At 41.9% G+C, this 144179-nt stretch overlaps 1 protein-coding gene across 2 annotated transcripts; it reads right to left on the reverse strand.

Moving 5' to 3' along the window:
• Positions 1-24938: 24938 nt before the first annotated feature.
• On the reverse strand, positions 24939-95223 carry LOC137665518 (corticotropin-releasing factor receptor 2). 2 transcript variants are annotated; one of them, XM_068404641.1, is made up of 9 exons: positions 95139-95223; positions 73317-73434; positions 68798-68951; positions 66705-66765; positions 59322-59394; positions 45101-45186; positions 42070-42205; positions 40307-40348; positions 24939-26113 (listed from the first exon to the last, which is right to left on the reverse strand). In XM_068404641.1, exons 1-9 carry the CDS (start codon positions 95144-95146, stop codon positions 25973-25975), a joined length of 819 nt encoding a protein of 272 aa, XP_068260742.1. In that variant the 5' UTR covers positions 95147-95223; the 3' UTR covers positions 24939-25972. The 2 variants fall into 2 exon arrangements, with proteins under 2 accessions (XP_068260742.1, XP_068260741.1); XM_068404640.1 differs by lacking the exon at positions 95139-95223 and adding an exon at positions 88785-88912.
• Between the last annotated feature and the right edge of the window lie 48956 nt (positions 95224-144179).

A 144179-nucleotide genomic window follows, 5' to 3' on the forward strand; every position in this document is an offset into this window, starting at 1 on the left:
AACTAAAAGAGACTTTTTTACCCAGGATAAATGCCCCAAGCTGGATGCTGTGGATGCTCGTGCAGTATTTCATTGCCAAAGGCAACTTGTATCCAGAGTGGTAGAAATGACTGACTTTGGACAGAAGCAGGTTTTCCACTTAAACCATTCAAGCAACACATAAAAAAATCCTTGTTGCTAGTGATTCAGTCAGCTATAGCCGTTACACGTGCAGTGGCAGAGCAGGCAGAGCATAGCTGTCTGTTGGCTGTGATTACAGGGTTGAATGTGATGATCCAGCATCAAGGTTCAACTGATGGATGGTAACCTTGTGCTCTTACTCTTAACCCACCCGACCTGCGAGTGAAAACCTGTGTTTAACCAGGCTAACACTTAGTGGGAAAGAGGTGAGGCCAGCAGTGACAGCTCTGCTCATTTGTGAGTGACCAGAATGTAAGAAAGCTGTGATCCCATCCTCTGCTCACCATGGTTTGGTCTGTCCTGTCCTATCTTATCTCAGTGGTTTTTGGTTGTTTTTTTTTTTTTCTTTTTTCTTTTTTTCTGTTTTGCTTCCAATTAGTACTGCCACATTTTCGCCAGATAATGAGCACTTCCATGTCACTTTGCCTCTCCTATGTCCTTCTCACACAGACAAATAATTTCTCCCTGGGTGGGCAGGGACAGGTAAGTGAAGTAGTTGCAGTGTAGCAGCTAAACCACAGCTTAAAATTACACAGGCAAAAATACAGTAGCGTAAGTGGGGAAAAGTGACTCTGCAGAAGATCAACATTGCTTGAATTTGTATTTCAGTGTTTCCAGACAAAATACCCTCCATCCTCAGGGAATGCGGCTCTTTTCTAACTGGGGTGGTCATGGTCTTCGTGATGTAGGCAGCATCTCTGGTTCTGGAGAAGGATCCTTTCATCTAGGATGGAGTGGATCCAGTCATAGCCAGAGTAGCTCTAGCACCCTGGCTGGGGTCAGTGGCATTTCCCAGGGCCAAAGGGTTTCAAAGGGGTATTGCAGCAGCTGTGCATGATGTCCTGAGCAGGGTCTTTGTTGCACACATTTCTGCAGGGCCAGCTCAGCACAATGCCTCCTAGGACTGGCCTCTAATGCAGGGCGCCTGCATGGTGCATGCACATTGACCAGCCTCTCTGCCATGATGCCATGATGGTGAGGGCATTCTCACAACCATGTGTGAGGAGGGGGCTTCCCTTGCCTTGCTGCAAGGAGGTCATCTGAAGTGGGCCTGGACCATTCTCACTGCTGAGGGACTCCCTGAGGTTACAAGAGGGAAACTTCCATTTGTCCTGAGGCAACATGGCTTGTGGTTCACCTTGTCTGTACCTGTGCAGGTGAGAAGGGAATCATCCTAATGCAGATGTTCCTGTTCTACTAAGTCAAACCATGAGCCATAGTGCTGTTCTCCATTGCCTAGATCAGCAAAGGAAGGGGTAGCTCTGATTAGGATTTGGGAGATGTGGCTTCAGTTTGTTTCCTTGTCACAGACTTCTCACGTGATTTGGAGTAAGTGACTGTGATATTCAAAGGCATGGAGGTGCCTAATACAGACGGAAATAGGTACCTGAAATGCTCTGAGCCCTTCTGTGTCTCCACCACATCTACAACACTTAGAAAATAGCACAACTCTGTGTCCTGGGAGAAACATGTTAAAGGTGGTGAGATGCTCGGGGACCATGCCAATTCATGATCCTAACAGATCTTGGCTCTATGGGGCTAACAGAAAAAGAAAAATGCCACGTGGAGGAGACTAAGAAGACAGTATACTACACAGACTTGATTCAGTTGCCCAGACATAGCATCTCCTTCTATTGGAGATGTCCTAGGGTATCCCACCTGGGTTATCCTAGCTGGCTGTTATCTGTTATACCTCCTAGCTCCACACGGAAGTTTCTAGTATCCTGGAGCATTTCAAATGGCAATGGGTCTCCAGTTCCAGGTACATGAATTAAGCTTGGGATAAGACATAGTCATCTACAATATTGATGTCTACGTGTCTCTTTCACAGTCAATGGAGATGGAGACAATGCATAGGATAGGATCTAGGCTGCAACTCATCCTGAAGCAGATGTGTAAAACAGGGCAGATCACATGTGTCTACAAGCACCTGTTTTTGTCCAGAGCACTCCCAGGTAACCCCTTCTGCTGTGTGCAGGACAATGTCTGCTGTGAGCCCTTGTTGCAGAAGGCTCTTTCACAAAAAGATTGTTTATACATGCACCTTAGTCCTGCTGGGATCCAGGTATCAAGCCTACACTCTGATTTCTTGGATCTGAGTATTTTACCAAGTAGCTGAGGAGGCTGTGAGACTTCAAGCTGATAACAACATCTGCATATCTCTTCATTAAAAAGGATGTAATCTCAGATCTCTCCACAGAGATTGCTTTCCTCCAGCGAAACAGCAGTGTCCTCAGTATCTTGGGATGACGTAGGGCACACCTCTAAAATCTCAATGTACTTTCTCTTCCATGGCCTCTATACCAGTGACAATCACTCTGAGATTAATCTGTCCAAGACATGAACTATTGAGAAATTTTATTTCTGCATTTTTTTATATTTCTTTTTAAACAGCCTTGAGCAATATCTATTTATAGACAGAATAGTACCTTAAACACAAAGTACAGTACCTTTAGTGGTGTTATTCACAATAAATAACCTGCACTAATCAGAGATTAAATACAAAGTCACCTCTTTGTTCTGATTAACTTTTCTTTAATTTGGCTTCACTCCATGTGCTGTTACTTATTTCTTGGGAAAAAAAAGATCTGCTTGAGTTGCTATGGTGCTCACTTGTGTTATACTTTGTCTCTTCGAGTCCAGAAGAAGGTATTGTGCAGAGAGGAATTTCTGCAGTGGGACCATTTTGTGTTTAGTTTCAACAGTATTGCTGCAATGTTCAGAGCAGGATTGCATGAGGGTAGTATGGTGTGACTTGTATATCTCGGTCAGGCTTTACGTTGGCAAAGCCAGTACCACCATCTCCATAGCTTCCCTGTATCCATACACAACTGTATGCAAGCACAGGTTGCCAACTAGTCAGGCCACCAGGAAAACTTACATTTTCTTATGGCAGACTCTCTCTCTGTCCATCCCCCATAAAGGATGCTTATATGCACTATGTTTCTCTGGTGCCTCAGGTAGATGAATACGTAGACATGTAGATAGGGAGGAGGCATCTCATCCCAAGAGTACAATATTGCTTTGTATTACTGAAGCATGGGGCTGAAGTGCAGAAAAGGGGGAAAGTGAGCATTATTTGTGCTAGATCTTATTCTAGTTCCATATATTCTTTAAAATAGAGCTAATTTCACAACCAAATTCACCTGTGATTCACACCAGTATGATATGGAAATAATCCTATGGGTGTTCAGGTAATGTTTTGGGCGTACACTGATATAAATCAGAGCAGGATGACTCATTGGGATTATAATGGACTAAAACTGTATAAGAGAAGAGTATAATGTGAGAGTGACATTTGCTTCTAAAGGGGACTTCCAGCTCCCATTACAGTCCACGCAGATCTATTTCACACTGTGAATGGTACCAAGAACTGTTCAAATGGAAGGGCTTCATTCGCTTACCAGCACGTAGTCATACCCTGCCATTTAAGACCTCCTAAGGTAATACTCGTGGCCTCTGGCTGCTTCCCCTGAAAGCCCACATACTAGTCCCATGTCATATTGGTCAGCCAGGAGTATGTCTCTGATGCTCTGAGGTATCTCTTATGGCAGGAGACACCCGTATTTTGGCAAGAAGAGACAGAGGGAACTGTGTGTTTACAGGTAAGAACAGCACTCCTGCTGTCAGCTTTTGTTAAAAAAGAATGAAAAAGAGACGGTAAATAATGAAGGGTTTGAGTATCTGGGTGTTGGTTTATTTTTTTCAGTTAGAGGTTATTTTACCCCTACTCTTTCCTTTGAGGATACATTTTTTTAATATTTTTTTCTGTGCACTTTTGTCTGTGTAAAATTTCAGTAAAACAGTTGTAGCATAAAATAAATATTTCAATGTTCAACTTTGCAAAATAAATTTGTCGTGACAGTCTGATTCAGGAGATGTTTTCCTCTAGAAGGATAATGATATCATCAGTAGTTTTCTTCTCCCACTTATGCCACTCTGGATCAAAAGGAGCTCCACAGAAAACAATAGATGTGATTCATCATTGCATTATACCAATATAAAAGCGAAGTGATACACCAATGAAATAATCCCAGTGGATTTAATCAGGTTCAGAATATAGGTCATTTCTGTGTTGAAACATAAAGAGTGAGTTTATCTCACTAGTGACTGAGGCTCCCTTTATAGTAAATAGAGAAGTCAATGGTATAGTAAATGGAGTCCACTGTGCCTAGGGAAGGTGTCTGTAAGAGGACAGGTGAGTCATGGCCTCAGAGTGCCCATTCCTCTCCACTGCATTGATTGAGCAGCTTAAAGATAGATTTCTGCATCGTGGACATCCAGCATGAGCTGAGATAAATCCTTCTATCCAGCACCTTTGCCTCCTATATTTGTAGGATGCATATCCTCATTGTACCTGCAGTAACCATTGGAGTTCATCACCCACAGGGCACGATCACATCCTAAAACAACACAAAATTGGATTAAAGTTACTGATTTTAGATTATCCTATCCTTAAGGTCGAAAAGGAAAAAGGAAATCAAGGCACTGGGCCCTTGGGAAGCTCTGAGATTTTTTGCATGAAGACTGGAAGATCTGCAGCATTAGTTCAAGATTTCTCCCTGCCTTCCTGGGCTCTGGAAAGATGTTACCATGCTTCGTTTAATTGTTGTGCATTTACCTTGAAGCTTCCTACTCATCCTCAGAAAGCACAAGATATTTTCCACCTGCCATATCTTTAGGAAAGTGTTTTATGAGAACAGCAGCAATTGCTGGAGGATTATTCGAGGGAGGTTTAATAAAGGTGAACTTACTGTGCAGCCTTTGCTGTAGCTGAGATGCAAGTAAGTATGCACTCCTCCCCACTTGGGTACTCACATAAAGGCACATACCCCAAAACAGGTCTTTCACTGAAAACCAACCAACCAACAAACTAAATTTAAAAAAAAAATCCACACCAAGAAAACCCAAGCTGTAGTGGGATTGTTGACTGATTAAATCTTAAGAAGCCTAGCAACTTGGTGGCAGCAGAACACAGAGACTGAACTGAATTTGAGGTTAGAGAGAGTCTGCTTTTTACATTATTTCAGCCCCAATATTAGTGCACATTAATTGCCATTTCTTATCCCAGAACAGTAGTAAGATCTGAATATTTAAGGTATCTGATATGCAATGGGGAAGATCTTCCCACAAGAGCAAGGATGTGCGGTACAGCCTCAGGAAAGCACTTGTTGCCATCTTCTACTCCTTCCTCGCTCCCTTGTTGCTGTCCATGGAAAAAGAAGGAAGGTGACAAGAAGAATGGGCTCAGGAAAGGTGAGATGAGGCGAGTGCTATGGGTGCACATATTGCCTCTCTGAAGGCAGGGTGGGGGATGTGGGCAAAGGGGAGAGATACCTATTCAAGGTCTGGATCAGGACACTTCTTACATCTGAAAGGATTCAGAGCAACATCTGCTCCATCTCTGAATGTTATATTATGACATTCCTGACATTGCCTATTTTTGCATGAATTTTTTTCCTCTTGAAAATAATCCTTAGTTCAGAAGTATGAATTAATATTCATTAAAAACAATAGTTTTAGAAGGTTAACATCAAAATGAAATTTCTTTTTCCAGTCATGAACAGTTTGGAAAATCTATGTTTTGTTCCACTTTTTTCTCCCTTTGAGATGGTCCTAGTCAAGTTCATTTGCATTATGAAGTAATGACAGATTTCCTGTGAAGTGTTGATAGATAGATCTGCTATAGCCATGGGAAGTGAAAGGATTTTAGTTTTTCCTTTCTCCCTACTGAAGTGGTTGGGAGTGAAAATCCACCCTACCTGCTAGCACGAATGATTCTGCCATCAACCTGGTCAAGGCTTACGGCTTCCCTAGAGCCATAACAGGAAATAGATAAGTATTTCTCTTACTCTGGGTTTTCATGGGTTTTATTGTAGAGCTCAGAGAATTATGAAATAAAGTTATATCCCTGTGGCTCTTCAGTCTCAGAGAGGGATGGATTGTTTGTCTACAGAGGGCATGATCCTTGCCAGCCTTTAACTTAAAACCAAACATAAAATTTGCCCTGGCTTGGTTTGCCTTGCTGCTACTGAAGACCATGGTTAGGAAAACAGTGGAATAAGCTCATGATCTGATAACTGAAAACAGTAAATACTTTTCTAGGGGTTATTTACTAGTTGTTATTTGTTCAAGATGCAGCTTACACCAAATCTGTTTGATATCCAATACTGAAACTTGACAGCTCAGTTGTAAGTTTTTCATGTAGTAAAAGCAAAAGGCAGCAAAGAGAAACTACAAATAAAAAAAAAAAGCTCTCAAAAACTGCAGTCCAGATAACCTCCTCAGTTTCTAGGCATGTTTCAAATGTTTCTGGAACAGGCTGCCCAGAGAGGTTGTGGAGTCTCCTTCTCTGGAGACATTCAAAACCCGCCTGGACGCGTTCCTATGTGACATGATCTAGGTAATCCTGCTCCGGCAGGGGGATTGGACTAGAAGATCTTTCGAGGTCCCTTCCAATCCCTAACATTCTGTGATTCTGTTTCCAAGTTAAAGTATTTCCTTTTCTTTTTCACACCAGCCTCATCCTCCTCTCCGAAGGCGGGGTGGGGGATGTGGGCAAAGGGGAGAGATGCCAGTTCAAGGTCTGGATCAGGACACTTCTTACATCTGAAAGGACTTAGAGCAACATCTGCTCCATCTCTGAATGTCATAGCCCACCTGTACATCTGCTGATAGTGCCTTTAACAATTAATTTCTTAGCCTGGCCTCCAGACAATTTTACTCTGATCCTCACAGAGAAACCTGGGTTGGACTCCACAGAGCCAAAGACCTTTTGGACCTAGATGAAGTTTATATCAGCTATTCAGGCTAGAGAGGAAAATCTGCAGAAAAAATACAGGTAAGTTCTTACCTGGCATGCATCTCAGTGCTATCTTCCTACTCAAAATGAACAGAGGAAGCCACAGAAAATGAAGTCAGTGTAAAGACCTATCACCTGCATGTGAAACAGATTTAGGAAGAGGTCAGGAAGGACTAAAGGAATGTGTAAGAGTCTGGCCAAATAATACCAGGGGGTGTGTCACATTAATTCAAACTAACTCTCAAATCTTGATACGGTTGCTTAAACATTTGAAGTGCCCTATACCATCAGACACATGGATTTGGAAGAGCATATGTGACTGGAGTGCTAAGCAAGCTAGAAGGTCTGGACTGTCCTTGACCAGAAGTAGGAGAACTACACTGATGCCTACACTGTGGATGTCCACACGTAAGAGGTCCACATGACCATTACAGGGAACAGAGAACAAGCCAATATAATAAATTCAATGACCTCTGTTACTGTAAAACACACAACCACAGCTGCTCAGAGGAATGCCAGCCTGGATGTTGAATCTGCTTAGTCAAAGGAAGAGGATAAAGGAATCTAGAGATTTCTGATAGTTCAGGGCTCTCCAGCAAAGTAGACATGAGCAAAGGCAGATCTGCAACCTGGAAACTGAAGCTAAATCAGTTCTAACTACAAAATTAGCATAACAACAAGATCATTATTATTAGTGACAATGCCATTATTTGCAGTAACTAGAAACAGTGTGTCAAATGACACTTCATTTTGATTGTAAATTGCTGGGGTTTGGTCTGGTTCAACCACAAAGTGGTGCCTGACACGGTGAAGATCTGAAAAAAGCTGTCTTAGAAGGTTAGTAGTCTTTATCTGGGCCTCGAAGTGTCCACGTTTCTGATCTCTCACATGTGATAAGAACAAGGACTGGATGGAAACATCTGAGACCTCATCCAGTGATTAACATTTGGCAAAGGAGAACCTGCCATAATAAGAGTAAAGTTTTCTGGAAGACCAGACATTGTTGGGAGCTAGTTTCAAGCTCTGGTATGGACTTTCTGCAAGAACTAATGGCTCCACAAGCCTCACCACCTTCTGCTCAGGTTGCTTTCAGTCTCAAGGATATGGAAGTGCTTATAGGTTACTTAAAAATCATCCTCTGTTACCTGCATACATACACACACCCTCTGCCAGGAACAACAAAAAGAAAATAAATGTGAAAGACGTTAGTCCGATTAATGTCTGTTTCATTACTAGTTATTACAGTCATGGTCAAGAATGAAGTTGAGAAGAAATAGGGAATTCAAAGCAAACATCACTGTGTCCTTGGATGTTGGTGGTCATTTCCCATACCAATAAGCCAGAATTTGTACTTTATTAGGTCCAATCTCACAAATATTTTTTTTTCACTTCAGAAATTCAAATCTTTCTATGTCATGGTGAGATCTGTCCTTTCAGATTATGGACAGCTGAGGCATGGAGTCTCTGTATCAATCCCTTGCTCTGACCCACTCCACCAAAGCAGACAAAGACATGTTTTAGTTCTCAGAGAGTCACTGGAGGAATGAATAGACAAAAACAATTAAAGAGGTGGAAAAGTGCCCTTACTGCCACCTGTCGCTGCCTGCAAAACCTGGTGATGGATCAATTACATATAGGTATACAATAATATATTCCCAATCAGGAGGGAAAAAAATCTGGAAAAAGCTGTAGTACTGAGACATGAGGATCCTGGATCTTTTCCATCTGATAGTTGGGCACTTGCTGAAGGCTCCTGACTGCATTATTGTGAAATTAGACAAGTAGTTTCCAGCAAGATGACATGGCCGAGAGTCAGTTAAACTCACTGATTTCTCTGAAGAGCTACAGATAAAATATGCATATGTGAAAAAGACAGAGGAGGGTTTTTTAACTTTCCTGTGTCTGACTCTAAAATGCCACTGTTTGTGCATTTACTAATTCGTATCGAATCTTGAATAATTCCCTTTCAATTTTCTGCTGAGCACTAATGTGACCAACTAATTTTTCTTTACTTACAGTGAATTTGTGCTGGAATAACATGAGCCCGTAATGACTCTTGATCCAGGCTGTGTTTGAATTAGCTAATAACCCATAAGAGAAGACTGTGGATAAATCCTGTGTTAGGCATAATGTGAAACCCTGCTTTGTTTACCTTCCTGTTCATTAAAAAAGCAGAGAAATTCACTGAAAACCAAAGTCAGATGGAGATTGTCATGGTCAGTGTCTTGAGACAGATGTGGGCTCCGTGCTGTAACGAGACAAGCTGGCTTGAGCATCATCTCACAGTCTGGCAGCGTAAGGAGAGGTGGCAGTGGCAAAGCAGAATAATTGCAAAGTAATGAAGGAATGGACAAAGGGCAGCTTGCTGTGCTCATATGAGACCTGACTTTTAAGCTTTCTACACAAGCAGAGCCTGTTAGTCACTTCTGCAGCCTGGACTCCATGGACTATACAGACCAGAGTCTGGGCTGACTGGCTCAAATGCAGCAGCCATGCTGTAAGCATTTACATTCAGGTGAATCCCCCAGTCTATTTAGGGAGAAAGCTTGCTACACTGGAGATTTCTGTAACTTAGCTGAGACATAAGAAGTTTTATTTTTTCACTAATGGGTCTAAGCATTGAAATATATTACCTGAGCCCAAGGAAGATTCTAGCAGTATCCAAAAACATAGCTGTGTGGAGAGGTAGCAAATCTGCAAAACCTATTTTCTGCAACACGTGGAAAAATGGTAAATCTTCACTGGTAACCCAGAGGATCTCATATGTAAAAGGTATTGTGTGTGCGCAGCTTCTATGCAAGTAAACGAGGTATTATATTATTATATTCAAAGTGCTTGCAGCATGGTCTGGAATTTTAATTTAGAGCGTGGGAGATAATGAACAGGACAAGAGGTCCATTGGGAAAATTGTTGCTTCCCAGTGTCAGTGTCCTGCTGTTCACTTCTTTCTTCACTCTGAACTGTGAATGAGGGATGGTAATGATGCTACTAATAAAATATTCCTTGCTGGCTCCTGAGGGATAAGGGCAGCAGGACAGAGACTGTCCTGCATATTGGAGAGTGGGTGAAGTGCAGGGAATGGGAACTCCAGGGAATATGTGGGTGTAAGGGAAACGGAAACATCATGGGGGATACGTCTGGGATTATAAATTGCACAGTGGGACACATCAAACTCCTCCCCACATAGAATGGTGGGATCTAGTACAAAGCATCACCCAAGAAGAAATACCGGTGATGCCCTTACTGATTTCCCCAAAGGAGGCTTTATGTAAGCTCTGCCCGTTTCCCAGGCTGGGCAGATGGGAGCCATGTCCCACCTGCACGCTGCTTGAACCCACAGGGATGACATGCCCTAGGACTGCTGAAGCCCATTGGCTTCTCTTGTCTCTGTCTTCACAGGAGACACTACCTTCTAACTTGCCTACCAGGCATGTGTCTGCTCCAGAGGTTATGACACATCCCAGCCCAAAAGCTGACTCAGAAAAGGCTCAGAGTTGCTTTTGACAGCATTTTCTTCCTTCAGCTCTCCAGCCAAAGCCAGTGGTTTTACAATGGAAAACTGCTCTGTGACATTGGAATGTTTTCCTTGACATTGTGTATGAGTTATAACCATTTTATAGCTTTTATTCTTTCCCCTCCACCCCCCCCCCCCCCGCTCAGCTTAATCATACTAGAAAAGCAGGGGGCATAGAAAGCAAACAGCAAAAAAAAACCTGCACTCAAGTCCTCACTGCTCTCTGGATCTCTCTAAAGAAATACATATATTATTTTCCATTCCTGAGAAGGAATTTGGTGATGGCGGACCCCAGACAGTGCTATTTTCTGTTATCTTTGCAATGATTCCTTAGTGCTGAAATCCCAGCGCATGACACCTGCTTGTATCACAGAAAACATGACAGAGAGCTCCTCTTCGTCCATCCCTTCATCACCTCACAATTATTGCTCCTTGCTGCTGTCTCCTCTCCTTACAACACCAGACTGAGATGAAGCTCAAGCCAGCTTGTGTCAGTACAGCAGCGAGCCGACATCTCTCTTGGTTTGCAAGTGTGCTGGCCTCTGCTCGCTGCATTGAGCTGATTCAGTCATCACAGCAGAAAGAGACACAACCTTGTGGGCTTGCTTTCTCTTTTTCCTAGTGCTGTCCAATGCTGAGATAAGAGAACAAAATAAATAAAATTCTCTATTTAGGAATCGACAACGAGAAGAAAACCAGGTGACTAATGCAGGATAATCAGAGCATTTCAACTGCAAATGAAGAGCAAGAGAGGTTAACTAAATACAAAGCGGTTTTCTTTGGCTTGGTATAAAATGATAATATGATGTGGTACTTGGGATACAGAAGAGCCCACACAAGTGATTCACCTACTGGTGTCTAGTACCTTTGGAGCCCTGCCTGGCCTCTGGTTTCTCACCCTGCCACCCCAAGGGATGTCTCAGACATCCTAGGCCATCTCAGGTGGCATTTAGCAGGTATGTTTAGACAAGTCAGTCAACCAAGTTCTGAGGTTTAGCTCAGTAGATACCTCTTTTTAACCCACAGGTGTCTGAGCCAGCCTCCAAGCTCCTTTCATAGCCAGTGGGAATATTGTCAATACAGCCCCTGGGGTACAGGGAGCTGTTGGGTCACCAAAGGCAAACACCTGTGTGTGGACAGGATAAACAACTCTCTGGGCTGTGCTCACTGCGTGGATGAGACCTCCACTGCCTACCATGAGGATGAAGACACCAGCTCCTCAGACACACATGCATACTGACACCTCCACTCAGGTGTCCTTCTCAGTGAGGTGGATCCCCATGGAGAGGTCTGAGTTTGACCCACTCTTGGAAAGAGGTAGGAACCAGGGTGCTTGGTATGCTGCTCCTGCAGCAGATTTGGGATGTCTCCTTAGGTTGGGACACAGGTCAGCCAGGAAGCCTGCTGCATTGTTGTACACCAAAAAGAGACTTGGGAAACTGCCACCCCGTTCTGAATCCCATGCAGTGAATGCCCTCTGTATGATAACAGCTGCACACATTCAGCATGATCTCTGCAGTGTTTAAGGTGAGTCCTTCATGTGATACTGGATGCAGATGTTAATCTGACCCTGGCAAACAAAAGATTCTCCTTTCAGCATGGGCACAGATGGGATATATATAGTGTACTCAAGGGATATACAGACGCTGTCATGCCGACAAAATTGCCTGTAAACAGTAAAATAACCAAGCTGAGACAGTTTGATTGTTTGGGTTGTTGATTCTGATAGGAACAACTAATAAATAACACCATTCAAAATGATGCTGATGAGCAATTGATAGGGAAAAGCATGTGATCCTTCCTTGCTGAAACAAGGAGGTCTGATGTATTTGGTTTTTAATTGACTTTGACTGCACAGTCTTTCGGTTTTATGCTGCAGATGGGACTGCTTGTAATCGTTTCGCAAGGAGCCTGTCCCATATGAATCATAAATGTCTTGTGGCTAGAAGCTAATATCATTTCAGAACCTGTGGGAAGGGCTGATTTATTGAAGGCATCGCATGATGAGTTTTAGGTCTGCAGCAGCTTGAGGCTTTCCTTTCGATCCTTAGGCGCACAGTGAGTTGGAGGGGGTGGCATATTGGATCTGTAAATCCAAAATGTTTCATTTTACATCCGTGCCTTTGTGAGTTCAGCAGGAGAGTGAACTACATGCTTCCTAGAAGATGTATGGTGTTGGCAACTTTGACAAAACAATTTTTTGCAATTTTTTTCTCTTCATTGCTTTGCAAGCAACTTCTCAATACTTGTCAATGCTGACCAAAGCAAAAATGCTTTGTAAGACTGTGTACACCAAGTGGGGGAAAAGAACGAGGATGAGCAAGTCAGCTGTTGTTAACAAGGTGAAGGTTAGCCTGGAGAACAGCATGAATGTGGACACATATTGCTAGTCACAGATTTTTATCAGTGAGTGTGTAAAACATGCAAAGTGAGTAATTTAATAAAATGAGAAATTGCAAATCAGTAAAGCTGAAACAAAACCTTCAGGCAACATTATGGATTACAGCATTAGATGCTTGTGTCATTGCCGTGTGCTACTTCTCCCAGGCAACAAACTTTGCATGCACAGGATGGAGCTCAGGACCAGAACATCGCTTTCCTACTCCAGCCCCAGGACTGACTATTTTCCGTGCAGACTCCTGTGCTTTCAAACCATTTAGCCTTTGCAGCATGTACTGATGGTAGCAGGCCATCTGCACTGTTTCTACATCCAGCCCTTGTTCTGGTCTCAACAAGCCTTTCCTCAGATCAACCATCTCTCCCCTCCTCTGGGCAGGCTGTTCACTAAGTCATCTTGCCCAACAGGTTGGTCCTTGTTGCTCCAGCCTGTGAATTACCTGCTCCTTGGAAACCTCTACAAGTTCAATCACTATTTATTTGCATATCCCTCTCTCTGGCACTCAGTCTCTTCACATCCCTGAAGAACATCCTGCTGGCAGGATCATATCCAGTTGGGTTCATATTCTTTGCACTCCCAATCAAAGATCATGCCCTTGTGATGGGCATATTCCTGTGATCAGTTGGAGGAGGCATCTCAGAGCTACTGTAGGCTTGGCAAAGGAAGAGTTCGCTGTCTCTGTTCTGGAGCTAGGCACGTGAGAAATGAAGAGTACAATGCCAAGCAAGGACCAACAAATAAGCATAAAGTTTCTGGAAAAATAGAAATTGAGGATAAAGTGAGCAGATGTTGAATTGGCTGGAATTCAGAGGCTCCTAGCAGAACTCAACAGCAGTATTATCACCACACACAGGGGAGAAAAAGCATCCAAGTTTCTCCCAAGGACTCATTCATAATCTCAAGTCAAACTGAGGCCAAAAGCAGCCACCAAAACACATGGAACTAACTTGTAGGGTAAAGCACTGGGGTGAATTAGGGCTTTGAGGACTGTAAGTGATGCTTTTGGAAGGAAGACGGTTTTAGAGCAGTTCAATGGACTGAGCAGCTGCTAAAGGGACACCATTCATTTAGCCAACCCTTCCAGTTCTCTGGACATTCCCTTGCCTTTGATGGTCATTTTTGCTTTCAAAGGTTGTCTTCATTTAGCCCACATCCAGGACTAAACAATAGCAGTTTTTCTCTCATCCGTTGTCCCTTTCCCAAGCGAGGAAGGAAATTGGGAAAAACAGGGAGACTCGTGGGTTAAAATTAAACAGATTTAATAAAATAAAGAAACTAATATAAATGATAACACAAACCACACGGAAATATACTTAGCTACAGGGTTGCAGCAGATTGTCCAGGAATACCAATCATCAGCAATGAGGGGAGAGGGGAGAGGGGAGAGGGGAGAGGGGAGAGGGGAGAGGGGAGAGGGGAGAGGGGAGAGGCCACCTCTCTCCCCAGTAAGCCCTCCCTTTTATAGTGAGCTTGATGTCAATGATATAGAATACACCTGCGGGCCAGCCTGGGTCAGCTGCTCTGGATTTAGCTGCTAATGGCCCTGATCACCTTGGCTGGCTACAAACTGAAACAAAATCCCAATGAAACCAGGACAAAGTTTCAATGAATACCAGTGTAATGCAGCTTGGAGAGGATGTGCTCTTAGAAAGCTCCTCATTTTCTGAGGGGGGAAGCTACTGTCAGTTCTTCAGATGATAACTGACTGCAAAACCCAGGAGAAAATACCTTGAATATTTTAAAGGGAAAGTGCTACATACCGCCTGGCAGGAGGGAGGAGAGATTTTTAAAAAAGCTAAACTCCATTTTTTCTAAAGAAATTTAGTTGTCAGACAAATAAAACTTTGCTTTATTACACGTGAAAAAGAGGGACTCTTGTTCCTAAAGCTCGTTTACCTTTTCCAGTGGCATTAATGGGTCTAAGAATAGATACCGACCTTAGTAGGAAGCCATACGAGCCAGGCAAGCATCTTTATGCCAATATGTCCAAAGCTGATGCAGATTTTAGAGTTTGAAATAAGTCTGTGTTTTGTTACATGTTGGCTGGGCAAGTTGGAGGAGAAACCTGAGAACTATGGCCACCAAGAGTCCTGTTGGGAACTGGCAGTGTGTGGCAGTCAGATCGACCAAAAAATGTGTTAAGCAGCTTTCATCTGTGATGTCTAAGGGAGAAAAGAAGAACCAATAAGAATCTCCCATTTTTACAAGCCCCTCTTTACAAGGTGTTCGTGGTAGGACTAGAGTCTGTAGACATTTGCAGAAGTAATCTCAGCCTCCTCTGCTGACCCACAAATGCTGGAGAAATTGGGAAAAACAGAAGCATCAGGTAAAGAGCTTCCTGTGATTTGACATATGAGTTATTTTTTAAATCCTTTTTTTTTAAAAAAGGATTTGGTCAATTTTTTAATAAAAAAGATAATTTTTTAAAATGTGAAATGCAGTTCTTAGTCATCAGTAACAGCATTTTGAATAACCTGCTTTCCTTCAGTCAAAATTATTGCCTGATTTAACCTAGTTTTGCAAATAGCTTCAGTTCCTGTGAAATTCCCTTTTGGGAAAGAGATATGAATTTGCTATCTATTGAAAAAACGTCATATTGTTCTAGTTCAGCAACCTAAACTGATTTGGTGATGGAGCTGGATATATAAATGGTACCACTTGCACATACTTACCCCTGCAAAATGGAAACACTACCTACAAAAAAAATCTGAAGAAAGAAGAAAAAGGGCCACTCACCTAAATTAAAAAGAGCAAGTGAAAAATAAGAGGTTTTTCCTCTTTGTATTTTCATATACACCACCATCAAAGAAATCCAAAATGGCTTCAGGAAAAAGAGCAATGCTGTTCCTCTCACTTGCTCTTTTCCCAGGGTATATGATATTGGGTTCAAAAGATTGATCTGTGTCTTCAAAGCTCTCAGTGGGTCAGATTTAAATTATCAAAGCAGAAAAGAAACCAATTGCTGGCTGTGATTAATTATTTTGCATCGATGAAGCCATGGATCTTTCTGCAGTGCGCTGGGGACTTGGCACCAGTAGTTGCACTCAGCAGCTGGGCACTGCTGGCCGTCATGGCTGGTTTTGTTCATGGGACACAGAGGTGTCCATCCAAAGACTGCTGACGTCCAGGAAAGCTTTCCCATCTAGTTCAAGGCATGTTTGCAGAAGACCTGTCAGATGTGTTTAAAAAAAGTGTGTATACATTGAAAAATACATGGGCACCTGTGACGGTATTTACAAAGTCAATTAACTGTGATATGCACTCAGCTCCACCAGAAATCAATGGGAATTAAGTATTCTGCCTATACAGGAATGTCTGAAATCCCATTAGGTGCCTATCTGCATGCTTAGAACCCAATACACACTTGGCCAATAACATGGAAAAATTTACATTTTTTTTTTGGATGACTGTGTTTGTTAGCCATCACCTCTAATGGGCTTGTTGGTAGCACAATGTATCCAACTCACACCTCTGATGTCTGTGCTAAATCACAGATGGAGATTATAGACCCAGGATTGTATGCTAGGTTTCAGATGTGGATTGGACTGTACACCTCTCAGATTACTATGGCTTTTTTTGTATTTTGATATTGAACTTTGAAAAAAGAGCCCACACTGTGTTAGTTGCTAGATGCTATACGCACAGCCACTGAGAGAAGTCTGTATCCCAGAGGACTTCCAGTCTAAGTGCTCAAGCTAGACAAATGCAGGGAGAAACTAATATAAGCAGATACGGAAAGGAACTTCCTTGAAATGACATGAGAAGTCTACAGGAGAGGTGGAAAGAGCATGTAGGGGTCCTAGTCCCAATCCAGCACTTGATTTTGTTGTTGAGTGTTTCTTGGTCTCTGAATCACTCTTTAGCCATGATAGCTTCTTAAGTAAACAGAAGGATCAAAAAACCATGTGTACTCATATAGAATCACAGAATCACAGAATCAACCAGGTTGGAAGAGACCTCTGGGATCATCGAGTCCAACCATTGCCCTGACACCACCCTGTCAACTAGACCATGGCACTAAGTGCCATGTCCAGTCTTTTCTTAAACACATCCAGAGATGGTGACTCCACCACTTCCCTGGGCAGCTCCTTCCAATGTCTAATGACGCTTTCTGAAAAGAAATTCTTCCTAATGTCCAACCTGAACCTCCCCTGGCGAAGCTTGAAGCTGTGTCCTCTTGTCCTATCGCTAGTTGCCCGGGAGAAGAGGCCAACTCCCACTTCACTACAACCTCCCTTCAGGTAGTTGTAGACTGCAATAAGGTTACCTCTGAGCCTCCTCTTCTCCAGGCTAAACACCCCCAGCTCCCTCAGCCGTTCCTCGTAGGTCAGACCCTCCAGACCCTTCACCAGCTTGGTCGCCCTCCTCTGGACTCGCTCCAACACCTCATATACATACATGAAAACAAGTTGAGGGCTAATAAAAGCCATCACCAGATATTCAGACTGAACTCCAACTTTCCCTTGGGTGTTGTTATTGTAGCAAAACAGCGTAGGATGACTAGATTTGTGTTTGGAGGCTTTTTTTTTTCCCAAAAAGTTTATGCAATCCTTTTGTTAAAGAAAGGCTGCTCTAGACTTGATGACTTAGCTGAAATACCTGCAGACATTTACAGAATTGAGGCCAATCCTCATCTGGTTGCTGAGCAAGGAGCCTTGCAAGGATCCCTGGGAGATATAAAACCATGGCAACCACCAGATCTCACAAACAAGCAGTTGGGCTGACCTTGTGGCCTGCATTACTTCGGTTGCATACTGCTCCTGAGTTGGCTTAGATTTTGCCTCACCCTTGCACTAGGAAGTAGCAATCTCTGTTTCAGACATTGGAGGTGATCAGTTAACGAGTCAGGACCCACTGGTTGACACGGCAGCCTCTGGCTGAACTGCTGAGCTGTAAGTCAGCAATCAGTGAGCATCCCCAAGGTCAAAATGAGTCAACTACTAAATCACAGGCAAGCCAGCTGAAGGACATTCAGAATTTCTACTGTCTAAATGTGCTTGCAGGCTGGATGTGGATGGCCAGGACTGGGATGACCCGGGTTAACCACTATTCCCTGCTCAGCCTGGATGGGGCAGCTCTAATGAGCTGTGCCAATAATCAACACAATACTACTGGACCCTGAGGGAAGCATCCCTGCAGGGTGCTGGCACTGTTTCTTATGACCTTGCCAGCAGCTTTATAATTTTTAATTTTTTGACCTCAGAAGACTGAATCACTCATTTGACATATGCCAATATCCAGAGTGCAATTAATTGGTTCAGCCTTTGACATGACCCCTTGCAGCCTGGGAGTGCAGAGGAAAGACGTGTCAAAAGGGTCAGAGGGTTCATTTCACAGCCTTTGGAGACTGCTGAGCACAGATAAACTTCATGGAAGCTGGCTTGCTCGTTAGCATCTGGAAAACTCATTAAAATTTTATGAGTTCTTTTTTAAAGCTTTGACTTCTCATAGCTTAAGGTCACTATAGCACTGCTCTATGGTAACTGTACTAATCAGAAATATTTTCTTTCTACTACACTAATTAGCAAGTGGAGAAACTTAAGAAACCAATGTAGAATCCAACAGGACTATCCAGATGATGCATGTTTTTGTTTTAACTACATATTTTGCCATCGGTCCACAATTTATAGATATGCTCTGTTTCTTTTCTAAAAGTTTGTCCTGAGATGCTTGTTGCCTTCCAGCTCTAAGGCATTAAATGAGAAAGGGAATAAAGTGAACTAGTCTATGAAAATCTGAAGGATTTATGTGCAACCTTCACACTCATGAGCCTACGATATCCTTTCCACATAAGGAAATACCATTTTCTGGGCAGTGAACTCGAAGGACTGTGATCTCAACAAAAGTGCTTTGTTTCTCTCCATGGACTAAAAGGAACGCCTTGTGGTGGCTGTCTGCAGAAGTAAGTATCAACACTGCAGAAACAGTAAGGCTGACTGAAGATCAGGGCAGTCAGAAGCTGGTTACATCCCTTCACAACTCCTCTCTGCCTAGCCTCCTGCTCCACACTGTCCTGAGTGACTCAGTCCCAGCACCAAAACACATTTTCTACCCAAGACCCAGTCCCTTGCACACATCACCTCGCATTGCAGAGCACATTACCAATGGTGTGATACGTAGCCAAGGTGATGAGCACTGCTGGAAGTTGTACTATGTACTACAAACCATGAGTTCAGGGTTGTGCTACTCCTGCCCTCCAGCCAGCTCACAGCTCATGTCATGCAGACTCCTCTTTCCTTCAAGGTGCCATGAACATATGCATCTTTGTGCACACTGCAGCCAAATCTTCAGTGTTGGGGACAGCAAAGTTGTCTTAACGCTCTGTAAGGAAATCATTCTGCAAGTCAAGGGGCAGCCAAGAAAACAGCACCACTTGTCTCAGCCTAAATCATCTGATGATCCATCCCCCAAAAAGCCTGCTGCAAGACTTCTTTATCCATTAAATGCCGACATGTAGAAAATCACCCAAGGCATCACCTGCTTAGTAAGTGCTAACAAGTTCATAGTGGAAAATGGGTTAAGAGGGGCTTGCTTCCAGCCCCTCCTTCCAGCAGGAAAGGTGAAGGTCTTCTGGAGAGATGTGGAAGCTTCAATGAGTTGAATTTCTTTTCAGGTGTGAGGCTTTGAAAGGATGTCCAAAATCATCTTGCTCATAGTTGCTCATCTCAGGATGCTGCATTGACGGGCGTTAGCAAGAGCCAACTTTATTGTGAGGACAAGCCTGGGCATAGCCTCTCCTTGGACCCCCTTGAGCTTTTCCCCACACTGAGAAGAGTTCTCCAGTGGATACTGCCTATTTGTTGTGTTCATCCTTGTGACCCTCACCTGAAGCTGGACCTCCATCTTACCACAGAATCAGGTTCCCTTTTCCTCCCTCTGATCCTTAAGCCATACTGACCTCTATGCCCTGGAGGCACATCCTCCCTTCTTCCAACGTACAGGTTCTCTAGGTCTCGTGTCTCTCTCTTTTCCTCATCCTCCAACAGAATGCTGCCAGTTTTGCCAGGTGACTGTTTAGAATGGCAAATCTTCATTATGTTCTTTCCTTGTGCTATTTTAGCCTTGAAAACTGTGCTACTGCAGTCTGGTGGCCAACACTGTCCATGTGTGCTCCACTGGAATGGCTGATACTGATACTTAATGTGTCAGATGGAGGGGACTTTTACTGATATCTCCTGGGGGTTGGAGCTCTACTTATAAACAAAAGGTGACAGAAACCATGAATTTGAAATGGAATTTGCCATCCGATACAAGTCTTCATAGTGATTCCTCAGGATTATAGAATCATAGTATCATTTTGGTTGGAAAAGAACTTTAAGATCGTCAAGACCAACCATTAACCTAACACTGCCAAGCCCACCACTAAACCATGTCCCTAAGGACCACATCTACTCATCTTTTAAATACCTCCAGGGATGGTGACTCCACCACTGCCCTGGGCAGCCTGTTCCAATGCTTGACAGCCCTTTCGGTGAAGAAATTGTTCCTGATATCCGATCTAAACCTCCCCTGGCACAACTTGAGGCCGTTTCCTCTCGTCCTATTACTTGTTACTTGGGAAAAGAGACCAACCCCCACCTCGCTACACCCTCCTTTCAGGTAGTTGTAGACAGCGATAAGGTCTCCCCTCAGCCTCCTTTTCTCCAGACTGAACACCCCCAGTTCCCTCAGCTGCTCCTCATCAGACTTGTGCTCCAGACCCTTCACCAGCTTCGTTGCCCTTCTCTGGACTCGCTCCAGCACCTCGATGTCTTTCTTGTAGTGAGGGGCCCAAAACTGAACACAGTATTCAAGGTGCAGCCTCACCAGTGCCAAGTACAGGGGGACGATCCCTGCCCTAGTCCTGCTGGCCACACTAGTGCTGATACAAGCCAGGATGCTGTTGACCTTCTTGGCCACCTGGGCACACTGCTGGCTCATATTCAGCTGGCCATTGACCAACACCCCCAGGTCCTTTTGCACCAGGCAGCTTTCCAGCCACTCTTCCCCCAGCCTGTGGCATTGCACGGGTTTGTTGTGACCCAAGTGCAGGACCCAACACTTGGCCTTGTTGAACCTCATATTGTTGGCCTCAGCCCATCGATCCAGCCTGTCCAGATCCCTCTGCAGAGCCTTCCTACCCTCCAGTAGATCAACACTTCCACCCAACTTGGAGTCGTCTGCGAACTTACTGAAGGTGCACTCAATCCCCTGGTCTAGATCATTGATAAAGATATTAAACAGAACTGTCCCTAATACTGAGCCACTTGTGACCGGCCGCCAACTGGATTTAACTCCATTCACCACAACTCTTTGGGCTCAGCCATCCAGACAGTTTTTTTACCCAGTGAAGTGTACATCTGCCAAGGCCCAAGCGTATCCAGCCAATTTCTCCAGGAGAATGCTGTGGGAAACAGTGTCAAAGGCTTTACTGAGTTCTAGGTACACAACGTCCACAGCCTTTCCCTCATCCACTAAGTGGGTCACCTCGTCATAGAAGGAGATCAGATTTGTCAAGCAGGAACTGAGTTTCATAAACCCATGCTGACTGGTTCTGATCACCTGGTTGTCCTCTACATGCTGTGTGATGGCACTCAAACCCAATCCCTAAGCTGATATCCCTACATCCAAGGAACTGCAGTGCAGCATCGCTACCTCCCACAGGGAATAGCCAGGATGAGGCAATGCGTTGTCTCCACTGCAAACTGGGACTGGGGATTTATGGAGTGAGAGGAGAGTGAAAAGATTTAAATAGCGTCAGAAGGAAGCAATTAGTCCAGATCCAGAGTAAGCTTACACTTGCTCTTAAATGCCAGTTGGCACAAGCATTACCTGCAACACTCAGGACTGCAAATGCTTTCCTGGAAAAGCTTTTATGAGTTCTGTTTCAAGTACTTAAGTGTTTGTGGATGTTCATTTCCATAGTGATTCACTGAACACAAGAAGCCTTGTTTTCTTCCTACATAATATGCTATAAATCAAAAGTAACTTGACCAGTTTTCTTCACATACAGACACACACTCACATACACACACTCACTCAGACATGTACATACACTGGTACATAAGCACACACATACACAAGCACATAGATGTTGTCAGTCCATCATATCCACAACCATTTTCCTGGCACAGCTGAGACTTTTCCTGCTGATCCAAAAGCTGCACCTGAATCATCCCAGATCTGTGCTGTGAATGATTATTTTGTTGAAAGGGACACAGGGCTTTAAAAGGTATCATAATGTAAACCAGATGTGACTTTATTCATCTTTGTATCCCTGCCAGGAGAAAGCAAAGGAAGAAGCTTCTTTTGGAGATAGGGGGCATGACCATATTTCCAAGACTTCTGAGGTGCACCTGAAAAACAATACAGCAGCTAAAACTTGCTCATGTTCATTCTTCCCTAGTGTTAGTGGAATGACAGACAATATTACTACTAGGATGACAGGATAATTCAGGTTGTAAGGGACCTCAGGAGGGCTCTGGTCCAAACCACCTGCTCATAGCAGGCTCAGCTATGATTGCAGACCAGGTTGCTCAGGGCTTTATTCAGCTGGGTCTTAAAAAAAACCTCTGGAGATGGTGATTGCACACCCTCATTGGGCAACCTGTCCCATTGCTTGACTGTCTCCTTGAGGAAAATCTTTCTCCTTATAAATGATCTGCCTCTTTCTTGTTCCATCTTATGTCTGGCAGGCTTCACAGCACAAGGATAATAGTAAGTCACTCTGGCTAAGCACTCCAAGTTGTGTTTTGTGTCTATTAAGAAAAAGAAAATACCCCACTATATGGTAAAGAAACCAATCCAGTGAAAGTGTTGCTGTGTTGCTGCATTGCACTTGTACTTCAGAGCTGGGTGCATGTCCATAGCAGTGACGAAAACTCGGGATGAATCCTAGCTCTTCAACCCCGAAATGTGAAGGACATGTTGGTTTCACAGCTAACATGGGCTATACTGACTCATAGTTATGGTATTGAGTAGGATCTTACTGCACCTAATAAAATCAAGTGAAAGATACAGGCAGACAAGTGAACTTAAGGAAGGAATAAGATGATATTGATCAGTTGACAGACAGAAACAGCCTTCAAAGCACTATTTCCACGGAGACTACTTTCCACTCCCTGTTTCTATGGCAGCTTTCATCAGGAGATCTTGATTGCTCTATGGTCTCCCTGGTCCTTGATGTGGAGGAGAGAAAGGGAAAGAGAGGAATTTCCTCTTTATTGAGAACCAGAAAGGGATACTGAGAGGGCAAATGTGAGCTTGACACCAATTCTACTGACACCAGTAAGAGTCCTTCCAGAGACTTGAAATTTATGCCTAGAAGATAGACTGACGGTGACCACCCTGCAAATGCAGAGAGCCCACAGGTCATGCGCCTCAGCTTGTGGCTCCAGACGAACCAGAACGTGAGCTCCAGGACACAGATATTCCACTTCTTGTTGCTGACCAGGAGGGTTTGGTGTTCACCGAAAGGTTAGGCAGCCTACAAACTAGTCAAAGGTTGTCTACAGGGCAGCCATGTGCAGAAAAGCTGGAGCTCACTGTATATAATGTGAAGACTTTGGATTGAGCCCCATGTATCCAATTGCAGATAGGAAGCCAGCTAGCCAGTGTAAATGATATTCCTTCCCCTAGCTGCCACAAAGCAGTCACCCCCTAGGACTTTGCCTTATATAACCTAGACCCTGCCTTTTTTTCTCAAATCCTGGCCTTTATGACCCCCCCAGACATGCTGTGTTCAGAGTTACACACCTATCTCCATCGTTCTCCCCTGCTCTGCACTCTCTGAGAAGACAGAAAAAAAAAGCCATTCTCAAAATAATTTTTTATTGCATATTTTTTTGATGCTGGCTTGAAACGGGGTCCAGTGCTGGAAGGACTGAAAAACTCTGCTTTGGACAAATACTAATTGGAAAAAAGATGTTATTTTTTTTATGAAAATATGCTTCTTGTAGCAACAATAACCTGCAATTTCTGACAGTATCTGCTGCATTGCAAATCCCTTTTTCATCCCAGACTGGCCTAGAGACAGAGCAAACACAGAGGTACCTAATCCACGTATTTCTAACCTGTAGATATATCTGTCCCTTCCAACACAAAATGCCAGGAGGCTGTGCATCGCTGCTGTGATGCCTGCAATGAATAAAAGCACTGACACAGTCCTCTCTCATCAGACACTTTTGTTTCCCAGCTAGGATGAAGACAGTCTGCATCATTTTGCGGAACTCAGGGCATTGACAGCAGTGAGTGGCACAGGCAGGCACATTTCCAGTCTTATTTGTATCTCTGCCACACTGGGATCTATCACGCTAGTTGGCATGCCACATGGAAGGCTACGTGAAGACTCTTCCCCTGCTCCTCCTTTTTGGCAGAGATGATAGGTCTAACTAGTCAGAATCTCAAATCTCCCTTCTCCCTCCTCCCTCAGTTATCTCATTGAGGCATGTGAATCCAAATGAGAGTTAGGAGTGGGAAAAGTTACAAAATTTTAATTTGTTAATTTAAATTTGCTGTGCATTGCCAATCAGCTCAAAGTTGAATGTGATTGATTGAGCTGTTAGGACAGGATGCCTTCAAAAGCAGGGGATTAACATCAGCGTCTTCCAAGATATTTTCCAGCCCTGTGTAGTCTTGAAAACTAGAGAGAGGCCAATTTAAATCTGGAGATTGAAATCCAGCTTGTGCTGGGAAGTCCTCTAAAACATGTGAAGAAAATTCAGAATAAACACGCTAAAGTGGAAAAAGCAAATTGCTCCAGCACTGGTGAGATACAGGCGATGGAGAATGTATTACACAACTTGCTGTTTTTCTTTCTGCTGTTGCAAAGCCCAGAGGAGGGCAGGGGAGTGCAGAGGGACAGGGATCCAGTGTAAAACTATGAGCTGAGAAGGGAGACAATTCATCTTGCATTTAAATGCCCTCCTGCTCAGATTTTATCATGAGGTTGCTCTTCTTATTGGCTCATTATCAAACAGGATTTCTTTCCCTGGTCTTAGATACAAAACCACTCTGAAGATAGGTGTCCTCTTCCTTTCCAGAGTAAAGAAAACGATACCTGTTTTTATTGAAACCAACCCAGAGTAGTGTTTATTACTGAAAATATACAGTATTTTTGAACATCACATAAAAAGCCTAGTAGATACATCTGCTCTAGTTCAAAATGCTCAATAGATAATCTTTGTGCAGCATGTAGCACCACCCTCATAATGCAAATGTCCCCTTCTCATTATTATTTTTACAGTGCTTCCCTTTTATATTTTTAAACCCAGAAAACATGTTCTGTTGTCCTTCCCCCCCCCCAATCCTCTTAGCTGAAAAAAACAAAGACTTTCCAAAGGCTACTTACGTTGTGTCAAAAGCGTGGGGCTAAGAGGAATAAGGATATTTTATAGAGCTACCTAGAGATATTGCTGTCCTTTTCAAAATTTTGTGTATGAACAGGGCATTGTTCTTGCAAGGCAAAGTGCCCTGTGTTAAACAGTCCAGTGATGCCCTGGCCAACTCCCAGTCTATCAAAGGGAGAAGCGGGGAAGGTAGATAAATTCAAAATTTTCACACCACCTTTCAGATGCTCTTTTTCTTGCTGCCGCCTGTTCTTAAATGACAGTTCTGCAGAGAAGAAATTTTTACAAAGAAACAAGAAAGAGACTGGCTATCTATACACCAAACTGTTGAAATCATTGGGAATCAATGTACAGGGTGAGGTGGGCAGTATGTTAAAAATAGTCTTTGTTCACCACAATATGGAAGGGAAAAACAAAAAAAAAAAAAAAAAAGGAGAAAAAAATTGATTGTTCCTGCCAGTGTGCTGTTTTAGACTTTGTATTGTGAACTTCCACAAGGTGCAGTCAGTGTTGAATCTCTTTCTTCATTCAGTCTGTTTCACCACCACCTACTCCAAGAGGCTTTTGCCTGGTTGCCTTGAAGCAGCATCACGAATATGGGAGATGAGGGTCCACAAAAAATATGATGGACACCTCACTGTGAAAGAAAGCAGTGCAGAATAAAGGTATAAAGTTTGAAGAAAGGGGCTTGGGAGAGTGAAGACAGAAGAACCCTGAAGGCCACCAGGTGGTGCGTGTGTATGCAGGGCATATCACACAGCCGCGGTCTGTTTGATGCTATGGAAGCTGATTCGTGTCGGAGAGGTGGGGATAGACATGGCACGTGCCACACGCACTCGGAGAGAGTGATGGTCTTGCCATCGGTGCCATCTTTTCCTGGCAGCAGAACGGACCTGGTGAAAAAAAAAAGGAAAGAACATGAACACTTAGAATACTCAGGTGTCCTCTGTAAAGGGACACTAGACAGCTCTGAGACAAATGATGACATGTGTCAAGCCAGTGAAATGTGCAGGGCTCGATTCAGCTGCCTAAACATAGGCATCTGGTTCACTTGATACTCCCCTGGGTACTGCACTCTGGGAAAAGCATGGTCTTCATAGAACGCATGTCTCATCTCATCTCATGTCTTAAATACCCCAGAGCATTTCAAATGGCAATAAATGCCTAAGCTTATGCAATTGAATCAAGCTCTCAAGATGGAAGCACCTGATGGAGGTCTTAGAGACACCTGTCACAGGGCCTGTTCTTGCCCCTGCTGCCCTTGTATATCCAGGGGAATCACAGATTGTCTAACTAAACATTGGTGTCTACAACACAGACACACCTGACCTAATCCCTGTGAGCATCTTGTATAGGTAGTGGAGAGCTACTCTACAGTCAACAGGTGGTCATCCTCAAGTAGATGCTTACAAATAGACCAGATGAATCTTGAACTTCAAGTGTATATTTTGCTGCATGAACGAAGAGAGAGCCTAGGAGCTCTAGCTCAAATATAATGTACATAAGAAAGAGAAACACAGGTGATAGGAACCCTAGGCTCAAACACAATGGGAGGGAAAGCTTGAGCTGCTCCTAGCGTAGACAGGAATTGATTCCTACCAAATCATTGGCATAGAAGACTCACAGTCAGAACCTGAAATGAAACATTTAGACCAATTTCTGGATATTCTTGTTGATCTCTGCTTACTGTAGAGACAAGAGCAATTCAGACCCTTAACCTAGGCAGCAAGGTAAGCCTACAAAATCAGTTGAGATGAATTGCTCTTGTCTCTACAGTAAGCAGAAATCCAGTTAACTTTGAAAAAAGAGAATTTTTACATACAACCTCTATATCAAGCAAGGGTTTCCTTTGTCAGAAACCCATTTGTTCAGAAGGTGGGGTATAAATAATATAATGTAGACATTACACCTCAGCTACTGACTCATAGCTCCCTTCCTGACCAAGAGAGAACCAGTCAGTATAGTCAAAGGGAATGATTCATCTCCTCCTAAAGCAGATGTCCAAAGTAGGCCAGATACTGTGGTCAGATGAAAAATACCTATTTCCCTTCATTAGTTACAAAGTGAGTCTAGACAATTAGCTCTGCTTTAGATGTCTGGATTATAAATTTAGCTACATTTAGACAATATTGGTATCTTACCCTGAATGTTTTTCAGTCTTTAATGTTCTTATCTTCACTGCATCCCTCAAAAGTAAAGGAGTGCTCTTATCCCCATTTTACCACTGGCAGGCTAAAGCTTGGATATGAATAGCAGTGATGATGTTGTAGACCAGACCTCAACATGGATCAGCTACCATGGCAACTGTACAAGGCTTGGGATGGGCTTGCACAGCCTGTGTGAAACCCATGCTGACACAGCTTCTTAGCTATCAGCACCTGAGGTAGATCAAAGCCATCCTGGGTGTATCTATAATCACCACTGGGATTGCAGGGAAGATGGTGCCAAAATTGTCCGCAGGTGCACAGTCACTGCTTTTCTCCATTTCTTTTAAAACTTGGCGCCTGTCTTCAGATGCAGTGTGAAGTCTGCTCAAAACATGAGGAACACACTCTCCCCACCTCCACTTCAGCTCCAACATGCTGTCTAACAGGTGCTCAAATCAGCTGATGAGCTTTAGTAGAAGAGGTATTTCCCACCCAAACCACACACTGTCAGTATTAGGTGTCCTAGATGACCAGGAATGATGGCCTGTGTATGTGTTAAAACATACAACAGTTCATCAGGAGGACATGGGAAGGGGGGATCTGGACTCCTTCTCTCAGATGGTTTCAATCCTCCCACTTCTTGGTAGGCTTTCAGGGAGTTAGACAGACCAATAGTCTGTAGCACTACTACTTAGAAACTCTGCACTGTTGTGGTCTGGCACCTAACAATCCCTTCTCATTTGCCCATGAACTACACCCCATTTCAGGTTTGTGAGTATCAACTTGGAAAACACTTTTGCAAATGCCCTCTTTGGGTCCTTGTCAGGGGAATCCTGAAGCTGGAAATCTGGCTTTTCTATGAGTCCTTCCAGAAGGTGCAGATTGGGCAAAACGGACCTAAGGATCTCTTTTGTTGGTTGTTTTCTCGACTGTGTGTGATCTGTGCTGCTTGATCTGACACACAAGACAAGTAGATGCAAATGTTTATAGTAAGGTGAGGAGAGTGCCACATGGGTTTCTTTCTTTTGATTTTGGAACAATAAATTGTTTCAATATAAAATAATGAGTTTTGCACTTAATAGGTGGGACAGACACTAGAAAAATAAAGGCTATGAGGGGATAGGACGGCTTGCATGGAGAAGGGGAAGAGTGAACATCCAATGAAAGAAGAATTAAAGTTAAAAGACAGCTCTGCCGGGAGGGGCATGATCATCACGAATGAATTTGCGATGAGAATGAGAATAATGTGGTTAAACAACTGTGCAGGGGATTTCTGGAAGAGTCTCTCATTATGAAGCAGTAGATACAAAATGCCTCCAGTAGTTTCAAGATGGGTTTGGTCAGTTTACAAAATTAGTTAAATGAGATAGTTATATGAGATAGCTGAGTCAGGATGGGCTGAATCAGCTGTATGCTACTACAGTAGAAGCCAGCCTGGACTGCTGACTTTCACTGTCTCATCAAACTGACCTCACTGGTTCACTGAACCCTTCTGTTAAAACATGAGAAACAGTGGAAAGAAGATGTGTCATGGTGTTGGACTCTCCTGGATGCCCACTGTTTGCAAACCTATCATGGTTCTACCTGGAGTGGCCAAGGGATACTTATTTCTGATTCTGGATTTAAAGGTGCATATAATATACACCCAAAGGCACATACATGTGCCAGAGTACATACAAGGGGGGGATGCATCTCATCTGAAAGCTTGATACCTAGTCTTGGCCAATTATTTATGCTTTCAATATAGACAGTGGAGAAAGTGAGATGATCCCCCTATGGAGGTGACTTAGATACGTGGAATGAGTAAGTCCTTGCTCCATTTTGCTCCTCTGAGTACAAAACCAGCTTAGCTAAATGTTGGGCCCCTAAGACAAATGGCATAAGTAATGTGTAAAGTGTCAGAGGGGTAACCACTGTAATGGGAAATTGTCCCACGAAGAACATGGGACTTGGTCTGCAGAGGAATGTTGCCTCTCAAATGCTCATTTCTCCCCAGATGTCATCAAATGCTGAGATTTTGTTAGAAAAAGTTTTTTCCCCTTTCTGCTGGAGTGAAATACACTCTTGTACAGGGAGCCTGTGGTCTACTTAAGTCCTTCAAAGAGGTGAATTTCTTCATCTCTGGTGCAAAAGCAGAGAATATATCTCTGTGTACAGCACAGTCTTGCTGAAGACGTTAGTAGCAGACTGGCAGTCCTGCGAGTTCATGCATCCCAGGTACTCCTGCAGCAGCATTACATGGGGTCATGCAAAGGGGAAGTTACCTGGGGGGCGCTTTTTGTGTTTCTGAGCAACTTGTGTGAACAGATACTTACTCAGCCAGTGAAGCCAGATTAGATTTATCATTTGTGCTTCAAACCAATCAAGTCAAAAAGAGTCACCTGGAGATAAAGACGTGAGTCTAAACAAGCAGTTGTCTGAATGGCTTTTATGATATGGTTTGCTTACAAGCTATGAGAAAGGATTAACAAGCAGTAACAAAAGTGCTGTCTTCTTGTACAGCTGGAGCCGTTCCTACTGGACTGGGCACGTGGAAACAGACTCTGCACTTACAGGCGTGAGTGCAAAGCATTTCTTAATGACAGAATAATTCACTGCAATTAGGATGTGATCAGAGAGCAAGCAGAAAAGTTTAAGCTCTAATTTACCTCTTACAACTGAAATCAGAAACATGCTAGCTTAACTTTAGGTCAGGAAAGAAGAAAGAAAACTGGCGGTGACTGCTATATTAACATGTTAAAAAAGAAACCAAAAAAGCTATTACACAGTGAAAGAGTAGCAGAAAAAAATAAAGCAATATAGCAACTTCAAACCTGGTTGTTAATCTCCACGAGAGCAATTACACCTATCAGTTAAGTGTTTGTAGAGCCAGTACCATGTCCTAGAGTCAGCATTAGCACATCTATGACCTGAAATTAACAGCACTTGCCTGTAACAGCCCACAGATGTGTACAGGCTATCATCAGTGGTTAAAGCTTAACAAGGAGTCTTGGGAATACAAATTATCAGCTTCACCTCTATGTAACTTTAATTGCTTGAGATGACAAAGTTTATCCACGCTGCTGAGCAGAGAGCTTGGTTCTCTGCATTGACCTTTGGTCTGACTTTTTCTTGCAAACAGTTACTCTCTCAGAATTACCCTTTTCAGCTCTCTGCACTTTGCGTACTGCAAATAATCACACTTCCTGAATATGTGGTTACATCAGATTAACCAATATATTTGTGCCTACAGAGTGTGGGCACTGCTCTCAGCAGGATTGCTTTAGAGCAGTCAAGAGAAGAAATTCAAGTGATGGGATGGAGAGAAGTCAGTGGGTAATAGTTTTTCTTTCCTGATTGGATCACCTAACTGAGGAGTTCTCAAACTTTCAGATCACATCTGAAAATCCAATCACTAAAAAACACATCTGATCATAAAAATTGTTAAAAATCTCTCATCAGAAGAACAACAGCAACAAACAGAATGAAAGAGATGGAGAGAAGGGTGAAAACATGCAGAGAAGGTCTGCTTTTGATAAAATAGACATCAACTTTCTACTGCTATTACTTAACGCTAGGCAGTGGCTGCTGGATAATTTCTTGCAGCCATCAATTAGAAATGAGCTGAAGAAAGAGCCTTTAGCGACATTAAAAATCAGTTTTTGGAAGAAGTGTCATGTCTTATTAGCAGAGAGGAAGAAAGCTTGATCCATTTACACAGTGCTTAGAACAAAGAGGCCCATTCATTTGGGGCTTCTTGACGTAATACTAAAATATAATAGTAATATGTAGGTAAAAAGGAAGAGTCTGATAAGAGGAGTGGTATTAAATGAGATGTCATGGTAATGGAAGCTGGAAGTAAGACTATTGGGACACTGCCATACTCTGTCCCCAGAGAACATCTCTCACATGACAGTGTTAACAAGAGAGGGGCAGAGGGACAACAGGTACTCTCTGACTGTAGAATAATCATGGTGTTCAGTAGTCTGTGACTACATAACCCTAATTAAGTTCTTGCTTTGCTCATATGCAACTTTTTACTCCCAGAAAACCTGATCCAAAGGCAAATGAAATAAATGAAAAAGGTTTATATAGATCTCAATGGCCTTTGAAACACACCAGTTTTTGCTCTATGAAAATAGGTTTCAGTGATTAATTCATCAAGTTCCACCTACACTTAAGCACCTTTGTGCCATGTTTCAGATCCTTGTGCTGCACTTGGAGGTAACTGAAGAATAACTTTGCACTACAAACATCTTTGGTTATGAATGGCAGTGCAAATTGTGGAAAAGTTGATGAAAATATATTCAATCTTATTGTAAGCTACCGATGAGCAAGAGGGACTTTGAAGCAATGTCCAGACCAGCAAAAGGGAACTGGCTATGCAGACTTTAAATTTCAAGACACTGGTTTCACTGTATCTGACTCTGCAGTGTAATCCACTTCCATGAAGTTTGTGAAGCCCTGGGCTCTCTCTGTATCCAGCAGAGACATAGGAAAGGCCATTAGGTATTGGCAACAGTTCATGAAAAAGAGACAACTAAAATAGGTCAGTTGAAATTTCCCCTCATTTGGGTGAATCGTTGCCTATAAATGAAGTTCAGGGTGATCAGCTCAGCTGCATATGTGTATGTATTAGATGTCTAATGTTAGGGGGTTAAATCCTATCCATTACTTAATAGAACTTAAACTAATATAAGGTGATGTCTTACATGATACCTTGAAGGTTTTCCAAAAGGTTAGGGTGTCCCTCAAGGGAGGAGGGACAGTAAATGCTGGATTTAATAGTAAATGCTGTGAAGAACCCTATGGGTCAAGCCTCTCCAGATCCTTGGAAGGATTAAGTGTAGTCCTGAATGGAAGCAAAGAAACAGAACAGCCTAAGCACAGAGACCACTGGACTGACAGACCTGGGCATCTGCAGACGAGGAATGCTAACACTCTCAGAGAGATAGAAGTGAGCCTTTATCTATTTTTTGTAAATAAAGTACCTCACTGAGCAACTATACATATGTCCTACAGCCACCTCTCACCCTATTGGTATGGCTTTACAAGGCTCCCAGTCGAGCCAACCTCTCAGGACAAAGACGGTCATGTTACCATTAGACAAAAAAATGGAACCAAACATCTCTATAAAGATGTCATTATCAGTGTTTAATCCTCAAGGTAGGGAAGGGATGTAGTCCAAACAATCTGCAAGGCTCAAAGGAAACACAATGAAGTTCATGTGGAACATTTTTTTTCCCAAATAGCCTGCTTCACACCACTATTTTATGTAACATTGTTAAGTTTCTTTCTCTTCCTAAAAAGATTAGCCTGCTTAACTGGTCTGCAATTCATTTTTTTGCCAGAGTCTTTGGTAGCAACTCCATACAATCCGTTAATAGGTGGATAGTTCTGCAGCACCTGCCAGATTGGGATTTTGAAGTTTTATTTCTGAGATCACAACAGTGTAATTTTGTTATCATACATAACTGTTCGAGAAGCTAGAACAGTTCTGACTAGTTATAAAGATTTGACACACATTTTGAGGTGGAAGGAAATTCTGCTGCCTTCTTCTGGGCCACAAAGGACCAGAACTAACCACTAGTGAGGGAGGCCATGAATGCAGTCAGCCTACCTCAAGCCTCTGTGATTTTGTTGTGGAGTGCTCTGGAGGCATGCTCACAACAGCAGTGGTATAGTGAAAAGGAAGATGGAGTGGGGAAGGACCCTCAAACCAGTTGCTGCCTTTCACCATGCCTGGACTTCTAATTTTTCTCTCTCTGGCATGACCCCAGTCTGAAAAGACGGCAATGAAGGTGAGTTTCTACCGGAACACATCTGGGTGTGAGAGATGGGTACTGAGAGGAGACTGCAGTCCTGTAATGAACTGCTGCCTGGTGGTCCTGAAGAGAAGGTTTGATCCCTTCAGTTGACTCTATATTGACCAGGCATCCTCAGAGGCATTTAGGAGTAGTACTCATACTCACACTGTTGGGCACCTTTGCTCAAAAAGCCATCATTGTGGGAGATGGAATTAAACTTTAGCTCTCTAGTGCACCCCATATTCATATTTATTCAGTGATTTGAAGGAACGCTTAATGCACGTCCTTTGGGTTCAGAATGATTAATGTGAAGCCTGCTTAGATTGATGGGCAGGTGGATGACTAACCATTTAGGTCGTGATTCATAGCTGGGAATTATAATGAATAGCCTCCCAAGATGATCAGATCAAAGTAAGCCACGTTGAGCTTAACAGATTTTGAGAGACAGATGGTGCCTGGGTAAAGGGTCAACACAAAAAAAAGTAAACATATTTATCTTTGCCTTGCACCTTGTTGTGAGAATAATTTACAGTGCCATCTAATGAAGTAACCTGTTCTGTTCCTCTCTGGTTATGGTTTCTCTCTAAGTCAGCTAATTGCTTTCCATTTTAAATGTTAATTCATAGCTGATACTGATATTGACCAGACAATACTAGAATCTGAGACCTGCTTCAGCTGAGAATTCATGCTTTGCAGGATGATTTCAGACACAGGCCTTGCTAGTTATGTTAGACATAACTAGACACGGTTAGAAATGAAGGACAGCCACCTTATTATAGAGATAAGTTTCATGAATTATAGAATAATTAAGGTTGGAAGGGACCTCAGAAGGCCTCTGGCCCAATGCGATGATCAAAGAAAGTCCAGCATAGAAATTATATCCAGTTTTGAAATTATGTCAGCGCCTTATACAGTCATTTTGAGTACATCCAAGGACAGAGATCTCAAAACACCTCTGGACCTCCCTTCTACTCTTTAAACACCCTCACTATGATTTTTTTCCACCATGTTCAATCAGGATTTCCTGTTTCCTTCATTCAGTTTGATAGTGGAGACTGCTCTTCTCTGTCCAGCCCTTCATTAAGTGCTAGTTCTTTGTAAGTGTGGGTCATTCTCACACACCGTCACCTTCATTTACAAGCACCTTGTTATAGTACAGCTATGTTATTGTCTCCCATTATGTTTGGTAAGGTTTCCAAGGACCACAGAACTCTCTGAGGGCTCAGCACTGGTGGTTATTGGAAATGACATGAAGCACCTAATAACAAGGACAAGTGTTCTCTGGAGGCATGGATCCTTCTTTCATTATCCTCTTGTTTCCATCATGTCTTTGTTGAGGTAGCAGGAGTGGAGCTAGGCCTATTAGTGAAGTTCTCTTTCCTTTGGAGGTTTACCTGTGGCTGGCTGTAAATATTTTATCTCCTTTTCTGGGGGATGCTGCAGCATCTGAGATCTGACCTCCTCCCCTCCAGACTCCAACAAACAGCAGCCATAAGACCAAAGCTAACACAACTGTACAGGAAGATATATTTGGAATATGAAACACTATAACTGCATGATTTCCCTCTCTCTCTGAAATACTTTATTTTGTCTTATGAGAAAACCATCACTGGCTGAAGAGGTAGATACCACACTAGAAAGGAAACTGGAGGAAAGATCCATCTTCCTGTAAAGATGCTTTATCTGGAATCAGTCAAAGAGAGAATAGAAATGCTAGGAATGCTATATCCATCTGTCTGTGAGCTAGAAGGTGTATACTAAAGAACTGAAAGAAGATCCTGGAGACAAAAGTATGAAGAATCCCTAAGTGAGCTGTGAGCCTAGAGATTAACAGAGAGTGATTACAGTGCTAGTGAGTGTCACTACTGCCTTCTGTTGTCTTCCCTTGATGCTCTCCTATGAAAAGCCAAAGGGGACAACTGTCTTCATTTGCCTAATAACAGTGAACCTCTTTTGGTACTGAAACTATAATGAATATTTTTCCTTCCATATCATGCAAGCAATTATAAGGATGCTCTACACATGCCTAAAGACTATAACCTTCACTGAGCCTTTTTTCAGTTTCAGGTCTGGCTGTGACCTGGATAGGATAGTGATGTTTTTATCCAACATTCAGTTCTAAAGACCATTGCCAGAAAAATCAGAGGTACCAGGTGAGACGAATCCCACACCAGACACCCTTTTGAAAGACAGACTTTAATTAAACACATGCTATCAAGCTCAGTTACTGGATTGAATTCATCAGCTCGTACTACAGAGGCTGAAGAGATGATGTAGTGGTTTCTATGGATCTATATTCTCATCCAAACTTTCATAAGGATGAGATACCATGAAAGCATATCCTTGATTATAAATTATTATCTTGTTATAAGTAAACTGATCTAGGTAGAATAAATTTCATCAACAAAAAAAACCTAAAGATTTTTTAGTGAACTCCAATAAAAATTGTCCAACAGGAGTTTTGTGGAAACACATTCTCTTCAGCACACCTTCATGCCATCTTACCTATACTCGTTCCAAAAAAACTTGATTAAATATACATTTATTTTTTAAATCCAGTGTTTTGTGAAATCAAATTCAGTCTTGTGATCTGTGAGTTGATAGAAAAAAATTTGAGAAGCTTTTTGATTTTTACAGTCATTGAAAAAAAGTTCATAATCTACATTAATGCATACATATTTTTGATTATGCCATTTTTCATAACATCTTAAATTCTCAGAAACCTCTCATTCTCAATTTTCTTGGAAGTCCAGAGATGCTCTTTACCACTCAGATTAAATTAAGTTTGCATAATTTTGCCCTCTAGTGCTAGTAGATTTTCTTTGTGTCCAAAAAATACAACCTTTTTTCCATAAAGTCTCTAGACAAATTAATATGAGTCAAGTGCCAACAGCCTCTCACACCTATCCATGGCACACACAGTTTGTTCAAAACAACTTCAGAACTTTTCAGAAACAATAAAGCATAAAACCCTGTAAACTTTGTATCTAAACTGCTTCTTCTCCTTAGGTTCACTGGAATAACTTGTGTATAATGTGCTGGCTTGAAAGACATTCATATTTAAAATATGAAGGATCATAGCTCCAGTAGAGGGGCCAGAATGATACACGCTCTCTCAAGACTTGGCCCATCAGCTTAATTCTCACCGCAGCCAACAAAGCCAGTCCAAGATCTGTGTGAAACAGCGTGTTGTGGAAATGAGGGAAAGAGAGATGTTTGCATTCCCAGGTCAAACGTCTGCTCCAAAGTAAATTCGCCCTATTTGAAACTCTTCACATGAACTGCAATTTAATCGTTTCACTTTTTCCCTTCAGTGATCCCACTGATGAACTGTCAGACCAAATCACTGCAAAATCAGGACCAAGACCTTTTATGGTGATATCTTGTATTACTGAGGTGCCATCTTCAGTTAGAGTGCTGGAGGCGCTGCCTTCCTCACTGGAACATCAGATCTATTCAAGCAGCACAGCTGTGCAACTCCTCTGATCTGGGGCAAAAGACCTCATAAGAAGAGAAACACCCTAAGTCATAAGGACATCTTGTTTAAATCAAGGGAGGCTACAAGACATTACAGAGAAAAAACTCTTTTCTATTTCATTTGCCAAACCTCATGGATAGAACACTGACAAAAATACAGAAAACTTGAAACTTTCATCTGTGACCCATATTGTTTGAACTCTAATACAGACAGTTATTGGAAGTTTGTAAGTACCTAGTGGCATCTGTATCAAATATGAAATGGTTGAGATGAAGCTGAGATCACAGCATTATTAAAGCTTTAAATTAATGGATTTTCTAGCTTTTTTTGCTTGTGTCATCATTAAGAGCAGACCTGGCACTGTGTGGGATGAATAAAGACTATTACATGCATTTAAAGAGCCTGACTCTGTCATAACTGGAAAACCTGAAGTATTTAAAACCTTCTGAGATAATACGTCATCAGCCCATCTATCACAGAGACAGGAATATCAGACTCCCTGAAGAGATAATAATTCAACAAGGCTTCAGTGATATTTCTAAGGTTTTCAGGCTACTAAAAGGCTACTACTTACAGGCTGTTTTGCTTTTAGAGCAAAACCTGCTGTGGATCTCACTAAGAGCATTGGTACCTCTTGTGGATTGAATGGCATTTCCTTCATCACCACTTCTAGTAGGGATGCCTCTCTGAGAGCAACAGATATCAGGAGAATGCAAATGATATTTTGATATTTCTTACTGCTGATGTGATGCTGTTCACAGAAGTAATACAGGCTTTTTCATAGCAAATAATTGAGGAAAAGAATGTACTGCAAATCTAATTGAGCAGCAAATCGGCATGGCTTTCACTGCTTAGACATGGAAGTTTACAGTAAGAAAACACACTGTTGCTACGCTGATAACCAAGGCCTTCATAAAGGCCCCAGTTGGCAATGTAGCCTGTACAGGCCTTTCACCTCACAAGGAGGCAAGATACAGCATTATTGCAAGCTTTTGCAATGTGATGTGGCCTTCAGGATGTGATCTGGGAAACATAAGCTCTTTCTAGAATGCTTTATGAGCATGTGGAGATCTAGGAAGGATAGGCAGAGAGATTTTATAATAGTATACTGTAAGATGCAATTTTTTTTCTGGACGACATGGTTACAAACCCAGAAAGCTCTGAAAATTCACTGAACTGGATACTCGTTTCTAAGCTATGCAGAGCTGAAGCTAGAACAGAGCAGGAAATTTCACCCTTTAAAACCTTTATGATACTTGAAAAACATTCCCACAGTACATTAAGATGAGTCCAAAGCCCTTTCATGGTTTTGAAAAGGACAAAACTGAAATATTTGGGGGGTTTAGACTTATGTTATATCTCAAAGAAGTAGCAAGGGAGTTGCCATGGCTTAGCTAGTCAAGTGGAAGTTGCACATTAGATGTAAACAACTGGCTACAGGGAAGATTTCACTCACAAATTCAGCTATTTGTAGGTGTCTACACATGAGCAGAGTGTCTAGGCATGCATTATGGTCAGTGGAGAGCTAGTCCATACTGTCAGTGAAGACTAGAGTTGTTCAGGTGAGCAAATGGAAGTGTCTACTGTAGGCTAAGCTGATGAGAAAAAGATTGTATTGACTGGCTTGAATTAGAGACATAGAGAGCTTGTGCCGTTTGAGAAATCCCATTGTAACCCACCTGGCTTCCCGCTTCCCACTTCCCAGTCAGAAGGTGTGGATCTTCTAGAGATCTTGTATCATATCTGGTAGACCCATGTGGATGCCTCAGATAATCTGTAGCCTCTGAAGTAGCACTAGATATCTATGTTTAGGGCAATGAATCAAGATCACCCAAGCTGGGTATCTTAACCTTGAACTGCCTCCCAGAAATGCCCACTCAAACTGTAATAGTAGTGTGATATAGCTGGGAAAATCACTGTTATGGACATCATTCCAGAACTGCTAGCAGATTATTACCAAGGCATAGAAGAAGTACACGGGGTGAACTACCCTGCTTTTCAACAAGCCTTATTATGTCTAAACTCATTTGCGTTACAGGAGAAGGGAAGTTGGCTCCTGGCCTTGGACAGAGAACTTCAGATTGCTGTACTGAAGGAGATACTTCTCCCACTACAAGATCACAGAATCACAGAATCAAAGAATGTTAGGGATTGGAAGGGACCTCGAAAGATCATCTAGTCCAATCCCCCTGCCGGAGCAGGGGATGGCTGAAAGAATCCCAGAACAGACAAAAAAGTGAAAGTCTGGTACTAACAGCCAACTGGTCCTAGGGCAAGTCCACAAAATGGAAGTGGACTAGGGTAATAGAGAGTCCTGACTGACTAGGAAATCATGTGTCCCAGGTTCCAGCCCCTGATGTTCACTGTGGCACTGGTGGGGAAAAAAAAAAGACAGAAAAAAACCCTGCTGTCTGTATTAACAGACAGACTTCTACATTAACAGTGTGAACCGGATGAATATGACAAATAGTACTGAAGGGACATGCCAGACTTCTGGTGCCTTTAACCTCATCAGATCGTGCAGCACAGTGGCTCACAAAAACAAAGTATGGTCACAAGCAACTCAGATATCTGGCATGGTTTTGAGGTGACTGTAGTCCCTCAGTTAAGGCGCCTGCACTTTTTGGGGAAGATTTCACCTCCCTATTTATTAAGAGACAAACGGAGTAGAATTTATTGAAGGAAAGCTGGAAAGAGAACTGAGAACACTCTGCTGCCAGTATATAAAAGTGGCATGTGCCTAACCTGAGAAAGCAGTGTTGCTTCTTGTTAACACCACCTCAGCATTAACAAGGAAGAGGGGAAATGAAGAAAAGCAAAAAACTATAAAAATAGTGGTGCTTCATTGGCTGAAGTATAGAAAATGTTGCAGAGTAGCTGGGTGAGAGGACATGCCCATTCTTTCTCATAGTGCCACACAGGGAGCCCACAATGAAATTAAGCAGCAGCACATACAAAATATATACCAATTCAGCAGGAATAATTAAGACATGGAATTAATTTCTGCAGAGACCCAAATTTTAACTGGACAAAGATGACACACTTAAACGCAGGTAAATGAGACTTAGGCAGTGTAAGTAGGGGAAAAGATATAAATCTCTCACAGTTTGGGGTGTAACTCAAACACCGAGGGATATTAGTGAAACATTTCTTGCTTGAGTAGCAGTACCTACAATTAGTTGTGAGGAACACCACCGACCCGGTCCCCAACCCTCTTTTCTGAATGCAACAGGCACTGGTCACTCAGAGATAGATATTCACACAGGAAAATTAACTCAACTCAGCATGGCAATCTCATTATAAAAATGGGTCACCTGCAGCATATACTTAACAAAAGCCCAGCTCAGAAGTAATGCTCACACATGCCCAGAAATCATATTTGTAATTAACGAGAAACTTCAAAGAAGTCTTAAAATGAAGAACAATAATTTTATAATCTGAGAAGCTTCTTTTCCTCTGCCCTGACTTCCCAGGTAATAACCTGAATTTGATCGAGTTTCATGAACAAAGGAGACTGGGAAATTCAGATGCACACTAACGAAAACTTCTGCAAGAGCCACAGACGGATGGGACTATGACCCCACGTAAAAACATCTCATGTCCCTATAATCAGGCATTCAAGTAGGTTCCACCTCCCGAGAATTAATTACACTGGCAGCAGGGGACACTACTTACCTCACCATTCAAGAAGCAGTAAAATACTGACACGAAGAAACCCTGGAAAGAATAGAAAGCAGTCGATTATTAGGTAAGTATTTTAACGTGCAGAACTGGAGACTGAGCTTTATCCTGGGATCATCCTGAGCAAAAACATAATCTTGTTGAGATCATCCACTTCTAGACAGATGAAATCTTTACCCTACAACTTCATGAGAAAATATTAAGTGTCTTGCAGCTCCCAGGTGAGACATGAGAGCTGGAATCTAGACAGCTCTTCCGCTGATGGAGGGGATTGCCACTTCAGCTGTGCTACAGCACATCTACAGCTTCCAGCTGTCTCCCCAAAATGGCACAGAGCCCTCACAGGTGCTATGTCATGCCTGCCAGCTCTATGCGGATGTCTCAGACACTACAAGGGGGTGGTAAAATGGCCTTAGATGGTCTTGTGTGGGCAAGTGTATCATCAGGTTGCTTATGTTTATCTGAGCTGAATTGCTCTGTGGAATCCATTGGCAGCAGTGACGAGACCTCTGTAATGGCTGCTAAGGTTGTAATGACTGTGATGGAAGCTCAGACCACAACATAATGACAGTTTAATCTCTAAACCTGTGAGCGGAATCCTGCCCATTTTGCTTTCAGCAACAGCCTGTAATTATTGTCACCACAAAGGAGAGATTCCCCGTGCTTGCTTTCTTACATATGTCTTCATAACGCTAACAATGAAATAAGCACTGTAGCATTTTTTGAGATACCAAGAATCAGCAGATAAAAAATACAGTTATTTTTAGGGAATGAAAAATGTGGATTGGTTCACTGGTAAAGGCTAAAGTTCCTTTGTTCATAGATTAAAAGGGACATTTTTCATTTTGGATATTCGGTTTCAATTTCTGCTGGTATGCTCTGTGTTTCAAAGCTAAACATGCAATCAGTAAAAACAGTATCCAAAGCTCAAAACTTTTGTAATCCACAACCCTAGATTTGACTTGACAGCACGTGTACTGTATATTTTTATTGATATCTTGGGTACCAGAGTGCTTGTTCCTGCAGATAACACATTAATGTCAAACATATTTCCACCCTAGTTCAAGAAGGTCTTTAAGCAGAGGTACAGCTGTAGGACACACCTAAGAAGAAATATGTGGCTAAACACAATTCAGGGTCTTCAGTCACTTTTGGTTTTGTGCCAAATCCAGAAAGCTGGGGCAATTACTCATGTTCCACTGCCTTTTACAACCTGGCAGAACTCCTATTAAATTCAGGGGAGGAAGGAGGTGGGGTACGAGTTCTGAGTTGGTACGGTCTGATGGCTGAGTGCATGGACCACTGCAGGACAGCTGGAGTGAGAGGCTGGGCAATATATCTAATCTCTTAATCAAGCGAGCCCAACAGGTAGCAATTGTTTCCCTTTGGTTTAGCAACATCTAGTCTAAGTCTCAGCTCGCTGTGAAGAGCGAGGTACCTTGGGAGGGTGATTTATCATCCTCTCTCAGGCAGTTTAAGATAGGATGAAACATCATCTCTCTCTCCATTGACTGTAGACAGAGCCCAGGTGAGGAGCTGTAGCTATAGGCTGAACACAGTGCTGATGTTAAGGGAGATGAATCCCTCTGGTACACAAGGAGAGGAGATCTCCACTCCGTAATATATCTGTTACGGAAGCATGAACAAAGCTGAGCTCTTTTAAACTATTATTTCTATCACAGACTTCATTGCCATAAGTTTCATGGCTGAAAAGCAGTGAGGATCCTTTCAGCAGTAGCTGGTATCAGCTCTCTTACCTGAAAAGACTGCAGGAAGGAATTGAAATAGATGAAGACAATCTGGGAAATGTCATCTTCACCAGGGTTGACAAAGAAAAGCATATAGGTGATGCCTAGCAGAGGCAGAAGAACTAATGTTGCCTTGACTGCCTTCCTGTGGGGAGGAAACAGAAAACACAAGTGAACACAAGAAAGAACAATTGTGTTATCTGAACTGCTGCAGATTGACCCAATTCAAATAAATCACTCACATAGTGGAGAGAGGGGACGAGTCTCAGAGCAGTTCAGAGGGAAGTGAAGGACCTACATTAGCTAGAGGGGGAACTTAGGTGCCTCCTTAAGACAGTTCAGCACCTGCACATGTCAAACTGGATGAGAAGAAAACAAAAGGATGGCCTAAGACATGTCTGCTCAGGGCTGTCCAATATGTACAGTCACTGGAGGGAAGAAGCATTTTAAGAGAGAACTTCACATGTCAACTTCTGTCTAGTGTCTAACACAAGTGAACGGAGTTAGGGAACACAAGTACTCCCTGTGGGTACCTCCATCTCTTGAGGCATGCTACTAAAGCATTTGCTGAGGATAGCAGTGGAAGCCTGTATTTGCACAATGGCCAAATAATTTGAGCTTTTTCCCAGGAGGACATCCAAGTTTTAGACACTTCTCAGCCTGCCTGCACAGGAACAGTCGCAAGGTTTGTGACCAGGCTTATTGTGTAACTCAAGATGGAGGCTCCTACAGTCCTCAGGCAATGAAGAACACAAGTTTCTTAGGGCTCAGGAGAGGATATTTAAGAGGCACCCCATGGGATCCCATGTCTGAAAGGCTGGATAGAGTTTAGCAGGGGAGCATGGAAAGAGTGACAACCTTCACTTTGGGTTGTGAAGTCACAGGTGAGTTTGCTGGTTAACACATTCTGACCAGTGCCTGACCACTTTGAGAAACATGTTCTGGGAAAGCGTTTGCCTTTGAATCCTGCTCTTCGTCCCCACACCCTGAACTCCAGGGGACAAATGGAAACCTTTTTTATATCCCTCCCTTTCTCTCCTATCAATGAGGCTTGCATTAGGCTGAAGCCTTGGTTTGGGACTCTCTGCAGCCCCAGTGAGCGATTTCTTACACCTCAGGGTGATCTGATAAGTGCACAATTTAGCTGCTGACCAGGGCAGGACTGCCTGTGAGACCTGCTCTACTCCCATGTTTGGATTCTGTCTGGAGCATAAATGCTCGCTTTCTCTCTGCAACACCTGCACACCCAACACATTGCTTAGGGCTGTCTTATTAATAATAAACAAGCAGATGGTACACAATGAAGCATAAGTGATTATTAACAGAGTTATTAGGGGCTAATCATTATTATTGGTGCTCTAATAGTGTCTCGGGATGTCAGTTGCAGAACAGCACCTCGTGCTAGATAGTGCCCAAGCGCAGAAGACTTCAATTTTGCTAAGACTGTATAAATCTCTGTATAACGCCATAACAGGCAGATAAAGACAGGCAGGCAGGCAGGCAGGCAGGCAGGGGAGCATAAAAACATTGCCAGTGTCAGGATAGAGTGACAGTCTTAAAGTAGCTGCCACACCATGTAATACTTGCTTAACAAATATTTGGACTATGCAGCTTTAGAGCAGCAAGGCTTGCCCCAAGCCTTCCTGGAAGTATAAGGATTTCTGTTTAAGCTATGAAGAAGAAGATTCCCTCACAGAGCGTGTAGTGAGGATCAGATCACTATCATCTGTTCAAGGATGAAGGCAGTTTCTTTAGATTGCCTCAGAATCTAATATCTGTAATGCTCCCTGCAAACTGCAGCAGGGAGACAAATGTACTGAGATTTGAATCAGTGTTTTTTCATTCTAGTTTTAGTTTTATCGTATGAGGTTTGAGCATGAAAAGGGGTTATTTTTGCCCTTCATTTCTCAGGAAATGTGCAGGGAAGAGTCTGAACAAGAAAATCAGACCACTGCATTAACTTCACATTTGTTCCCAGACCCCAGACAGCAATAAAAGGAAGGAATCAGGCAAAACAACAAAACCCATTACTGCAGCAAAACTGCCTCCAAATTCAAAAGCAGGTTGAATTGAGGACATCAGAATTCAAGCCTCAGCTTGATACACTGAGATTTTATCTAGAAATTATTTAGAGGATCGTGACCAATCTTACTCCACAAAACCTGTGCTGTTTCCCAGTGTGAGGACCTGTCTGTCCATGAACGCTCCAAACATCTTACAAGATACTGCAAACGGTAAGAGGGGAAAGGCAGTCAGAATCTCCTGATCTCTAAGAATTTGCTTTTGGACTGTTTAGGCTGATGTTAAGTCCACACTGCTGCCAGAAGGGGCCAGGCCACCTTCCTTCTGCTGCCCTGGGCTAAACATTCCTGTCTTCTCCTTTCTGCCATACTAGTGCTTGTGAGGTTGCACAGTCAGCCAGCTCAGGGAGCTGATCCACCTGAGAAGCCACTCCATGTAAAGATAATGATTAATTATTGTATTGTTCTGCATCTGCAAAGCTAATGACTGGGACAGAGAAGCAATCTAGTAGGGACTGAACAGTTTTTCACTGATTCTCCAGATTAGCTGAATGAATGGTCTAGTCATCAGTGAAAGGAGCTATGATATATTTATCTAATATAATACATATGCTTGTCTACATATAGAAATTGATAAAGTTCCTGTCCTCACTTGAAATTGAATCCTTCAGATTTCATTGGAAGGGGGAAATGTCATGTGTGTGTTGGGGCATGTGCAAACCTGAAAGAGGTAAAGAGGCTGGTGGCTGCGGCAGCGCACGTGTCTCTGTGCCTGTACGCCAAGGCTGTTTGTATTGTTTGGACATTGAAATGGAGGGGACAGAAAAAATGCAGGCACGCTTTTACAGCTAGCCTGCAAAAATAGATGCTGTGTACCTAACTGTATGAGCTCAAGGGGCAAGAAAGACACCCTCTGAGATCTGAGTGGCATCTGGAAAGACAAAGATGGGACAAGGACAGGGCAGGCAAGGCAGTTCTTTGTTAACACCACAAATAGCAAGAAGCACCAGTTGACTTACCTGTACTGTATTGTTTCTGAAGTGGTTGAAGCTCTCAGCTTTGTCATTAAAATCCTAACTATGTTAAATAAAAATACAAAATTTATCTGGAAAAGAAGGAAAAGAGGGGAAAAAATAAGACCAGTAAGTCAAACAATGGCTTAAAGGATGTGATACACCTTAAAAGGCACATATTGCAGTTCCAATCTGATTGAAAACAGCCTCTTGGTTTTATATTTGGTTGCAACAGACTCAGAATTTTACTAGAAATAGCAGATTATGCAGCAAATATCCAACAGCTATTAATGTTTTCAAAACAGCAATGAAAATGGAGTACAAAATTAATGGTCCCAGCAAGGAACTTATTTTTACTACCTTTTACTCCTTTCCTGGGTGCTACAAGGAACTAAGGGTGGGATTTGTTTGGCTATTTGCATCTGTCTCTGGCTCAGCTCGTCTAAGCCTCCCTGCGTAGAGTATTTGGCTGTGTTGACACATCAGGGGTTTGAAGCCACGCTCCCATTCCAGAGCAGGCTGTAATGGTTAGGTAGGGCTCCCCAGACCCAAAGTACAAGACTGCAGAGGTCTCCGTGTGAGCTAGTCACGCTGGACTCCCTTTGTATTCGGTAGAGGCGATACATTGCACTCCACAAGACACATTAAAACAGACCAGATGAATCATACCTGAAAAATGCCTATTTTCTTGCACTGTCTTTAAAGGTGAGATGATGGATTTACCACTTCCCTTGTTAATCTGCTGAGCTGGGTAATTATTATTTCTGTTACAATCTCACTGCTGAGAATTGAGATTTGCTCTAATTACTGTTATAGCATCTGCTAGCGAGATTCTTACACAGGTTGCCTCTCAGTCTAAACAGGAAAGTAAAAAATAACCTGAAAAGAAGATTCTGATTTGTAGACTGTGATCAGCAGAAGGATTTGGCACCTAGGAGCAAGTTCTGGGTTGCTTTCAACACATAAAGTAGGGTAGCTTACAAAATACTGATCTGTCTCAAAATTGTCGGTGATATACACTGTCAGAAGTACAGAATTGTTATCTCAGGACTGCTGAGGTCACCACCTAAGCTTGTGAGAAGATATTTATATCATACACATTTCCAGAGTCCCAGGACTCCTGGCACTTTGCAGCCTATGAATGGAACAATTCTGTGATTGACTTCCAACTATTTACGAACACTGTAGCAGAGCTGCCAATTTAAAGGTGTTCTCAAAATATGCTCTTTTTTTTTTTTTCTGTGCAATGTGGTATATTTCAACGATTACAGTATCTTGGCATCCACCACATCATTCCCTGCAGTTAATGTAACATTGTTTATAACAAATGGTGCAATAAGCACCTGAATAGACACTGGGAGACTGGCAGTGTTGGGAATCAGGTACATTAAACACTTATTATGTGAGATACAAAAATGCTGCTCTAGGAGTTAATATGTGACATTTTTAAAAATTATTTTCTCAGCAGAGCAGGGCCTTAGGGAGTATAAGAAATAAATAGAACAGTGCAGTTTGTATACTTGTTCTTGGTAGAATTGTCTTTGTCATATTTAAGAGCTTGCAGTCAACTTGTTCAGACACAAAAACATCTTCATATCACTGGTTTGACTTGGATCTTAAACTCCTCACATTGGTGATTGCACCATTCATCAATAATAGAAACAGAAATGTTCAGGCAGTGTCTGCTGAGGGGGAGGTGGATGCAGGTGTCCTTCAGAGAAAGAAAACTTCTGCCTCTGAAATTCTGCTACCAAATCTTGAGGTTCTTTGTCAGCTCAGAGACAGGTTTGGGTTACTTCTATCGAGGATGCAAAAAAGGCACCAATCCAAAACTTGCCACTTATTGCAATTGTAATGGAAGGTGCCAGATGGAATTATAGACTCTTAGGCAAGGGCAAGTTCCAAATATAAGTAAGAGTAATCACATGGGATTAACATGATAAACTGGACTGGAGAAAGCATTTCAAGTTTCACGAGTCCTAGTCTGATGTGACAGCAGGGAACTGGGAATTCAAATTGCCACAAGCTGCATCAGAAAAATTAGTGATTGTGATCTGCCCTGAAATTAAATTGCAGAAGTGTGAACCATCAGTCCAGAAGGAGAATTGCTAGCTGAAAAGTTTGGGAGTTACTTCACTAGAAATACTCTTATTCTACATAAATCAATTTTTCATTCTCCCACTCTTTCCCCTCAGCTCCCCTTATCCAAGGGCTGCAGAAGGAAAACAATGATGATGTACAGGAAGGATGCATTAATACATGTCACCTAGATTACATGTATGATCCCCGGTGCACAGCTGGCTTGCTCACATGGTTGGCAGCATTAATACTGACCATCTCTGCTGATGCTCACTGTGTGCTGGGTACCACCAAAAGCTGAAGATCCCAACGGAGGTCGCATTCAGGGACACAATTCAACTACCCAAGCACAGACTACAGTAGCATTTGAGGCACTTTTGCGTAGCTAAGACCCATGGTTGGCAGTGGTACGTGTGACACAGGGCTGATAAGAAACCACAATCGTCTACAGCAGCAACAGGAAGGCAGACGGATTGGTGCTTGCTTTTAACGGGCTGCCCACGTGTCAGAGGAAAGCCTGCTAGGGACATTATTTCTATAACATTTTCTAGGAGAGAGGAACACTGAAGCCAGAACAGGGACATCGGCCACTCACCCTGAGTCCTCTTCCTAGTTCTAGCACTGAATATGCTGCATATCCTTAGTCACTTCGGCCAAAGTGTTCACGCCTCTGGGTCTGAAGATGGACACTAAAATCCACCTGAAGACGTACTCAGTGATCTCAAGTCTGCATTTCAGAGTGACCGTCACCCTGCCTCTTCCATGAATGTAGTCATGTCTTGTACATGTAGAATGTTTGTAGTCTGAAAGGAGGTCGTAGTGAGGAGGTTGTTAGTCTCTTCTTCCAGGTAACAAGTGATAGAATGAGAGGAAATGGCCTCAAGTTGTGCCAGGAGAGGTTTAGATTGGATACCAGGATCAATTTCTTCACGGAAAGAGTTATCAAGCACTGGAATAGGCTGCCCAGAGAAGTGGTGGAGTCGCCATCCCTGGAGGGATTTAAAAGTAGATGTGGTGCTTAGGGATATTGTTTAGGGATATTGTTTAGTGGTTGACTGCGTAGTGTTAGGTTAATGGTTGGACTCGATGATCTTAAAGGTCCTTTCCAACCAAGATGATTCTGTGATTCTGTGATTCTGTACTTGTCAACAAGGTGGGTGGTCCTGCAAACATCTTGTTGTTATATTGCTTTCCTTCTATCTTTCTCCCAAAGTTCTCCTTTGCTGTGCAATCTTGCAAACACTGGAGAGGATGAGGCCTACCTCATGCCTGCAATAAAACTGAGTAGTCTTGTAGACAGCCCTAAGGCAGACATCTTCCCCTGAGCTAGTTACCACCAGCTCCTTTAATAACCAATCAGAAAAATAGCTACTTTCACATTATAGTTCCTCCTGTCTCTTTGAGATGTTTACTTCAGCATGAGTTGACTCTCCTCACTTTGAAGTGCCTCTTTATGTGACTTGCGTAGACAGACCTCTTGGGAGGGCATATATTATAGGGCTGTGTTACAGGGCTGCATTTAGTTGCCTAAACATAGTCACTGAGAGCCAGTTTTGGTGCCATGGTGTATCCTGCCTGACCTCAAACTACTACTTCAGAATGGCATGGGCTTAGTAGAGGATCTGTATCCTCTCTGCCAGACCCATGTGGGGCTGACAGAGCATCTGAAAAGGTACTATGCACCTATGTTTAGGCAAAAAGATCTCTCCTCTGAGTTAGATTAAATAAATCCTATCCTGACAGTCTTAACGTTTCCCAGTGGAACAGATGAGAATACAAAGTCACATTGATCTTTGGAAAAGCATGAAGGAACAGAAGAAGAATACTTTGGCAAATGGTTGGCTGCCTTAACCCATCTGGCACTTTGGTGTTACAGTAGTAACTGTCATTTACAGAAAATCTGTCCTACTGCTCACCCAAGGCTCCAGAAACACTGATCCCAAATTCCATCTTACCTAACTGCAGAAAGCAACTCAGACCTGGGAATTTTATTTCCTGTTCTGATCCTCATAAATGGCCGCTCTGGAAATAGCAAACCTGGATCCAAACTCCAATGGATTCTTAGGAAGGGTCCGAAGTTTAAACTGTTCTGATCTCCAGACCTGAGATTTACTTACAAAATTACACTTTGCTAACATTTAATAAATGAATTTAAAAAGCCTGTCAAAGCCCTGGTAGTCAACTAAGGGCAAATGTCAGACCTGACACCCAGTCATCTGATCACCCTGCATACCCTGATGTGTAAAGAAAGAGTGTGAGGACAAATACTTAATGACACCGCCCAAGTACAGAGTCCTCGCTTTCAGCAGCAGGCAACTCTGAGGACTTTTTGAGACAGGCATTAAAGACTCATCTCAGTGCCTCAAAGAGTTTTTCCTCCCTGAATGGGTCTAATCCATTAACTAAGTTTCCTCTTGGTTTAATCTTTACAACACTCACTGTCAGTGAGTACTACATGTTAGCAATTCATGAGGAGGAGGGAGGAAAATTTGAAAAGAAAATAAAATTGCCCAAAAAGCAAAGAGAAACCTGCTCCCAGAGAAGGAGAGCAGAAAAAAGTAACATCAAAATTTGGTTTGTCTTTCTTTGCAAACCAGAGTCTTGTTTTTTTAAAAGGGCTTTAAAATTTAAAAATTTTAAAATGGGACAGGGGGAAGTGGAGCAACCTGAGCTGGCTGGAGGGTACTGGAAAAATGAGTCATATGTATCAGCCCAAGAGATGATGGCTGGGACGCATAGAGGATCATCAAGTCAGGAGAATCCTATGCCTGTTTTATGCATAATGTAGGTTTAGAAAAATTGGCTAGGTTAGGCTTCTTCAGGAAAAAGAATAACTAATTCTTCCCCATTCTAGATTAGCTACCTAAGAGAGAAACGTGGAGTGAGTTGTTGGAACGAGTCCAGAGGAGGGCCAGGAAGATGCTCAGAGGGCTGGAGCTCCTCTCCTATGAAGAAAGGCTGAGAGAGTTGGGGTTGTTCAGCCTGGAGAAGAGAAGGCTCTGGGGAGACCTTCTAGCAGCCTTCCACTACCTGAAGGGGCTACAGGAAAGCTGGAGAGGGACTTTTTACAAGGGCATGGAGTGATAGGATGAGGGGGAACGGTTTTAAACTGAAAGAGGCGAGATTTAGATGAGATATTGGGAAGAAATTCTTTACCATGAGGGTGGTGAGACACTGGCCCATGTTGCCCAGAGAAGCTGTGGCTGCCCCCTCCCTGGCAGTGTTCAAGGCCAGGTTGGATGGGGCTTTGAGCAGCCTGGTCTAGTGGAAGGTGTCCCTGCCCATGGCAGTGGGGTTGGAACTAGATAGTCTTTAAGGTCCCTTCCAACTCAAACCATTCTATGATTCTATGATTCATTCCACGACTTGGCTCTGCGTATAAAGCGATTCCATCACACAGTGAGGATAAGAAAAGTAAAAGCATAAGGAGCTGAGTTGGACTGGCATCATTTCATTTTAGATTACTTCTAGGCAGCTGGTTATCCCAGGGTCTATTTATATTCAGTGGAGAGAAACAGGCACTTTTCAACAGTGTCAATTTGACTTATTTTAAATGAGTGTTTTTGGATAAATAGTGCTTGAACTTGAACAAGTTACCCACACAAATCATTCAGTGATCTTCAGATTGTCCAGGGGTATTCCACCTGAGCTTCAACTGAATGAATGTGGCTGTATCTACTGAGGATCTGTGACATTATATTCATAGAATCATGGAATCATTTTGGTTGGAAAGGACCTTTAAGATCATAAAGTCCAACCATTAACCTAACACTACCAAGTCCACCACTAAATCATATCCCTCAGAACCACATCTACTCGTCTTTTAAATACCTCCAGGGATGGTGACTTCAGCACTTCGCTGGGCAGCCTGCTCCACTGCTCGATAACCCTTTCGCTGAAGAATATTATAAGAAAGCTTAAAATATGTTTTCAAGCATCAACAGCAGGAGTTCTCTTTCGTCTCTATTAAGGTTTCTCTGGAAGATCTATAAGACTTGAATAGGATAACCTCTCAAACGCAGAGCTTAGCGAGCAAAAAATTCCAACTCAAAAGACGCAAATGTGGTGACATCAAAATACTTGTTTCTGGTTTTGCCTACTAGAAACACTTTTCAATGTGTTCAATTTTAACTATTTCTTTCAAAAGAACACTCCTTCATTTCAGAAAGACATTTGGCTCAGTAGGACCTTTTAGTAGCACTCAAAGAGGTCTAATCTGAAAATCAATTTTCACTGCACAATCAGATGGATTTTTATTGTCCATTAGTCCACCCGGGGCCTGATACCACAGCTCATAGGGATGATAGCTTGAGTTCGTTCAGAACAGAAAACACAGTCAGGGAATCAAACAGGGAACAGGCTGCTGCCCACAGCCTGCAAAAGCTGAAGTATTTGAAATGAAAATGGAGCTATTTTCTCAGCTGGAGAGAATCCATACAGTTCTAGTGACTACCAGACCGATTCTGATTTGCAAGCAAAGAAGATGAAGTGTCTGGTGTTTATTCCTTAGAGAGAGAGAGAGAGTAGCGTTTCAAAGGAAGAAAGACCTTACGACTGCAAAGTGAGTTTTCCTAGAAAAGAGCCTCTGTACTGTATCTAGAAAAGTACACAATTATTTGTCAAGGACTTTCTTGTTATTATTGGATCTCTGTGTCAACAAATTAATTTCCCTCAGAACTGGACAGTTCCATAAATGGAGACTGATGAATAGACATTTAAGAGTAGTAATGATGACAGGCAGTGTATCCTTTTTATTTATCTTTAATCTCACTTGATATTTTTATTCATTTCTATTTATACATGTTTTCTGCTTCATAATGGAAACTAGAGCTAAGGATTTTTCCCTTGATGTTTATTGATAGATAAAATGGATCCAAAGGTGAGGTCTTGAAGACAGAATAAAGAGCTTATTTCTTATTCTCTTACTTTTATTTATGCTGTACTAAGAACATCTTTACTGCTAGAATAAGATCCTCTCCAACTACAGATGGCAAAGAAGTAGTTTTCAGATCTTGCCAGGGCTTTGGAAGTTTAGTGCTTCCATTTCTAAATTGAGGTGAAAATTCAGAGCCCCAAAATGGGAGTTATAATCCAGTGATCCAAAAAGCATTTGGACCACCTGTTTTGGCACTGATCAGTTATAATCTGATCATACAAACCCAAAAGCTCTTTTGAACCAAAAGAAAATTTTCAGTGAAAGATTTCAGTCATAAAAATTTTCTGTCATGAAAACCAAACTCCATTTCAGAGGAAATTTATCCATTTTAGTGAAATGAAATAGCCAAAATATTCCAAGATGTGCAAAAGAGGGAATGCTGACTGTGAAGCTGCCTTTGCCTTTTTCCTAAGCTCCGGAGTTTAAATGGGAAGCTCCTCTCCTTCTCTTTTGAGAGTTTAATGGGCAACTAGCATTTATTTTGCTCATTTCTGCTGGGCTTCCTATTTTATGCTTCAAAGAAAGATTGTACTTCTGTGCTTCCTAGAAGGTTTGCTCCTCTTTACTCCTAGGAAATGTAAATATTATTCTGTTTAGACTTTGCATTTCTATGCAATGTGGTAAAATTGACCCCAGGATTAAGTTATCCAAATTGGCATCAGAGCAGTCATTTTAGCTTGCCATGTGTTGACAGTAAGAACCCAAGAGAAGACTCAACAGAGAGTCTTACTCCAAAGAGGAACCATCCAGCAACTCGTTGACAAAATGTGATTTCCTATCTGGAAAGTATTCTAAATAAGAATTCTGAATAAGACTTGACAGGATGAATTTTGGAGAAAGCTTTCTGGGAAACTGCTGCTGGTCATATGAGTTTCTTATTGGCTGTGGGACATCTCACAAGCAGAATTAGAAATTATAGAAAGAAAGAGACTTTGTAGGAGTGTACACGGTATTGTACACTTTGTTTGACACTATTGACTCCACAGCTACAAAATGTAAACAACAGAAGGACAACAGCAATGATGGCAGAATTGGAGATAAATTCTGGATGGACTGTTATCAAATTACCATATTATCTTTATCCTACTTGTAGCTATGACAGCATGCTTGCAAGCCAGTGAAAATTATGATAAATGTCTTGTAAGGAAAACTCGTGAATGTCAACAGTTTGCAGGTCATGAAATACAACCTTGGTAGCAGTGGAAGAACTGGGGATCTGTAAAGAGAAGGAAATTTTAAAAAATCAATAGGAAAACTAAATTAATCAGCAATCCAGTGGTTGAAAAAAACCACTGCCAGTCAGATTGGAAAGAGAAGGGAAAATGAAAAAGATATATCAATAATAATTAAAAAAATTCTCAGTCTCTGAACAGAACAATGCAGAAGTGGAAGCATATATGTGAAGAGTCAACAGAAACTGAGAAAATATTCAGAGAAGCAATTATATCACCAAGGAAGATGCTTGCACAGAACTAGAGAATGCTTTTCAGAAAAAAACAAAAATGAAATGCATATAGATACATACATAGGTGCAATGCTTCTGTATATAAAATGGCAAGTGAACAAACCTTTACGACTTTTTTAGAAGATCAAAAGAAAGGAACTTTAGCAATGTGGACTGCAACATTTTGAGTGGAGCATTACAGTCAAGCAGAAGGAAGTGAAGATCAAGATTAAGATGCACTACAAATTTTGTCTATTGGGTGGTATCAGAAAGGAGTGGATTCCATAAATATTGGTTAAGTTGCTTAATAAACCTATTTTCCCTACCTGCAATACTTTTAAAGCCACATTGAAAAAGATCTATTTAACAGGATGGCAGAAAGACAGCTCTGCTCTTCAGAAGTGTAAATGCCTATGTGGTGTTAGGATAATCATGCAAAAGCACAGAGCAGCACATTTAAAAAAAAACAATTATTGAGTGAACACTGTGCAGTATCATTACACTGGCAAAATAGGACATGTGATGGGAAGAATTGAGTCAAGTCCTATAGCTAATGTAAACAGCTGTTATGAAATATCCTTTGCACAAGTGGGCAATATTAAATAAATTCCTTTACTTCTATTGGAATGCAGCTAATGAAGCCTACTTCTATGAATGCTAGAAGTCTTGTTAATTTAGCTTAAATATATTAATGGTCACTTATGACAATTTCCTTTTTGTCAATAACACTAATAAGCTTAAATACCTCCACTCTCCTCTGTGATGTACTTACAAAAAACACCTTGTCTTTCCACAGTCTTGGTTTTGAAAAACTAAACAAATTCAGATATTTACTGAAACTTTCTGCATGACATGGTCATCCAAACCATCAGCCAGTGATTGCTACATATAAGATATTGCTATATCGCATAACCTGAAGCTGAGCTTGACAAATTCTTTGCAAGCACTGTAAAGAACAGCATGTGTAGAAATAATGTGTAAAGGGGAAGAATTACATGGTTTGTGAAGTCCTTTGAAAGAGTCAGCATGGGGACAAGGGAGATCCAGCGAATAGCCTACTCAGGTTTCTGAAAGGAATTAAAATTTGTTTCTCCAAAGGCTCCTATAGAAATTTAGCTGTTAGAGGTTTGGAGGGAAGAGCATTGTGCATAGAAATACAAGAAAGAAAGGGTAGGAATATATATATATATATATACAGTCTGTTTTCTCAACAGAGAGAGGCTACCAGTAGATCTGTGCTGTTTTACGTAGACCTTAGTGATCTATAAAAGGGAATGAAGATCAGGCTGACAGATTTTTAATGACACTAAGCTACTCAGGACAGCAAAAATAAAAGCTGATTGTAAAGAGCTGTACAGGGACTCACAATACTAAGTGACCAGGCAATAACATGAAAATCACATGATATAAAGGTAACACAATGGAGTAGTAAAACAATCGTAACCTTACATGAAGAGTTATGAGCTCTGGGTATTTTCATTCAGAAAAGAAATGTTGGAATTACACTAGCTAGCTCCTTGAACACTTCATCTCTGTTCCCAGTGGTACTCAAGAAAGGAAACAAAAAGTGTTTGGAATTACTGAGAAATAAAAAGAAAATAAAACAGAGAACGGGATGCTGCTATAAAAATCCATTTGTGTGGTCACACCTTGAGTACTGGGGCAAGCTTTGATCTTGCCACCACAAAAATGCTGCGTTGTTAATGATTAGCACATCATAAAGACCACTTCAGTACGCGTGTCAGCTGTCTCCTGAGCAAAATCCTGAGCAATAAGGATGAGCCCATCTTCTTAAGGACACTCAACTCTCCTACAGCACTTGTCATCCGGGGATCTCAAAGCATTTTACAAAGGAAGATAAGAATTGTTAAGCTTGCTTTATAGCTGGGGAAACTGAGACCTAGAGCAGCAATCTAATGTTCAAAAGTATATAGTTGATGAAGGCAGAGACAAAAGTGAACTCCTATCAGCTCGTATACCCACTTATGCCAGAAGTTAATTGATTGTGGTGAATTATTTTCAACGAGACACAAAAAGCAGAGGTTAGAAAACGGTTCAGTTCTCAAGCACAAGGGAAAAAATCTATTAAAGCTGAAGGTAAGGTTTGAAAAAAACTAAATATTTGATCTGCCTTTTTGAAAAACTGAAAATTAAATACAATTTAGGTCTGAGAAATATTGCAGAGCAGTTCATATCTGGGGGCAGTTCACAACAGCAGTTACTGAGAAAAAAAGCAGCTCAGTTAACTGCCTCCAGTGCCTGTTTTCTGAGGTTCATCCTTTGATCTTGCTGTGTTTTCATGGTTCATCAGTTCTTTGACAGGAATTACATTTGAAATTGCACATAAAAAATGTATTTTTCTTAACAAAATCAGGCTGAAATTCAGTTCCCTGGCATGTATTTCCAACCCTTTGCCCCTTCTGTATGATTAAACCTTGGTTATATCACTTTTAAAAATCAGAAATTGAATTTCAAAGCATCCAATGTACTGGATGGTTAGATCTCTCCTGGGATATGTTCAAGCCAAAATCCATTCAGGAACGAGACAAAGAAGGATGATTACCTACATTTTCTCTCTCACATTTTTTGTCAATAAAAATAGAGGTTTCTCGCCCAATATTCAGCGAGATATTTATTCAGTGAGACAACATTTATACCCAGTTTCCTTTGCCTCTGAAATTGTCTCTGAAATTGTCTCCCTGTTTTCAGCCCAAGTCAATGTTCAAGTCTGTTCTAAAGACAAGTAGGAAAGCAAGCAAACAATCTCTCTACTGCATTGTTCAAAGTTTTTGTACCCTGAGATATAACAGAGAATAATATGATTTAAAGATGGATTTGAGGACTGCTACCATGATCAAAGGGCTTTATTTTTGGCAATCTGCATTTCCCAGTGAGGCTCAGAACTCCTGTGTGACCTGTTTCTTGGTGTTATGCTGTCTTGTGCTGCAGCAGTTCAACGCATAGAGGCAAGAAAATGAGAAATCAAAATTAGTGGAAATAATTTTTGACAGACAAAATCCTCCTATCTTTTAAAGAGATGTGGCATCTTTAGAAGCAGTTTTTATCCCTCTGGAACTAAGAACATTTACCAAGAAGAGCACTCTAATATTGCCCTTGGTTGGTATAATGATGCCTCTAGAACACATAATGATGCTCCTTTTGTCTGGCAGGTAACCAAAACTCAGCTGAGCTGTACACTGGTCACTTGGCTATTAACTAAGGTGGGTGAAACCAATTTTAACTGCCACAGGCTGAGTGTTTGCACGTGGACAAGAACTGTAATTTGATCGAGTTTTTAGGCTTTTAGTGTGAGCCCTCTTTTGGCAATAACATCAATTTCTTCTTGTAACATTCACGTGTCTTTATCTTTCCAGCAGTACACAGAATTGTCCTGTCTGTTCTTTCATAAAACATGAACTTCAGTTGAACATTTCAATTCTTCATTAGCTCAAATCCAGCTCATTAGCTGTGACTGAAAGAGGTCACAGAGTTATACTATTTTTGAAATCTTTGTGCCTTCCATTTCTGGTGACCGTTGTTCACTGGAGGGAAAAAAAAAGCAGCACTTTGTCCCCATCTATGTTAAGGCAGAGGCATACTGACATACTGGGGGGGTGATGTTTGACTGTGTTGCCCTGAGTACATGGCACACATCAAACTTCAGTGCTCTTTATCCAGCATTTCTCACAGCACCCTTGAGAGGGTCAGCAGCTTCAATAATAATAAGTGATGCTTGAGTTGTTATATACGTTTTGATTTAATTCGCGTAAGGATCAAAAAAATGAGCCTGTCAAGTTGCTTTAACACACTGTGGAGTTGTGTATTTTAATTATAAACACAAGACTCAACTGTCAGGGTTTTTTTTAAAAAAAGGAGGGGCAGATTTTAGCAATCAGGAGTGTATTGTAACAGGAGTTTTCAGATTTGCCTTTTAGATTTTATTTCCAGAGGGCTCTTTTCCTCACCCAGCAGTGCCTTCTGATGGGAGTAACCATAAGGAGAGGGAAGGAAGGGCTTACCCCTATGTTACTTCTCTAAATTATATCAGCTGCTTTCCACCCCACAGTGCAATTACTGTTGTTATCTCATTAACAGTTTAATTAGAGCTCAAGGGCAGGCCCATGTAGAAAGGTTCAACACACAATGTCAGTTCAGGGCAGTATAGTTATTGGCTCAGTTTAGAGGGGTCTCAAGGCTGCTCTAAATTAGAGGCAGGTATAATGACCTGTGTATAAACAGGCAGCGTCCAACGGTACCTCCCTTTTCTGTGCCTCTTTGGGGTCTTTAAATAGAAAGTGCTGTTCTGGGGAGAACAAAGCTATTTTCATGACTCTAAACTACCTATGGTATCTGCCAGAGACTCTACCCAAGGATTTTACAGATCTTGTTGACTAAAGGGGTTATGATAGATTCACAGATTCACAGACTTCTAAGCAGTGATGTGAAAACTAAATGCTCCGAGTACTGCAAACCTACTACCTTCTGTTGTCTACATAGGGTCTGTTTGTGAGTTAGTCTCTCTGTATCACTGAGCCAATTTACTGTGAGGCTGTTTGTGTTTTTGGGATGGCTCCCTTGATGACACACAATTATACTGTGTGTATCACGTCAATTGTATTTCTCTCCTTAGAAGACAAAAAAAATAAGTTTTACATAAAAACAGATTCCTACTATGTTTTTTCTCTTTTCAGCTACGCACAATATGATCTGTTTGCTGCATCATCTTAACAATTACCAAGAAATTAACTCTCCTGATTTCAGGTTAGGAAACATTCAGATTAGTAGCTGGTTTCCTAGGCAGCAGAGAAGGTTTTTTCATGCTGAATCACATGAAAGGCACAGCACCGACAAAGTGAGAGCGCAAGGCTTCTTAGCCTTGAAAAAGCTAGCAGTGGCTGCTTCTTCTGGAGCATTTGCACCTTCTCCACGGGTGTTGGAGTGGCATAAAGGAGAGCTATACCAAGTCTTGGTTCCCTGAGAGAGGGGACCCCGCTGAGCCCTGTGAATTCTCTGTTAGCATATCTGCCTTCTTCCTAGGTGGCTTCTACCACAAAGGGAGTGGAAGAGTAGAATCGGGTTTTTCAGCACTGTCCTTTCTAACAGCATTGATCTTTCCCATCCACGCTCAGTATTTTTTTGGGAAAGCATCACTGCGTTTTAGATGAAGGTTCAAAATGGCTTATGAATGAGCTTCCTTCTTCCTCTGCCTCCTGTTCATTGGCACAGGGGACAGAGTGTTGGGCAAACAGGTGAACAGCCTGTTAACTGTAGGTGGCACTGAAAAGGAAATTTAACAACAGGAAAACTAACAAACAAGTACATAGCAATGATGGGCATAAAGAAGATGCTGATTACCATACAAGGAGATGCAATTCCTTACTGGGATTACTACATTTTTCTAATCAATGTGCATGACGAATTACCCTAGTTCTCAAGAGTCTCAAGGGGATGAGGAGATATTGTAAAGTACCTCCTGTTTTTGAACATTTTTCCTTCCCACATCTCAAAATACTGTACAAAGGAAGGCAAACAGCACTGCAGAGGGAGAAGGAAAGAATAGCCTATGGTCAAGGAAACAGCCAAAACCAGATCACTTCAATTCTGACTTGCAGTGTTAGCTACTGTGGCAACTTCAGAGAACAGCTAAAGATGTTTGACCTTGTTTGTGTTTTATTTTACATAAAAGTAAATGTGGAACATCACAAATGCTTATCAAATTATCTCTCAATGGGAGATGGCAGTGTCCTTCCACCCACATACACACTTACCAGAAGAACAAGAATCACTGGCCCTTGATATATGTAGTCGATATATTTCCCTGGCTCTTTTCCAAACCAGCATCTGTAAGAAACAAAACAAATAAGAAAATAATTTATAAAGGGGAACACACTTATTTTAGATTTTAATATCAAGGACACCACAGAGAGATGTTCCCTTGTTCCCTGAGTTGTTTAATCATGTACATAATCGGCAAGGGATTGAGTTTTCTGCTACAAAGCCACTTTTTGTTTGGACACAGATCTGAGCCCCATTTTCCCCTCCCATTAGACCATCCCCACATTCCCACTATGTTTTTGGCTCTTGCCCATGTAAATATTTCCAAGAAATGTAAGAACCTGCTATAAGGAGGATGCAGAAGATGTGTCCTGTTGGCTCTGAAAAAGGGATGAAACAAATACTCTTTGTAAGGAAAAAAAATCTGTTATCTATTGCAGTGTCCAGTGACACTTCAATTCCATAAAGTAAGGGCTGTTACAGCAAATACATCTCAAGCTGCTTGGAAATGCTGTCTAAATAATGTATGGGATGAATAAGGAGTTCATCCCATTGACTTTGAACCAAGCTGGTGACTGTCAAATCCAGCATACATTAGAGACATCATTTGAGGCTTAGCAAATACCTGATCCAAAATCGACAAAAGGAAATCAGCTTAGGTTAAGTGAAAGCACAGGTGAACTGAAGGGCCTCAGACTAGCAGAGAGCCTGGACGTGTCGTGTGTGACTGAGTGCTGGCTTGACTTTACCTTCCACTAGTTACAAGTGTCTTTCTCCCTCCTGTGTTATATGACAGACTAAGCCTATGGTTTCACTGTGAACCATACTGACGTTCACTTCATTCTCTTAACTGAGAGCAATAATTCAGTTATATTTAAGTTAGTAAATGAATCAGAAACTGGGCTTAGGCCTGGACTCAATCACTTAGACTATTACATTTTCCTTGGTGCAGTTTTGGCCCAGGCCAAACAATAGCCAACTCCAAAACTATTCCTGGAGCTAGCATGAGCCAGAGGACATTCCCCACAGTCTACAAACTGCAGCTATCCTGATTTGGAAGCCAAGAAGATTTAATAATAAGGATGTGAACTACTCCATGCTATTTGGACTCCAGCCCCAGGAACGATTCCAGGCCCAGCTAATTTAATATTACAGATACAGCCACACGGTCTGGATCCTGGTTCCACCAAGCAGAGACAACTTTACTATCATAATGCCTTAAGCTTTAGGTCATTGGAGCTCCAGATCCCTTAGGAAGTAGATTTTGGCGTTCAACGGTCTGAGAGTTTTTTTCCCCTTTGTGCATACCACATAAAAAGTCTATAGAGGAAAAAATATGTCCTCCCTGTGTTCGCCTTGTGACAAAAGATAAGCTTAGTGCCACTGGAGATGTGAAAATAAGGGTTAATTCCTGAGCCAAGGTGGCCATGGAGATAGGTGCAGATTTGCACTTTTACAAGCATTCAAGAAATAATACTTGTTGCCTCAAAGAGGTTACAGTCTGTAAGACACAACCTCACGAGTCCAAGGCAAATCAACTGAGATAAGGAAAACTATAGTTCAGATGGAATTATTTTGAATCACATCATGTCCCCAAAGCCTTTCTCCAAAATGTGTCGCTTGCTAAAACAGGAGCAGCTGTTTGCCCATTGCAAAATGCTCTTACTGAACTGAATGTACAGAAATATTGAGATATGCAGCTGATATCTAGGAACACAATTCAGTATCACAATTTATTTGCCTTTTCTTAATTCAATTTCTAGTTCCAAATAAATGAGAGAGCTTCGAATATTTTATAAATATAAAACATGTCTGTCATTCCCTGGTGCACTGACTGCAAATTAGTGTAAATTGATAATTTTGCAAATAATCTTCCAAAATCTAGTGATGAGAGCAAGACTTGGAATAAGGTACTTCCTCCAGCCAATATAGCATCCAAGAAGAATCCCCAGGCCAGCTTTAAATGAAGGAAATGTTTTTTTTTCTTTTTTTATTACATAGATGGAAAGATATGAAGAAAAATTAATTGCCAAGGTATGCCAAGGCAGGAAACACAAGTCTCCAGAACTTGCAAGACCTACATTTGAGAGAGGTTTTTGAAGGGCATTTTAGGAGAACTATTATATATTGCCTGAAACTCAGGGAACTAAGAGCTATTAGAAGAGGAGTTTCTGGGAAGCTGGCTATTCTAGCAGAGGGACTAATAAGAAACAGGTTGAGGCATGTGGTAGAACTTAGTGGGCTAGAAAAAGTCAGCAGAGAATTTGGAACAGAACTAGTAGAACACAAATGAGATTCCTGGGCAAAGGCTGCTCAATGCTCTTTGGAATTTAAATACTGCTTAACTGTAAGACCATACTGAAGAGAAAAATGCTGACATTTATTACCTGAAGCCCAGTATTGGACCAAGGTTGCATTGAGTGAAGCATCATGTGTATATACACACTTTCACACAATTTGAGGGAACAAGGTTGTGGCCAGTGATAGACTTCTAGAGCACAGGCATCTCCATGGGAGCTTGGTGCTCCAGGAGTTAGCAGAGAAAAAAAAGCAGCTTTTCTAGGATGTTGTTAATCTCATTAGGCTGTAAAACAGTTCTGTTATATTGTAATCTAAACATTTCTAATGCACCCATTAAATCAGGTGAGTAAGGGTGAGAGGACAGATATGCCACTGACATTACAGTCTGCATTTTATTTGCTATATTTCATATTTACAGTCTAACTGTTCAAACAGGGACCTTAGCTGAGATATTGCAAGCTTTTCGGCCTGTCATCTTAATTCTTACTTTAAATCCAACATAAGCCATTATTTCTGCAATAAAATCAGCACTGTACTTTTCTTTAAAACCAAAAAACGAAACCCAAACCACTGAAAATTACATGGTTCATCAGAATTTTAATTCCACCTGTGTAAAATAAAAGCCATTTTCTTTTTTTTTTTTCTTTTTTTTTTACCGCTGAAAGAATAAACAAACACTCCCTGAATATTGAAGAAGACAATTTAGGAAGACAGCTCTGATTAGACTCAGATATGTAAACACACTTCTATTGAATAGCACTAATTAATATTCTTCATGGTTCTCTGATAGTTCTTTATATAACACAAACCACCACTGGTTTTATCATTATTGTTAATTAGATCTTACTAACGTTCCTCCCCTTACCAACTGTCCATCAGTGAAATTACTACAATAATTCTTAATCGTTTGTGTGGGGTTTTTATTGAGATTTAACAGTACTTTTTTCAGAGTTGTCAGATTTTGCTAAAGAACTGCTAAACCCCAGACAGGATATTTTCCACAGTACCAATTATGTTTGCCTCAATATGCAGAACATGGTCTCTAGTAAGAACAAAAATGAAAAAATTAGGAAGCTGGTTGAAGCATTTTCTTAACATTCTTCCCATGTGCTATTTTGAGCGCTTAAACTATTATGAGCTACATAACTTGAACCCCAGCTCAACCTCCAAACAACTTAAGTTACAGTTCAAATGCATAGTCAGATGAAGGAGAGAAGTTTCCTATTTTGTTCTGAATTTTGGGCTGTCTGTTGGGATATCCAAACAGTCTTGGAAGCTGCAGGAGAGCACATTTTCTGCATGTGCCCAGTTTGCTAGGTCTGACCTCATGGGGGAATAATGCATGATTTCCCCAGTGGTCAAGATAAATGGAGCATAACAGGTAGGCTGACTGGGGAGAGCAGCCGGCTCTCACAGAGCGGCTGAGGTTGGCAGGGACCTCTGGAGATTGTCTAGTCCACCCCCACTGCTCAAAGCAGAGTCAGCTGAAACAGATTGCTCAGAGCTGTGCCCAGCTGGCTTTTGAGGAGCTCCAAGGATGAAGACTCCACAGTTTCCCTGGCAAACCTCGTCCAGTGTTCTACCACCCTCACAGCAAAAGTTGTTTCCTGATGTTCAGATGGAATTTCATGTGTTCCAGTTTGTGCCACTGCCACTTGGCCTGTCACTGGCCACCACCGAGAAGTGTCTGGCCCCATCTTCTTCCCATCCTCCTATAAGGTATTTATAAACCTTGATAAGATCTCCCTGAGCCTTCTCCTCTCCAGTCTAAATACTCTCAACTCACTCAGCCTCTCATTGCATGAGAGATGCTCCAGTATCCTGAGAGCACTATTTCTCAAAGTCAGGGATTAGTTTTCTCTCATCTGTCTATATTTGCACACACTTACAGAATTCAGATCAAAGGCATGATTTTTATACTATCCCAGCACAGAGAAAGTATTCTGTAAATGCCACAAAGTTTAGTCCAAACTGTCCCAATGGCTGATGACTGGAGAGGAAAATAGACCATAAGTGAGTTAAATACACACGTGTGCACATCTCACACACATGTACATGTAGGTGCATTCGTACACGTGCTTCAGTTTGATTGTTTAGCAGGATCTGCTCCTTTCCTCAGGTCAGGAGACAGTGCGCAGGGGCTATCTGAAGCATCCCATGCTTTGATGCTTGAGAAGGTGACTGAATATTTATCACAGAATGGTTGGGGTTGGAAGGGACCTCTGGAGATCATCTAGTCCAACCACCTGCCAAAGCAGGGTCACCCAGAGCACGTTGCACAGGGTCACGTCCAGGTGGGTTTTGAATATCTCCAGAGACAGAGACTCCCCACCCTCCCTAGGCAGCCTGTTCCAGTGCTCTGGCACCCTCAAAGTAAAGAAGTTTTTCCTGATATTGAGATGGAACTTCCCATGTTTCAGTTTGTGACTATTGCCCCTTGTCCTGTCATTGGGCACCACTGAGAAGAGTCTGGCCCCATCCTCTTGATGCCCGCCCCTAAGGTATTTGTAAGCACAATTTATGACAATTGTGTGGCACACACAGTGGCACAATTGACAGGCCCTCAGCAAGTTATTCTTCTCTTGTTTTGCTTCAGTTCATTGACTTCACTGAGTCTCCCCTCCATATGACATCATTACTACAAATGTGAAAAGCAGATTTCATTTAACAGCCTTTGCCTTACAGCTTAATGCCCTTATCAGCTCAATGCCCTTATCAGCTCTTCATTTACAGGAGCTCTGCCTGTCTGCCTGGGTGCATGTGCTAGATCAAAGGAATGTCACTATTGAAGCATCCAGTCCTGATTTCTCAAGCAGAATAAAGTACATGAATCTTGGCCCCAAGTGAGCACAACACTGAGGCTCCAGGCCATTCCACCTCACACTATGGTGGACAGGAGCCAAAAGGGCTTTCTCAATGCATTTGGAGTAGCTATGATGTGCAGTGGGGATGTGTGTGAATGTTTCACTCCAAGGCAAACACCAGCATTAAAGACACAAAGGTGAAAACATCCCAAGATGTTAGGTTTAATTGTCTGGGTCTACCAAGAGAAACCAGGCAGCTCCCTTATCAGTAAGCATGTGAGGCAAATGACGTATATGAGTTAGCGTGTACAGGTTTGTCCATGACATGGTTTAAAAGCACAAGCTCCATTGGATAACCCACCCAAGGCAGAGAGCTTGAGCATAGAGACTCAACAGGAACAGCCTGGATACTCTGCACACCAAACAGGATCACTTTGTCTTTCTTGCCCTGCTGACTGTATTTTGTATCCCCCTTTATTTTGCTGTGCAAGATCTTGGCCAGTTACACCTTTGCTGGTAACAGGTAGCACACATACCTGCATAAACATATCATGTCTTTCTTCTCTCTATGATACATTAAGGGGAGATTCTTTCGCATTCACTTTGCAGGTATACAAGGATGGTGAAAGAAGGCGCTGGTACAGATGATGCAGTGGTTTCTCCAGCTAGCCACCTTGTGTGCAGTGTGATCACAGACGTTATGGTACGTTTCTATCAGGGACCCTACTTTCCATTATTTCTTTTGGGAGTGATGAGCAGTCTTCCAAAATGAGGTGTTCAAACCTTGGTGTTGAACTCACGACAGGAATGTTTAATGTGCATCGCCATTATTAAAGCATGCGGTGTTTTGCCTCTGCAGGTTTCCAGACAGAAGTTTTGGTTATTTTATTTTGTGCTGTTTAAACTGACTAGTTCCTTCAGCTCTAGTTGTAGAGCTGAAAGTCCTACTTCAGCACGAGACAGCTGCCATGCTGCCCTGGCTTGTGCAAGGCAAAATTTACAAGGAACCTGACCATGAAGCAGACCCAGAATGTTGTCATCCTTTACCCATCCAGAAACAAGGAAGTCTGTGAAAACAGAAATTACAGAAATCTGCTGATCTCCCAGGGCTGGTTGATTTGGACACCCAAGGAACAGGTTTCAACTGAAGTTTTTCTTGCCATTTTGAGACTACAGTATTAATTCTCCTGTATAATTACTGTAGGCAGAGATGGAATCACACAAAACTTTTCCCTCAGTGAAAGGGTGTCTGTCTGATTGCCGATATGTGTAACTCCTGGGAATTAGATCAGATTATCACCTTCAAAGTCACCATAAAGATATAGAAGAGATATTGGTCAAGGGTTCTAAAGTTTGTGAAGAGCAGAGAAGAGGAACTTAGTATTGCATAACAGAATTCCTCTCATGCCTACAGAATGGATGCCCAAAGCTCAGCCAGTCATCCTATCCATCTCCCTCATAGTCAGGAGAAATAGTGCATGTACGTCTAGTTCATCCAACCTACTTTGGCCATTTCCTTCCGGAGGAGATGAAATGCACCCCAGACTGCATTTACTGTTTTGACTGATCACCGCTGATCATAAGAGACCACAGTTTAGTGCAGATGCAGACACCTACAAGGTAGACACTTACATTTAATCAGATGCGCTACAGACAGACAAACAGCGTGGTCATACGAAAAACAGATTCATGGAGAAAAGAATTTTTTAAGGTTAGGGAAGGGAGTTGTAACATACAATAGACACTGATCCAAACACTAGTAGGAAAGTATAAGCTGAGCTATATTTGACCAGTATCGATGTTTGGGGGAAAAATTCCCAAAACATAGATGCCTCTTTATCTTCCATATTTTTCAATTTCATGCACTAACTGCTTCCAATTGGAAAAGCCAGAAAGAGAAATGTAAAAATTCCAGCCATAAGACTATTCTTGGCAGTCAACTGAATTCTGCACACCCAGAAGGCTAAATCCTTTAGCACTCAACTGCTAAAGCTTTTACCAAGGTTTTACTCAAGCAAAACTCCCTTTGAAGGAGTATAAAGCTATCAAATGAGAGCTTCAGGGCTTGGACAGGGATATTTGGGAAAGGTATTTTCAAGAGTTGACTCAAGTTGTGCTCTGAAATTTGAGATGGTCTGGATTTGGATGGAGGTGATTCGAGCTTTCCTCCTTCCTATCAATCAGCCTTATTTCTGTATTACCAGTTCAGCCTGCAGGCATTTCTTAATTTATTTAGACAGCCACATAAACACAAATGTTAACATCACTTACTGTTCATTTTCATAATATAGTTTGCCAATGGCCCAGGCAATGATGATTGGGCAAGGAATACCTGCAACAGCAGAAAATCAGGAGTTAATCACAACGCACATTTGGGTTCTTGCTAGGCATGAACACACAAAACACAGCCATGTCCTTTCTCCTAGAGGAAAACATTTTATTTTTCCTTGTGAAGCGAAGAACAGGGATTTGAGCACCCAAAAGGGTGAGAGGAAAGGTATATTCATCTCACACCACTCCCACATTAGTAACCAGAGACCCAGTGGACTCTGAGAGAGGCAGGGAGGGAAAATACTAGGGACCAAACCAGTCAGGGGGTCTGGGAGAGCTGTGTGAGCAGCTGATTTTCCAGTTTGGTGACAGAATTGAAAAATATTGAAAAAGAAATTGAATTGAATCAATTCCCCACATAAACATATTCTTTTCTACTACAGCTCCTCTTTCCTCCCATTTGATTTTGGATTGAACAACATATTTTGTTTGAAAGGCTGCTTCTGCCTTCAGAACTGCAATTCAATTACTTCTGCTCAATTCTGAGAGGAAGAGGCATTTCTGAACAAAATGTCTTCTACTTTCAGAAAAGAAAATATTTGTGACTTTTTTCTACCTTTCTTCTTTCAACAGAAAAGAACTGCCAGCTTCACTAGTTCTGTTTGGCCCCAGGTTTTGCATTCAAGCAAACAAGGTGCCCACAGCGGGATTCTCTTGCTAAATCTCTCCTGGCCAAGTTCAAATCATGGATATGTTGGATGGGAAGGACCTCTGAAGGTATCCAGTTCAATTTCCTGCTCAAAGCAGAACTACCAACACTAGCTCACCTCAGCCAGGGCTTAGCCTTGCTGAATTTTCAATTCTTCCAGCATCAGAGGTTCCACAGCTTCTAAGTCATCTGTTACAGTGTTGCACTACCTTTTGGGTAAATTTTGTGTTCTCTTAATGTCCAACTAGAACCTCCCAGTCTGTAATTTGTGGCCATTGCCCCTTCTCATAACACCTATTATTACCAAGAAGAATCTGTCTCCATCATCTTTGTAATTATCCTTCAAATCATTCCTGGTACCTAACAGATCCTTCCTTAGCCAGATTAAATAAGCTCAGATCCTTCAGCCTCACTTCACAGGTCATGTCCTCTAGACCCCTGATCATACTGGTAGCCTTCTACTGCATAATATTCAGTTTTTCCATATCCCTTTTGACCTAAGAGACCCAAAACTGACCACAGTATTCCAAGGGCAGATTTACCAAAGCTGAGTAGAAAGTATTAGTAACTTTCCTCACTCTTCTGGCCACACTCCTAGCGCAGCCCAGTATGTGTTTTACCTTTTTCATGATGAGAAGGCACTGATGGTTCATCCTCAGCCTGCATCCACTGCAAGCCCTACATCCTTTTCAGCAGGACTGCTACTCTGACAGTTGGTTCCCAGCCTATAGTGATGTAGCCCAGGCTGACACAGTAGAAGAGAGGTAACAGCATGCAATGAGCTATTTTTCTGTATTTGAGTAGCCACAAGGATGGTATAAAGGTGACACGTGACTCCATTAAGGGCTGTTTTCTAGGAACAAACCCCTTAGCAGTCTAAAAGACAGCAGTAAGGTTGGACTCACAGATAATTAGGCTTTTCATCTAGTCAGCTCCTCACTTAGAACTGTCTTATCTGACTCTTGAGGCTAGATAGTGGTCCACAGGGCATGGACAGTGCCTTTTCCATTTCATGCCATGTTGAGCAGCAGTGTATAAGGGGTTGTGATCGCTGCTTTGATGATCGAAGTGAAAGGGACATGGTATGAACGGCTGCATTCCCAAAATGCTAAGCCTAGGAGTTCTCTTTCTTCCTTAACACCAGGTGCCTGCGGATCTAAACGAAGAAGATATATCCAGCAATAACCTATTAGCTTTATGTCATCACCACAGTGAAGAACAAAACCTGACCTCATGTTGTTCTGACAAAGTTAGGTTTGAACGTCAGATTGCACCACAGTGGGATTTTATTCTCACAGTGGGAAGTTTATTCTTGCTGCTCCTGTCTTTATCACTTTAATGCCAGGTACACCATAACACCATTTTAAACACACAAGGCACTTACACCATCCTATGAAGAGAAAGACCCATTTCCGCAGCTTATCTGTGGAATAAGTCATCACTATAGCAGTGTGTAAGTAGCAGCCTTCCACAAACATCCAGAAGAAGTTGGTCACCACAAAGTAATTGTAGACAGTGGTAATACATCGACACCAGGGCTGGAAAGGAAACAGAAAAGAATAGTTTAAAATCATGGTGAGAACACCTGAAAAATTCTATATCTTGTTATTCCCTTAAAAATCAATGGTAGAATTCATTCACAGGATGCAGATCTATACCTGTGACTTGGAATCAGAATAGCTTAGGTGCTGTCAGGAACTCACAGCTATGTCTGTGACGTTCTGCTGAGGCTTGGCTTTGACCACAACATGCAGGGTCTCCTGTATATGAGCATGTCTGGAAAGTTAACGTGCCATAAAGCACATTCACAGAATCACAGAATCAACCAGGTTGGAAGAGACCTCTGGGATCATCGAGTCCAACCATTGCCCTGACACCACCATGTCAACTAGACCATGGCAAAATGGTGCAGACACCAGCAGTCTGCAAGCTGTGTGGAAAGAAGACAAGAGGAGGGAGGTCATTTGACTGCAGATGATCTTTCAGAGAGGTACAGCCATACCCTAGGGTCATACCCAAAGATGACATAAGAGTCTAAGCATATCTTAGGCAGTACAACCAACCTGCTGAGCAATTCAAAGAAAATATAAGATAGAAGTTAATGTTACAGTCTTGCTTCATTTGCACTGAAGAGAAGGACCACTGATATTTAAAAATATATTTTACTTTAAAGATATGCTTTTATCAGCTGCTTCTTTTCCTCTGTTCCTGCCATTGGTGCTTCAGTCTGTAAGTCACATCACTACACACATCACCTCTGAATTTTGCCATAACTTCAACACGAATTTTTGGTCAGGCTCAATGTATCAGCAAAGGCATCTTCTGCTAACGCCTGTGCAGTGAGAGCACGGCTGTGGAATACGCAGTTAGCTATAGAGAGGCAGATGGTAACATCACATCAATAAATCACAAGTAACTGCTGATGGTAATTTCCATAGTGCCACACACAGAAGTCTGGGAAAATGTCTCTGTGACCAAGCAGGCATTCAGTGTATTCCCTGAAGCATGACACTAATTACCTATGTTAGCTAGTATCATTGATGTCATTTTGGTCTCACCATTCCCCAGCCTTTTAATTAACTCTACTAAAGTATTTGAAACTTTTGACCATCAGTTAATTTTATTTCAGACTTCATATGCATGAGGTATTGATAATCTGTAGGCAGCCAACAGAGCAGCAGATGCACTATCAAACCCAGCAAAATCCTGTGGACTAAGAATTTATTGGACATGAAACACAGTTACAAAATGATAGCCCATTCACAAGCTGTGATCACTCTGTTTACTGAGCTGAAACAAACAGAAGAAATCTTTTGGATATGTTAAAGCTTTCATTTCTGTATTATTTTATTAAGATTAAAAATTTAGTTCGGCTTCATTAAATAGGATTAAAACCCAAAATAACTCAGAAGAAGATGAAACATTTTGTTGTCAAAGTTTTTTTTAAACCAAATGAAATTTTCTTTTTCTTCTCTTTTTGGCCTGAGTAAAGGAAAACAAAGCCACCAAGCAAAAAAAAACACCCTATTTTTGGTTAACACCGTAAAATATTTTGGCTCCATTCCTGATTGACCCCCAAACTAGTAAGACTGGGTTTCCAAAGACTTTAAGTCTCACATTTGATTTTTCAAAGGTATGAGCACGAATTAAATCTTTCCCTGTGGTCTCAATCTCATGTAAATGCTCTGCTATAAAGTCTAAACTCTTGTTCCCCCTCTCTCCCTCATTTGCAACACTTACACAGTTTTTGCCCTCTCCACAGCTGCCCATTTTCAGAAGAATTGTAAAAAATAATTATATCTGAGCCTGTTGTTCTTGTGTCAGAAATGAGTGGAACTGGCCAGTGGATTGGGAAGATACTGGGACAGATACAGACAAATACACATAACGGTGGTGAGAACTCCCTCTGCATCATTTCCATAGGAAACCAGAATAAAATGAATTTTGAGCAATTCCTTTTGGAATTGTGGATTTATTATTATTGAATAATAAACCCAATTAGCAGAACTCATTAATTTATACCTTTTCATTTATTTGACCGAGGATTCTTGATCCCCACATGTATCCACCATAAGGCCCCAGACAACTTCAGCAATTCCCCTCCTTGATTTATTAAGCACTATAACTTCATGCAAAACGTTTCCACGTTGAGTCCTTGATGCTTCTGTAACTGTATTATTCAATCTCCACCGATCAGCACAGAAGAGATCACATCTTCAGCGAGCATAAATGGTGTTGCTCCCATTGATTTTGGTGGTGTTATTTTGACTTTGACTTATACCACAATAAGAACACGACAAAGTTATCACTAAGCTTGTATAAAGCACCTTCCCCAAAACACTGCAGTGTTCTGCAGGGAGAAGATGAGTTAATGAAGACTGAGGCACGTGAGGATCTCTCCTTGTATTTGCAGGTTTATATTTTCCTTGGCACTTTGTGGTCACATTTTAAAAGGCATTTGAGTGCCTGACTCCAACTGATTTTTCCTAAATAACTGTAAAAAACTCTATTAAGATTTGTAGTATTGTCATGAGAGTAAATCATGCAGCATAAAACTGCCAACAACAAAGCTCATGTACCACCGTCTTCTGTAGCCTGAAAATGTCAGAAACACAGACAAAGCAAACAGTGAATTAACAGAAGCTACATCTTCTCAAATGAGCATCTGATTGAATAATAATACAGAGTTATGCATAGACAACTTCTTTATCTAGGTACTAATGACTTCTCTATTTGTTTTCCTGAAGTATGGGATTAAAATTCAGATGTCAAATCCTACATCTGAAAAGTTAACGGAGGATGATGAGTGCCCAGCTGACATTAAAATGAATGGCCATCCAGGCTCCTGGGGTGGTTTTCAATTTCTGCAGGACCAGTTCCTACATGAGTGGAGCCACACTGACTGGTACCAGCTATAGATCCAGCTCATAATCTATAGGCACTTTAGTCCACCTGCTTTCCAAAGAGAGAGAGTATGAAGGGTGTGTGTGAATGTATATGCATGCATGTGTGTTTGTAGCACACTTTTTTTCTTGATTATGGAGGTAAATATCAGGGAACAGCCCTAAAAGGAGAATACTCCACGGTAAGAATCTCACAAGGGAAGGAGAACAGTAAAAAAACTCTGCCAAGGGACTATCAAAAAGGACTACTTGCCAAGGAAATGCAGAATTATTCCCCAAGCAAATAAAGAAAAATGCTTTTTCTTTTGGAGTGGATGCTTTTAATCCACTCTGAAATCCTTGTATTATCAGGGCTGCTGGGTGACTAAACAAAGGGAGGCATTGCCGTGCTTACATTCAATGTCCTCACTCAGACAAGCATCTGTAGTTGGGGGTTACTTGAGTGAATAAGAAATAACATGGAAAGTAAGAGAAATGGGAGCATGGTGACATGCTGTATTTCTCAAGAGTGTTCAATGCTTTGCAAAGAAGACGCCCCACTTCTTGCCCCCTTCAGCCTTCCCATTTTTTATTGTGTGAATCTGTCTGGTCCCTTGAGCTGTCTCTGACTCTCAGTTACCCATCAGAAAGCTGACTTAGCTATGCCAGCAGAAAACTCCTCCTTGCTTTTTTTGTTGGCTAGGTTAGTTCTCCACCAGTTTAGTGAGCTCAGTCTCCAAGGGTTCAGTCCTCTCCAAGGGATCGAAAAAAGGAACAGAGCTAGTGCAAAAGCAGCAGCAGGAGCTGGAGTGAAGCGTTTGGGTCCTTGGAGGACTGAGCCATCCCTTTCAGTGACAGGGAGTTGCTGCTGGATGCAGCCCATATCAGAGAACCTCATCCTCAAGGCCAGCACAGTGAAGAAGGGATTAGCAGAAAAATGGAATTTTCTAGAAAAACCCCACAAAGATATCAACAAGCAAAAATTGTACTGTCTCAGGCCCTATTTCTTATTTTCTTGGGAGTCCCACCGACTCTAGGCAGCAAGGTGCCCACTGTCATCAGACAAAGCAGCTGACTCAGAGCTTCAACAGCCAACTCAATTATTTCCGTACCCTGTTCATGGAGATGTTGCCCTCTGGAATGAACGCTTTCCCTACACAGGTGCACATCACTGCAAGATGCTCTGGCAAAAATGTTCAAGAACCACCAAATTTAGTGTCTTGCACAATACTGTGTCTCACAGTATATAAATGTGGAAAGTATGGGCAATTAAGATAAGAGAGAAGGTTTTGGGCAGGATTTTTACTTTAAAAAACCCTTTTGACATTCAGTAATGAGAAAATAAATGAAAATTTAGCAGATCTAAGCTCATTTTCTTTTTCTTTTTGAAATTACATGAAAGTCACTCTGAGCAGGTGGATAGGTGTCCTTTGTAACATTTCTATCATCAGTTGCACAAATTCAGCATCCCTGCCTGCCCCCAAACTACATGGCAGAGACATGCTACCTCCAAGCACTTACTTCATTGCTTTCATGTATGTTGTGATCGATCATTTGAAGTAGAAACCACATCACATTCCTCAGGATGAATGTGGTGATCAAGTTCCAGTGGATAATATTCCGCAGGCATCTGATACTCCTAAACAGGGAAATACATTTAAATCATCATATGTGGTGAATATATACACATACTCATTAATGACTATATAAAATAAACAAGTTAATTCTGTTCACTTGCAAAATTCCTCATGGTTTATCCTCATCCATTATCTCTGTTACACTATGAAACAGGAGGTTCGTCTCTCCACTGGGTCAGCAGTAACAGACTATGAGGCTGTCTGTAGCTTATATCTTTACCAGGAAGCATATCTGGGTCTGGCCCATTCTCTGGCTCTCGGCGTAAACTGCACAGCCAGTGCCAAAGCCAGAACTTGGATTTTGCAGTGTAGTCACAATGCAAATAAATGGCATAAATATAAAAGAGTAACAGGAGGATGGCAAAATCTGTGCTTCTTTTCCTTGCTATGCACCTTTCTCCCAGAAACCACACAGCATAACTTTTGCAAAGCCATGTACAACAGTTTGTCTTGATAACATGAGGAGCTCCCTCTGACAGTAATCAACTCAAGCAAGTGAAACAGGATCTACTGGAAAGAGCCAAATATTCAAATGGTCATTTCATCCTTGGGTATCAGTTTTGCTCCCCTCCATCCCATCAGCTCTATTATAATGTCAAATAGAATTGACAAGCCCCTAAACAACAAGGCTGTACTAGACTCTGTTGCATTGTTCACAGAAGGAGATTTGGTGACAAATATCTGCTCTGGAGTGGCAAAACTGGAATAGTTTACATTTGGCCAATCTCTTGAACAGGCTCACCTGTGTGAAGTTAAGTTTTGAAACCCATTAATGTGATAGGAGAGCATGGACTGCCTGGTTTCCAGTGTCGAGATCAGGTGGCTGTACCAAGCTTTCTCAAGGTAGAGCTGTGTATTCTCCACCAGAAAATATCTTTGTCTGTTTTTTGTCCTTTCCCAGCCCCTTTTCATATGCAATGTAAAATATGAGCACAGTGTAAAACATGAGCTACAATGAGATGGGACATAATGCCATAAAACAAAAAAGGGGACATCCTAAATAGTGCTTGCTGCTGAAAATGGCTCCAGGAGGCAGCCAGTGTGTGTTGCTGATGCTAGCAACCAAAGTATCACTGAAGAAAGACAGAAAGTTACTCATTTGGTCATCTGAGACTAGATCATTCGTTTTCTCATTCTTTGTGCAACGGTAAAGAAAGGCGAGGGCCAAGTTGCAGTTTTGCAATTAAATGCTCTTTTCTCAGCTAAACACAAAACACTCCAGTTACTAAAATCACTTCCACAGGGGTTCAAATAGCCAGTGCATTTCCTGGGAACATCAGGTTGGGATTCTGCGTTTGCCATGTCAGTCCCCCTGCTTGCAAAGGAAGCTGTCAAATAACATTGGACAAACACAGAAAGTGGTGGTCTCAAACCTGCTCAGCTGTAGCTGACTGGAGCTCATCCCACTGACAGCAAAAAGAGAAGGCACAGTCCCGTAACCAACTTTGCTGTTGCCTCAGGTCTTTTGCATGACAAACAAACCAGCCTTCTTAATAACAAACACTGTTTTGTTATCATAAAACACTTAACGCACTTTCCTAGGACTCAGCTTTAGGGCCAGAAGCAATTCTGTTATGTCCTTCAGCCTCACAAATCTCTCAAAGGTTTCACAGCAATTCAGCAAAAAAAACCAAATAGAAGACCTCCCACGTATGAGACACCGCAACTTACAGAAAGATGCTCAGAGGTATAACCCTACAAAGTCAATGCTAAAATAGCTTCTGAGTTTAACAACTCAGGCTCCAGGCATGAAATTGGTGTTTGGTTTTGAGAGCCTCAGTGACTCATGACTGGAGTCAATTTGGAGAACAAATCTCCCGCTGCTCAGATCCATTCCCTTTTATAGAGGCTACAAAACCCAAAAGCGTTTCTTTCGGTGCAAACTGTGCTACCAGGGAACATGTCAGAGACATGTCTCACTTTTTGAAAATTTTCCTTCGAACAGAAGGCAAACGTTCATGGTTAGGCTCTCAAAGAAACTAGGCAACCAACACCTACTGCCTTTCACACTGAACCCTGGGAACCCATCTGGCTCTGGACAGACTTTGAAACTTGCTATTAGGGTCTGTTTTCTGTCGATTTTTCTGCACATAAATGTCCTGCAGCTGCTGTTCTTCTAGAGGTTTTATTCACTACCTTCAGGTTAAGGATTAGCAGATTAAGAAAGGAGTTTGAAATACTGCTTCTAGGGGGAGAGGGAGGCAGGGGACTAGAAACTGAGGAAATTCAGGTCAAACTGTAGAGTTATTGGCATGAAATTAATTGCTTTTGAGAGCTCTAACAACAAAACAGATCCAGCACATTTGCCACCCAAATGTACTTCTTGACAAAAAGAAGATAAAAGAGTGGGGAAAAAAATAATTCCTGCTGCATGCCTCCATTTAGATGTAGTTTAACCATCCCACATGCTGGAACATCACTAAATCTGGCTGGAAGAAAACTTATTCCCAGAAGATTTATAGCAGGACATTGGACTGGCCACAGAGACAAATAGGATCAAACCAATAGTTGGAGAGTTTTTGTTTGGTTCCTAAAGAGAGCTTTTCCTCTCAGTAGGAGCCTAGTCATCAAAATCACATTCTCTTCTGCATCTTGTAACGTAAAGACAACCTCAGCACCTACTGGCTGCATGATCTTTGCCCTACTTACTACTTCTTTGTTCACAGCGTTTTGTCTTCTTTGCCCATCTGCATCTAGCCATTGAATTTTGTTTGGATTGTAAGATGCTTGGGACAGAGGCAAACTTTTAGTGATGTCTGTTCAGCATCCAGAGCAAGAGGTTCTGGTCTGTACTGGGAACTACCAGGTTCTACAGATAATTATGATCAAAACTTTCCTACTTTACAAAAAGCTACACATGCTGAGGGAAGATGTGTTCCTGGTGTGAAATTAAGTATAAATGCGGCCATCAGGTGGAATTGCCCCAAAATGAAGCCTGAAGCCTTGCCAAATAATGCTCTGGATGTGAAACAAGGACAGTTGTCTCCCATGTCCTACTACCTATAGCAAAAGCCATACTTTGGGTATCAGGAACCTTGTAACATGGCCACATTCCCCTTCTGAGACACTGTGTGTGGCACGGATGGTAAGCAGATGTTTTAACCTGCTAAAAAGCTTCATGTCTTTGGGGCTAACAGAGCAAGAAAGAAGAAGCTATAGAGTAAGCATTTTGCTTTTCCAGCTGCAGTCTCTCCCCAGGCACACTCCTCACCACACTACTGCTTTGGCAAAGCAGCACAAACAGGTGAGGAGCAGGATTTGCTTTTGTGATGTCTGGGCCGCTACTCTGCTGGTGTTAATTGCAGTTAGGGTTTTAACAGAAGCACTAGCACTCAGGCTGAGAAACACAAGTCTGAAAGTGCCACAGTTTCCCAATGGCTCAGGCAGTGACGTGACCCCAGGCACAGAATGGTTTTAACCTTTTCCTTTTTTTCCCCCCCCCTTTCCTTTTCTTTTAGTAAGAGTTCCAACTGGAGACTCAAAGTTTGGTTTTGTTTGTAGAGAGCCCAGAGCACCTGATTTCTGTTTGTTTCTGTCTCCTAACTACTAGCACAGAAATCACAGTGGCAGTAATGCAATTCATAGCCAAGGGCAGGAAAAGCTTGAGAAATAACTGTGTCAGGTTCATACTGAGGAAGGAGAAACAGCAGGATTAATATAGTGTGTGGAGGCTGCAGGGCAAAGCAGTGGACAACTGCAGCTAAGTCAATTGATGTAACAAGGGAAAGACCTCTTGCCAGCCGTGGAGAAAGCTGCTCTCACTTACAGGCACTGCTGGTGAATGTTATTGTCGTTATTTAGTATGAGTAAAGCACCTAGAGGGATACTAAGCCAAGGGTCCCCTCATTACAGGCACTGTTCACATGAGACTGTCCTGTTGGGCTCAGGAGCTTACCCTGTGCATAAAGTTTATCTGTGTGGCCAGATTGTTGTTCGAGGTGGACAGTGAATGAAGGACATGTCCCAGATTGGGCAACAAAGCTAGTGAGTAATAGGAGACCTGCTGCGCAGCTAATGTTTGGTGAAGGGACAAAGCTGACCTTGTCATACTCACTCATCTCAAAGCCTGAGGAAGAAACTCATAACACTCATAGGGGTAATTTGTCCTCCACAGGTCTTTTCCTGGCTCATTTAAACTGAAATGCTCCTGTTATTCATAAAAATGACCTGTTCCTTTTTGAAAACCTGTTAAACTTAGAGTCACAACAGCCGTCTATGACACAGTTCCTTTCGCCTTGATTAATTATTGCCTTCACTATGTGGAGTGAAAAAGTAAGCAAGTTTGTGCTCCAGAAACAGCAATAACTGCCCTTACAGGCAGCACTGAAAAGGAATTCACATCACATTGTAAACAGGAGGAGGTGAAATTTGAAACGTATTGAGCTGTATTATAATTTAGTGAATTGAGCTTTCCTAGAGTCACAGTGATTGGCATGAAGGCATTCCCTCACAACTCAGAAGCTAAGAAATTTGTGGTTATTCTTCCCTCAGTAGGGAGATATCACAGTTTGGAGACTGTAGCAGTGACAACATCAGGAAAATGAGAGCACAGACAGCAGAGAGCTACCTTCGCAGGAGGGCAAAGAGCCTGGCACATCACAAGATACCATGGACTGAGGCTACCAACTTCCATTAAAGAATCTTTTTCCATATTTCCCAAATACGGGATCCTGAAAAGGATCATCCTGCCCTGATCCTTTTCAGACAAAAAGTGTTGGTCAAGGCCTTGGTTCGATTCTCCTACTAACTCTTCCTTGGTGCATGAGTCCAAGTATGGAAGGAATAAGAAAAGTTGTAGCAATTCACTCAGAACAGATTTAAGGATTGAGGCCATAACATAAAGACGTAAGAACTTCCATATTCAGTCAGACCAATGAGCCATGTAGGCTGTGCCTCAGTCCCCAGTGGTGATCAGTAAAAAGACAGTATGGGAAACAGGGGAGCTAGACTGTTAGTTGTTCCTCGCTCTTAACTCCTTGCTTCTGGCAGTCAGAGGTTTTAAGATAATCCTGATTCGGAGACCACATTTAATCCCATTAAATCACCCTGCTGATGGCCCCAACTTCTCACAGAAGTCAATGAACTCCTTTTGTGGTTTATGCTCACTGGGGCCAAGCCATAGCCATAGCTTATACTACTAACATCATGGAATGAAGAGCTCATAAGCTGTTATTCATGGTAAAATATGTTTGTCTATGTTGGTTACTCTTCTTTGCTTGCCTTTCCCCTCGCAAGGGCTGGATGAGGAGGCATTTCCTCACAACTACATTCCCTCCTGTCCTTTGGGAGTTGCAGGGAGGAGGGATAGAAAGCCTGGAACTGGACAGCAAGAAACTGCTGGCCCCGTGGGCTGCGGGAGCAAGCTGGGATGAGTGTTGGTAGTGTATCTATCTCCAACATGTGCTCCTGAACTAGCACAGTTCATGCAGCAGTTTCACTTCTGTCTGAGCCTAACAGCAGATTTTGGGCCTGAAATATCCTCCTGAAATACAGCAAGTAGTGTCAGACAGACACAGGTAGTGTATGTTACACTGAGTGAAGGAGCAGGCAGAAGGAAAAATATTTCCAGGAAAATGATAGAAAAGAAGGACTTACAGTGTCTGACTTGGAGGGAGAAAAGATACTGCCTCTGGAAGCACCTTGGTTCTGTAAGTGAAAGTGTTTACTGGCTTCTCATAATTTCTTAAGCACCAGTGCTTTACCTGCTATTGAGTGATCTCCAGATTACTGCTTCTGGCAAGGTAAGAGTTTCTGCTGAGGGCCTGCGGCACAGGAGTCCTGCTGCTGTGCCACTCCAGCTGGTTTGGGCAGAGCTGTCCTCATGGCAGGCAGGCAGGACGTTTTGCCAGGAGTTGTTGTTCAGAGAACAGCCGCTTGCCTCAAGGCTAATGATGTGAGGTTTTGGATAGAAGAGTGTAGCAAGCAACAGCATATTTTCATGGGAGACTGAGCTATGAAGTACCCTGTTTTATATTTACAGGAATTTGGGGACAATGGCATAGGAAAATGTGTGTGTGTGCTAGTGAGTTGAGAGTCCCAGAGGATGTCTCTGGCTGTGCTGGCCAAAACCAGGTAAGATGATGATCTGGGAGCACATGCCTCCCACTCACTGCACACACATAGAGCCCCATAAAAACATTAGCTTCAGCTCCACAGCAGGTTAGACACAAAGAAGCAGTCAAGGTGCAAGCAAACATACTTCTCTTTGGGCCTTCCTAATTAGTAAATCAAAAGCCAGGTGCATGGTGGGAAATTACACATAATGACCTCTTCATCTGATTTGAGAACAGACCATGTTTCAAGGCCAAATGTCACTCCCTGACTCGATATCTTCCCACCGGCATCCTGAACTGCTTGGGGTGCGAGGTGTCGTAACCAGGCTCCCGCATCAGGAAAAACAGCAGCAAATGTAAAAAAAGCAAAGTTCTCCAGCAGTTGACTGCAGCCTGTGTGAGAGGTGGGCAGAAAGAGTTTCTGATTGTTGGTAGAGAAAGCACACTCTGCTAATTATTTCCGTCAAATGACGGTAATTCTGTGGTTGGATACAGAAAGCAGAGAATTAGAAAATCCATTCTTTTGATTTGGGAAATGCTGAGATCTGAAAAGGCAGAAAATCTCATCAACTCTTTCTGTACAGGTGGCCTCACTGATTCAGAAATGGAGATATATAGAAACGTTTCTAAAATAGCACTGGTAAAGCTCAAAGTAGCCTTTCTGTTAATTCACACTTTTTTTTCCGCTCTATCTATACAGCAGTATTTTTCCTCTGGGATGTGCAGAGCTACTATTTTCTGACTCAAAGCATGACACAAACAATTAACATTAACAATCATAATAATGTGCCAGCATGGTTGAAAGCTAGCTGAATTAGTTGAATCATCTGCACGGAAATAATTGCAAATGATAACTTTATTAAAGAACCTTGGAAACCTTCTATTAATTCATGTAGTATTCCATTAATAATGATGTTCAATTAAGATTGCTGTCCCAAAGTCTGTCTGAAAACAGTTGGCAGGAGAAATCTGAGAGCACTTTGCTGAAGTCCTTCCCATTCCATGACTGTTGAACAAGCAGGAAGAAGAATCATGGACAAGACTTAAAAAAATATTTTCCCCTTTAGTCTTTTCCAGGGCAGGAAAAGCTCATGGACAAGCCATAAATGGCATGGAGTGGGAAGAATACCTAACAGCAAGTTATTTCCCAGGCTCGTGCTTGTCATGGCCTATTTGCTTTCATCCACATGGAAGGCCTCCCCTGAGGTCCTCATGGTTTCCCCTGCATGCTCGTGTTCAATCACTGCATATATTCTAGTACTAATGCTTACAGATGGGAAAAGCAGCTGGAGAGGCTGGCAGGGAAAATGAGCTTCTTGGTGGCAGTTGCCTGGGGGAATATAAATATTCCCACAGGAAATGCAAGGGGCAGTTGCAAGGGAAGAACGAAAGCCTGGAAGAGAATAACAACTTTATTATGAGGACAGGGGTGAAATGCTCAGGTGAACAGGAGAAGCAACCGCTTCCATTGGTGTTTAGGACGTGCATAGACCCTAAAAACAAACCCATTGTGAAACCATCTGTGCTCCACTAAGTCTTTTTCAAAACTTCTTTCTCCTGCGTTCAAGCCAATTTTTAATCAAAGGTCGAGGGAGGTGATTCTGCCCCTCTACTCTGCTCTCATGAGACCCCACCTGCAGTGCTGCGTCCAGCTCTGGGGGCCCCAATGTAAGAAGGACATGGAGCTGTTGGAGCCAGTACAGAGGAGGTCACGAAAATGATCAGAGGGCTGGAGCACCTCTGCTATGGAGACAGGCTGAGAGAGTTGGGGCTGTTCAGCCTGGAGAAGAGAAGGCTCCAGGGAGACCTTCTAGCAGCCTTCCAGTACCTGAAGGGGCTACAGGAAAGCTGGAGAGGAACTTTTTACAAGGGCATGGAGTGATAGGATGAGGGGGAATGGTTATAAACTGAAAGAGGGAAGATTTAGATTAGATATTAGGAGGAAATTCTTTCCTGTGAGGGTGGTGAGACACTGGCACAGGTTGCCCAGAGAAGCTGTGGCTGCCCCCTCCCTGGCAGTGTTCAAGGCCAGGCTGGGTGGGGCTTGGAGCAACCTGGTCTAGTGGAAGGTGTCCCTGGCTGTGGCAGGGGGGTTGGAACTAGATGGTCTTTAAGGTCCCTTCCAACCCAAACCATTCTATGACTCCATGATTCTATGACACAGGGCATTCTGCCTGGTTTAGACACAAAGGCTTAAAGCATTAATGTTCCTGGGGCTGGAAGGATGCAGCCAACACGACACAGAACAGGAGGACAGGCAGGACATCCCCAGGGCAGGACCAGACTGACTCTGTTCACTGTCAGTATTTGTCCCCAGCACTGTCTGGCTGCTAACTATATGGTTAAATATGGGTTAATAGAAACCCAGTCACTGGATACTCCAGTCTAAGAATATGGTTCCAGCCTTGACTGGGCAATCAGCTCTTCCACCGGAGAAAATTCCTCTGTTACTTTCAGAGGAATGACAAAGTCAGATACAGATGACTTCATTTACTACAGCATGTGCTTGTTGAAAAAAGATTTAGGAATCTGCTCTAACTTGCTCTGCTAAATGCAGGTCAGATGTCAGTTATTTCTGAACCAAACAGGAAACAGGGCTGTAAAGTATCTTTTAGTAGAAGCTACCTTGCAGCTCAGGCTTTAGTACCCCATAACAAACTAACTTTAGAGTAGCAGGGGCACAGTACGTGGCTACAGTCCTCTGGGGTTTATCTAAGACATTGCGCCGTTGACACAGGTTGTAGTTAATGAGTCCCGACTGTGGAAAGGTGGATGTTTTCTGTGAAGGGTGACCACTGCAGCTGGATTGCACAAATTAAGAGTTAGGACTTCAGAAGCCAGACGCTGCGAGGTGATAGCGGTTGATGTGGCTTAGAGCTACTGTTTGGGAAATGTAAGAGTGCACAGTATGTCCTCATTCAAAATCCCCTTGTGGGATTATACAAAAAAAAAATCTGAAAGAAAATTAATTTAAATTACCAGCTAGGGAATTCAGGGGTTATGTTTTTTTTTGCTTTTAATACAATCATACAATTAGCCATGTTTATTAAATTATCTACCTTTGCAGACACTGTGTGGATAAACCAAGGAAGAACGTCTGAGGCACTGATGCTGCCATCCACACTCTCCTTGGCCTCATTTCCACCAAAACATGGTATGAAAAATTTCATTATTTTTGAGTATTTGGCCAGGAATTCAGGAAAGACCATACAGGATCATTCATAGCCTGCCCCATTTAGGGGTGACACAAATCAGGGATTTTCCACCTCTCTCATGTTTTACTTGGCAGAGTAACGTGAAGCAGCAGTATCCATCTGTTAGATCAGACAGAAGAGAAGGCAGCTGGGTGCTGAACAACTACAGTGGAGTTAGTGAGGGACACAGATGTGCGATTCCATGGATGAAAACTGAAATTGAACTATTTAGTACTTGAATACCTGCAGGTGCATTTGTAGTGGGTAACTAAACATCTAGGCTTGAAAACATATTCTCTGATTCTCCTTCCCACAGATGACTCAGGATGTGTTCTTTACTGAAGTAAATGGCACTCCTGAGCATGATTCATGTCTAAACTGTAAAGCCGAACTTTACTTTTTTCCTTCCTCTGAAACCTTGGGAAAGTTGCAAGGCTTGCTCCACTGTTCCCAAAGCCATTCTGTCATCATCAAAAGGAGAACAGACCACAGACAAGTTTTAGCTAGTCCATCAACATAGATCTAATCTTGCACAGAGCAGGTCTATTACCAGAATTTAAACAAGTTAGTGTCCATCTCCAAAAACACTACCTCATGGCTAAAATCTTGGCAATGACAGAAATATACCACTAGGGATATATTTCAAGCACAGGACAGGAAGTGGCCTCCTGATCCTCCAAACCCCAGGTCAAGTCATTGAGTAAAAGTCGATCGTAGATTCCTGAAACTCTAGTTTAACTCCAAGATTTTCCCCTATTACATTGCTCCTGGACCCCTCTGCTCTGTGGGTTGGAAATCATCCTCTAATATCCACTCACAAGTCTATCTGTAGAGCGCCTATACCCATTTCTTCTTGCACTGACAGTGTCCTTGATTGTAAGTAGCTCTTCAGTTTCTCATGTTTATCCAACAGTGATGTATTTACAGGCAGCAATAATACTCCTTGCCAGCCTTCATACTGCTAGGCTACAATACCACTATTTCAGATGCAGCTTATGAAACCTTCCACATTTTAACAATGTAGCTCTCTGGGCGCACTTTTAATTACTGGTGTTGTTCGAGGACTTCAGGAGGGCTTTGCTCTCCTCTGTGGTTTTTGCGCTAGGTAGGCTCTATACAAAGAGTCTACAGAACAAGCCATACAGGTATGAGATGAGAGGGGGGGTGACTAAAGGCAGTGGGAAGCAAAGACATTGGCCTAAGGTTAATCAATAGGAAATGCGTTTCTGTCCTTTATCTGAGTCCGTGAGATGAGACACTTCACATGATTTCAGGCAGTACAGGCACTTTAGATGTTTTGTATTCAAAGACGACCATCTCATTGCATATGTGCTTATTTACAGAGCTCCTTCGTTTCCATTCCTGCCTTGCTTTGAGAACTTTACTATGGACTATCGCAGGGTGAGACAGAGTGCTGTCTCCAAACCTACAGCCATTGCACCCACCGAACATGTGCTGTGCAATTACTGGTATTTATGATGAAGTTTAAAAAATGCCATGTGCCTGAATCATTATTTAAGGCTCTGCTGTTCTAAGTGGCAGATGGAGAGACTTAACTAGGCTAGGTGGAAAGCCAGGAGATGAAGGGGAAAATGGAGCACTGACATGAACTCATGAATTCAGTTAGTTGATGCCCTGTCCCGGGACTTGCTCTTTTTCCCCTTGCTTCACGACAGAAAGGAGGACTGTGCCTTAGATCTGGAGTCTGCTCTGCTCTAATCACATCAGATACCACCTGACTTTTAAGTGCAGATGAGTACTAATTATGCAGATCACCTACCCACTTGCTGCATCCCCAGTATCTAGGCTCTGATATGTGTCAGATCATTTTGCTCTATGAAACCTGCTCCGTATGGATGCTCTACATTTCTTCTGACAGGTTTCTACAAATCATTTAATCAAACTCTTCCATTCTTACTAACAGAGGCCTGCAGCAGCAGTCTCACCAGATTGAAGATTAAAAGGCAGTTCAAAGGAGCTTGGAAGAGGGAAGGATAAAGGAAAGTATATCTTCCTTTCCTATGGAGATGGTTAGGGGAGAAAAAAGAAAAAAAGTGACTATGTTGTTTCAAGAAAAAATGTTTCAGTCTTTTGGGAGAAAAAATATGTGAGATTTAGGAAATCTGGCTGTAATCACAAGAAAGAAAGGGGACACTGCCTCAGGCCTATGAGAAAAAAAAATTAGATGTTTTAAAGGGGAAACAGAAAGAGGTAAATTTAGGGGCAACAGGAAAGCAAAGGTTCCCTCAAAACCTCCATTTGCTTTCGTTACCACAATATTAATGACAAAAGATGTTATGCCAATGTTTGTGGGTTTGTTTTTTTCAGAGCTGCCTTTATCCAGCAACCTGTGCAGAAAGACGTGTCTTCTTTAATCTTCAGCCTATCTTGCCTTCAGCACCATCCTCCTTTATTGGATTCAAAACTCAGCAGGGACTTAGATGTTTCCCAGAACAAATACCTGTCTTCCCATACTTCTTCTTCAGTCACTACTGCACAAATAAAACATTTTCTGATTGAATCGAGTCAGGTCACTGCTGGCCATTCCCAGCACATTGTTTAATAACAAGTCAGGAGTTTTACAAAGGACTCTTATTCCACCTCAGAGGCTGGTATAACAGCACCCTAACAAGAAAAAAGCCAGGACAAAGCAGTTTGTGTTTCTGCATTATCAGCAACAGTAAAGGAAAAATATGATTCAAAAGAACAAAAGAAGTGTTTTAATCCTTTTGCTTGCTTTTTTTTTACCCCCTTCAGCTTGATTGGTATTACTGATAGCAGGATTCCTCCTATGGAAAATTTCTGCTTTACTAGTGTGAGGATGTGATTATGTGGGACAATGAGAGCTGTGTCAGTGGGAACTGCCTGTGTGCACCTGAGGGATGGATAAAACCTTTACTATTAAGAAGAACACACAGGCTATGAGATTCATAGCAGTGCAGATACATTTAACAATGCCCTGTGAAGTGCCCTGAGCAAATCTCTCCAGATCCTGCACTGGAGATCAATGCAGCTCTACAGCACATTTGGTTTAGGCACAAATTCCTCATTTTTAATTCTCAGCATATTTCTTCTTGTTTGTGTGCTTGTTTTGTTTTGCATTCTAAAGACAGCACGGCTCTCACACTTTTAAGACCACCTACATTTAGATCTTGAGGAACCATCCTTGACTTAGATCTTTAGGGGCTATGTCAATGACTCATTGCCATGCAGTCAGCATGCAAACAAAAAATCAAGTAAGTTGGGCTTCACTTTTTATTATTTAGGTGCTAAATGAAATGTTTACTGGCTTATTTTTCATTGCACAGCCAAGAAAGGATTGGTTCATATGGGACAGAACTGGAGAAAACAAGGCTGGAATAGGTCTTTGCAGAAAAAGGGAGTTCCTGGCTGAGTTCTCTTCCCTTCGTAGTTGTGTTGGGGTCTCCTGGCCCCACAAACAGAGATGGCAGATGATTTCATTACTTGCTGCTACATCTGAGCTTTCCGAACCTCAAAGTGTCTTTTGGTGTATGGTTCCTTAGAGTTTAGGACAAGAATACATTGCTACTAGCGTGGAGGGTGGGTTGTGAATGGAGGACAGAGGGTTGCATAAGGAACTAAGGAAGACAGGAACTGGGGACAAGACGGTATAGGATAGATTTAGAAGACAGGGACTGGATTCAGCTCTTTCTCCTTCCCACTTCAGCACAACTGAGGACTAAGCTTCCCATCAATGCAACAGCTACCTGGGCTGGGGCAGCAACAGTATTGGTGAAGCTCATCTCCAAAACTGGAACACCGATCTCACTAGTCGATCATCACAGTAATGCTCTTTGCCATGCCAACCAGATATTTAACCTGCTCTTAAAACCTCCAGTGTGAGAGATCCCACAGCCTTCCTAGCAGTTATGTGCCAATACAACAGGTGTGCTCCAGAATCTTCCTTCAGACAGGACTGCCTTTGGGACTCCATCTGCACTGACAGAGCGAGGGAATATCAAGCAGGTGATGCGTCAGAAGCATAAAAATATGGAGCAGTTGTAGAACTTGAGCCTTCCCAGTGGTGTCCTCTATCTTCACTCTCAGCAGGCACTCATGGAGTGAGGTAAATGGGTGGAGTGGGGCAGGAATAAGGAATTGATAGATTTCTACTTGGGGTCAAGATGTGGGACTATCAGATCTAGCCTTCAGGGTCTTCTATTGTTTTTTTTTAGCCAGGAATTATCTAAATTCTCTCATTTCACCTAATTAGTAGATGTTTTCTTCCATCCAAACTAAAATAGGGAAAAAAGCTCCAAATAATAGGACTCAATTATCAAAACTATTTTGCTCTTGGGACACTTTGAAGAGGTAAGTGTGATGAAGCTGTGCATAACCTAGAATTTGTGTAGGGGAAACCTGTAATGCAACATGAATCTGGACTGCCTTCACTGGAGCATCTGTAGAACTTTTGAAAACAGGAGTAACTCTACAGACTCTGAGGTAGCTCATGCTGGCTGGTTAATGCTGGCTGGACACTAGATATTTTTGTTTGCATGATACAGTGGGAATCTGAAAAGATGGACTATCTTAATTCACAGCACGTACAGGGAAGTACTTAATTGCTGCAGACATATTGAATGCTGAAGCTGACTGCAAAATGTAAATCTTAAAGTCAAAGTTTAAATATCCGAAGAACAATTTAAACAAGATCAGCTAGACCACTTCTGTGTTAGAAGCTGGATACATTTATACCATATTATCTAATTGGTTTTGTGTTATTTACTCAAGCATTTATAAAAGATTCAGCATTGAAGCAGGGAATATAGTTACAATGAATAATTTGCATTCTTTATTCAGTGTAAATGAATTCAGGTCTCCAAGCACTATGGGAATTAGCATTATACACACAGTAAAAAGGTTGAAATGGAAGGAAGTTTAAACTGATGCACTATAAATGTTCCCATTGAAAGTTTTAAGCTTTCTTTCCTCTTCATTAGCATAGATTATTCTGTTTATAGATGCTGGGGTGAAAGAAGATTCTTGTTGTTAATAAAAAAGACCCTCTTCTTAGGAATGCTTAAGAGGAACGCTTAGCATAAGACTTTGTAGGGATGCTCCACTCTAGGAAAGCAGTAATTCTTTCACTTAGGTCACTGTCAATCATCATGCTGTAATCCTGGGGGGTGGTCCTCTAACTGTTTCTCCTCTGCTACTAGTATAAGATTTTTCTCAAGGATTATCGTTGCATAACACGTAGTGAAGTTGGTTTTAAGTTAAGGTTGAACGCTCCCAAGACAAACCAGCACAAACAGTACAGAAATACCAGTCAGGTAATCCAACAAATAACACAGAAATATCCAACCAGGCCACTCCTATTAAAACATATTCCTGTGACTCAGGCTGTGTACATACAATACATATGATGACTGATGCACATCTACCTCTTACTTTCCACTAAGTTTCCTTCCCTCCTGCCCTCACTCTTCTTCACAGCCTTTCTTTCACTGACTTATCCATCTGACCTGACAAACTCCCTTCTGTACCACTGAACCAGGGAAGGGATGTGTTTCTATGCAGTTTCACTGATTTGCATTCATCATTTCCTGAGCACTGGCGGGGATAAAGCTCCTCTAAGGATGTTTTGCTTGTTACTTAAGAAAACTTGTAAGTTCTTTAGTTGAAGAAAAATTGAAATTAACCTAAAGCAAAACGGAAAGATTTTATTCTGTCTCCTTTGGTCTAGATCTGGGCATTGTCTGTCAGGGAATGTAAAATGCCTTATGTTATCATGCACTGCCTTATAGAAAAGAAAACTTGCCCCCAAAACTTGCAAATCGACACATTGAAATCCCAGCTTCCCTTAATGAAGCACTCTGTGCTCACTGAAATTTTTGCTGCATCAATAAATCATGTACAGTTCTCTTCCTGAATACAAATAGGTTTTAGGTCCTGCACACGAAAGCCACCATTACAGCTCATCCAATGCATCAGTCAATAAACCATGTACGTGGCTGGGAGTGTAAAAGCCATGACCATTTTTCAAGACTGAACACAACCTGGACAGCGTTATTAGAGGGCTTGAGGAACCCGGTAAGTGTCGCACACCCAACCAAGTTAGAAGCATGCAAACAGATTACTCACCTCAAGCACAAGAAAAGCATAAAGGCAACTATAAGGGCCCCTACTGATATACAGTGCCCCAGGTAGTTTATGATGAGAGCAATCTTGTAATGGAGCGCATACTTCCTCTGGAGGTAAAGAGATAACATGATTAAATCAGCAAGACTCTCTAAGCACTGACATTAAGGAACAGTTAATCAGTTTAGGAAACAGTAATTACTTTTCTCAACTTTAAAATGATATAATAGCCCCAGGGCTGATGCCTATGTATAAGCCAAACATGCTGCCCAGGCACAGAAGTACAGGCTTGGTTTCATTTCAGTTTGGGATTTGTCCACAGTTTCTTACAAATCTCAGCAAAGAAGTTTCCCCCCCTTCCTTTTTTTTTCCTGCAATTTCCTCAGGATTTCTTATTTTCATTATTAGGTTATTTTAAAACTTCCGTGGTTTAGGGTTACAAAGCTACCAAAGACACATCTCCTCACAATTTGAAAAGTTATAAAACATTATTTCATTAGGCAACTGCATGGTCTTAATGAGCCAGTTTATGCTACTTTCCTACTCAAATGGTTTGCTTTTCATACAAAAGTGAATCAGTTGTCAGTAAGCATAAATTATAAGCCCTTTCCATGCAGGCAGATTTTTCTCTGAGGTACATTCCTTGCAAGCTATGATCCTTATCTTTCAAACTGAGGGCAGAACCAATGCAGACTGAAAGAGTTATTAGAATCTGGTGGTGTCCTTTCAGTCTTGAGAGAGCCTGACGAAGCAGAGATCCTGTTGTTTTTAGCAGAGACCCAAGTATGCGGTGAAACTTAATGTATTAGTGTCTATTTCCTAGGATGCTGGGGAGATTATTGGTTGGTTATTGATCCTGAAAACAAAAAAATAAGTTCAAAAGTGCTCCCATCTAAATCAGTGAATTTAGTGACATGACCAAAATTTGACCTTGAAGTAACTGGAACATCTTCAATGGTGGGCTGCTGCTGGCTTCAGAGAAAGAGAAGCATCTCTAGTGGAAGGTGTCTCTGCCCATGGCAGGGCAGTTGGAACTAGATGATCTTTATGGTCCCTTCCAACCCAAACCATTCTATGATTCTATGATTCTATCTCCTCTCTTTCCTGAATAATCTTTCCTAAGATTCTATGTTCCTCTCCTTCCATGATGGATAGGAAGAAGTAGAAAAACACTATTCAGATAAATACTGAAGCTGGTTAAAAACTGACAGAGGTTTCCTACTTAAAGAATAAATCCCCCTGAAAAAAGCTATTTATTTATTCATTAGCTTTGGCATTTGTTTCTTTTCAGGTTAAGCAGATCTTTCCGCACTTTGGGACGTTATCCTCCTTCAGAAGAATGAGACCTTTGAAAACTAACCACCTAAATTTCCTCCCTTGTGACAAAAATATAGAAGTAATATCCTACAAATGGCATCAGTTTTCTAATTTTGGTTGAACTTCCTTTGTTTCATTTTTTCTAACAATTTCCCTTAACGTTTTGTTCCAGACAAAGGAATTTGTCAGTGAATGAATGTTTGGATGAAACTACAAGCAGCAGCTGTAGTTAATCTGTTCCATTGTTCTGTGAAGATAGCATCTTCCAGCGCTTTGCCAGAGAGAGAGCAAGCACTCTTGGAATCATTTTTGTGATGAAACCTGCCTATATCTTCAGCACATGGAGCAATGTGCTGTTTCTGGACAGAACTCAACCATGTAAGGTATTTTTAAGTCTATTATAAAATCCCCTAAAATAAACTTCCCCATGCACAGGCGCATTTTCTGAACAGCCTTGAGGACAAAAAAAACCCCAACCAAATCCAAATCTACAAGATCTGAATTTCACACTGAGTTCTATTTATCCTTAAGTCACAGGTACACCTAAAGGGGAACAAAACACACTTGACCTGATGTGCTTACCTGAAATGCAACGTTGTACTGTTCAGCTAGTGCCCTGGCAAACTGCCTTGCTTATTTACTTTCCCACTTAATTCACAGAATCATAGAATCACAGAATACCTGAAGTTGGAAGGGACCCATAAGGATCATCGAGCCCAACTCCCTGCTTCTTGCATGACTACCTAAAACTAAACCAGATGACTAAGAGCATCGTGTAGAATTGCTCACGTAGTGCTAGAAATCTTCTGGAAGATGACAATGTTTCTCCCAGGCCAAGGATACTGCTCTTTGAATCCGACCCTTCATCTCCCCCCTTTGGCTCCTAACCGCTATTTCAACTTCACTCAAGTTTTAAGAAGGTATGGTTCAAAACGCAAGAAAATTAATTGGAAAAAAATATAATTAAACTCCTCTTTGATGCACTGATTCTGACGGAAAAACAGGCACGACTTTTATTTTTTCTGTTGCTGACACTAACAAGACACTAACAAGGTTTTCTGAAGTTAAATTCAAGTATCATAGAAACAAGAACTGCCTCAGTGCCTATGAAACTAATCTGACAGGGTGGCAAGATCACTTCCCACCAGCCTACATTCAATCTGCATCTCTGGTAGAATTGGAGACAACAGGGCTGAAAACCACATGCCCAGAATCAGTCATGTGTTGGCCAAAGCTCAGTTCACATAAAATACTTGCATAACTCTTTCCTGTCTCATCCTCTTGAAAACTGATACGTTTAAAATGGTAACAACCTTCTACTGTTACCCAATGTCCCTCTGCTTCCAGGAAGATGTTCCACTTCACTGAAATGCAGATTTAAATTGTATTCAGGCTTAAGAGAAGGGTCGTTACATTAGAAAGGAGATAGACAGAAAAGGAGATGGCCTGGACACTCTCTTAGCCTTGCTCTCCTGACCACAGCAGGTCACATCACTGGAGTGCTCTTCCATGCCCTACCTTATGCATGACAATCATGTTACATCAGACAGCGCAGAGTTATCCTCCAGCCAGCTTCTACCAGGTAAACTGAGGAAGCACAGCTTTATGTCTTCACCTGCACCAGCTTTGCAAATCTAAGGCACGCTGGGCTCCCTGCAGCCAGATTTCAGGCTAATGACAGAGTCATTCTGTCCAGAGGACTTTTTCCTTTGCTGTAGCTAGGACGTGACTGCTAACCTGTCCAAACCAAATCAGCTAATGATTTGAACCAAAACCCACCTAATGACAGCACTCTTAGCTCTCCAGATGACAAGGATCTTCCTCCCTCCAACAGAGCTCCCTGACAAGTCCTGCCAGTGTTTATAGCACATCTTCATCCGAGGCTCTGCGCTCCGTTCCCAGTTCAGTCACTTCAGATTTCTTCCTGTTGCCAGGATGATCTCATCACCAGTGCAGTTTAAAGACACCATATCTCCTCTCCAAAGACTTTCAGAAGCAACTGAGAAGTATCTTTGTCATCCAAGATGCCTTTGAGTTCACTGCTTTCCTGTTCTGAGCCAGCTGGAAGCTGGGTAGCTGTGGCTAATGTGACTGTGCTCCTAAGCAGGATACATTAACTTAAGTCCAGCATGGTGCTAACTGAGCTACACTGCTTGAAGCCACCTCAAAACATTAGCAGAACCAAATTCATATCCAGCTGCCATAGGCCACAGAGACAAGACCAAAGTTCCTAATTTATAGCTCTTTTTTGGAGGCTGAGATGTATTTTTGGCTGCCTGAGACTCTCATTTGTCTTCTAACGAGAACACAGATTTCTGCCAGATGTAGCAAAGGTCCCTTTGACACAGAAGCTTGTAGGCTGAGTAGAAACTTTTCATTTGTCACACATTATGCCATCAAACAGCTAGTTGGATAAAAATTATTTCAGTACCCGATTCCTGTGTCTGGAGAAGGAGCTAACTGATTGTTCAGAGGATGGGATTCAGTCTGACGTTAGGACACCTGCATTTGAGTATCTACCCAATATCTGAACCAATAGCCAAAGCAAAGGCTAGAAATAGTTACGCACAGACAGGCATCCAGTGCCCCTTGAGGTGCACTCAGGAGGCTCTGTGCTTCCTAGCTGGTCCTGGAGACTGACCTCCAGTTGCTGCTGCTGAAGGACTCAGGTATTCCAGAAAGCCTGGGTCAGACCTGCGGGATGCATGGAGACACACCGGGGCATATTAAACTGCACCACGTAACTACACGCAGGTGACTGGATCCCAGCCAAAGTGGGAATCTAGGAGCAAAGCAGTCCCAGAGCACAGTTTTATCAGCTACTGCCACAGGTCCCGGCCACAAGCAAAGCAATGATGTATTAATGTAATCCAGTGAACGTGTGTCACAGGAAGTCATGCCCTCTAAGACTGACCCGCAGCTGAAAAAAACTAAAATTTCCCTTGCTACACCACCAACACTCTGTCATAAAGCATGTAGCACTGGACATGGGGTTGATCTCGAAAAGTCCTGTTCCTGTCCCATGCATCAATCACTGCATTTGAAGTCAAACCATGTTAATTCTTTAGCACTCTGGCTGTGAGTGGCCAAGCTTGAAAGTAGTGTTGTTTTCTGTACTAAAATAAACACGAAACACAGGGCGTACCTCCTGGCTGAAGCGTAGCATCTGCTAGGGTCAGTCAATAAGTAACAATAGACCCACATGTGTGCCTGCATCTCACCTTTAATCAAAAGGGAGGATTACAGAAATCTGTGGGGATTTTTTTTTTTTTTTTTTGAGATCACAAAGCAACCCAAGCATTCATCTGTAACACCGAGCATTATGTAGAGATTTCAAAAATATTCACAAATATTAATATTTGCAAAGCTTGTCATAAATCTTGAAATATCTAATAAATGAGGTTTTCAGCTTTTTCAAACAAGGGTGGGGGAACATCTGCACTTTTGCCTGTTTAAGGAACATGCTATTTAAAAAGTTTTAAGCTATCACCGTATCTGCAAAGTTTTTAAAAGTAAAAACAGAGTAAAGAAAATAATCTTATCCTCTTGTCACAACACTTCTCCAGCCTCTTCAAATAAAACTCCTCTGTATTTGCTTGTGCAGAGATAGCAACTATTCAAGTCATGCAGACAAGCACATAAAGAGTGTCATTACAGCAAAATGCTACTATCAGCTCAGGTTTAAGGAACTGATTCATCTGAAAAATGAGCCAGCAAAAAGTTTTTCATTTTAAGTGGGAAAGAAATGTGAGGAGGGGCTGCACTGGGGTGGTCTCAACTTAGATCAGCTTAAATTGCCATGGGAGCCTCTCCACTATGCTAGACCACCTTGAAGGTGTATCAGTCCCTCTGGATGTCAGCCATGTACTGGTACACTTTTTCTTACTTTCTAGAAGCCTCTAGCAAATGGAGGTGTGGGGGGGTGGGCTACCACCAAACTACCTAGCCAGCGGGTAAGAGTAGGCACTCAGCAGCTGGTGTGTAGTATCTGTTTTCTGATTCACTTGTCAAAGCCCACATTCAGCAACAACATGGATCTTACAGGATGGTTGCTGGGCCACAGCCAAAGCATATCATGACTGTTTTGGGTACAGCACTAGTCCAGATAGTTCCCGAGTCTGGATTAGATCTGCAAGCAGCCCTCGGCAGGTGAGACCTTGTCTTCCTCCTCTCTGTTTGCAACTGGCATGGGACAACTCCAATGACAGGATGAATGGAATAAACCCCAAAACATAAACAGGCCTGAGCTGCTGGGTTCCACCCTGGTTCTTAGAGGGGAAAGTCACCCCTGGCAGAGAGCACAAAGCCTATGTGTGCTTGTGTTCCACCATAGCACTCAAAACAGGAGGAAGAGAAAGAGAACAGGGCATGAAAAGCTTGAAGTTTTAAGTTGTGTGAGGATGAATGTCTATGATGCCTCCAAGAAAAGCTGAGACATTTAAGAAGAAAAGGAATTTGCATAATTGCTTGCAGCCTTTCTGAAGGAGCTTAACCCTAAATGCTAATTTTGTTCTGTAAACTCCTATACAATGCAAGACTGGCTCAATCTTTTAAAGACAGCTGGGACCCAAGTCTGCTTTTTATGTATGTTTCTGCTGCTGCCCCTGTACATATTTGCTGAAGGGAAAATTACATTGAGATCCGTAACGGCCAGTTATTGATGAGATCTCAGAACTGATAGGTACAGGGTGGAATCAGCTGGTGAAAGCTTATTTTTCAGTGCCAAAGAAGCTTTTGGTCTTATTATTACTTACATTTATTGTAGCAGCTGCAGGCTCCGAACAAAGCTAGGAAGGATCTGCATAAATATACATCATCAGGGATGGAGTGTAATAAAGCATCCTTTTTTAAAAACCATGTGAGTAGGGGATATGGAGAGAGGATAAGTGATTTGCCTGAATTCAAAGGGAGGATTTGTTGCAGAGACAGAAATGAAATCCATCTCAGAACTCCCAAATTAGTACGTTAACCTTAAGCTTAGCTCTGCATTCATGTATGCTGAGAAATGTCATTAAGAAGAATGAAGGGAAAAATACAGACCTTGTCATCCAGAATAGGCTCGCACTGAGAGTAGTTTATCTTGGAAGCCCATGTCCCATTGCCCAGGCATTCTCTGTAGGCATTTCCTGGTACAGACCAAAATAAAAGAGAGATGAACATTCTGTGCTGGACTTTAAACAGCTTAGCAATTTCACAGTTTTAAGAAAAGGTTACAGAACAGATCATTTACAAGGCAAATCAACTTATCCCACCTCTATGAGGACTAGAACAGCCTGCTGACGAGGGAAGAGGAGAAATAAAGGACATAAACACATCTAGAGACAAGTATTTAAAGATACTTATTGATAATGTTTTCTGACAGCATATGGGTTCAGGAGACAGCAAAGGTATGAGAAGAGCGCTGCAAGAGAAAGCTCAATGTTAATATAGTCTTTTAAAACGCAGTTAAATGTTGTATTCAGAAATGGGCAGAAAAGTTTAGGTCTTTAGGGATCCATCTAGGAGAATGGTATGTGTATGGTAAACTTACTGCTCTAGTCCCCTCCCATTTATCCCACTGTAAACTAGAAGGAACATTCCTGGAGATACTGATTTTCTGGAGTCTTCCTATGCAACAGCTTTATTGGTAAAACTTCTACAAAGAACCTGAAAAACGAGCAGGATAACCACATCTCCCAGCCCTGGGGCAGGCAGGCTGGGGAGGCCACACAAGTACGTCTCTGAACAGATTTCAGAAATGCGTATACCTGGGTTAGGATGTGTTAAACCATCCTCTGTGAAAATGATCTTTCTCCAAGGTGCCCGTTCTCCCAGAATGTGAGAGAAAATCACTAATTACTTTACTTAGGGAGAGAGATTTCATGTCTGATTGCAATGTCATCCTGAGGAGCTCTGGGAATGGCATGTAGTAATACTGGGGGCAAGGAGGGGAGTTCAACATCTGGCAAGCACTCCTCTTCGTCACAAGGAACTCAAAGAGAAAACTATGCAGTTTTGCTGTACAAACTACCTTCCTCCACCCATCAAAAGCACATCCAATCCCAAGCAATAGGTTTTTTCCATGCTTGTTTTGAACTCTGTCTCAGAAACAAGAGAATGAAAATAAAACAGGAAATTCAGAAAGATCCCCAAAGGACACTTATAAACAACTTCCTAATGAACTCTTCATGATGTTCTTGCTGCTCTTTACCCAATTTCTTCTTGGGCCTTTGCCATAGTCATTCAGTGCTACTTCAGCACCCATCCATCAGGAAAATAAGATGTCAAATAAAAGCATGAGACCGAACATTTCTAAAAGTGCTGCTGACAACAGCCATTGAAAAAGGTAGAAAGACTTTTGAAAAGGTGCTTTTGCCTACAGAGAAGTAAAGTCCACATGGAAAGCAACAAGGAACAGTTCACCTAGATACTCCAGATTACACCATATCCATACAGATCACTGAATTTCATACTGCTGTTGTCTATTTGCACTTTTTCACTGTTTCTTCCTGGAGTGACAAAGCCAAATAAAATAAAATAAAATTACTAGTAATGTTTGGGTCAACTACAGAAACTTGTGCTAAACGTTAAGGACCTCAGTTTCTATTTCTGTCACTAGTTTACAGACAAATTCACATACTTCCCTCTTTTCCTTACTGGAGAATCAGGTATAGACTGACATTTTATGTCCAATTTTTTTGTGCGATTTTCTCCTGAGGGCTAAACAGGTAATTAGACTTCTTTCGTCACTGCTCTGTTTATTATTATTCAACATCCCAAGCTATATATGTCTCAGGGCATCTTTTACCCCCTTCCTCTGAGACCAGGTCTGAGTGGGATTCAGGTGGTTGGATCTGAGTTACAACCCTGAAAGCCCTTGTATTTGGCCCCTCCTTTTGGCCAGTGCTGAAGCTCTCTGTACAGAATGGTTGCTGATTTTGAGTCTCTGCAGCAAACATCTGACTCTCCAGATGTTGACTGGGAAGCTTTGGTGTTTAGTTGGATATTGAATCCCACTTCCAGGATAGTGCTCATAAGAGAATGTTTTATTCATTCTGACTCTTCCTTTCCCTCACCGTATCTTTCCAGCTCGGGTGTGGAGATCACAAATACAATCAACACTATGAGGCACTTAGAAGTAGGTCTACTTAAGTACCTGAGAGGGAAAGGTGTATTTGAATCAAGGAGTTATTTACCCATGCAAAAGGAAAACCACTCTTCTTTTTTCTGGCTTCCCTCTAGATGAAAAATTGTCAGAAAACAAAAATAGCTTGAAGTTGGGTGAAAGAGAGAGGGAGTATCAAAACTAGGGAAAGAAGACCCCTTTGACCCCAAGGATCCGTTCAAAGATTTCAGCTAGTTGAAAAAGAAATCAAGTATTAGCAGTGCTCTCCCCATCCACACTAACGTCTTCCTCTGCTCTTCTCATTGTTATTTCCATTTTACAGGTAGAGAAACAGAAGCAAAACTTGTGTACATGACTTCCTGAAAATGACCTGGCCGGACCATGGTAGAGCTGTGAAGCATCACAATCCATGTATTCTACCTTATCAGGCCACGATGCCTCTGTCTGCCACACTACATCTGCCCTGTTCATTAAAACCTTCTTTTCTGAAGGGTAAATGTGTGGCTCATGTTTCTTGTCCAAAAGAATTATTAGAGAACAGATCATGATCAGCAAAGCAAGATCAAGCGTAACGAATGCCATCCATTTCCACCTCCATTTTGATGTGTAACCCCTCAGTCAAACTCTGAATTTCTCTAGTCTAGAATCTCCTCCAGTATCAGCCACTTCTCAGAAACAAAAGCAGCAAGTAGACCTGACTTCTGGGAATGTCCCATTCCAAACTCTAGTAGTCATAAGTAATTTATACCCTAAAGCAAAGGTCTTCTTTCTTTCAAATGCCTCACAGCATTAGTTCTAATAGCCACATGGAAACAAGTTTTCAATCATACTGAATGTATTTTCATGTATCTGTTTTAATGACATAATACAGATCTTTTACCCAGTGCTTTAGTGGAGAAATATCTGATTTAGTGAGTGAGGTAATATTAGACAGTAAGAGCCTCACTGCAGGCATCTGGAAGAAGCAGCTCTTGTTCATGCACAGATGAATCCCGTGGCATATAGTAAGTGAGTTTAGCGTTTCTTGGGGACATTGGACCAGTTGCATATGCACGGGACAGAGGCTCTCCGTGTTCACTCACAGTCAGTCACATCTGGCATGTGCTGAACTTCCTGTGTGTGCTTGTATATCTCTGCACAGAAGACTCTAGATAAAATAATGTCAACAATCGTCTTAGTCTTTTTCATAGCAGCAAACAGCTGCTTCGTAGCATCCCTGCTTACTGTCAAATGCAGCAGAGAGAAGATGAAGAAATGACACTGGACTCGATGACAGGCTGAGTCACTGGGACATGCAGAATTGTAGCAGTGATCAAAGCAGCAAAGAGAGGCCAAAAAGGTGACAGATACGTTGGTTCTAGGAAAGACAGCAATGGAAGGTATGTGTCCCCAGCCTCAGAGTGTATAAAGGCAGAGAAGAGGGAAACCAACAGTCAGTGATCTTACCAAGAGACTTCTATGATCTCTTTGGTGATTGAACACGCTGAAGAACATTCCTTCTCACCTGGTTTTCCAATGAGAACTGGGATTAATGTGCTTTGTGCTAGAAGCATTCTTGCCCTTTGCTTTAAAGCACTGTGTACAGAAAGAAACTGGATTAAGTTCAGTTCTTCTTAACAATTGTCATGAAAAATAAGGAGAAAATGGAAGAGTCATGATGGAGAACTCCATTGTAGAAACAAACAATGAACATCCAGGAAGAAAAGAACAGTTACACGATCTTTCTAGGGCAACAATAGCTAATGAGAGCTATTAGCACTATTTCTTTTTTTCCTAGTTAAAAAAAAATGTGCCAATCATAATTTCCTTAGACAAATGGCATACTGAAGAACTCAGTATACTTTTTCTTCTTATCATTTCTCCTTCCTTACTGACTTTATCCTAAAGAACAGATACACAAAATAAAGAGACTTTTTGGTGGTTATAACTTGTGGTTATTTGTGCTCTCTGTGCACTTGCACTCAGATAATACAACTGGACAAGCAGATTTAATCTTCATGCAAATGAATAATAAGCAGTAGATGACTCATGATGACACAGGCAACACACAGCCATTATATACATAGCTTTTGATGCATCATCCAATATTCATTTCTATGCTTCAGTCTATGGTCTCTTCTTTGACTTTGAAAGTGTTTATATCCTTTTGTTGTAGATTATTAGCAACATTGGTGGCACGTGATTGCTTCTGCTTAACCATCAGTCTAGGAGACAGGCAAGGAGGTAAAAGGGAATTCTCTGAATAGAAAGAAATACCCAGTAGTGCTCAGACTGTCACTCAGGTTGCTAACTTCCAGAAAATGTATTTCATCCCCTCCAGGCCAACCAGTATAACATTCATTTCAATATTTCCTCTAAGGGCTGATTCAGTCATGCTGATCATAGTCATATTCTATCAATAAAGCTGATGACAGCAATGGCAGCATTCCCACAATCAAACACAGCAATTAGAGCCCCTCAGACAGCATACTGCAATGCCTTCCACTACTGTTCCTGCTCTGTAGAGGCGGCTGCTGTTTTGACAGCCCAGTGCCAGACCTTGATGCTACATATTTTAGATTGGATATTAGGAAAAATGTCTTCATGGAAAGGGTTATCAAGCAGTGGAACAGGCTGCCCAGGGAAGTGCTGGAGTCACCATCCCTGGAGGTATTTAAAAGATGAGTAGATGTGGTGCTGAGGGATATTGTTTAGTGGTGGACTTGGCAGTGCTGGGTTAATGTTTGGACTTGATGATCTTAAAGGTCCTTTCCAACCAAAACGATTCTATGATTCTATATCAGCCAACATTTCAGCTCCACACACAATATAGATACACATACACAAAGACAGAAGAAGTACCAACATTTTCAGTTCTCATGGGCTCTAAGGTGATGTAAAAGGGATCTCAACTTCTGAAAAACTTTGTATCACATCATAAAAAGGTAGACAAGAGATCTGAGCATGACTGTAACAAAGCGCTGGCAGGAACAGAACTGGGAAACCCTATTCCTTACAACCAGCTACCCATAGCAGGAACAGCAAATCTTCGATGCAAAGAAGATTTACATCGAAGCTGTTGTAAAAGCAATGCTTGCCAAAAAGTCCTAGTGAACAACACTGTTCCATTCTTCTTCATAAAGTCTTTGCTAGCAATATGCAACTGTTCACTCTTAACTTAAACAGTCCTTAAGAGCCCCTTCAGCAAGCAGGGAACTTTTATCACTGCAGATTTCACAGGGTCTCCAGAAATGACCTCCTGTTGGTAAGTGTTCGGGAAAGAGCAGTGTGGTGAGGATACTGCAGGCAGCAGTATGGTGCCAAATCTCCCTCACTCCAGCTTTTGGGAAAGGCGTGCCCAGCTCAGTCTATTCTTTTATGGTTCTTCTCTGAATAAAGTCAGAGAAACAATCAAATAACTACAAGAATGTCTCACTCATATATGTTTGTATATACATACTCACATGCACACACACACTACTATATAGAACTTGATCTTTTCTTAGTGGAGTATAACCATTTAAGAGCAAGTGAGAAATTCCGAGGTGGAGATCGAAAACAACTTGAATGGAGAAGAAAAATACAGTGTTGCGTTTATCCAAAAACCAAGCATGATAATCACAATTCTGTCTCTTTTGGGGGCAAAAAAAGACTTTTAAGAAACCCCAGCATATCTGTTGTTTAAATAAAAAGAAGCTGATCAACCCAGATTTGAGCAATGTATCCCCAAACAGTCCATCCACAAATAATAAAGGATAATGATTTTGATCTGACATGGAAGGACATGAGAGAAACTTGCAGAATTTGTTCATTTCGAAGGACTCCTCATACTCAGGATAGCTGGTGTTTGATAAAGGGGGAGACGTCCAAACTCTGTTTACAGCTTTGCCCATAACCCCCTTCAGCATCCCTGCCACTCAGCAGTGGTATCACAAGACTAGTTCTGGGAAAACTTGCATGGGTTGTGAGCAGATTTTCAGAAATACGCTCAGGGACCTTTATCCCAGAACAGAAGTGTGACTTTTAGCCATCTAAACTCATGCAAAATTAATTCCTCCTCAACATGTTACATTTTATTAACAACACTGCTAGAAACTCATCTAAAAAGATCTCAGTGTTGTGTCTAACCAGCAACAGTCAATATTTGTCATCCCAACTGTGATTTTTCTGCTACTTAGAAACCACTAAATTTGGATGACTGTGATAAGTTTTAGTATTCAGTGCAACTGCTTCAAAACTGCAAGTGCTTACATGAAGATTATATTTAAAATACTGATAATCAATGATACCAGACAACAAAAGTACACACACACACACAGAGTAGCTGCAAACGCTATACCAATAGGTGGATTGAAAACTGGCTGAATGGCCAGGCCCAGAGGGTGGTGATCAGTGGCACAAAGTCTAGTTGGAGGCCAGTGACTAGCAGTGTACCCCAGGGATCAATACTGGGTCTAGTCCTGTTTAACATCTTCATTAATGATTTGGATGATGATAGGGAAGAGTGTACCCTCAGCAAGTCTGCACATGACACCAGACTGGGAGGAATGGCTGATAATGCCAGAGGGTCATGCTGCCATCCAGAGGGACCTTGACAGGCTGGAGAAATGGGCTGACAGGAACCTCATGAAGTGTAACAAGGGGAAGTGCAAAGTCCTGCACCTGGGGAAGAACAACCCCATGCACCAGTATATGCTTGGGGCCACCCAGCTGGAAAGAAGGTGAATGGTATCCTGGGCTGCATTAGGTAAAGCATTGCCAGCAGGTCAAGGGATGTGATCCTTCCCCTCTTCTCAGCACTGATGAGGCCACCTCTGGAGTACTCCCCAGTACAAGAGACATATGGACACACTAGAGAGAGCTCAACGGAGGGCCACATGATGATTAAGGGACTAAAGCACCTCACATATGAGGAAAGGCTGAGAGAGCTGGGACAGTTCAGCCTGGAGAAGAGAAGGCTCGGGGAGATCTTATTAATGTATATAAATAACCGGAGGGAGGGTGCAAAGAGGATGGAGTCAGGCTCTTTTCAGTGGTGCCCAGTAACGTGACCAGAGGCAACGGGCACAAATTGCAACACGGGATGTTCCATCTGAACATCAGGAAACACTTTTCTACTGCGAGGGTGACTGTGCACTGGAATAGGTTGCCCAAGGAGGTTGTGGAGTCTCCCTCTTTGGAGATATTTAAAAGCTGTCTGGACACAGTCCTGGGCAACTGGCTCAAGGTGGCCCTGCTTGAGCAGGGGTGTTGGACCAGGTGACCTCCAGTGGTCCCTTCCAGCCTCAACCATCCTGTTATTCTGTGATTAACAGGACACTATTATCCTCTGGAACAACTTTAAAATACAGCTTAGGCTCAATGTTTTACATCAGTTGGAGAGGTTGAAACCTTGAACTTGATTTAATTTCTAACAGCAGTTGATGTTGTATTTCTGACTGGAATATGCAAAGAGGAATACTTGATGAGTGGCTTTTTTATTTATTTTTTTTTATTGACCCTGTTGAAGAACATAAAGCCTTTCAGGTAGCGGTAACTAAATCTGTATAGATTGGCCTGGAGGAAGGCTGGTATTTAGTCAGTAAAAGTCCATTAAAAGCATGAAACAAACAAGAGACAGGAGCACAGGGTAAAGGTAAGTGGATGTAACTCTCAGTAGGAAGTTAACCACATCCTTCCAGTCATTAGCAGGTGAAAGACAATTCCAGACACTGCATGCAGTCACTACTGTAATGGATCTTGTCCTTGACAACTGGAACTAAGCTGGTTTTGAAAAGGATTTCAGTCATCTTGCTATGTCTCATGTAGATGACTTTCTGACAAGCTTCACATATCCTGTCATCATTAAACTGGAAATCTGCCTTTCTAACTATTTATGCCTTTCATCCTGGATCCCACGCACACAGAGTGGCCCTGTGATCTTGAAACAAGTCCATCTGCTACTGGAGTGAAGGGAATAAACAGGCAAATGAATAAATAAATAAACCACAGTCTGTTAAGTTCTGAGCTGTATCTGACTGCTCTGACAGCTTGCTGATCCATGTTAGCTGTCAGTCAAGGTGAAGGGTCCATCAACCAGAAAACCAGAACCCCCACTGAACAAACTCCCTAGAAAGCACAAAGTTTTGGAAAGTGGAGTTAGCACTGACTATGGCAATCTCAGAGAATCACAGATGCAGCAAACAACTGAAAGAGCACAGTGGGTCATGTTGTCCATCTCACTACTAACAGGATTTTTTCAGTTCAGATTAGAAAGCGTAAGCCCCAAGAACTTCTAGTAATTGCTTTTTAAAACTATTTCAGACAGTGTGTTGAATCTCTCCACTGGGAATTTTTTTGCTGGTATCTTCAACAGCTTTTTTTTTCCCCTCTTTTTTAAGACAACTATTAAACTCTTTTTTGCCCCTGTATTGCCCTCTGATCAAACTGAATAACCTGCCTTCCTTTTCAGGGTAGATTAAACCTGCATATTTACCACAGGCAGAGTTCAACCTTGTAATTTTAGAATACTTGCAACCAGCTTTGTTCAGCACATCTTACCAGTCCCTTCCTACACTGGCTTCAGGGCACAGCACAGCAGGCTGTAGAGCAGCCAGTCAATGGTGCTCCCAGCATGGAGGTATTCATGCAAAGTTTGCCAGTGGAAAGCAAGCACAAACAAGTGAGGTTTTTGCTTACTTTTGCAACATTAATGCTGGCCTTTAAAGTCAGAAGAGACAGTGGAGAAAACCTGTCCTGTCTCAGTGCCTGGCTTAAAGCTGGATGACATTTTCTGAGCTGAATAAATGTTTTTTGAAATACACAGTTTTGGGGCAACAAGAATCACTTGTCAAGTCTGGTAAATTGGACTTTTATCCCCCAAAAAGAAAAATTTTAGAAAAATTGGGAGGACACAGGAATAAAACAAAACAAAACATTCCAGTATTGAACATTGTAGTCCATAAGTTGTTCACAACACAGAGTACTTTGACTCTGGTCCTTCCACTGTTGGACTTCAAGAGAAATTTGAACCCAGTTCAATGGATTCCTTCCTTTCAGAGTGTCCAAATCACTGGGCTATTGTGAGATTCTCCTACTGTCTCCTCCAAATAATTTTTATTCATTTAATGTTCAAAATAAGACATTTTGCTTGGTATTCAGCAAAAATTTGTCTCTTGGTTACTTATTCGCCATGATCCCCAGTAAATCCAACAGGAACTGAATGATACAAATTCCTTAGATTGGCTGCTGAGATTTCATAGGATTAAGATCAAATGAGACAGAAACAGCCTGTGTTGCATAAAGGATATGTCACTTCATGTATATACTATTCTTAGCCCTTTTTCAAAGTCTCAGAAAAACATCAAGCATCTAAAAATAGGGACTGAATCACGGGGCTATAAATTATTTATTCATGTGCCATCCTTCCTCTTTGGTGGGTTTCTTCTGATTGTTGCAGTGACAAGCTAGAGCCAGGTAGGATTCACAATGCACCAGTACACTGCTTGCTATTTCTAGAAATCACAAGTGATGGTGGTATAATTGTAACAGCAGTCAGACGTCCATGAGATTGGAAAGAAAAACATCTCTCCACATACTTTATTTGTGAATGAGGGATATTCAGACAAAAATAAGGAGAGGAAAGAACAGTTATCCAACCAATGCTTATTACTTTGTACAGCAGCCAACATCATCCTGAAAGCCAAGCTTTGTGCAGAGAGGTTTTCTTACATGCCATGGTTGGGTTTTTTTTGACATTCATGTAGAATTATAATACACTTATAGGAGATTCTTGGAAGGCAGATAAATAATACTTTAGGCAAGAAACGTTCCCCTGGAAATATTTCTGACCTCAGCTCTGTCTGGCTCACCAACCTGATGTTTCTTCAGGCTTTCAAACACATAAGAAACTTTGCTCTGCTTTCTATTGTTTTCCCTTGCCAAGAAGTCCTAAAATGCTTTATGAGAAGCTCAAGCAGTCTAATTATGCTCACTTTCTGTATCGATTTCCTGCTAAAAAAGCTCAAGTGATTCACCCAGGTCATATAACATGTCAAAAGCAAAGGCAGGAACAGAACCTTTTAGAAGTTTAGAAGTCCTCCAGACTTCTTCAGTTTAGAAAAACATTTCCCTGGATTTCTAGGCCAAGGCATACTCCTTTAGGTGTACTGATAAAGATTATTATAGTCTTGCCCACACCTTTGTGCCCACTCTTACACAGACCCTCTCACTCATGTATATAACATTTCCGAACACAACTTTCCTGAGACAAGCTGAGCAGGTTTAATGCTTGCTGGACTACAGGAGTATAAAAGGGTATCCAAGGTATACAGTTCTCTTTGTCTGTACCTCTTTCTCCATCTTCTATTTCTCACCTAGGTGCTGAGGTCCAGGAATCAATCTTTATTAAATCTTCTCCAGGCAACTTCTGTCTGCCTCCTAGACAGGCTGGCTAGGAACTTACTTTGTGTGTTGCCCTGTTCACTGCAAACCTTACTGAGGCCTGGATCCCATGTGCATCTCCTTCCTGGGCCAGGCAGCTGTTCCCTTGCTTCCGTTTCTGAGATGCGCCTCACTGCTGGGTTGTGGCTAGACCTTGGGCTATGCTTCCACCTTCTTAACAGCTGATTCCAGGACCCACATCCCAGCCTCCTGTGTCCCTATCTCTTTTCTCCACACTCCCATTACTGACATAAGTAGGTCCCAATCTATAGTTTCTGATTCTGATGTATCTCTACTGTGCTCAGCAGGTCACTCTTGTCCTAGGCTGGGGCTGCCTGGCAGGAAGCATTGTCATTTTTGCACCTTAAGGAAGATCCCACAGACTGAATTGTGCAAAGCTGTCAGAAAAGGGGCTCTTTTTGCTTTTGTTCAATGAAATACCTGTTAATACAAAACTATACTGGAAAGAAAGTACACATTCTTTCTGACTTTCCAGTCCCTTGCAAGTCAACCCCACACAGTACTTCTCAGGAAATAAACCCACAATTTCCTGCAATATTTTTCACTCTCTTCATTCCTCCAGGGTTAACAAAAACTGTTCCGTAAAACACATCTCTTTGACAGTGCATATTTTGTTTCTTTACAGGTTCATTTTGAACTGTTTCAGGATTCAGATGTGGACAGTGGCAGGGAATCCCCAAATGGTTGCCCTTTCCCAAAACAATGACTCCTCAGAGGATGATTGGGGAATTATCCTGGAAGCTGCTTGCTTTGTCACATCTTCTTACACCTCCTGTTGTAACCCTTTTATCAATCATTCAACAAAACAGAATTATTATTTATGTCTATAATTATGATCCCAATACACTATTAATTTCCTTAGGAAATTATTTCATGGCTTGTGATTAAGAACACTCTTGTTTTGAAATGCCAGGACCACGCTGTTACAAAAACAACTGAGGGAACACCAAGACAGGGAGACAGAGCCAAGTGAACAGGCTCACTAGCATTTGATAAATGCTCAGTTGACCCTGCTTTCACAAACGTGCAAGCACACAGTTTTTTTCCTCGCACTCATTAACATGACAGTTTGGGCCATACGTGTCAAAAGCACTAAGAAAGGGCAAAAAGGAAAATAATCCTTCCTCAGTCACAAAGTGCTGCAGTGCCTGAAATTAAAAGTGTATCCTGTGACAGCTTGCAGGGTTCATCATTTTGAAACAAATGGAGGTTACTTTCTTCTGTATTGTGTTACTGTGCTGAACTTGACATGAAGGTGCCGGGCAAGTCTGCAACCTCCAAAGGCTATTTGCAGTTTACAGCTAATTCCCTGAGCACATACACAAACGTGAATGCACAGAGAACCCAATGCTTTTCAACTCAGACCTGCATGTATCTTTACGCAGAAAGATGGAAGAGGGAGATTATGAAGCAATCTGTATTCAACTATTCCTCAGGTTATCACCTTTTCCTTTTACTTGGTTGTCAGCATATTAAAAAAAAAGAAAAAAACAGAAAAAAAAGCAAAAATATACTGAACCTCTTCATTCTAGCTGAACAGAAACTAGAATTTATCTATCTGACTCTCAAATAACCTCTTGTGAGAGAAAAGTCTGAAACCCATGCTGGGCTTACCATTTACATGTGTATCTACTCAAATTAATCTTTGCTGAAATGCCAAGTATCACATGCAAGAAAGACCAGACATTTGTCACTCATTTAACATGCACAGACACCATCTCTAGTTCTGCAAGTCACAGAAACTTGGATCGCTGGAAACGAAAACAGCACGCAAGAGCAATCCCTCTTTATGGCTGGCCTCCTTATAGATGAAATTAAGCTCAAGATTAAGACATATAAATTCTGATGTCATGATGCAGATGCTCATGTGTAGTGAAGGTTATACTGTACATCTAGTACTATTTGAGATGGCCATGGTGTCCATGGCATCTGCTCAATCTAAGGCATCCAAATAGTGCTAGATTCTTAAGTTTAAGCAATTGAATCGATCCCTAGTGATTGCAGCCAGCACAGTCTAGACTGAGATTCAGCTGATCAGCGGCCAGTTACATTATGGACCTGAATTGTTCTTCCATTGACTACATTTCTGTTGACAATAGGGGGAATTTAATCACCTAGAGCACATATAAGCACCTTCATATAGACAAGTAAATTTAGGTGTCTGGGCTAAACAAAATATTGGCCTGGATAGGCCTGTAATTTGATGTTGAACAACGACTCCTATGTCTGTTTTAAAGACTTCCCTCACTTGAGACTGGATGATGTAATTGTTTTAAGAAACATAGGCTATCATCCAACTAGTGTTCATAGGGATCATGCACAAATTGCTAGGAAAACTTCTACGGCCCAGAACACGTGGGAACATCCACCTACGTAGATATCTAAATCCCACATGAGTGAGAAAGGTGTAGTCTAAGAAAAGGTTCGCACTGCTGGTTAGTCCAACAGTCATTAATTCTGCCATAGTTCTGCAGTGGTAGTGAGTTTCTGTGAAGCACTAACACTGGAGGAGGAAAGTCATTACCCAGGGCTGAAGCACGGTTTGTTTCTCAGCCTGACAGACTAGGAGAGCACAGAGCTATGAAGCTCCCTGCCTAACCCCCTTCTGGAAGGCTCTTAGGGAACTGGCTGATAATGATGTTTGATCTTTATAGTAATTGCCTCTTAGTTGAAACTCAGAATTCAATTAGTCACTTGCCATAATTACTGAATGCACAGAGAGATGGTAATGACAGTGAGAGGTGTAACTGTACTTTATTGCTCGTAGTAAAGCACAGTGGAATTGAGAAGCACTATGATCTGATTAACACAATAGTGGGAGAGAGGGGAAAGGAGCCCGAGGCTGGAGTTCTCCTGGGACAGCTGACTCGAGAAGAGAATTTGTGCAGCCTGTTGAGGTAAATGAGTCCCAGTGGGCAGCCTCCCTCTAGTTTGATTTCTGCTGAGGTAAGTGGGAATGTGGGGAGCAATGTTCTTCTTACAGAGCCTTCACTGCCTGCAATTTATTCAGGAATTTGGTGACCTTATGAAATCTGAGTTGCAATCACGTAGGCAAAGCACAGCAGCGGTATGAATGGTTCATGATGGAGCATAGAGTCAATGTTCACTGGGAATCCTGACCTGGTCCCAATTAAGAGCTCTGTAAAAATAACGAGAAAGGCAGTTGAGAAGAGAAGGAGGTAGTGGCCAGGGGTGGGACTGGATTCCAAAATGGGCCCATTCATGTGATATTTGCCTGCTAAAATTCAAATACATTTTTGACATGGAATTCAGATGAAACCTCCAGTCCAACAGCAGAGGCTGTGAGAGGAAAGCAGCACACAGGAGAGACAAGGGCCCACAGAAAATAAAAGCAATCCAGGAACACAAGGAAAGATATCACACACGACAAATGGAATGAGTCTTGCTAAAAGGTCAAGAGGATCTACAAAACCTGATTATCACAGAGTCAGCATTGGGGTTTTGTTTATACTACAGTAATGTCCATCAGGAACCAGAACAGTTGTTTGAATTTACAGGGATTTTTTTTGTTGGCTGTTTTTTTCACGTCTAACTCTTGTCCAGATCATAGACCCAGCATTTTATAAGAATCATTGCCTTTTAGAAAATTACAGTCTTAGGGGATGATGCAGACAGATCCTGTCAGACTTGCCTGTCTTAGGATGTCTGGACAAAAACTACTGTCAGCTTATGCTGTGTTTGGTTACCAGAAAGCACCGTGTCTTCCTTAAGCCTAAATATCCAGCAGGAGAGTTCAGGGAAGAAACAGACTGTCTACAAGACAGGGGAAAAAAAAAAAAAAAGACTGCAAGCAGAAGACGGATGACCATTTGCCAAAGTCATGCCTGCCAGGTTTCATAACTAAACCTGATATAAGAGCATAAAAATTCCAGATGCTTCTTGGCAGATATGAGCCCATTTTGCTGAGCCACAATTCTCCTTCTAAAAATGTAACTCCAAAAAGGGGATAAGAATGGGCAAGGTCTCCCAGTTTCTGTGAAGTCAACTTAATTCTTCTTAAAACAAAATCCCTCATAATCATACTGTTTTACAGGATAAGCAAAATATTCAGCAACACCAAGAGGCTGAATTTTGATTGTGGAGATGACCGATGATGTGACAGGTTATAAATAGCTTCTTTAAGCCATCACAAATTAGGTCTGTTTGAGATGAGAAAGTAAAGTCATTGCAGATACAGGGAAATACAACAGTAATTCTAAGTCTTAAAGTCCTATTACAGCTAATAACAGCACTACACTTTCTGTTGATTGTCTCTCCCTATAAATACCCTCCTTCTCCCACTGGGGAGCAGAATAAGGTTGAAAAACAACTGCATGAAAACACTTGCCAGGAGAAAAGCAACACCCAGCTCAGATCATCTTTCTACACGGTCACAATGAGGAACAGAAAACGTTCATTAAAGGTATTACCTTAAAGAGTACTGGGCTTGAGCTATCTGTTTTTGCCTCCCTGTCTATCAGTTCTTCCCATCCTTGAAACTAGTGCCAAAGGTTTATTGAACAAATAACATAAACCAAGCACAGCACTGCTATGGAGAACACTGTGTCCAAAGATGGTTTACCTGGTAAGAAGGGCGGCAGGCATTAGCTCACTTTGTAGATATGCTATGTGCTACATTGATAATGTACCTACTTGTTAGAGCCTGAATTTGAAAGTCCACCAACTGCTTAACCCACACAGGGCTCCCCTTCCTACGCTTTATATTATTGCTTCCATTGCTGTAAACACTGCTGCATTTGAATGTTTTCCCAAAATGTAGCATGAAACATGGATCGTGGCAATCCTTTCCTCTAGGACAGCATGTGTCAAAACTTCTAGTGAGATCAGAAACCTGAGAGAAATAATATTTAATCTAATGTATGCTAGTACGGGACAGAGACCAGGAAATTTGGTTTGCAAGTGATATCAAAAAGGAAGTGAAAAAGGACGAGATTAATTTTGAGAGGGAACTGTGAAGAACCATATCGTTCTGTGAGGGCTGTTTTTGTGCACGCACCACCTTATGAATCAGAAAAGGCAGATCAGAGATATGCATTTGGCACTCTGAGTGCAAGATGAGACTGTCTGCAGCGCTCCTTGGTCTCTCTTTCAGTCCAGCTTCCCAAGACATCTCTCAGCTCGCACATAAGTGATCTTTCTCCTCACAAGAAACCCCCTGTGCACAAGGAGTTGAGTGATCACATGTTGGCCAGGGAGACCATGAATAATCTGCAACAGCTCAGGCAGGTGGAAAAGAGGAAAAGAGGCTGTTCCCCTGACACCACCTTATTAATACAATGCATCACTCACTTGGAAAACCTGCTGTTATGTGGGAAGGTACTTTCTTATCACCTGTTAATTATTGCCTCTTTGGGGGTTTGAAATGGCATGGGAGGGAGAAAGGGAATTTTAAAATCTCTTCTAATTTTATAGCATATAATGGGTGCTGTCAGCACATGCTGTGACAGTCTAAGAAAAGCATTTCAGCAGCTTCATTTCTTGGCTAAGCTCCTTGATGAATCTTAAGAGCCTGAGCTCATTTCAACTAGGAATGATTAGTGGGCCATCTCTGAACCATTCCACATGGTTTTGGGTTCACCGTAGCCTGGCAAACATGGTGTGGTAGCTTCAACATCATCACACACATCATTTTAAGACCCATATGCATGCAATCTCATTGCTGTCTGTAACGCTCTTCATAAAGCCCTACCGTGAAAAGGATCAGGATTTCAAACCAAGCCAAGAGCCATCCTTATAATGGTATAGTGTATTCAATCCCCTGAATGCAAACTATCTTCTTCTGGAAGCTTGCCTCAGGGAAAGATCATGGTTACTCTGTAGAGAAGATGTCCTTGTATTTCTCTCCTAGCACCAGTCAAGGTAATAAAGAAGCATCTGGGCAGCCTTTTAGTGCCAAAAGGCAGCAGAGACTCCAGGGCAATGGAAGTTTTGGGAACTGTTGCAGTAAACAGGGGTATGGATTTGGGTACAGTGAGAACAGAAATTGTGCTCCCAAACCTGTGGTGGAAGAGAAGATAACCTTTAAACAGGCGCTGCTGTGGGTCCTTGATCACCATTGGAATTAGCCCAATCACCCAGCAGAAGAGAACTATATAATAGGTACCACTATGCAAACTTCCCAGAGTCAGTTATGTGTCACCTGCAGGTACTGAAGTGTCTGAAGAGTGAAGGTTGGTGATAGTCTGTGTCCAAATTTGGTACTACCAAAGCTGGCAAAGAACACTATTCCCTTTGATTAATTTGCCACACAGTTCCATGACTACAAGGAAGTGGATGGAAAGACTAAGTTACTTCATGCTGGCACGAAACACTGCACACCTTGCAAATGCTGCACATCCAGTTCTCAACAGTTACATGCACTGCTTTACACACAGGACATTCATCTTATGCTGGTGACACAACTCTCCTCCCAGTACAAAAAAAAAAGACAGATCAGCGCCCCTAATATTCTAGAGACTTCTCAGAGCGCTAAAAATGACACTTCTCATCGTTTCAACTTAGCTCAGGTTTCTCCTCAACATTCATTCATTTCCAAGCCAGTCCCTCTTACTCTGTACCAATCTGGAATGACATTATTTAGTTTGCTTTAAAGTCATACTGCTGACACCTTTAATTCTTCACTTTCAGACCATCTTTGTAAATTTTATTTCTGGTTATATTTATTATTCTTTAATTTCTCCAGTCCTGCAAGAGGCTGGAGGGTGTATACTATAAATGAATACTATAGCCCAGGCTTGTCTGTGCTTGTCTCCAAGCCATCAGACCCTTGTCCCAGAAAGCTAAAACTCCCCTTCCACTTCTGCGATTGCTGGGAAGGAGCTTGTTCTAACCAAGAAGGAAAAGTGACTATGTTAATGATAAATAAAACCTTTCTCTATATTTCACTTTTTTCCTTTTTCTGAAGCTGACTATGAAGGTCTTCTCATTAGTTTCAGAACTCAAATCTGTTGGTTTCATCAGTCACAGGTTTATGTACCACCTTCCCAGGGAGAACACTGGCTCCAGGGGTTCTGAAGAAACACCATCAATTGGATCCAGACTGAAAATAACCAATAAAAATGAGGCATGTGTAGGCTTTGGGGTTTTTTTGCTTTTTAACATTTTGGGGTTTTTAATCCAGATCAGCCTGCAGAGCCTAGTGTGGTTCCCAAAGGACAATATAAGCATGAATGAGGCACTGGGAAAACAAAAGATGGAGAGAAAGAGATGAGAGGAAAGCAAGGCAGTGTTCTTACCCCAGCACCATCCCTGAAAAAATGATGCATCCAGCAAGGACATCATTCAAGAACCCAAGCTGGAGGAAAATGCTCTAGGTGTAGGACCATAAGGCAGGATGCTGTAGAAAGCTCCTGTTGTTCAGTAGCTGAATTTACTTACTCTTTAAATAGCTGAAGATTTCCTGTCATGCTGACATGGAAGATAGGCACTAAGACTGGTTGTTTACAGTGAGAATGCAAGAAGAGGATTTTTAGAAAATATAATTAGCAATAGAAGGAAAAAAGGCATCTTTAAAGAGATTTACCATTTCCTTTCAACAAAGAGAGCAACAAGATCAAGTAAAACATGTTTGAAAGTGCTCATTCACCTGGGAGAAGTGTTTAGTGCTCATCAACCACTTCCATTTAGATGAGACTCTCTCATTTAGATACTTACTACCTTCCTTGGTAATAGATTGTCTCTTATGAAAAGAAACACATTACTGGGAGCTCATACATTACATTTCTTACACTGAAGCAGATTTATCCACAGTGCCATTTTCATTTCGACCACTGAATTAACCCCTCGGGAGCAAATTGAGTGTGCACTATTTAACCATTGGGTATTCAAGTGAGGACTGCTTAATTAATGTTCTGCTTGGTACCAAATCATAAAATCTTAAATCCCAAGTTTGCCAGGAACAACTGTATTGTAGAAGGAAAAACAAACAAACAAAACAAAACAAATAAAGAAAACAAAAAGAAAAAAAAAGAAAAAAAAAGGAAAAAATAAAGAAGAAATAAAGAAAAAATAAAGGAAAATAAAGAAAAGATACAAAAAAAATACAGAAAAAATAAAGAAATGGGCAGACTAACTGCATTGGATTTCAAAGAATCCAAAGTACATGAAAATGTGTCTTAAATTTATAGCACTTTTCAAAGCAACACAGCTTTGACTTCATCTGCCAAATAACAATGAGCTACTGGCTTATATATCAAATGTGGAAAAGGTGGTATCAGGCTTGTTTTCTTTGATAGATGAATTAAAACGAAACTTCTACACTTTTATTTTAAGTTGGGGTGGAACTCTGATTGCATTTGCAGAACAGTGAATTACATTTTACAGCAACACAACCTTCAGGTGCATGTTATGATCGGGGTACAGAAAAGCTACATAATACTGTTGAAAAGTCTGTTAGCTGGACAGTTTGAACATACTTTTAATTTAATGTGCACAGGAAAAAATCTGCAGTGTAACATAAAACCTCTGCACAAGTGAGCATCTAAATCCTGAAGCCTCTTCTGTAAGAAAAATAAGCAGTCACTTACAGTTCCCACTGGAAATGTTCATTTTGGCCCAGTGCCTCAAGAGATTAAGTAAGTGCTGCTCTATTAAGCTCTAACACTGTGTTTGTTTCCATTTTTGCTCTGTGAATTTTATTTTCAAATACTGCAATAGGGAGACCCAGTCTACCTCCAACTGCTCTATCATCTCCCTTTCACAGAGTAATGTAAAATGGCAAAGACCTTCTGGAAGACCTGTAGTTTTCCCTTCAGTAATGCATTTATCACCCCTGAAGGCATATAATTCCATATGTGGGTCAGACCTTACCTCTAGATGAGATAGAAGGAGAGGAATAAAGAAAAGGAACAACATTTTTTTTTAAAAATAACAAACTGCAGTACAAAGATCCATAGTGGTAAGTTCTAATTAGCTCATCTAGCATCTCAGCCAGTCTGGCAAGGCTCTCTAATTAGCTGTCACAAACTAAGCCTAAAGAATTCTTTGAGCTCCCTCTTTTCCTTACATTGCCATGATGGCTCTAAAAGCCCTTTCAAGCAGTCTTTCCATCTGCAAGCCAAGGTAAAATACACTTTCCTCATGTACTTTCTTTTAATCATAGAATCGTTTTGGTTGGAAAGGACATTTAAGATCATCGAGTCCAACCATTAACCCAGCACTGCCAAGTCTACAACTAAACAATATCCCTAAGCACCACATCTACATGTCTTTTAAATACCTCCAGGGATGGTGACTCCACCACTTCTCTGGGCAGCCTGTTCCAATGCTTGATAACCCTTTTGGTGAAGAAATTTTTCCTAACATCCAATCTAAACCTCCCCTGGTGCAACTTGAGGCCATTTCCTCTCGTCCTATCGCTTGTTACCTGGGAGAAGAGACCAACACCCACCTCGCTACAACCTCCTAATCACAGAAGCTGTACAGATATGGAACCTTCTTGGGTTATTAGTAAAGATGGGCATGTTCAGAGGGTGATTTGGTCTATGCATCTTTCTCTGTTGACCAGAAATGGAATTGAGATGACAGGCTTAGATTAGTCATCATTCAGAGATGGCTAAAATTCAGTGAGATAAATCCCACCTTGTGTATATGGTCCAAACAAGAATTTATTTTGGATCTTGAGGTTCAGCAAGTACAACGCTACAGTGTTCTAGCATGGAGTCTAGAAGAATCCTGAAGTAATAAAATCTAAATGGAATTATACTTTCTTTCAGGAAGGGCGTGATATGGGAGGCTCACCTAGGGTGCTTACAGAACATGAAGCAAGCCACAGCTGTAGAACAGAAGTTAATAGTTCCTGAATCTGGACTTTGATCCCTCCATGGTTTTAGAACGAGTAGTGACAAATTAATGCCCACAAAAGAACATTTTGAGTTTTCCGAATTAGATTCTTTCTTCTGAAGTGGCATCTGGAGGTTTTGTACAGCACTGACTTCAGCTACAGCAGCAGAAGCCTCAGTCAGAGAGCCAGGCCCTCATTGTGCTGTAAGATGTACTCACATGAAATTGAAAACAACACCTTTCCTAAGTTTCTCTGAGCTAAGGTTATGAAGAAACAGTATAAGAAGAAGAAACTGGAGGTAGAGTGAAGGATCCAAGCCAGACAGTGAGAAGACTGCAAATAGCATAACGAAAAAACTGGTCAGAGATCACAGCTAATAACGAACACAGTTGTTCCAGGACAGAGTTGCCATTAGCCTCTGTCAAACCCACACAGCACAGAACAAACCTGCATTCTCAGAAAAGCGATGATCACAGTGAGGACACCAAGGGACGGGTGGCTTTTACGTATGTGCTCCTGACACTCATATAAAAGCCAAGCTCAACCCATCCGTAACAAAAAAGCAGATGAGGGAGTTCACAGCTGAACCTTCATTTCACCTGCTGTAACTTACAAAAAGATTTGCTTCATAACACTTCCCAAATGAAATGTTAGCGAGTAAAAGACAACGTTACTGTCACGTACACAGTTACAACGTCCTGGAGTAGTTCCCATTAAAGATTTTTTAAAGGAAATCATTACCGAGAGCTTTTCTCTTCTCAGCTATCTGATCTTAATTATATCAAGTAAAATGAGATCATTCGATGCACTACCCTTTAACTCTTCTCCTCTTAAAATATCATCTAAATCTTTATATGGATAGAAGATTCTTTTTGTAATTACACGTGAAGTGTTTAGGATAAAATGTCTTTTCCTTTCTTCCGCACAAGAATTTATCTTTGGATCAATCAATAGAAGGAGCTTAGCAGACTTTACAATGAGAGCACAGCGTTAACTAAAATTTGTTCTCATTGATTTTGAAGCATGAAGGAGATTCAACATACATCATGTAGCAGTTTCTTCTGGTCATCATCTGTGAAATTCAGTTCATCGCTATAATTAGCTGCTACGTGATTGTACATCCAGAATATGATAGAAAGAAATATTTAGCTTCAGAGATTTACTCGGGACTTAGTTCAGTCTAAGAGAAGAATATAGCTCATTATCTCGGTTTAAATAGATTTACAATGGAGTACTCAAATACCAACTACTTCAAGTGCCTCTGTTACCTTAGTATTGAAAATTATTTATGAAAACTATTCCCAGGATGCTTCAGACTGCAGAGAATGCTACTTGATTACATGTGACCACAGCCAGTCTACAAATCCTCCTTTAAATCTTTCTACCTTCTCCCTTTTTACCACTTTCTTTCCACTTATACATTTTTCCATCTGGAAATACTGTTGTTCATGATCAGTCAAAATCCCTGATCTCAGAACTTAAACACTTAAACACATACATTTATAGAAGGATTTTGTGAGCCATATAGTAGCACTAACACATCCTTAACAGTTGCAGCTTTCTAAACACCTCTTCATTCTGTAACCAGATGAAACATCTGGATCAACAGACGTAAGTAGTTCATGCAGTTATACGTCAGTGCTAGTTCCTTTAGCAACATTCAGAGTGCCTTTAGGAGAGTCTTACTTAGTTAAAGAAGAAAAAAAATGCTGAAGAGCTTCACCACCTGCCCTTTCCAACATCCTGTGAAACAGCAGTGTAAAATGACAACTTCCCTTGTGATAACTGTGAAGGAACTGGATTCACAAACGATGCTGAAACAGTGGAAACTGAATCCCCTCGAGATCTGTTGGAGAGCAGCTAGTGAATGAAAGCCTGGAGGTATCATGGTATGGTTCCTTGACAATCAGCTGATGGCACAAGACTGAAAATCGAAAGCCTTGTCTTTGGAGCTAAGTTAGAGAAGGTAGAAACATACATTCAGCTTTCACAGACCTGTGGAATTTTAAGGACCATGTTATTTAGGACATGATATCAGAAACTCCAGGAAAGTTTAAAAATATTTGTAGGGAATGAAGACAATTACTACAGAACAGTGAGTCTGTTTCAATGAAAGAAGATAAATTTTGAAATCCTTTGAAGTAAGACAACCAACCTAGAACTTCAGCTAAAAATAACATGTCAGTTTAGTCTGGTGTCTAATTTGGGAAAGGATGTGTGCTGCAGGAGGAGAGAACTTCTCCATATGACTTCACTAAGCTGTTACGAGATAAAAATGTCTTTCAGTCAGTACATTGAATCCTCATTGTTTTCTGAGACCGAAACCAAGTTAGTGTATTTAGCTATATACCATGTGTTGCATTTAAAACATTTATACCTGGCTTAAAATACAGCCAGAGATCACCAAAACAGCTATATGAGAATCATGACTGTAGGGAGTATTTACAGAGAAGTGATGGGAACGTAACCAAGCTGAACTGGGCATTGAGACTGCAGTAGGATACCCAAGCATTGACATCTCTGCCTGTTAGTCCTGGCTGTGCTGGAGCATCAGAAACTGATGGTTGTGCTGTTACAGCTTTGATGTTATTAGTACTAAGTCAAGCTACAGTAGGTGCATCTGTAACAGTCAACAACTTAAATCACACCTCTGACTGCAGAGTAGACCTATCCCTTTGCACGGGTCTTTGGAGAAATAACTGCTCTCCTTCCGTATTCAAGGTAGGATGTGTCACTAAAAATTAAATCAACTTGGCTAGACTGCATAGAAATTTCAATCTCCAAATTCCATTCAAATGTCACATTTTATCCTTCTGGAAGCACTTCCCTAGGACAACAGCCTGTGCTCTGTAGCATTCATTCCCCATAACCATATTTCCAGGCTTTAAGAAATTTCAAAAAATATGTCAGAATGAATTTTGCTGTATTTATTTCATACCCTCCTGTGGTGGGTTGACCTTGGCTGGCTGCCAGGTACCCACCAGCCCGCTCGCTTTCTGCCTCTCCTCATCAGGACAGAGGGATAAAATAAGATGGAAAAACTCATGGGTCAAGGTAAAGACAATTTAATGAAAAAAGGGCTGAAACTGGCTCTGTCTGACGTGGGGGCAGTTCCTGGCCTCTTCTCACAGAAGCCACTCCTGCAGCCTCCCTGCTATCAAAACCTTGCCATGTAAACCCAGTACACCTCCTCTCTTTCCTCTCTCACACTTTCTGGCCTTCTAGAGCTTCCTAGTAGTTGCCTGGGGCAGCACATATTTTCCAGTTTGTCTAGAGCCTACCAAAAAAAGATCTGGTCCCTAGGCACCACAACAATGCAAGCAAAATAGAGGTAACTTTTACTACCAATAATCATCAATAATCTGGTTCATACAGGAAGAAGCAAACAAAAGATACTGCAACAAACAAACAACATCACAACAACAAACCCCAATATCACAACAAACAAAAAGAATCTCTTGCCTGATTTTGCAAAAAATGAAATAAATTCTTCTAAAACTCAGGGGATCATTTACATTTGCAAGCATTCATGAGATTCATCTAAGCATTCAGGACATTGCTACTACTGGAGCTGAAACCTACATATTAGAAAGCATTTTTGTGGATATATTAGCACTTACTTCCAAAAGAACATAGAAATGTCTCAAGATCTTTTTCCCTATCAATGATCTGACTCTTATTTAACTCTTTTATGCAAAGTTCCTTTTGCAAAGCTTCCTGCCAGACCCTTGGAGTCAAATGCAGGTTTATGTGAACTGCTACTACATAGCACTACACCTTCATTACAAAATTACACGTATTATGTACAGCAAAATTGCATAATCTGTGTAATTAGCTCATCTCAGTCATTGCTGGCAATGGAAATAGCTGTGAAGGTTGAACAGAGGGGAAAGTTAATGACATCCGTTCACAAATAAAGATTGCAACTGTAAAACTGTCTGGCTCTAGCTCTCTGTCTTGTCCCAGAGCACAGAAAGCTGAGACTATCGTTAGTTAGAGGCACTCAAAAGACCCTGATTTATAGCAAATACCTGCTGTAAAGTGCAGCAAACCAGAAGCTGACTCGTAAACACATTAGTGTCTGTGAGCTGGGGCATGGGATGAACAGGTAGAGACAGCATCCTCAGCTTCTGTATTAAGCAATGTCAGACCCACTGATGCACCAAAGCCCCACAATGCACAGTAAAAAACTAATCCTTCCCCATTCCCAGTTTTCTTTACTTTTCTCTTCTTTTCCCCCTTGTCCTGACTTTAGCTTTGTTTCTCCTACTACTTACTCAAGGATACGCCCTGATTCTACACTTTCTTTAACCTAGAGTTAAGCTACTGGTTTCACTACCATTTCATTTCTTATGGTTGTGGGCTGCCCAGACCCTAGTGACACTCTATCCCACACCTGCACTGCTCACAGACAGACAAGTTGCTGATATCAAACAGGCAATAAGCCTTCAGGGAATCAATATACCGTTACTTTGGTTTTAGCACGAAAAGGCAAAGCAGAGCCTGATCTAAGGCTGTTTTCTTCTAACATATTGTCTTTCTCACATCATTGCCTGAGACTTTGAATTCCTCTTCTTCATTTGTGCTGCTTGCATGATGTATTTGAAGTGTATTTTCAGAAAAAAAAATATTTGAAAAACTAAACTCAGCTTATGGAAAATGAAGACAATCTCCACTGATAAAGCAGGACAGTTCAATAATTTATCTTCACTGGATCAAAGAATGAGGCAAAATCCACTGGATGGGATATCTGACAACAGAATATGTATTATACTAGTAAATGTAGCCTAGGAAACAACGCTGCATTGCAGAGAAGAGCACTGAATAGCTGAATAAATGTGATTTTGATAACTAAGCATTTCCTTTGGCACACAGAAAAAATGAAGGTGTTACAGAGCAGCAGATCTGCACCAAGACAATAAGGCACGAAAACAGATATAGATGAGCTGTGAAAATAGATGGTTAAACACAGAAATATACTGGTAACTGTAGCAATCACTTACACAGATTAAATATCCAAGCGCATGGATATTTTTGCAACTCTGAAGATGTTAATTACAATAACTTCAGTTTCCCCAGACCACACAAAGGGTTGCTTTCCATTCAGTTCACATTTTCGTGTTGAGAATAGAAGATTTTTATTGCTGAAAGAGAGTCCTGGAGACAACGATATTAAGATTGAAATCCAACTGCCTGCTTAGCACTTTGTAGGTCTGCAAGTGTCTGCATGAAAAATCTAAAGGACCACAAAACACAAATTCTGTCCTCAAAACTGTCCTGCTCAGCCCCAAAGAAACTAATGACACTGAGGAACAGAGGTGACATATTATCAGGGAACTTCTTGCACTCTAAACCAAAAAAACAGGAGAGAAGCCTTTATAGAGTTGGAAGGCTTCAGAGTTGCTGATTTATTGGAGTTACTTTACAAAGGGCAAGACCAAAGGATGGGAGACTGAAGCAGCTTGCCTGAGGTCAGCTGCAGGGTATGAAATAGGTCTCATTTAGCGTCTGGTCTGACAGTTACGAGATGCATTCGGCATGAAACTACCCTAGTCCTATCCCTTTCAAACTGACACAACCACAAATGCTGTCTCTTGACTGCATCAGGGTATCGGAACAACCCCACACGTTAGTGACGTCCCAAATGGATCAACGCAAGCCATGGTGAGGCAAGTCTTTGCATTCACATGGAAAGCTGCTCTTTCAAGGCAACAGAGTCAGAATCAAAGTCGTTCTAATGTGAGGTTGCAGTCCTGTCACATGCCTGCCCACCAACTCAGGGGACAAGAAAGCCAGAGGAGAGACAGCAAGAAAAGATCATGAAGGAAACTAGTCTATGAATATCTCTTCCCATAGGAGCATGGAAAGAGAAAGTACTTAGGCCAAACATGCTAAAAATCAATCTGCACATCACCTTTTCATTTACAAGACAGATACATTGGCTCTGACAATTTCTTCTGTTGAGGTTTAATTTGCTCAGAGACTCTGGTGGCACTGCTGTTGGTAATTGCATCTGTTACTCTGTGCTGCCTGCCTTGGATGCAGTACAGCACGTATCACACATTCTTTATATCTCATATTTAACTAACAATTCCCTTCTCTCACCTACTGTTCTTTGGGATGGGAACTCAGATTTTTGCTTGCTGTCTCACAGCTGGCAGCCAGCTTGCGTTATACTCCAGTTCTTCCCCACAAATGCTTTCCTCATGTCTCCTAATGTTTGCCCTATCCCTCTGTCAGGGTTCATGCACTGCATTCTTTGACAGCACTAACATCTGAGCCATTCCTCACCTGTGTTCTGTTATTCCATCTTTCCATCTAACCTCACAACACTTTGTCCTTAATTGTCTAGGAGCTGGTTGCTGCTTCTCACCTCTGCATAACCTGCCATGCTACACTGCCAACTCTTACTCTTGTACAATGGCATTTCTACATTTTAAATCACTTAACCCATTCACTAAAGTCTTCTGCAGGAACTCTACCTTCACCCATTCCCACAGTGACTCTTAACTTATGTTCTTCTCCATGCACAAGGTTTCTGTCCATCTGATGACTTTCACCTCAACCAGTAGCCTCTCTTCCCATTCCCAATCTGCTTGGTTGATGCTCTGCTCTTCCTCTATCCTTTTTTCTTCATATTTCTCACTCTTCCTGTAATCTTCTGTAATTTCTTCCCTTTTGCAGAAGAGAAATAAATCAGCAGTAGAAACCAGTCAGTCCCAGTGAGATGAAAAATCTTTTAATTCTGAGAAGTGGTCTGCATATTCCCCAGATGGCCTCAGAAAGTGTCATCTTCCAGGTGTGGTGGGGCTCCTGCATCAGACATTTAGCTCACTGCTTGGATACAAGCTCCAGGCTTTTCACAGGGACATCTGAACCAGGTCACTGGTGCTCCCTTCCGAGAGTTGAAGAGAAGGTTTATTACTCTTACCCCAAAGCAGGAGAGGATGTAGATACCAAGGTCAAAGTTCCAGTTTCCAGGAAGCAGCATGTAACACTCAGGACATAGACATTTGAAACTTCCAGCAGTTAAAGTGCTTAACTTCATCTCAAGAAAGCTATTTTTATCTGGTCCTTCTACCTTGAGTATCTGCTTTTCTGAAGGAGCCATCAATGAGTCACGACATTTCAGGATTAAATCAAAACAATTAGCCCTGCCTTTTCCAGCTGATTTTCATTAAGGTAACATGGAAACTAGACAAGGATCAGTGCCTTGTGAGTCTCACTCGATTCCACTGAAAGCAGGCAAAGGATGAACTAAAATAGCAAAATGGTGTAGAAAAATTACACATTACCTATCAATAGGTATATGGAATCCAAACAAGAGACTGAGACTACTCTGACTCTGTTGCACATCATGTAATAGAGATTCTTCATATTCTGCTTATAGCTCAAGTGTCCTAGAAACTAATAAAACACCACCACTAAGTGCCATGTCACAGGTGCCCATGAAGAACAAAAGACTGATGATACACACCACTGAAGGATCCATTTGAAATCTGTAGGGATATCACAAAACCATAGAAATGCTGGATAGAAGGAGAGTAGAGTTCATCTAGTCCAACTTGCAATATGTCATGTTGCCACACGACATTTATTTTCACCAAGCAAAGGCAGGACTTCCTCAGCTCAGTGCTCAAAATCACTAGAAATGCTTCATTTCCAGAAGGAACTGGTAAAACCAAAGTAAAGCTTTCAAAGCTACTCATGAACTTAAGGACTTGGACACATAACTGACTTACCACAGTGAAACCAATGTCTTTCCCTGAGATATCAGAAGGTGAATTTTAGCTCAGGTTTACCAGAAGCTGAGTGCACACAAAGTCAATTTCCATACGGTCCCAGAGCATCAGTGACTCCTTCATGTGTCTGCCCCATTCATGGTACTTTCTGTGCCTAGTCAGGTTACTGTGGGGAATGGGAAGACAGGACTGGGGCTTTGACAGACAGCCTAGAAGAGGTAATGCATTGAAGGCAGACAGGAGGCTTGCAGTCACCTAACCGGTTGAAGAAGAGATGAAAAAATAACAACACAAATTCTCTTGAGGCCCTGTAATTGGAACAAGAGTGGTCAGGTGTTCCAGCTCTGCTTGTCCGTGTGCTGCTGTAATCACAGTAACTCAGTCGTGGATCTGCAGCTGAGATCTAACAGAGAATCAGTAAAATAGGAATCTCTAGGAAATACCTGACACCCATTTACTGAAAAATCCAGCTATTATTTATCATATTTCTAGTTACAGGAGAGCATTTTACATACTTCCATGACATTATAAACTGAAACACCCTACTATGACACTTGTGCTCTTCTGGCACACTCACCTCTGTGGTTCAGCTCACAGACCTTCTATTCCCCTCAGCATTCACTGAAGGAATAAAACAAAGTGCTTGTGTGAGAATAAAACTGCTATTATTATTGTTGCCGGATTTTATTTTACAGGAGAAATGTGCAGTGAATACAGGAGAGATGAAAGGTTTAAGAACAGATTAGGATGAAAAAGACAAGGCCAGGCTGAGAATGGGTTTGTAGGTGGATAGGGATGACTTAAATACAAGATAAGACCTTGGTGGTGAACTTTTAGCTCTCTCCCAAGAAAGAATAAGAACAGCAACAAAACTCAGCACTCATATTGCTACAGCCTCCCTCCCCTGGACTGGGCGATGCAATGCATCACCATAGCTGCATTTGGATCCATCCCTGTCCTTTTGGAGACTTAGGCTTTGAAACAGAAGGCAGATACAAAGAGTACTTTGGTCCGTCACTTCTCAAACAAAACAAATCAAAACCCTTCTTATTTCAGTGCTGCAAAGAAGGTTTCCTTAGTCATAGTGAGCTTTGGCGCAGTGCTGCCAGCTGACAGGTGGAAATGTTCATTTTTAGAGAGGCCTAACGGGAGGGAGACATTTGTTAAATATTGGCACAGTAACAGGGCAAGTGGTTGAGTTTATACATGAGATCTGTGTGAAATGGGAAATTCAGAAGATCAGATTCAATGGCCAAAATGAACCAAATGTGGATCTGTGGCAACTTGGCTTTCTTTAGTACAAAGCACTGACAAGGAAGAATGAACAGAGCTCACTCTACAGAGTTCTTGTGAGCTGGTGGCAGTGTTACCTGGTTCCCACACAGTCCCGTGCCACTCAGAGAACAGGTGCACAACTGTGCAAGTCTCTTCAACTTCCCACCTGATGTCACCACACACATCCTGAGGCAGGGAGCTCACAGATCAGGAGCATAAGCCCTTGAGAAAAAGGGCTTCCCAAGTCAGGGGTCTCTCTCTCTCCTCACAGTGCTCCTGGGACAGAAAAAACTCCTACCAGGCAGGAACCTGCTATGCGCTTTCTCTATGGAAGCCTAACACTGTGAGGTCCCTGAAGTGCCCCTGCTTTATATCACCTCCATCATCCCCTGTTTTTCAGTCTATTGTCTTGGAAAGCAATAGGGTGTCCCCAGTTTATGATACCTAGAAATCAATTTCCAGCAACCAAACACCTGCTGTCCCCACTGGTTTCCAAGCAGAGCTCAGAGCATTCGGTTGGTCAAGTGTATTAAGATCAGCACAGAGACCAGGATCCTTGAAAATACCCTCTGCTTCCACACTCTGCATTAGCTGCTCTAGTTGAAAAGCGGCAATCAATGTGGCAAGCCTGCAAGAAGTAACGACTGATCATCATGTGCTTTGAAATACACAAGTGCTGATGTTTCAGGGATTACTGGCATAATTCAGCACTAATGAAGTATAATTAAAATTCTCAGCAGTGAGAAAAAGAATCACTAGGAGTTCACATCTAAGTTTAGTCAAAATGGTGATGATGCACTAGCAAAGTAATTTCCTATTTTCTTTGTTGGTCTCATTTCCGTAACACATTTTCTGTTTTCCAAATCTCTGTTTGCTCCCTGGCTGACTCGGGAGGACAAGGAACCGCATTAATTCCTGTGTCACGGTATGGTCAGTGCTTTCCAACCACCAGGGGTTTTGGACAACACAACCACATTGGGAATGGTTCTTTCTTCTTCTGTTTTCCCAGGGAAAACTCTTCTTGAGATCTGGAGAGGTTTTTTTTCCTGAATTTTTTTAAACACTGAGTTTCTGTTCTTATCATTTGCTTCAATGGATTGCTTCTCACTGCACAAGTCTCCCATGGAGCAGCATCTGGCCCTCTGTTATTCCCAGCACTGCAGAAAAAGAAGTCAGCATAAAGCAATGCGAGTTTAATTGATTTTATGAATTTGTCCCAAGAGCTACCAATTACAAACTCTATGAATAACATCTGAGGGGAATGAAACTGCGCTGGAAAAGGAAAACATCAACTAAAAATCCATTCCCCTCCAATTTCCGTTGGAAATCATATTTCCTTCCTAAGCTACTAAAAGTGGCTATTCTAACCTGGATGTCAAGTCATAAGCAATGTTGGGGTCCAAAACTGAGTAAGAGTTTCCCTTTCACAGGACAGCAAACCGTGAGCAAAGTCCTGCATCACTTTCAGAGCCTGAGAACTTTACTGGGACCAGGACATAGCTTGAAGTACTGTTCTTCCAAGCCACAGAAGTCACAAAGATTCACCATTACACGAACAGCAAAGATACTTCCATGCCACTGAAGAACACAGAGGAAAACACAAAGAACCTAAATCCGGTCAACAGACTAATTGATCTGCACAATACCCTTCTGGTGAGCAAGAGGCAGGTTAAGCGGTCACAGCTGAGGAAGGTATCATCCCACTTTTAATATACCTATTTTTTTAATTCTTGTTAAGCAGGAGCACCTAGAGCACCTGTTAAGCACCTGAGGGTCCACAGAGAGAATCTAACAGTCTCTGCCAGGGGACAGCACTCAGGCAGGAGAGATCAGGTTGATGCAATAGGAAGCACTACAGCAATGAACGTGGTGTGTACAGCAAGAAGGAATCCCTGTATCATCCAAATGCAGGTTCTGGTTGACTGCTTAAGCTTCTTTGATAGAGTTGCTTCACCCCTGAATGGCTACATTATGCTTTGCATAGCTCCACATCTTCTAGCATAACACTCACCTGATTGGGAACAAAGCTTAGCACTTCTCTTCCTTTAGCCTTTCAGAGCAGCCCTGGTGAAACCACCACCAACCATCTACCTTCAGCCAGTCACCTGCTCTCAGGCAAGTGCTCCACAATGGCAGGGACAGCAGGGTTCCTTCCAGAACATCCTCTACCTCCTCTGTGTCCTTGTCCCCAGTTCAGTCCAGTGAATGTCTTTTAACAACTAGAAGGATAGGGAAGCTGCAGAGGCAGCATTGTTTTGGTAATTAGAGTAGGACAAAGTCCAGGACCACTATTCACACCAGTTTCCTTCTACCTCATCCATCATTTCCACCCCCAGGTGACTCAGTGCAGATGCCTGTGGACACTTACTTTACCTGCACTTTAAGTGACACCCTGTGGCTGAGAGGAGGAATTACGGGTGACCATTCCTTCAGTGACACTCTCCCTAAGGTTTTGTGACAACAAACACAGAGGCTGAAACCCAGTGAGTCGCAGACAGTCTCAAGTGTTCAGCGACTGGAGGGAACAGCCTGATTCCACCTTCCACAGCAGGGTTTTAGACCTCCTCCTCCACAGATTGGCTGGACGGAAAATGAGGCACAATAAAACAAGAAATCCCACATCCACAAGAGTCCCCACACTAGATGTAGCTGGCTGGGATTTTTCCTCTTATTTTGACATTGTGAGATGAGGATGTCCTGCTTTGTCTCCCTGTGTAATGCATTTGAGTCTTTCCCTTCCCCATATGTTCCTGAGCCGTTCCCTCTTCCACTCCTCCCCTGGCCCCAGAAGAACACCATTTTGCAACTATCATCTAAATCCCATGTGAGAAGAAACTGAACCTCAGTCTATCTGTTTGCCAGCTGGTAGTTGCTGTCACCTTAGACAACAGCTCACTATCAGATGCAAGTGGCAGAGAGGTGGATCGTGCAGCTTCCTTAGAGAGAGGGTCACGGAAGTCTCCAAAAACAATGTGGGCAACCCTGTGTTTGCTGACCGTCCTGAAGGCCACAAGGTTCAGAGCCCTCTCAGAGATCCATCATCGCTCTCTCGCTGAGACAAGCCACTTTCTCCAACAATCCTGGGTGATGACACCGATGCCACAAGTTCAGGGTCACCACCCTGAAAGGCAAAGCAAGGGACTGGGCCTCCTGCTACTGCTGTCAGGTCTGATTGACTTTGGCAGCGGATCAGATGGGCTTGTGGAGAACGGCAGCAGCAATCCCTGGCTCTGGGAAATGTGTGAAATCTGCCTCAAAAGGCAAGCCTAAACTTAAGAGAATCCCAATCAGACACAATAGGATAATAGCAAAGCCACCTCCTAACTTACTAGTGAAGAACAAAAATACTAATCAGTGTTTAATTAGCTGGAGAAAAGATCCCTGAACATGACTGAAGTAACATTAACAATCTTCTTATTTTACTACATGCAATTAGCTTCTATTCTGCACTCAATGAAGAATTTATATTTCACAGGATTATAGTAGTGGGAGAAAGAAAGATGGGTTATTTTCATTCCTCCTTTTAAATACTGTTTTCAACACTCTTCTTCCAAACTGCAAAATCAGAGCGATCTCTTACCACAAATTATGCTTCTCAATGGAAAGGAAAAAAAAAAGAAAAAATTGAGGGAAAAAAAGTAAAGCCTCTCCCATCTGTGCATGTACTGAAATCAAGAGCCTCCCACTGCTGTATTTGTGGAAGAATTCATCCTAAACTAGCAAGAGAAAGCGAACAAAGATGGTTGAAATCTTAATCTGGATACGCTATTGGAGTCAAGGTGACCTAATCAACTGCAGATTTGGTCTCCTCAGAGAGAAGCTTTACGAGCTTACAAATTATGTTTTATTCCCTTCCCCAGAATTCCAGTTCCAGCCTTCTTTTTCCTCTGCTGTGTTTGTTTGCTTTCTCATCTGTCTCCTTCCTTTAACTTTCATGTACTCTTGACTCACTAGGTGACAAATATCGTTCTGGTCACCTCGGGATGCCTAAAACATGGCTTCTGTAAGACTGCAGACTCTTTTTTTTTTAACAGCCTTTTAGTAGTGAGTCCATAATTAAAACTGACTACAAAACATCTCTTCTTACCCCAAGTGTCCTTCTGTCATTAAACAGTCCAGTGGAATAAAAGCCTTCTGGACATCTAACAGGGTTACAGAAGAGGGACAAAGTGGGAGTAGTTTTAGGGCTTCGTAGTACTTTTCTGAATCTGAAAACACACATGCATTGCCCAGCAAAAAGAGAAAGTTGTGTATTTGATCTTTGAAACTCTTCTTTCAGAAATGTGTTTTAAATATATAAAGAGCCCTTCAATCCAAATGGCAGTGCACCAAAACTACTCAGCATCTGCTGCCTCTCAGGCTGGAATGCTTCCTCTCACCTTGTCCTTTTCCCCAGACCACATCTCAGCTGCATCTCCTCACTGCATCCAGCTGTACCTCCACTCATGCTTTCAAGGCTGTGTCGATGGGCTTTTTATTTCGCTCTCTCCAATGAAGATGAAAGGCCACTATAGCATAAAGGGTCTCTGTCTTTTACAAAGGGACTTCGCTTTCAAAAATGCACCCTTTAGGAATCAAACCAGAATAACCTCTGAAGAAAAAGTAAGTCACGGGAGTGTGATCAACAGAAGTGCTCAGTACACTGAAATACGGAGGATAAAACAGAAGTGAAAATGTTAATTGAGCCTCTAGGCTAGCCACTTATAAAAGCACACATTTCTGTAATTGTCAGGACAGGTCTTACCCTCATAGTATGAACAAGACTCTATGACCAATGATTTTCAAGCAAGGCTCATGTTTTACACGCAAGCTGAAGCCACCATTCCAGAAGAACTTTGAACAATAATTAATCAGAAAGAAAAGCAGCAGAGGTTAGATCTTGATAAAAGAATGGCTGTTTAACCTATGAATATTAGCTCTTTTGCTCTTTTAAAAATTAAATAATCTCTTTATCCCCTTTCAAAAGAGGGGGGATGCAAAACAGAAGAGCTATTAATTCACTTCTTCACCCTTCCCTCAGCACACAAAAGATTATTTGCCTCTGCTAAAGATGAGACAACAAAGAACTATAGGAATTTTTCTTTCAGTGTGGAGTAAGCAATGTCAATAGGTACAACTGTGATACTTGTGCCAATGGCTCTTTCTCCCAAGTCCATCCATGTGAACAACAACCCAGTTCCTAAGTCATCAACCCTCTCAAAATCATTCCCAACAAGGCAGCTGGTTCTAGGGCCACCAAGGAATCATAGAATCATAGGATATCTCGAGTTGGAAGGGATCCATAAGGATCATTGAGCTCAACTCCCTGCTCCTTGCAGGACTACCTAAAACTAAACCATATGACTAAGAGCATCGTCCGGATGCTCCTTGAACTCTGACGGGCTTGGTGCCGTGACCACTTCCCTGGGGAGCCTGTTCCAGTGACCATGACCAACCACCCTCTCAGTGAAGAAACTTTTCCTAATGTCCAATCTGAACTTCCCCTGACACAGCTTCATTCCATTTTCTCGTGTCCTATTGCTGGTCACCAGAGGGAGGAGATCAGCACCTCCCCCTCTGCTGCCCCCCTTGAGGATACTGTAGACTGAGATGAGGTCATCCCTCAGCCTTCTCTTCTCCAAGCTGAAAGAACCAAGTGACCCAGCTGCTCCTCCTAAGTCTTGTCCTCAAGGCCTTTCACCATTTCGCCCTCCTCTAGACACACTCTAATAGTTTGATGTCCTTATATTGATGTGTCCAAAACTGCACACAATACTCGAGGTGGGGCCATACCAGTGCAGTGTGAAGTGGGACAATCACCTCCCTTGACCAGCTAGCTGTGCTGTGCTTGATGCACCCCAGGACATATTGTGTACACTGTGGTGTACGTACCCTCAGAAGAAGGACTAGGCAAAGAGGGACCAAATCCCCATCAGTGCAAGGTTAGCAGTGCTTATGTGTCTGTTTTCAGCAGCATAGTCCCTGGAGAAGAGGAGGATGCTTTTTGCAATATGCAAAACACTCATCTGAAGTGGCTATCTCAGTCAAAGAGCTTTCCTATACTGAGAGAGTGAGGGGGTTTTGGAGAGAGGGAATTAAAGCTATAGAGACCTTTTGTTCCTGTTGATCACAAAAGCAGTCTGGCCTCCTAATGTCAATCCCCAGGTGTGTGTTCAGTTCAGCTCAACAGACACCCAGGGATGAATTCAGCTGCCTAAACAACAGGCATCGTATCATTTGTCTTAGAGTATCTGCAACACCTATGTGGCCTGGAAGATAAAACACAAACCTGGGCCCTTTGAAACAGGAACTAGATACCAGCCAAGATACCCCTGGACATATCAAATGGCACTAGCACTTCTGCATGGGCTCCTGAACTGATCTGTATGTTTAGGTTGAGCCAAGTAACTCTCTAGGCTTCATCTCCTGTATCAATTAGAGCTCCGCTAACTTGTATTACAGCTTAGATACTTAAGTTAGCTGTTGATACCTACATGGAAATACCTAGATTTGTGTGTCTTAATCTTCAAGCCAGAGGCCTTCCAATGCTTCCACCTGCTGCCTGCAAACAGCACAGACCAAGGTGACCAGCCCCCAATGGACAGGTCTCACTGTAGAATACCCCTCCGCTGCACTGGCTGTTGTAGATAAGCTCAAATCAGACAGCTAAGGCTACAAGAGCCAACACTTATTGTCCATCAGATGAACATCTAATCCTGGATTTCCTCATTGCAGAGGGCAATTTGTAGGGAAAGGGAAGAGCTAAAGTACACATACCTTAGCCTGTAACATGCTGTAATACTTCCATGTACGACCACTTTTGTGCAAGCAGTGAAAAGAGCCTCATTACTGCCCATTTGCTGAATTAATCAAGCTTCAGGATATCCTAATAAGTGAATTAATCTGTTTCCTAAAATAAGAATAAAAACTTCACACTGTCAAAGCATAAACACATCTAGAGGGCATCAATGATATTGTCATCTTTATCTAAATATAGATCCTAAGCAGAGACAAGTGCACAGCCACACACTGCACCAACACATATATTTTTCCCCTTTTTTTTTTCCTTTGAGAATAATACATAAGCTTTGCTGCAAAATTGCAAAGTTTTAAGTGGATTGCACCATTTTCAGATCCTTGGTAAAAAAACATTTTGCCTATGTTCACAGATCATACTACAGAGTAACCAGATCTGGATTTGCCAGCACGACTTTATTTCCCAAATAAAGAGGGAGAAAAAAAAATCACCAAATTAACGAAGTGTCAGAGATGAAAAATAGTCACAGACTGACAGACTTGATTTTACGAATCCAGCTGAAACTTATCTGAGTCACTCAGCAGTTCCCAAGAGACACACAGAAACAGACACAGGCACAAAATCACAAACAGGAATTTTTTGCAGTTAGAACAGAAATATTTTATGCAAACAGTTTATTCTATAGTGGTAAACAGGAACGGATTTTTTATGCACCAGTTCTTATTCTGAAGTTTTTTGACTCAAATACTCTTTCATTAAATTTTGCTGGCATATTGCAGGGTTTGATAGCATTCCCCATCTGAGCACTCAGGGGTTCTGAGTTAGACGGAGAAAACATCAAAGCATGATAGCTGACAAGATGGATACCAAGCCAGGGTAGGTCCATCCAAAGCCTTTGATGAGCTGATCTATGGAGCAACCTACTTGTCACATCTTGTCTTGAATTCCACACACTACGTGCACAGAGACTACAATAAAGTGCAGAAATAGCCCCATGAGTACCAGAACTTGGGCAGCCTGGTTTGCCATGGATCAGCGTCTTGTGCTTGACTGAGTCTCGCATAAGTTTTTCATACAGTTTGGGCACTTCCCAGTCTGTATTTTCTAGTGTCTACAATGCAAAAGCTTTTGTTTATGGGGAATGCTAGTGGGTTCATTCCCTCCAGCTCATGAGCTACTTTTATGAAACTGGTAGGAACTTGGAATCTTTGACAGCTTCATTTCTACAAATAAACAAAAAAAATCACTGAAATTGATCCAAAAGTTTTATACACATCAGAATGAGAAATACACTCACAGCCGTACAAAACCAAACCAAAGATATGCTGTATTTCTTAAAAGGTGGCAGCTTGCAAACACGGGCTGCATGACAGGATAATAAAAAGCTGAGTTACAACCTAGAACTGGATAAGCCCTTAGGAGAAGAAAGGCATTGCATAGTGCTTTTTCTAAACTTGTCTGATTCCGCTCTCAAAAACAATTCAGTACAATATTACACACCATCGTTTCTCCCTTTGCCTCACCAAAATGCAAAACAAAACTGGACAAAACTACACTACTTGTCCCAGGCAGAAATCGTACGTTGATCCAACCCATCTCCTGATAAAACCTTCCCTTTGCAGCTGCATTATTCACCTCGGAAACTTGCAAAATCCATTTCCCATTTTTAATCAGTTGTCTGTGCTTATTTTATTATCTGCATGAGGTGCACAGTCTAGGGTTTAGGCACATTGAATCTCATTACAAACGATCCTCTAGGCAGCCCACAAACTAGGTGAAATCACGCAGGTAAAAGCGGTCAGACCGCGTCAGTATTTGGCCTTCCCAAACTTCGGACATATTCTGCATAATTGCCACATCTTTCAGATCATTAAAAAGATTGCGTCTCTGTTTTCGAACCTTAACCTGCTGTCCTACTGCTTTCCCAAGCCTTAATCATCAACTACTACGGCCCAAGAAGCTACTGATTTTACAAGTGGACTCACATCTCGGTATAGCCCTTCCCTTCCGTTTCTACGCCTCAACTTGGAGGAGCTACATACGTGGAAGAGCATAAGATCAGCTGAAAGCCACCTGCAGTGGCTTCAGTGTACTTTAGTTCCCTATTGCAAGATACATACGCTACCACATCTGGGTACCAGTATGCATTACCAATCCGTCCTGCAGACATACATTTTCTCAACGTGACTACTCGCATTTTATGTTGAAAGGAGAAAAATATCCATTTCCCCAGACTATGACAAAATAATGCTTCAGCATTTCAATAATATATTTTCATCAGACTTTTCTTTAATTTAATTAACATACCTTTGTTTTAAATGCAATGAATTTAAGAATATTTATTAGTATAGTAATACAAGCAGCAGCCACCATTGAGAAGGAAAGGAGCAGGGAAGAACTTTAAATCAGGTCATTGATGAACTCCTGAAAGCATTAACATAGTTTATAAAAATAAAATGAGGCATTCAAGATTTTTTTTCTTCTATTCACAGGAAAAGCATTTCAATTCTCTCCACTGTGTTTATGATATAAATAAGGAATTATCCATAACACATACATATTTTTTTTCCTCTTTACTTTTGGAGAAACAAAAATAAGGCAGTGGAAATACTGACATCCTCCACGAAGAAAAAGGAAATGAAAAAAACAAAAGCCATACTTCTTTGAGGTACCTTTTCTATGGCTGTTCTTTTAGGGTCCATTCTGATACATGTGCTCTCGTCTGAGCTGCCTTAATTCTCAGAAATTTTCTTCTGATCTCAACTGAGACTGTAAAGGTAGTGGACTATCTGCTATAATCAAAGACAGCATAACCCAGCCCTTTGCATGTTCCCACCTATTTTGTTGCAAAGAGCACAGGTCAGAGAATATAGGGTTTGGGGACAATCTTGCAGAGTAACCTCCTTACTCTGCTCAAAGTCAAGGATCACGGAAACTGGTCCCGACGAACAAATCTGGAAGAGGGCTTTGTTTCGCATAGCAAATACACAGAACTTTTGTTTAGTTATCTGACCCTTGACACCTAGAGCGAGGGAAAGAATAAATTCACTTTCAAAAAGTTCAAAAGTAAGGTCTAAGGTGACAGGGTCATTCTTTTATGGGACTTATTGAGAATGCTAGCCCCACAAAATTAACACTACCTGAAAATTCCACTATTAACACCCGAGCAACAGTTAGAGTGAAACATGGAATGAAATGTCTCCACAGTCAAAAGCACACTGAGTAGTCTGAAAAAAATGAGTGAAAAACAAGTGGGTACATATATTTGGAACTAATATTTTAAAAACTCTTAATGAAAGGTCCAAACTATGATAAGATAAAGAAAAGAAAATGAGTGTCTGGGTCCGACAGCCGGAATAATAAATTTTTAGTGAGTCATCGTGATTGTTTACCTCTAAGACTAAAGCATCAGTTCCAAGAGATTTCTAAGGAGCCCCCATACTCCCTTGCTTTGAATATTATTTGCCTCATAATATCCTCTACTGTTTCCCTTGCAGTAATGATGCAGCCACCTCAGCCTCATAAGCCAGCCACTGATGAAGTTACTAAACAAATTCCCGATCTCAGCCTTCTGTTTGTTAGATACAACTTCCAGCCCAGTTTGTCACCCTGTTCACACAGACAGATCCCAAAGGGAGAGTCCTTTCAAAACACAGTTCTTGCATTAAGACTAAGTACTTCACAAGTCAAAGGACCTTTAATTATGCAAATGGCTGAAGCACTGCTATAAATACATTCAGCTATACATACCTACACGTGAACTAACACATAAAGCACAGTATACCCTGCTTAGATTGCAGAGGGTATTTTTGCCCAGATCTACCTACATACACTTAAGCAAAGAGGAATCGGTGATCAAAAGTCTGTGCTTTTGAGAAATCTGCATCATTCCAGGCAGGAATTTTGAATACACAGGCTGGAATGTGGAGGAAACATTGAATCCCAGGCAATCACTTTTCTTCTTCTTTTTTTTTTTTTTATTTAATGGAAAATATATTTTGGGTCTCCCCAGGCGCCTTCTCAACACCAGATCTGTGGGAGAAGGAAAGGAGTTTGTACTTACTTGTAGTGTTGTATTTGATCCCATTGAAGAACTCCGGGCAGGGTCGCTCTACTAGTTCCCCCGCAGAGGTTCTGGGCCAGCAGGTCCCGATCTGATCAGTGGTGGCATTGCAGTACGGACCTTTTGCGTTAAAAAGGGAGACAGAAAGGGAAAAAGAAGCAGCTGAGAAAGCACAAAAGCGACACACTTTGCATCACAAAGCAAACCGAATCTTAGCACTTAGAAAGCTTTTCCGAGCCCTGAGCTAGGTAATGTTTCCTACCGTCAAAGCCCAGGAAAGGGAGAGAGGAACTCTCTAAAAAAGTCTCTTGTAAACGATCCAGGAGGCTGCAGTTGACATCAAATTCTTCTAAGACGAACTGAGATATGGTCACGTCCATTATTCCCCCCGGGACTGCTGGACTGGATCAGGCTCCTTCCCCCTTTTCTGTTTGGGTTTTTTTTTTTGTCCCCTCTCCTTTCTTCCTTTCTGGAAACAAATGAGCATCAAGCTGCGGACACCCTGCAATCTCGTGTGTGTGAGCCTCTCTTCCTCCCAGCGTGCTGACAACTTGGCTGAGAGTCTGCGTCTGGCTGTGCAGTTCAATCCTCCAAGCTCTTCTTTGCTTTAAAACAGCAGCTCAGGAACCAATGGGATCACACCGAGCCCAGAGTAAGGGGCTTGCGTCTCTTAGCCAGCTCCCCTGGTCTAGCAGCTCTCCGCTGCCGCCTCACATTGCCAGACTGTTGTATTGCTTTCGCTCCCTCCCTCTTCTCACCCTCACACGCACACACAGAGCCAGTTTTATTGTTAGCTTCGGGGATGAGTGCTTTTGCAAAAATACTCGCTGCAAATTAGAGCCAGGGAGAAAAGGAAAAGCCATCAGATGAATACAACTCCTCTGGCTTTTTGTGAAGCAAAGTAATTCCTGCCTTTACTGTGTGGAACTGAGGATGAGCAGAGATGCTTGGACAGGGAGGGGCAAGAAGGGACCCAGTCCAGTAGTTGCAGTACTGGAATCTGAGGAGGCCTTGAGAAAGAAGAGAAATAATAAAAGCTGGGATGAGGGAGAGATGGTGTGATAGAAAGGAGGCAGCAGAACAAAGGAATCTAGAATAACGACCCAGAAGAGAGACAGAGTGGGGAGACAGAGAAAGGTTGGGAACCCAGCCTGGGAAAAGCAAGGCACAGAGTCAACATGTCTTTCAGCCCCTCATGCAGATGGGATGGGGTGGACAGTAGAGTAGGGCAAGGCACAGAGAGCAGAGTGGAGCAAAGGATGGATCATTCAGGGGACGAGGAAGAAAAGAGATGCCACTGTCTCCTTTTCCAGTGGTAGGAGAGAGTAAGCATTTCAGAAAGGATGAACACCCACCCAGACTGATCCAGGAAGCAGGAGGAAGAGCTTCTAAGCAAGGAAACCATGATGTGGGCAGAGAGGGAAGAGCAAAGGGTTTGACAAACTGAGGCCATTATGGAACAGGATGAGAAGGGTCTGGGGAAGGGGAAAGATGAGAAGAAGTTTGGAGGGAGGTGCCCAGATGGTTGGTCATCTTTGGGGAAATCAAAGCTCAGTACAATGGGAACTGGGTGAAGCTCTGCACTTCGGGACATGCTGGAGAGCAGCTTAGACCTAACCAGCCTTTCCAGCTTGCTCCATTAGGATATGAGGAAATCTTTATGAAAAAGTGGCAAAAATTTGCTAAGGAGGATCATCTAGGATCACGGATTCAGAAGGATCTTAGGAAGCAAATAGAAAACTGACATGTAAGGGAGAAAAGCAAGATAAATATATACGCTAGTAGCAGAGATGAATGCAGAAACAGAAAGCAAGGACAACAAAGAAGCTTTGACAGAACAAAAAGGAATCCAGAAACGAACTCCTGTTTACAGTCTGTGTTCACAGCTTTAGATCGGATGTGGTGTTTATGTTGACTTCAAAGCAGTGATACAGGACTTCTGATAACATCCATCTCCCACCCTGCAACGGCCTGGACTTTCCCTTCACTCATATTTAAGATGGAAGGACTTCATTCTTTACTCCTCAAGGACCAAAAGAATTATGTTATCCAAAGAATGGAAAAAGAAAAAATCACTGGATTAGAAAGGCAAATAAATTACCAACATGCACTGATGAGAGAACTAGCCAGAAAGGTACTTTGCCATCTAGGGATCTGAAGACTTTTTAACATTTTCAGATTTCAATGGAGGGAGAGAGGAGGAGTGCTATTGTGGTTTTGGGATGAATATTTTTGTTTCAAATATGTAAAAAACCACAAATTAACAGGTGTCCTAACTCTCTAGACAGCATGATAGTCTGAAGCAAGTGAATGCATCTCTCTGCTTCTCTTTCGGGAGTCATGATCTCCTTCCCAAGTGAATGTTCCCAAAATTGCAATCCTTCTTGAGAAATCTGCATTTCAACAAATTGAGCCTTGTCAACACCACCAGATCTCTTTGTCCTGTGCATCTCTAATCTCAAAAAGCAGGAGAGAAAATTTCATTAGTATTATTCACACGACATGACCACCAACGACATACTGGTGGTCTTTACACAGGGCTTTCAGGAGAAAACCCTATTTCTGGAACTTTCAAGTGAGGGGGATAAAGGTTGCTCTAAACTCTAAGCAATTCACACCTACCCCTCAAAGTACCTTCAACTCTACACTTTAAGTTACTTTGGTTCTTCCTGACAGTGCAGTTGAGTTCAGAAAATGTATTTTTGTTCCTCAAGCAGAGCCTCTCACTGATGGCTATGAGACCTTCTCAGAAGACAGCATTTATAAGTGCCCAATGGCATCACTGAGCCCAGGGGCCATTTCAACTGAGGCAGAACTGATCATTGAGTAGGGCACTTGTCCAGGATGCTGATAAGATTTTTTTCGTGCTTCTGCTGCCTCTCTGCATGGCAAAAATCACTTAGCCTGTACAAAAGTCTTCATTTCTCACCCACTGTCTGCCTTGTCTATTTTCTCACACTATTTATACAGCACCTACTACACTGGAATCAAAACCTTGGCTGGAGGCTTTGGACACTAGAGTTTCCTGAATTTTTGGAGGAATACATCACTTAATAAATTACAAAAAGAAAGACAGTTTCAAAACATTAACTACTTTTAAATTTGGTAAATGTGTCACTTTTCTAAATGCTGCCCTGTATTCAGAATCACAGAATCACAGAATCATTTTGGTTGGAAAAGACCTTTAAGATCATCAAGTCCAACCATTAACCCAGCACTGCCAAGTTCACGACTAAACCATGTCCCTCAGCACCACATCTACATGGCTTTTAAATACCTCTAGGGATGGTGACTCCACCACTGCCCTGGGCAGCCTGTTCCAATGCTTGACAGCTCTTTTGGTGAAGAAATTGTTCCTGATATCCAATCTAAACCTCCCCTGGCACAACTTGAGGCCATTTCCTCTTGTCCTGTCACTTGTTACTTACAGGTAGTTGTAGAGAGTGATAAGGTCTCCCCTCAGCCTCCTTTTCTCCAGGCTAAACACCCCCAGTTCCCTCAGCCACTCCTCATCACACTTGTGCTCCAGACCCTTCACCGGCTTCATTGCCCTTCTCTGGACTCGTTCCAGCACCTCAATGTCTTTCTTGTCATGAGGGGCCCAAAACTGAACACAGTATTCGAGGTATGGCCTCACCAGTGCTGAGTACAGGGGGACGATCCCTGCCCTTGTCCTGCTGGCCACACTGTTTTGGTACAGGCCAGGATGCTGTTGGCCTTCTTGGCCACCTGGGCACACTACTGGCTCACATTCAGCCAGCTGTCGATCAGCACCCCCAGGGTGATTTTCCAGCATAAACACTTGAAGATTTTTCAAATGGTTCAAATATTACAAAGTCAAACACTGAGCTGGATTTCATTTCAAAACTGTTCTTTATAGTGGTTCATATCTGAAAAAACAGCCCTGAATTAAACTCAATATGTTTTCAGGATTAAGAGAATGATTTGTTCACTTAAGTGAGAAGAGCTAGAAAATCTTTAATCTAAACTGATTCTTCCCTCCATCTTTTCAGTTCAGCTAACTTTAGAAAATCAGAAGCAGTAGATATTGCACAGATAATGCTATTGGATTCCATATATTTAACAACCTAAAAAACCCACCCCAAAAATAAATATAGAGGTGATGAACAAATTGTCTAGGAGGAAGCCTGGATGAAGAAAATAATTCGTTGTTCCTCAGTCCACAAATTAACACCATTGTTTAATATTTCTTCCCAGTTCTACTGTAGCATTTTGATGAAAAGCTACTTTTGCAACTTTCCCTGGGTACAATTAACTGCTTAGAAAAAGTTTCCCTCTGGCTGGATCTAGTCAAATCCTGACCATGTCAGTTTGACTCATTTTATATGAAAATGTTGCTCTTTATAAAAGAAGCAAATCCAATTAAACAAAAGATTGACAGAAATATTGTAGCTGCTGACACTGCTGATTCTCTGCTGATGCAATACCCCTCCGTGACGCACTGATACAAATAACTACTAGATCTTACCAGGCAGTAGGTAGCAGAGATCTGCCTTAAGAATTGCTGAGCAGCCAAAGAAAGCGAGCAATTGCACTTGGCATGGAGAAAAACTTGGCCAACTTAAAAGTGGGCTTGATCCTACGTGGTGGTATTCATTGGTTTGTTTGGGTGCGTATGCAAGACATGCACAACTAATCACAGAATCAACCAGGTTGGAAGAGACCTCTGGGATCATCGAGTCCAACCATTGCCCTGACACAACCCTGTCAACTAGACCATGGCACTAAGTGCCATGTCCAGTCTTTTCTTAAACACATCCAGAGATGGTGATCTATATAAGAACATCTGAATATGCAAGGTTATGGGAGTGAACAAGACAGACAAACAAACATGTTAACACATGCACAGCTCAGTAAGCCACTTATACAGAAGAGATATTGGAAAGTGACCTACAGCTCTTCTAGTAAAGGAATGTGCTTTAAATTTATGAGCTCTGCTCATAAATGGGATACGATATTCCCTGGTAATGGAAATCTCTGTATGCCAGACCTTGCACCGCTGTTACGCAGCTTGTTTCTCAATATCCAGCCCACAGTTGGTAGAATTAGCCATAGGACAGCTTTAGTTTGCCCCACTAGCAGTGACTAACAAGGATGACATTGTGCTGTTTAATCAGCAACCAGCTCTGTGCAGACTCAGGCAGCCAACATATGTGTTTGTGTGGGCTGGCAGTACCTCCAGAACCAGGTGACTGCTCCTTGGTTGTGTCTGCTAGAGGAACCTCTTCTTCTCAGACACTCAACCTCCACAAAATCAAGAGACCACTATATATTTCAATACCCAAGATGGATATTGGAAAAAGACAAAAAAAAAAAGGAAAAAGGAAAAGAAAAAAAAAGCAGCAGTTCTCTCCTCGTTTCCCTTCCTCAGAGAAAGAAAAGCCCACTGTACCTCATCCAGCTTTCTTTTCCCACTACAGTGACTGTTTTGTCAACTGGTTCCCTACTCATTGATGTGAAGAGCTCATGCTTTCCAGGCACAATAGTCACCCATCTCTGCTGGTATGCAACACAAAGCTTAGGACAAGAAATGCACATCATTCATCAGACAGCCTGGTTACAGCAGTACCCTTCATACTTTGGTTCCATTGGCTTTCAGGAATTTACCTCACCAATACGGAAGTATCACATGGAGTCACGGTCGAGTATTGGCTCTTTAGGTCTCTTTCTTTTAATCCAAGTAAATCCACATCCAAACTCATCATCTAACATTATAAATCGGTCTGTTAACACAGTCATGTATCTGTGTTTGGAGCATGAGATAAGCAAGACAGCTACATACCCAAATAACTGATTCAAAAGGACACTATGGTCTGCAGGTCAAGTACAATGCCATCTGGTTGAACCTCACTTCTGTCGGGCCCTTATGGAGTTAATGCAGGCTCATGTGAAATGTCATGAACACTCTGTGATGTTTATCACATCCTCAGTGAGGGAAAAACTCAGGTAAATCTGCAAGAAAGGATTACCTACTGTGGTTTTGATTGAAAAATGGCAGACGAGAGAAAGATGAAGAAGGAAGAGGAAGAGAAAGAAACATATCTCTTATTTGTAGAAATGAAGTCTTTAAATCCCTAGAGGACAATCAAGAGGCAGAACTAAGGTTGATGGCAGAAATACAGGGTCATCAACTAATTGCTCATACAGCCCAGCTGCTCTAGTTTGGAGTTTAGTGTCTACCTCTGCATTTGTCTACCTCTACATTTTTGTTACCTTTAAATACGAGGCAGAAGGGTTTCAAATGGCACAATAAGTTTTTTCTCATCTCCCCTTTTTCTGTTTGAAAACTGTTCCCCAGTAATCCTTAATTATTGCAATGACCTTTCAGCATCTGACTTTAAAGTTAGTGGGACTACTCAGCTAGGTAAGGAATGCAAGACCATACACTTTAAGGAAGGCAGAGTGGCTTCTGGACCATAAACCTGAAGGTCCTCCTTCTCAACACGCACTGCAAAACTGATCTGACTGCACTTTCAAATGCAGTGACAACATGACCATTACCTGTTAAAATATTTATCTTTCTTTCCCATTCCAGGTATGCCAGCAATGAATGTAAACACAATTTTCAAAGTGGGAATGAGGACAGCCTCATACCATACAGAGCAAGACAATTCAAGCAGCAAGAGATTGATGACACCTTAAAGGCGACAGTACACCTCTAGATCTACCATAGGAACGTCATATGTGGCTATCTTCTCTGCCACATGATGCTACAGCTACTCACAATGAAATATGCTCTGCTACATGAGTAGACTGCTAAAGAAAACCACTTCTCAAATTGAGTACTACTCTTCTGATCAAAATCTGGTCCTTACTGCATGTACTTGAGATTTACACAGAGTGTGCAGAGTTGCAAATTGTTGTATGTGGAGAGGAATAGCAGATATAGATAAATACAGATCTTTGTTTCAGTTGATAGGCTCATTTGTTAGAAACAGGAGACATCCTTTATTGCTGGAAATGAAGTATGACTGTAGTGAGCAAAGATGAAATTCAAAAATGTGGTGATGAATCTTTCCAGCTTCATTGTTGTTGGAAAATATTTACTGTGGGTGTAAAAAGATTCAACAGCATAAATAATAAATGGTTTGTAGCTACACATTAATGTATTTCTTTCAGCACATTAATACACTTTTCATTCTCTACAGCCATAAAACCAGTACAAGTGAATCACGTTACATGAGACGAATGATGAGACATCGCAGGGAGATTATAAGAACACACAAAAGAACCAACCTTGACACACTCATAAACTGCCAATGTTATTTTTTTTAAAGTGAGGTGTTTTGGATGAATGTGCAGAACACTATCTACCGTATGAGAGCACAGAAACATTCATTCCAGAATAACTGTGATTTTATACAAGGTCGAATTCAGGGTCAGTGCTTCACAGACATACCAGAACACAAAGGACCCACTTATATATTTATTTATGCCTGGCAATGGCCCAGTTGTCTGTTTACAGTGTAAACAAACAAAACAAAAAAAAAATGGGGGTTCAGTCACATCTGAACACATTATGACAGTGACAATGTGTCTCATCAGTCCCAGTTTCTTTCTGTTAAGTACAATGGGACCATTGCCAAATAAGAAGTATAGAATCAGGGGTCTTGCCCTGCTCTCCTCCTTACAACACATTAGGCAAAAAGATTTCTTGTGGCTTAATTCAGGCCATGCCAGTCAAGCTTTTGCTCTCCCTGCCTCCCACTCTGCTTCGTTGTGATGACTTTCAGTGCATGCTGGGAAGACCAGAGTAGTCTTCCCATAAGGACCTAAGCTGGGAGGAAGCACAGAAAGAAAAGTCAGGGGGTAATAAAATGTTCAGAAGTCAATCCCCCATTTCCTCTGAAAACACAGACACTCTGCATGACAACTGACTTTGAAACATCATGTAACTCAGAAAGCAGAGAAGATGATAGAACTAACATATGATCATGTTGCCCAGTATCCCATCTCTGACAAAGACCAAAATGGGATGCTTCAGAAAATGATGTAGCTAATCAAGAAAATCAGCCTGCTCCAAATTGCCATGATCTAATTACTAGAGCATCCTAAGCAACCTTAACATATGCAGTAAGATAATTAATTATTTGGATTATGGGTCTTGCCTTTATTGCCCAGCATACAACATTGTAGCTACAGTGTTGTAACTCATAAACTAGCTTTGACACTCTGGGCTGATGACTTACATACTCCTTTGGGCACCCCTACACAACCCAGGACTCTTAACAGATTTAAACACTGCAGAGTTGCCAGCTCTCAGATTCAGATTGCTTTCACTCTGCTTTTCATGAGGTATCTAAGGTCCATTATAGCCAAAGAGGACCTAGATGTTGATTCAAGTGCCCAAAAATACATGTCCAGCACCATCTGAGATACTCTAGCATATCTGAGATAGCCACATTGAGGCCGGCAGATAAACACAGGACCTAGGGAAGATCCACCCCTTCTGAAGCAGCAGCTGGAGGCCAGGCAGTTTGTCCTCAAGCATCTCAAATGTTCTGTGACACCCATATCTAAGCAACCAAATCGAGTCTCAGATATCCATTGATTACAAGGGCATATCAGATCTCACTTGAGAGAGCACATGATCTTGAAAACATAATCTGAATTCCAGCTAGAAGGACAATATCAGTGCACACTGCTCCTCTAAATCCCCACAAATGCCTCACCACTGTCAGACTCAACAAGGAGCAACAGTAGCAAACTTTCTTATAAGCACTTGATCTTCTAGTATGTATCTCCACTCAGGCTACTGGATATTAGACTGAGCAAAAACTGGACCTTCCACAGAAGGGAAGAAGCCCATCATCAGCATGTCACTAGGGAGAGTCACTGTTATTGTTTAGGCTTTACCCTATGTAATAGATTTTTATTCCTTGGGTCACCTAACTTGAATCCTTCATAAATGTGGGA

This window comes from Nyctibius grandis, chromosome 7 (assembly GCF_013368605.1).
Source record: "Nyctibius grandis isolate bNycGra1 chromosome 7, bNycGra1.pri, whole genome shotgun sequence".
Taxonomy (NCBI): Eukaryota; Metazoa; Chordata; class Aves; order Nyctibiiformes; family Nyctibiidae; genus Nyctibius; species Nyctibius grandis.

Excerpts from the sequence above, each read along its gene's own strand:
- LOC137665518 (XM_068404640.1), bottom strand. The coding sequence starts at position 88,912 with ATGTTATCTCTTTACCTCCAGAGGAAGTATGCGCTCCATTACAAGATT. Across the intron at positions 66,766-68,797 it reads CTTTCTCTTCATAGGATGGT|GTATTCCTTGCCCAATCATC; the intron begins GTAAGTGCCTTG and ends CTGCTGTTGCAG. Across the intron at positions 59,395-66,704 it reads CTATATTATGAAAATGAACA|ATGCTGGTTTGGAAAAGAGC; the intron begins GTAAGTGATGTT and ends TGTTTCTTACAG.